General features: G+C 36.8%; 10 protein-coding genes, 3 long non-coding RNA genes and 3 pseudogenes across 27 annotated transcripts; 9 read left to right on the plus strand and 7 right to left on the minus strand.

The window, feature by feature from the left end:
* Window positions 1–4,765: 4,765 nt before the first annotated feature.
* Window positions 4,766–5,954, plus strand: LOC147291651 (strigolactones hydrolase CXE15-like). 2 transcript variants are annotated; one of them, XM_086237451.1, is made up of 2 exons: window positions 4,766–5,114; window positions 5,334–5,954. In XM_086237451.1, the coding sequence occupies exons 1-2, from the start codon at window positions 4,816–4,818 to the stop codon at window positions 5,827–5,829; spliced, it is 795 nt and encodes a 264-aa protein (XP_086093577.1). In that variant the 5' UTR covers window positions 4,766–4,815; the 3' UTR covers window positions 5,830–5,954. The 2 variants fall into 2 exon arrangements, with proteins under 2 accessions (XP_086093577.1, XP_086093576.1); XM_086237450.1 differs by having other exon boundaries at window positions 4,766–5,954.
* A 20,873-nt stretch (window positions 5,955–26,827) lies between these two features.
* Window positions 26,828–27,658, plus strand: LOC147291652 (uncharacterized). The gene is made up of 2 exons (XM_086235993.1): window positions 26,828–27,172; window positions 27,230–27,658. Exons 1-2 carry the CDS (start codon window positions 26,828–26,830, stop codon window positions 27,656–27,658), a joined length of 774 nt encoding a protein of 257 aa, XP_086092119.1.
* A 4,853-nt stretch (window positions 27,659–32,511) lies between these two features.
* Window positions 32,512–45,879, minus strand: LOC147291653 (cysteine-rich receptor-like protein kinase 10). 8 transcript variants are annotated; one of them, XR_015121342.1, is made up of 10 exons: window positions 37,444–37,530; window positions 36,898–37,228; window positions 35,071–36,305; window positions 34,759–34,876; window positions 34,511–34,667; window positions 34,158–34,368; window positions 33,919–33,972; window positions 33,735–33,811; window positions 33,498–33,648; window positions 33,023–33,163 (listed from the first exon to the last, which is right to left on the minus strand). XR_015121342.1 is itself a non-coding variant. In XM_086238059.1 (9 exons), exons 1-9 carry the CDS (start codon window positions 37,472–37,474, stop codon window positions 32,840–32,842), a joined length of 2,796 nt encoding a protein of 931 aa, XP_086094185.1. In that variant the 5' UTR covers window positions 37,475–37,530; the 3' UTR covers window positions 32,512–32,839. The 8 variants fall into 8 exon arrangements, 6 of the variants coding, with proteins under 6 accessions (XP_086094185.1, XP_086094187.1, XP_086094186.1 ...); XM_086238059.1 differs by having other exon boundaries at window positions 32,512–33,163; window positions 33,735–33,972; XR_015121343.1 differs by lacking the exon at window positions 33,023–33,163 and having other exon boundaries at window positions 33,634–33,648; window positions 33,919–33,985.
* Window positions 45,880–46,003: 124 nt separating this feature from the next.
* On the minus strand, window positions 46,004–49,075 carry LOC147291654 (uncharacterized). Of its 2 annotated transcripts, XR_015121421.1 has the most exons (6): window positions 48,565–49,075; window positions 47,905–47,988; window positions 47,691–47,764; window positions 47,409–47,608; window positions 46,930–47,134; window positions 46,004–46,071 (listed from the first exon to the last, which is right to left on the minus strand). It is a non-coding gene; the product is annotated as an uncharacterized LOC147291654 (long non-coding RNA). The 2 variants fall into 2 exon arrangements; XR_015121420.1 differs by having other exon boundaries at window positions 46,930–47,608.
* A 683-nt stretch (window positions 49,076–49,758) lies between these two features.
* Window positions 49,759–50,748, plus strand: LOC147291655 (18.5 kDa class I heat shock protein-like). The gene has a single exon (XM_086234671.1). The coding sequence runs from the start codon at window positions 49,886–49,888 to the stop codon at window positions 50,363–50,365; it is 480 nt and encodes a 159-aa protein (XP_086090797.1). The 5' UTR covers window positions 49,759–49,885; the 3' UTR covers window positions 50,366–50,748.
* A 1,258-nt stretch (window positions 50,749–52,006) lies between these two features.
* LOC147291656 (putative disease resistance RPP13-like protein 1) lies at window positions 52,007–64,075 on the minus strand (annotated as a pseudogene).
* Window positions 56,336–59,312, minus strand: LOC147291657 (uncharacterized). Of its 2 annotated transcripts, XR_015121042.1 has the most exons (5): window positions 59,242–59,312; window positions 58,980–59,090; window positions 57,077–57,193; window positions 56,867–56,949; window positions 56,336–56,763 (listed from the first exon to the last, which is right to left on the minus strand). It is a non-coding gene; the product is annotated as an uncharacterized LOC147291657 (long non-coding RNA). The 2 variants fall into 2 exon arrangements; XR_015121041.1 differs by having other exon boundaries at window positions 56,867–57,193.
* A 2,684-nt stretch (window positions 64,076–66,759) lies between the features above and the next one.
* LOC147291658 (18.1 kDa class I heat shock protein-like) lies at window positions 66,760–67,837 on the plus strand. Its single transcript, XM_086234689.1, has one exon. It carries the CDS (start codon window positions 66,886–66,888, stop codon window positions 67,363–67,365), a length of 480 nt encoding a protein of 159 aa, XP_086090815.1. The 5' UTR covers window positions 66,760–66,885; the 3' UTR covers window positions 67,366–67,837.
* A 204-nt stretch (window positions 67,838–68,041) lies between these two features.
* LOC147291659 (putative disease resistance RPP13-like protein 1 pseudogene) lies at window positions 68,042–80,973 on the minus strand (annotated as a pseudogene). Of its 4 annotated transcripts, none has more exons than XR_015121207.1 (5): window positions 77,082–80,973; window positions 76,476–76,583; window positions 76,221–76,337; window positions 75,793–76,095; window positions 68,042–68,143 (listed from the first exon to the last, which is right to left on the minus strand). The product of XR_015121207.1 is annotated as a putative disease resistance RPP13-like protein 1 pseudogene, transcript variant X3 (transcript). The 4 variants fall into 4 exon arrangements; XR_015121206.1 differs by having other exon boundaries at window positions 76,443–76,583; XR_015121205.1 differs by lacking the exons at window positions 68,042–68,143; window positions 75,793–76,095 and adding exons at window positions 68,242–68,422; window positions 68,548–68,616 and having other exon boundaries at window positions 76,275–76,337.
* LOC147291660 (18.1 kDa class I heat shock protein-like) lies at window positions 74,548–75,381 on the plus strand. Its single transcript, XM_086234677.1, has one exon. The coding sequence runs from the start codon at window positions 74,659–74,661 to the stop codon at window positions 75,136–75,138; it is 480 nt and encodes a 159-aa protein (XP_086090803.1). The 5' UTR covers window positions 74,548–74,658; the 3' UTR covers window positions 75,139–75,381.
* An 18,629-nt stretch (window positions 80,974–99,602) lies between the features above and the next one.
* LOC147291661 (uncharacterized) lies at window positions 99,603–100,903 on the plus strand. Its single transcript, XM_086235994.1, has 4 exons — window positions 99,603–99,720; window positions 100,059–100,354; window positions 100,453–100,788; window positions 100,889–100,903. Exons 1-4 carry the CDS (start codon window positions 99,603–99,605, stop codon window positions 100,901–100,903), a joined length of 765 nt encoding a protein of 254 aa, XP_086092120.1.
* Window positions 100,904–100,946: 43 nt separating this feature from the next.
* LOC147291662 (uncharacterized) lies at window positions 100,947–102,079 on the plus strand. Its single transcript, XR_015121558.1, has 3 exons — window positions 100,947–101,298; window positions 101,403–101,818; window positions 101,940–102,079. It is a non-coding gene; the product is annotated as an uncharacterized LOC147291662 (long non-coding RNA).
* A 491-nt stretch (window positions 102,080–102,570) lies between these two features.
* LOC147291663 (uncharacterized) lies at window positions 102,571–103,246 on the minus strand. Its single transcript, XM_086235995.1, has 2 exons — window positions 102,827–103,246; window positions 102,571–102,744 (listed from the first exon to the last, which is right to left on the minus strand). Exons 1-2 carry the CDS (start codon window positions 103,244–103,246, stop codon window positions 102,571–102,573), a joined length of 594 nt encoding a protein of 197 aa, XP_086092121.1.
* Window positions 103,247–103,466: 220 nt separating this feature from the next.
* Window positions 103,467–105,370, minus strand: LOC147291664 (PKS-NRPS hybrid synthetase cheA-like). Its single transcript, XM_086235997.1, has 4 exons — window positions 105,015–105,370; window positions 104,253–104,906; window positions 103,889–104,125; window positions 103,467–103,800 (listed from the first exon to the last, which is right to left on the minus strand). Exons 1-4 carry the CDS (start codon window positions 105,368–105,370, stop codon window positions 103,467–103,469), a joined length of 1,581 nt encoding a protein of 526 aa, XP_086092123.1.
* Window positions 105,371–119,698: 14,328 nt separating this feature from the next.
* LOC147291665 (uncharacterized) lies at window positions 119,699–123,079 on the plus strand. The gene is made up of 4 exons (XM_086235998.1): window positions 119,699–121,197; window positions 121,302–122,144; window positions 122,240–122,345; window positions 122,429–123,079. Exons 1-4 carry the CDS (start codon window positions 119,699–119,701, stop codon window positions 123,077–123,079), a joined length of 3,099 nt encoding a protein of 1,032 aa, XP_086092124.1.
* Window positions 123,080–123,621: 542 nt separating this feature from the next.
* LOC147291666 (uncharacterized) lies at window positions 123,622–128,462 on the plus strand (annotated as a pseudogene).
* The last annotated feature ends 15,717 nt before the right edge of the window (window positions 128,463–144,179 follow it).

Below are 144,179 nucleotides of genomic sequence, written 5' to 3' on the forward strand. Positions count from 1 at the left end.
AAACCCTTAGTCTCTTGGTCTTCCTTTCCTATTGAGTTCAACAAGTTGAGTCAAGCATGAAATTAGTTTAAAACAAATAAGGCTAAGGTATCAACATGGTCAAAATCTGGAAATACAAGTTAAAGCCATGGTCTTTTCGAACCAACCAAACTAATTTGGAAGTGAGGACTATGCAAGTGTGATAGTTCCTTTAACTTGGAATCCTCAATTTAAGTTAATGTTAGATTCTTATCTTGCTTTGAAACCTTTTAGGATCACCAAGGGCGCAGCAGCCATGCATGAGTTTTAGAATCGATTATGTTAATAAAATCGATCCACAAGTAGCATTAGCGTAATCAAAATTATAGGTTACGAAATACATTTTTATGAAACCCAAGTTTGTGAACGTCTGTAAGCAAGCATAGATAAGTAGCTTGATGAACCAATAATCATATAGATAAATTCAAGCTTGTGGAGTAAACCCACATTTAGTTTCAAAATGTGAAAATTAATACTAAGAACAACTAATTAGCCAAGTGGCACCCTTAATCAGAGTCATTAAAATTCCGGGGTGCCACACTCTTTAGCCAAGTGACTTGGAGCACGTATGACTAATTAGCTTAACATATGTGGGTGAACCTGCTCTGAAACCATAAAAGAATTTAGACATCTATTGCAAAACTAATTGATCATGAGAACAATAACTCAAATCCTTATAAACCATTAAAAAATATTATACTTTTCCAACCTGAAAATAACACTCCAGATTCTAATAATAACTTCACCACCATCTCTTTAGTCTTTTGTAGTGGTCAAGTCTACTCTCTATAAGACTTAGAGAAAAGCCCGACAGTGAAGCTTGTTGAATTTTGTTTTTTTGGGTCTGAAATCTTGTTGAATTAAGGCTGCATAATTTTGAGTTGCAAGTATTGTGAAAGTTTTTTTGAAGCTTCCAAACAATGCAATGGAAATTCATATGCGTGTCTGTGGTACCCACGGCTGCTTTCAACACTTGTGACTTGACCATCTATACCACCAATGCACTTTTTTCTATAATTTTTTATGTCACTAGTAATTTCGGTGAAAGTTTCTCACCTTAGTCAAAAGAATTAGGAAAGATGGTGACAAGTGCTGTGGATCATACTGTGGAGATGATCCACGTCTCTATCCAATTAAAAAAATATTTCTTTGCTAATTAGTGATAGTAGGCACACTAGTGAAAAACAAATAGTAATAGTGAAAAATAGGTAAAAAATATGTATTTGCTAATTAGTAATAGAAAAAAAATATTAATATTTAGTAATAGTCAAAAAAATATTTTTCATTAGTAATAGTAGTGAAAGATAGATAAAATAGGTAAAAAAAATTATTTTTTTACTAACTAGTAATAGTCAAAAAAAAAAAAAATTGTCTTTGTTTTCCTTTTCATATACATTTACCTAATAGAAAAATATCTCTTTAATTTTGAACTCATTCTAAATCTTATTTTTCATTTGTTGAACAAATTTACTAACTCTACTTGTCCACTTTATATTGGAAAGGGATATGCAAGAGTTTGCCTACTGTCTTGTAAAGCGGATTGACTTTATAATCTTATCTCATAGAACGTGGATATTTTATCCAAGAGGAAAAATTGTCCCTACGACTATTGAAAAAATCTACTGTTCCTCGTTTGATTCCCCCTTCCGGGTGTTCTCTTTGCTTTTGGTACTGCCTGTCTTAAAGCTATACTTGTTTACGTTTTTCCTTTAGCCCTCTTGCACAAAAAAAAAATAAAAAAATAAAAATAACTACTGTTCCACCCAATTGATATTCACTAGCTACCAGAAAACAAAAAAAAAAAAAAAAAAATCATTATCAATGAATAAACGTATTCGTTAGTCATGAGACCACTCGAATAATACAGTGACAGGCAAAGGAATTTTATCCTTCTATAGACATGTGATTTTATCCTGCTATTGTCACTCTCATCTGTTGCCGCAACTTATTACTGTATTCATTAATAGTCAATTGCATATTATCAGAAATTACATAATACTCGATAGATCAGCCTATTAATTTAGTTAATTTAAATATTCATTATGTACGGTGTATTGTAATACTCGATAGATCAGCCTATTATTTCTCGGAAAGCAATCGGAATTCTAGATTCAGTGAGGGCTTGATCTTTGTCTTCAGCGAGGTTTTAATTTTTTTATTTTGGTATAATTTCTAGATTTAGAGCTCAATTTCAAATTTTTTTGTTAGGTTTGCAATTGATTGTCTTATAGAAAGCAGATTATGTATGTATTTTTTGTGCCTAATTTGGTGGATTTCGTGATAGTTCTGTTATGTATGTAATTGTTAGAGTTAGATCTAGAATGAGCTTCATAATCCATAATTTCTATAATCGATTGCTCAGACAGACACTGTTCGACTGTGGGAGTCTATCCTTTATCATTAGAGAGCCTATAAATAGAGACCTTATACTAATGAAAAATACAATTTGAATTCTCCATACGTTCTTTTTTGAGAGAATTATAGCGCACATGCAATAGTACGTATTTGGACTTTATCTTGAATATCACTTTCGTCCACAAACTTGATTTTTGAATTCTATAGTCACGAACGTTCACATGTGTATTACTTTAGTCTATTTCGTCAATTTCATATTTTTTTTTTGTCAATTTTAGTCTCATATATTACATTGGAAAAAGAAAGAATGGGTGAATTACCATTTTTACCTTTTAAAAATGGCTCATATTTTTTATACGTGACTAAAATTAAAAGTTAATTACACTTACACCCCCTGATGTTTATCGTCTTTTCATATACACCCCCTGGGTTTCAACAATTACACATACACCCGTTGAGGTTTCAAAACTGTTGCATATAATCCTCTATAGTACGTGAGACGAAAAATGATGAGAAATTATGCAAAGGCATGCTAAGAGGTTAAATGACCTAATAAGATTACTCAAGGTATAAGGTCCAATCTCAATACAAATATATATTTTTTGTTTATTTATTTTTTTCTCTTGTAGGGGGTTATATGCAATAGTTTTGAAACCTCAGGGGGTGTATATGTAATTTTTGAAACTCCAGGGAGTGTATTTGAAAAGACGATAAACCTCAAGAGATGTAAGTATAATTAACTCCTAAAATTAATGCAAAAGTTGATAAAATTAACATAATGAACTTAAATAATGCACAAATGAAAATTTGCGAACTATAAAATTAAAAAAAAAAGTTTGTGTACCAAACTGATTCTAAGTGATGCACGGTTGTCATTTGCTCTTCTTTTTTCAAGATTGTCTTCCTTTTTTCCCTATTAATTTTATAAAAAAAAAAAAAAAAACAAATTGAATTTCTCCGTCTAAAGGTAAAGACTGTAAAGTTGCGGAAGATAATTTGAAGGCCTTATGTGGAGCTGGTGAAACTGTGAAAGCCAACAATACAAGCACGAAAGGTCCACCTCCAACAGAGTTACAGAAGCAGCAGCCCACTATCGGTGTAATATTCTTGACTGTCATAGCCCTGTGCATCTGATGAAGATGGACACATTTCGTGGCTACTAGTACCACCACACGTCATCAACTCACGGAAAATCTGGAAAAGTCTGGATGGTACGTTATTTGTTTAATGAATGGACCATTTTCTCCTTCAACTTTTTTAGCAATGGTCTAATATATGCCATATGGGCACATTGAATGTGGTTGGTGAGGCATTCTGTCAAATGTGTACCGAAAAGATTGAATTATAGCACTTTGGTTTGGTTTTTCTTCAACGAGTAAAATGAAAACTTGCTGTTTTTCTATTTCCCTTTTTTGGGTGAAAACCTGCTGTTTGTTCTTTTTACCTTTTTTGGTGAAAACCTGGCTATTCACACCCAACAATTGGTAGGAAGCTTCAACTCTTGTAGACAAAGTTAAACAAATGTGCCACATAAAATCTGACCATTCAAATGCTATCTCAAAATCTTCCCATATAATCTTCATAATAAATTTACCTTACTATCTTTAATTAACATATCGATTGGAATATACCTATTTTCAAAAGGTCGATATACACTTTTTTCTTAACTTTATTATATCTTTTTATTTTAGAAAAATAATAACAACTATAAATAATATGGACACATCCACACTTGATCGGATGAGAGCATATATAGTAATTCCTTATGTCAATCTTAATTATATAAGAAGTTTTTGTATGGATAAATAATTTTTATATAATATTTCGGATTCCTGTAAAGAATTCTGAATTTTTGTATATGATTATGTATGGACCAGGACCAGAAACAAATGATTGACCCAAGTGTGAGTCCAGAATCACCGATATAAATAAATAAATAAAATAACATATTTAAAGAATGGATGTTAAAGTTTGAAAGATTTTGAGAAAGTTTGAAAAATGGGTTAGAATGAAAAATTTTGAGATAGCAAACTTAAATGTTAAAGTGTCACATAAATCAGCAATTGACATATTTGTCTATCACATTAGCTGATCATTTAAATTTTTGTAGCACATTAATAATCCTAATATGTGGTAAATCCTTTCTCAAAAAAAAAAAAAATGGTAAATCAAGTCTATTTATTGCATTAAATGTTATTCTGATTGTTATATATAATTATGCCACAATTTCTTTTAATGAAAATTATGACAAAATTCAATAAATTAACTTATCACCTACGTACGTCATCAATAAATATCATCAAAATAAAATCTGATTTTTCAGCTTTGCTAAGTGCCTATATAAGTGGGTAAGCTAGGCCAAACGCTCCACTCAACCTCACACACTCCCAACTCTTTGTGAAATTGAGTAAAAAACACGAGGAACACAACTAGTCCATCCCCATGATAAGCGAGAAAAAGCTTGTCCAGGAGGTTTCCGGATGGCTAAGAGTCTACAGCGATGGCTCGGTCAACCGCACATGGACTGGACCTAAGGAGGTCCAGTTCATGACCGAGCCAGTTCCTCCCCACGAGGACTTCATCGACGGAATTGCTACAAAAGATGTGCTCGTCGAAGAAACCTCCATCCCCCGCGTCCGAATATACCTTCCGGAAATTATAAAGCCGGAGGACAAAGAAAGCAAACTACCCATCATACTTCATTTCCATGGTGGTGGCTTCTGCATCAGCCAAGCTGACTGGTTCATGTACTACAACATATACACCAAGCTTGCACGCTCCACCAATGCCATCTGTGTCTCTGTGTACCAACGTCTAGCGCCGGAGCATCGTCTCCCGGCGGCAATAGACGATGGTTACTCCGCTCTCCTTTGGCTACAGTCTGTAGCCAAAGGAGAGCGTAATGAGTCATGGCTTCAGAGCCATGGCGACTTTAACCGTGTTTTCCTTATTGGAGACAGCTCAGGAGGGAACATAGTCCATCATGTGGCTGCAAGAGCTGGGGACGTGGACTTGAGTCCCTTGAGACTCGCCGGCGGGATTCCGATCCACCCGGGCTTCGTTCGATCGGAGAGGAGCAAGTCTGAGTTGGAGCAGCCTCAGTCACCGTTCCTTACTCTGGACATGGTGGACAAGTTCTTGGGCCTTGCACTGCCAGTTGGGTCCACCAAGGACCACCCCATAACCTGTCCAATGGGCCTCGCGGCACCACCTTTGAACAGCCTCAACTTGCCACCGTTCCTTCTTTGCATTGCCGAAAAGGACTTGATCATAGACACTGAAATGGAGTACTTTGAGGCCATGAAGAAGGCCAACAAGGATGTCGAAATTTTTGTCAGCAAGGGAATGACTCACAGCTTCTATCTTAACAAGATTGCAGTGGACATGGACCCAGAAACAGCGGCCGAGACTCAGAGGCTTATTGCAGGGATCAAAGAGTTCATCAAGAAGCATTGAAATGACGACTTTGCCCTTTTCAGTTTTTGCGGTTGATTAATTAATAAAATGTTTGTAATGTAATATTGATATGTTTTCTACCTAATTGGGTTTCTGAATTCTGAGTGGTTAGTTGCACCATTTTGTGCCCCTGCTTGAAATCTTTCATGAAATTTATGCCACTTAATTTGGCTTAACCGCGCGCGTGGTTTGAAGTGTTTTAAGAATTGTATAGTTTTAGTTTAATTTGATTAATTTTGAACTCTAAGTCTACGGTTAGTTTCAATTAACAATAATATTAGTGGCACCACTTTATATTTTAATTTATTGATTTTAACTAATGTGGAAGATGACATGTTAATTTCTTACTTGCCGTAAATAAATAAAGTATAAAGTGAATCCATAAATGAATAAATGACAAATTCTCATATAAATAACTGAGGTGTAGAATACATCTATAAATGAATAAATGTGCCATGTTTCTAATACATGTAAATCAACCAACCACAAAGTGGGATGTCATCAATAAGGGAGGAAAACACATGATGCACTGAATAAATTAACAGGGTCCAAATCTGCTATTACCAAATTCCATGTGTTCTCTTTGTCACCTGTGTATTTGTTTGACACATGGCCTTCCTCTTAATAGTGAGTTACTATGTTAATGCTATTAACTTTTATTAAAAAAAAAAAAAAAAAATCCCTTCATTCCCCCACCCTCTCCCTTCTCTCTCTCTTTCCCGCCCGATCTTTCTCTTTCCCACCCGATCTCTCTCTTCCTTCTCCCTGCACCAGTCACCTTGTGTTTCCTGCGGCCAATGGCCATGAAACCGGTCCATTTTCTTCCTATCTTCCTCCTCTCTCTCTCTCTCTCCCCTTCCCCTTCGATCATCCAGAAAACTCACAGCGGTGGGAAGCCGCGGAAGCACTCGGCTTCGATTCTACGTTCACGGTGGTCAGTTGGAGGATCCAACCCCACCGTTGTGCTTGCTGTGACAAGAGGGAACTAATCTCGGTGGTGCGGCGCTGTAACTTCGCTGTAAAGAGAGAGGAGGAAGAGTGGAAGAAAATGAGACCGGTTTCATGGCCATTGGCCACCAGAAACACTGCCAGTCACCGAAGAAGGTGACCGGAACAAGAGAAGGAAGAGAGAGAGAAGGAGCATAGGGGGGGAATGAAGGGAGCACTGAGAGGGATCGGGGCCATTGGGGGGGTAGAGACAAGAGAAGAGAAGTAGAACATGTTTGCTCTTTCCTGTCTGCTGAAATGAAAATGTGCTTGCTGCGAGTGCTGGGTGAGTGGGTGATGTTTTGTCTTTTTTTAACTTGGGTGGGCTGGGCTTTAATACATACATAGCTATTTAAAAAAAAAAATTTTAGGGTGGTCTGGACATGCTCTAGCCCACTTTGATGATCCGTCCTTGAATGCACTTATTCATACCCTGCAAGCCATTTTAAACCCTAAACTAAATTAATTGTAACGTTATAATTGTACGCTTATAAAGTAATGAAAAAAAGGGATGGGCAAATTGGTATTTTCCAATGCACTAAAGTACATTATATCATCAAATGAATTGAGTCACAAAGAGATATAATTTCAAAACTCATTGACCTTTATTAAAAAAGAAAATTTACATTGACTAATATGTAATATTGAAATATTTTATTGATTAAATATAATTTGCTAAAATAAAATTGGAATAGGTATAAAAAAAATACGAAAGAGACTTCAAATCCATTATTGGTCTAAGTTTTCCCTTTCCTTACTCTTATGCATTTCTTTGACAGTTATTTTTTTAGAAGGTTTATTTGACTCTTTTTTTTATGTTGATAAAATGTTTGACTCCTCTTTAGTTATAACTTATAAGGAATTAAAATGTTTGACAATTCTTTAGTTATTAAAACAGGTTCAATTATATCAATGCTTTATTAAACTTTGCTCCTATCTCACATCAACCCTAAAATTTCATATTCCTACTCTCTGTCCCGTTGGACTTTTCTTCGTATTTCACTTAGCACATTTCCATCAACTCTATTAAAAAATCTGTTAAAATTATTTACATAGTATTTACGTGGCAGGAGTGGGCCAAGTTTTAACTTATATAAAAGACCTATTAATGCCAATTATGCCATATAGACGAAAATATTTCTAAAAAAAAATTAAAAAAAACTTTGATATTTTAAAAAAGTAAAAATAATTTAACATGTATTGTATAAGGTCCGTTGATTTTAGGTACCAAATTATAATGTTTTTTCATTTTAACTACCAAAACATTTATGTCATTTTACTTTAGGTACTAAATTTCAGTTTAGGTACCAATTTTAAAAAACATGGTTATATCGAGCTGTGACTGTCTAACAGTCATAACTTTTTTATTGATTTGTTGTTTTTTCAATATTTGCAAGGCTTAAACTTTAATGTTTAGTCTTTGAGTTATATGACTTCATCCCCCATTCCTAAATCAAAAGTATTAAACTCTTAAAAATTTAAAATGTTTATAAATTTGAAACAGTCACAGTTTAATCACAACTGTGACTGTTCGACAGTCACAACTATATAACAAACTGATTTGTGACCTAATCCAAAATGTCTTACTCTAGGTTAGTACCTAAACTAAAAAAAATTAGTGGCTTGCTGCTTTATTGAAAAACTATTGATATTTGGTATTTAATCCTAATTTTCTATATTGTATATTACTATATTGTTTCTATATATATGCAAAATAAACTTTCATAAACAAGCTTTTAGCTTTTGGCCAAAAAAGAAAAAGCTTTTTAGGAAGGTAGCACGTAGCACCTCAAATCAAGGAAAACCAGCTGTGTTCCGTACAAAAAAAAAAAAAGGTTTATTCATACCATTATCCCTTGTAAGATACACTTTTTTTCACTTTACCCCTTGAAACTTAAATTCTCTCAGTTTGCCACCTGAACTTCACACAGTTATTGCAAAAGACCCTATGCCGTTAACTCTGTCAATTTTTCTGTTAAAAAAGCTAACGTGGCGCTTATATGGCATGAGTGATACCCTTTTCTAGTTATGTAAGATCCATGTGGACAAAACAAATTATAAAAAATTGACATGGATCTTATTATTTTTTAGTTTAAAAATTATTTTTTATTATTTTTTTGTCCACATGGATCTTACATAGCTAAAAAAGGGTCCTACTCATACCATATAGGTGCCACGTCAGCTATTTTAACGGAATGATTTATCCCAAGCATATAGCTTTTAAACTGTGTTTTGAACTTTTTACCCCAAGCATAAAATTCTGAGAGAATGATTTATCTGCAACCTGGTTTTGGTTTTATCAGTAGTTATCCTCTCTCCCTATATATCTCTCTCTGTCTCTCTCTTCTCTCTATTTCTTTAGAGACTCTTTAATGGGGCATGCCCCAGTACGGCACCTCTCACATGAGGTGGGATCCACAACTATGTGAATCTCACCTCATGATCCCACCTCATGTGAGAGGTGCCGGGCCATGCCCCATAGAAGATTTAGTCCTATTTCTCTCTCACAGAAATAGGTAAGTTATTCTCAAATTGTGATTCCGCTATCATCATGAAGAATTGAAAATACTCCGTCCTAGTCTTCAGTACCAAATTGAAAATGATAAAGACAATGCAGGAGAAGTGAGGGCTCAGGTGATGGGACACTCTGTTGTCGTAACTCTCCATCCAGACAACAAACAACTAACTTACTGTATGGGGGTGCTGTTCAGTGTTTTCAGACGTAAAAACATGACGCGAGGCGTTTTAGTCGTAGAAGGCGAGGCGTAAGCCTCAACGCGTTAAGGCGTAAGTTTTTTGGGATATATTTTTTATAATAAAAAAATTATAAATATATATATAAACATATATAAATAGATAATATATATATAAGTATATATATACAATATAAGACCAAACCCATGCTACAAGTATATATATAGAATATAAGTATATATATAGGTAAACATATATATAAATAGGTAAATAGGTAAGTATATATATATAAGTCTATATATAGAACATAAAAAAATTAATATTTTAAAAAATTAGTGAGGAGGAGTAAGTCAAGTAGTCATATATACATGGATTTTCATGGTCACCTCCATTAATGCTCACATATATTCTTTTAACTAATTTTCTAGTAGCACAAATTTGCAATTAAAAGAATATTTAAAAAGTAGGTGAAGAAATAGGAAAATGGAGTAGTGGCAATATCAGCTGTACTAGTACTAGTACTGGTACTCTTGGCGCATTCAGTTTGCTTGAAGGAGACCTGCAATTTTTCAAGGTCAAAACCAATCAAGAAATTGGAATGTAGATAGTTTCCATAAATTCCACCTTCTATAATTCTTCTACCTCCCTTCCCCCCCACCCTGAGCATCCCCCACCCCAAGGTCCCCAACCCAGCAGTCCACCCCCACCCCACCCCATCACCCCTTCACCCTCACCCTCACCCAAGCCTAACCCAACCCCCTCCTCTTCACGCGTGGAACCAGGAGGCCAGGCACTTCCAATCCTTTACGGTCTCTTTGGGATGTCTTCTCCGATCTTCTTGGGGGGGAGACTGCGCGGACCGATCTTGGGGGGTGAGCGAACTGGCAGCGCCGACGTCGCCTCTGCTGACTCAGACGTCGACGTCCACCACCTGCGATGGGTTGAATTTTGGCGGCATGGGTTTTGCGGCGCTTTGGTTGCGTACGCCTTCAACGCCTTCAACGCCTTGCCGTCGCGAGGCGTACGCCTTCAACGCCTTTCCGTCGCCTTTCAGTCGTTTTACACAGTCCGGCGACGTCGTGCGCAATCGGCCGCCGTCTCGCCATGACTCGCGCCTTGAGGCGCGCCTGAAGCTCGCCTTTAAAAACACTGGTGCTGTTGCTACTAATCAACCCCAAAGTAATATTCTCAATGTTTGCTATCCAAGAGCATTAATTATCCAACATTGATTCGGTTGGGTCTACCAATAAATTCTGCCACACCAGAATATCAAATGTAGATCAAATTTTGTTTTTGGTTCCCACAATTTGCTCAAAATTCTATTTTGGTATTTGTAGTTTTAATTTTTTTTATTTTGACTTGGTAGTTTATAAAATGTTATAATTTTAGTACACATTTGTAACTCTGTCAACTTTACCGTTAAAGTGAAGGCAATTTGGGTTTTTTGGATGTTCCCAAATTTTGCTTTTGATATTCGTATATAGTTTACTCAAAGTCCCACTTTGGTGCTTGTAGTTTGTTTGAAGTTTCAGTGTATTACTTGTAGTTTACTCGAAATATTACTTTCAACAATAAAATTGATGAAATTACAAATATATACTGAAATTGCAATATTTTGCAAACTACAGAAAAATTTAGCTTTAAATGTATCATAATTTTATACATTTACTCCAATGATTTATGCCACAAGTCATTTCTTCTGTTGAGATTCCTAAATATATATACTAACTTTTAATGCTCAGGGTGTCAATGTCAAATTTTAGTAAAATCATTTGCTTCATCATAATCTTTGACATTATCAAATTTTGGCACAAATTATGGATGTTCTATATTTTTGGCATTGACACACTAAATAGCACAGCACGTACTAAAGATGCTGAGGTTGTCCCCATTGACACACATTCATGCTGAGGTTGTCCCCATTGACACACATTATGAATGGTCTACAGAAACTACTTATTTGTTCCCTGTTACAAGCTTTTGTGCATAACAGTTAACCAAAAAAAAAAAAAAAAAGCTTTTGTGCATAAGATGGATGAAAAACCACTTTCGGTTTCTACAAAAATTATTATTGTTTATTTTTTATTTATTTATCTGTTTCTTTCTTCTCCCCCAAACCTTTTTTCTCTGAAGCTTAGTAAAATTGCCCCTTGGATTGCTCTTGTTACTAATTTCTTGTAATAAAAAAAGCACTTGGAATAAGAAAAAATACATCTATTACTTACGACAATTAAGTTATATATGAAACTTTTATTAAGAATTTCTTAAATAAACTTATTTAATAGACATATAATAGAACTCACTCTACAATTCTGCATTGTACTTCAATTATCTGAATTATTTAATTTTTAAATGTCCATTTAATGATCATATTTACAAAAAAAGTAAATAAATTTGAAAACATTCGTCTATTTGCTTAAATGGTGATCATGATTTTAAGAATTTATCAAAAATATTTTATTTACTTGATTATTTGATTACAATTAAATGTTTTATAGTGTGTTTGGATGGAGAAAAAAAACTTGGAATTTAAACAAAACTCAGCATTTATGAAATTACATGCTCTAATTTCCTTGTTTGGGTCCATAAATATAGAATTTCGTAAATTCTATATGGAAAAAAACTTGGGATTTGAAGGCTGTAAATTTCAAATTTAAATTCCACCTAAATTGGTGTCATTTTCAAAATTCCAATTTTTATAAATAAAAAAAGTCGTGTCCACCCATCACCTTGCCAAATTAATTACAATACCACCACCACTACCACCATGTCGCCGCTACCACCACCACCACTGCCACCGCCACCTCTGCCGCCACCATCACCACTGCAACCACCGACACCACCTCCGCTGCCACCACCACCACCTTTGCCACCACTACGACCACCACCGCCGCCATCTTTGCCACCACCACTACGACCACCACCGTCGCCACCGTTACCACCACCACCACCGACACTGCCACTGCCACCATCACTACCACTACCCGCTGCCACCACCACCAACACCACCACAGCCGCCACTATTACCACTACCATCGCTGCCACTGTCACCACCACTGACACCGCCATCACCGACACTGACACCGCCGCCGCCGCCTCCATCACCAGTGCCATCACCATCATTATTGCCGTTGCCGTCGCCACCACCTTCACCGCCAATGTCGCCGTTGCCACCACCTCCAATACCCCAATTTTTGCCATCACCATTTCTCTCCTCGCCCGTGGGCCATCACCCCTACTACCATCATCAACTTACCACAAACATCATTTTTATTGTTGCCACCATCACCATCACTCTTTTATAAAACTACTATAAATTTCGTATTTAAATTCCATTATAATTACATTTATCCAAACAAGAGAATTTACAAATTCTAGAATTTTAAATCACGTCATTTTTAATTCCGTCATTTGTGAATTCCTTAGTAGTTTCAAATTACTTCATCCAAACGCACCATTAATGTCTTTATCAAATTTTGTAGAAAGATGCTACTTAATTAACCGAAGACTTAAAAAATAAACGGTTCAAATTATTGATTTAGAATGCAGAATGAGGCCCACAATATATCCTTCAAATAAATTTATTTAAGGAATTCTTTAGTGAAAACTCTTACATTATGTAAGTACATCATAATGTCAATAGTATCCTTAGAAGAAGAAATGGAGTAAAAATAAAATAATATATGCAAACTTTATTTATAATTGCAATTAGTTATTATCATAAGGATTTATTTGAAAGCAATATTTAGCTAGCAACTATAATCCCAACATCTATTGGTTGATCTTGCATTCTGGGGGAGGACGAACGGTGTTACAGTAGTCAAATTTTATGTACTTCCTTCTAACATCTTCATATGCCTTTTGTTGATTTTGATCTAATGCCCAATACTTTTTTGCATTCCACCAATAGTTGGAACCATAGCATTTTGGATTGGTGATATTTGAGGAACAACCATCAATTCCAAATCCTTGATAGTAAGCTTGGAAAGGTGCTTGGCTCCAGTTAGGCAGTTTCCCTCCACCTGCCCATGATGCATACCATATGGTACCTTGTACCTCCATGGGCTTTGTTAGGAAAATCTCTCCAACGCTTCGGTCATTCTTAAACACTCTTATGGGGGTGCCATTCACAAATAACCTGAAAATAAAATGTAAAGATGAATAACATCACATATTAAACAAAAAAAAAACTAATACTAAAATGTTGAAAAAATCTCCTTCTAGACTATACAATGAATAAAAACCTCAGGCCTAAAACTTATTTTAAACTCTATTTTAAGAATACAACGTTGGTTTAATTGTTAGTCAATTAGACCCTTAATTCTGTGAACCAAACAAGCCCTTATTATATTTTAGGATATATGTTGCTGATCAACAATGACATAGAGCATTCCAACATTTGTAAGGGTGTTCGAATGCTTGAGACAAATTGCATCCGAATACTTAAAAGTACATGGACTAAGTTGTTATTTTTTAATTTTTGAAGAGGTACCCCTCTCATCATTTGGACTTTTCTACGATTAAGCAAAAAACTATCATACATTGAATCCATAAATGAAAAAAAAAAATAGAAATTAAAAAGGCATTAAATTTTAAATTTAAATTTATACTTACACTAGTTGATGTTGATTCCACAGAACTTGGTAAAAATGGAAATCTGCAGTGGGATCGAACCACAGAAAAAATGATTGCTCTCTATGTGCGACGCCATTTGAAATCACGTTCGTGCTTAAGACATAAGGCTGTGATCCATCGCTACCTAAAAACTCAAAATCAACCTCATGTCGTTGATTATCATCATTAGGTTGCGAAATTAACTGCCAAAATAAGCACAAGTTAATATTCTCGATCTCATGCAATTAATATAGATACTGAGAAAGATAAGGTAAAGATGATTATGAAAAATACAGCCACTCTAGTTTGTATCCGAATGTTTAGAATATCCGGTTTTGGCTATGGATGCAACCCCAATCAATTAGCCAGTATAATTTTTGTCTCTTCTGATCGACCCGGAGTACTTATCGGTCACAAAGAATTTAAGTTTTACCTCTCATGTTTTGAGTTTCAAAAAAAATTCATGAATTAAAACATAAAATCTAAGTTTTAAACGAAGATTTACACCTTAAAATAAGCAAAATTACAAGAAATGAGATAGAAAAATGAATAAAAAAATATTAAAAATTGGTTGGCGATCGATATGTTGAAGCAACCATGCTTGATATATAGTTAAAATAGTAAATTTCCAATCGATGAGGAATTAGCAGATCGATTGATCGTGAATCTGGAAGTTAATAGCTTTCAGACATCCGGACTTGAGAAAGATTTATGAAAAATAAATAAAAATATTGATAACAAGACAAAATGGAACTCTTACATAGAAGGTTGTGACGATACTAGTGGTATCCTTAGTGGGGAGCTTCAATCTAATACCAAAGAATCCAGAACCATATCTATTGTAGGATACAAACCCAGTGCCTGCAAAATTTGTTTTTGGAAAAAAAAAAGGTTAGAAATTTCTATAATATTAAAGTTGAAACACAAAATTCATGCAAAAACAAAAACTTATTTTTCAGATTTTGACTATATGTGATCCATTTTTGCATGGGGCATACGGGCATATACACAAAGATGAACCTGAATGTTGATCTAGTGAAATCATAATTTCTTTATCTCCTTTAAGAAGTTGCGTATGATCTGGACTATATGTGACCCTGTAGTTACTTCCAAACGGAACATCATCTGCACCACTTGCATGCCTAAAACTGAGAAACAGAAAGGCATAAACGAAAAGAGTGAGAGAATTTTTTGAGAGCATCATGAAGTGTGTGTGATCAAGACAAAGACAAATACAGTCGGGTTGAAAATAACTGCAGGATCATATATATATATATACTTGTTGCTAAGACAAACTCTAAAGCTCAATAAGGGAAGCTGCTAATTTTTTTTTTTTTCTTTTTGGGTACAAGTTGGGAAGCTGCTAATTGTTGCTTCTAATGCATACGTAACATCCTAATAAGCAATAGATATAGATAAAATCTGATATAAGAATTGAAATGATATAAGAACGAATTAATATATATCATGAATGAAGATAAGACTGAAGCATTTTCCTATTTACATCCATATAAGGGGAACAAAATTGATCGAGAACTACTAAATATTAGTATTCTGGCTTGTATTTACACTTCAATGTGCCATCAGCACTTCGATCAATAAGGGAAGCTGCTATTTTATTTTTTATTTTTGGATAGGAAACTGCTATATCACTACAACAAATTTGACTTTTCATGACATTTGATTAATGGCGTTTTAAAAATCAATGTCATGAAAAGGCACTATTATGGCCTTTTGTTTTGAATCATGACAATCAAACAAAAATGTCATTGAATAATGAAACAATGGCGTTGATAATGTGCCAAAAAAATTAAAAAATGAGATGGCATTTTTTCAACGTCATGGATACTTTGACTAAAAAAATGTAGAAACGTCATAAAATTAATGGCAAAAAGAACACCGCCATGGTTACCTAATTTTAGGATACTCTTTCAACGCCATGAAAAATTTGGCGAATTAAAAAAAATTTCAGCAACATATTTGCCTCCAACAGGGCTTGACCAAAAGTTTTCGCACTCTCTCTGTCTGGTTACCACATCCATCCTCTCACCGTTTATGTCTGAATCTCAACATCCATCTTCTTTGCGAGCTTGCTTCTTATTCCCGTGTTCGATCTCTTCCATCCAGAGACAGACCTCTTCAAGGTACAGCCCACCCCATTTTTTGGCAAAACCAAAAAAAAAAAAAAGCTTGTAGTAATATTAGCCTAATAACTCAATACTCAATTGTTGCCACTCAACTATAATAATAGCCTAATAACTCCTTTTGAATCTCTAAATTTAAAATTAGCTTTTTGATTTATGGTTTTAATTTAGGGCTTTCAATTTCAATTAAAAGTTCTAAAATTTTAAATTAGGGGATGTTTGAGTTTGTTGTAATATGTTATAGAACTATTAATATTTTTAATTGTTTATATGTTGTTAATTTGTTAATTTATTTTACTAAATAGCCATTAGTTTTTTAATTGATCACACATAATAGACAATTCTAATATTTTGCACATTATTTACAATTTCATAATGTGTTTTCCTCCGTTTATGAATTATGTCATGAACTTATTGGAACAAGAAAATCATAATGGTTGATCGAGAGAGATTGATTTGTCTTGTGTTGATTCTTCATGTTTCGACAACAACAATTGAGCAACATTCTCATTCATAAAATTTATTAAAAATCGACTTTGAAACAAGATATGTGATGAGTTTATTACTTATTATATAGTTATCCACATTGAAAAAAATCTTGTTGATAGTATTAGTTATGATTTTGTCATTGATAATTTTTATGTTGTGAAGAATCGTAGGGCACAACTTAAGTAGGTATATTTTTTGTTGGTTATTAATGAAATTCACTTCGAGTTTTCTTTGAATAAATTGCATTTTAGATCAATAAAGTGTTTTAACAAGTTATTTGAATTTGACAAGTGTCATAAAAACAAATGGTATGCTGCCGAAATTTCAGTAACCTTAAAGTTTAGCCCATCCCATTCTAAATTCCTGTGTCCGTCCCTGCTTCCATCTCTGCCCCGCTTGTTGTCGCCTATATTGAAGAAAAGGTTGGAACCCTGTAGAGAATGAAGAGGAGCCAAGGTTTTTCTCAGACAATTTCATCTTCACCAACATATATCCATCCTCTCACTGTTTCTCTGAAACTCTCACGGTAAGCTTCAAAACCCGTGAATGGTGAATGGTGTTGGAATCCCTGAAATTTGTTTGTTTTGTTTTTTTTTTTTTTTTTCTGAACGCGTTTGATTTCTGATTGTAAGATGATGCCATCATCAAATACCATCCACCACCAGCATTTCCTGATATTGCGTCCAGCAGCAATGCGGGACGATCTACGACGACGTCGTAAGTCAAGGTTAGGCCTTTTAACTGGGAGGAGTTTTGTGGCTTGCACTCTGAGAAGGTGGGCAAGTCGGAATAGTTAGTTTATCGAACCAAACTGAAGCTAAGGCCTCGTTTGGTATCCAACTCAAATTTTTTTTTCAAAAATTAAGATTTTTTTTAAAAATGTGAGTTTTCAAAATCAATTTTTAAAATTTGAAAACGTGTTTGGTATGAAATTTGAAAATAATTTTTAAATTTAAAAAATGATGACATCTAAGAAAAAAGGAAGTGTAAAAAAAAAAAAACAATGTTTTATCATTTTTAAAAAGAGGCATGTTTTTGAATTTTTTTTCTAAAAACTGTTTTTAAAAATGGTCTACCAAACACGTTTTCTTTCTTGACTAAAACTTGTTTTTTTATTTTTGAAAACAAAAAATAGTTTTTGAATAGAATACCAAACAGGCCCTAAGCTGCCAGACTTTTTTTATTCAAAAAAAGAAACTCTTGTAACTCTACTCCTTGCTCATTGTTTTTTTTCGCTGTATTGTTTTGATTCTGACTTTTATGTACTTAATTTATGTTGTGTGCTGTTCATTGCCTTTTGTCTATTCAATCTTCACCACTTCTTTTTTCATTTGTTTTTGGGTTTCTTTGCTACTCAAGCTTCTTCTTTTAACACCATTTCTGATTTCAAGCACAACTATGCGTTTTCTGATTTCTAAATGTTTGAGAATAAACAAATTTGATAGACGTTAAATTTCAATGGTGTTGGGCTTTCATAGTTGCTAATAGACATGAGAATTCTGACTTGCAGAATCCATAATTAATTTCAATACAGAGGGTTCAATGGTGTTGGATTTCTGTAAAAACTAAAAGAATCTATTTAGTTTTTAAACCTTTATTGCAGTGTATCAATACAGAGGGTTCTTGGTACATAAAAGAGTGAAAAACTAGAAGTTTCCCTAAGTTGTTTTCCAATGCATAATATGAAGTAACAGGAGAGATTCAATTTTCACCAGTCCCATTTTTAATTGACTGTATAATGTTGATTGATTTTCATGGTACCTATTGATTTTTAATTGACCATGCCCCAGTGACTATATGGTAGGTACAAGCAACAAACTTAAGTTTCTTGTAAAATAGTTGTGGATAATGGAAAAGAAAAAAAATGAAAAATTGACTATTTATGTCAATATTTTCTAGTAGTAGATATGAATTACAGAGGATTCTATTTGTTACTTGTTTATGTATCTATAGGGAATAGTTGTGCAAGAGAAAGCATCTAACTTCTTTTAGAACTTACTATTGCCCAGAAAGGTAGTATACCTTTGTAGATTTACATAAGTTGATCAGCATCAAGTATGGGTATTCAGTTTGTGTCAGCATCTAGTTGATGTAGATATCCTTGATTTTGGGGTTTGTGGTTTGTCTGACGTAGAAAATGCAGTAGGCTTGTAACTAAGAGAGTCTGTGAGAGGGTCTCAAGGGTGAAAAGTATCAGGAATATGAATTATAAAATGGAAAGGCTGCTGTATAATGAGTATTGGTTGCTTCCAAGGTAGAATTTGGTTATAGAATTTTAATACAGTTACCATATTAGTAGTTAATAACCAATGTGATGGTTGTTTGGTAACTGCAGCTTCATCTGGTTGTTTCAGATGATCAGCTATGACATGTTACCACTGTGACCCAATTTTTTTTTTTTTGCTATAAATGGCACCTTGTTGTTATATGTATTTTTCAAGTGCTAATGATTGATAATGGCTTTGAGTAGTAATATAAAGTAAGATTAGTGTATACTGTCCTAAGTGGAAGCTAAAAAGTGGAAGTAGGCATTAATGCCATCCCAAAAGCTATTTGAATTCTCCTTTATTTCTTCAATTAGTGTATATGATCCATTCTTGTCACATGCAATCATTCATGAAAAATTTACCAAAGTCTAAATATGTTTTGCCCTGGTTGTAGTCAAAGTCTGGAAGTTACTTTTAGTGTGTGTGAATCCTCTGTTCTTAGTTTAAAAAAAGTCCAAACTGAACATTAATGAGTGTTAATCTTCATAACTACTTCTATTGATACTGTTGGTGCAGCAACTCTTCAACCTAATCAGTTTGATGTCACTATAGTAACAGGTATTATTGGCTCAAATGGTGCCAATTCATTGAATTATGTGGTGAGATATCAGCTTGTAAAATTAGTTATTGTTTCTTCCCTTAAATTTATTCAGACATTGTTGTTATGAATGAGAAGATTAAGTTGAAGGGTAAATGCAAATATTGGACTTGCAAATCCATCTCCAAGACATTTCCTTGATTGTCATTTTTTTTTCATGAGTACTACTACTACTAGTATGGTTGTCCAATATCCAATTTCATTTTTGTTTACTGTGACTATCACCAACCAGGACTGCTTGCTGCTTTTACTTGGTTTCTCATAATTTGAAGTTCTTTTTCTTGAAGGTGTGCAATTTACATTGACTGTTTTTACTTTTTACCTAGTGGACATGCATTGATGTCTGCCTTAGGCAACTGAAATCCTGTTTCAGACTCTCAGTTATGGAAGGGTACCAGTGAAAGCTGAAATAAGCTGTTTTTGTGTACAGCCCTCCTTTATTGGAAAATTTAATTGTACAGAGCAGATTCAATTTCCACCACTCCCATTTTCCCTAAGTTAATAAAGTCGGTTGTTTATGGACTGTATAATGTTTATTGGCTTTCATGCTACCTATAGGTAGATCATGCATCGTACATGGTTAGTTTTGACAGATACTCTAGTGGTTTTTCTCAATTCTATTACTATTACAGCTTGAAGCATCTCAATTGTTTCTTTATTTTTATAGAAGCAAGGCAAAATTGGTGAGGAAGTGGCAAAATCCTCAGATCCAACTCCAAAGGTAAAAATCAAGTTTAGTTATTTAGAGCGTCTCATCGAACATTTTTTGTAATATCTTTTTAACAAAGGTGAGACCCATATATAGATAAATATCACATTTATTAGAAAGATATATTATATGTCAAAACGGTGAGTTAAAATGATTCAAATAGTTTTATTCATAGTGATATATATGAGTTTTGAATACTCGAGGTCCCCTCGAGTAGGATGGCAGAATTACACAACTTATATGTAGTTTCTCGAGTAGCACTCGAGTACTACTCGAGGTACAACAACCTTTTCTCAATGATCAGTGTTCAGGTGGGTAAAATGATTAAAAGTCTTTTTATAATGATATATGTTGTTTAAGTTAATTAATCAATTCAAAATCTGAACAAACAAACAAGCAAGCTAGCCATGTCAGAAATTTCAAGATTATTGAATTTTGGTTTGTATTAAATGAGAATTGCAATGCAAACATGTGGGTTATATTTTTCTTTATTGATTCTTTCCTTTTCGAAATGTAAATGCATTGACTGAGATTCACACTTTGGAAAGCATATAATAGTGAATTTTACTTGCTTTCTGCAGTCTCCTTTTCAAATGGAATTATAATAGAAAAACAAAGACATCTTCTTCTACGTTCTATTGCCCATTTTCCAAAGCATAGTGTGGAAAACTGTATCAACTAACATGTTGACCTTGGAAACTGACATTTGAGTATTTTTATTGGTTTTATTTTAGTCTCCAGAATGTAGTACCTAAGTCCCTCCTAATGTGAACCTGTCTAGTGGAAACCTTGTTAAGGCAAAGTGCACACTGTTAAATTGGGATGGAACAAGCCAAGAAGTGGCAAGAGCAAAGATTGAATCTATAGATCTAACAACACTTATATATCATGTTGTCCTTGGACCAGATTGCTATAAAGTTTGGGTGCAAGACATTTTCCTCAAGTGCTATGTTCAGGAGTTCACGTGAATTTTTCATACTTGATGATGCTTTGGGAAGCACTGTTGCTTGGCCACACAAGTATATTAGAATTGATTGATGTTAGAGGTAATATCCAAAGACTTTGGTCCAGTTCTGACTTTCTATATTGTCAATCTTTAATTTTCTTGCTGTTAAGGTACAATATGAACGATGTGATTTTAGATCTAGAAGTAGTTTCTAAGGACACTAACTAGTGGAAAAGGTTTGAGGGTGTGGTCATCAACTTTCTCTAAAATTCAGCTTCCTGTTTCAAAAGACAAAGATAAAGTTAATCTTTTTGGAAGATTATATAGTGATACTTGCAATTGATAGATATTGTACTATTTGTGAACAAATTTGGAGAAAATTCCTTTGTCCAATTATATAGTAAAAAGGAAGAAAACAAAAAACAAAAGTAGAGGAGAAAAATCTGTGCTTTCTGTGACTATGAGGCAGTTGCAGGCTACTCTCTATATTATTAAATAAAACCTCTAATTTTTAGGTGAGGTTATTTAATTTTCAGTCATTTAGAATGTCTCATATGCTCTATGAAAATAAACCCAACTAGAAAATGTATATCCCTGTTATGACAAAACATTAACTGAATGTTATCTTGTCTGGATAGGAGAAATAGAATGGCCATAAGAGTTTAAGATCATCCTGGGACTTTATGATCAGGAAAAGCATGCATCTTGATCATGACCAAATATTTCATTTTGTACAAGGTGCTAGGGAAGCATATATATTCATGTGGACATAATAGTGCAGAAAAAAAAAAAAAATCTGTCTATTGATGTATGTTATTGGATTTCCTCAATTTCTTGACAATTCTTGCTTGCTTGCAAAAAATAACAAATTAATACATTGGCATAAATTTAATTTAGACACATAACTATATAAGCTATTTCAACGGGGTCCATAACTTTAAAATATTTCAAATATACACCCGATCTATTATCTAAATTGAAAAATGAATTTCTGTCCATTGATTCGTTGAGAGATCAGTTAAATGACAGCTTGGCTTTTGCTGACCGGGATTACTTGACGACGTGGCGCTATCTCAGCAAACATTTTCAGCCGAATGAGTGACACGGGCCCACAATTTAATAATAATAGAGAGAGTGAGAGTTTGTGGGCCCGTGTCAGGGGTTAGGTGGACTCGTGTCGCTCATTTCCCGCCAAATGAGCACCACAGGTCCACCTAACCCCTGACACGGGTCCACAAACTCATCATCTCTTTCTTGCTCGTTGAACACAAGTGAGAGATTTATATTCGAATTTGGGGGAAAACGTGATGTTTTTTGGAGACTAAATGGTCAGGAGAGCGTTCGACGAGCGGGAAAGAGGTGATGGCTGTGTGAGCCCGTGTCAAGTGGACATGTGTTGCTCATTTGGCGGGAAATGTATGCTGAGTTGGTGCCACGCCGCCAATTAATCCTCGTTAGCAAAAGCCAAGCTGACATTTAACTGATCTCTCAATAAATTGATGGACGAAATTTCATTTTTCAATTTACATAATAAATCAGGTGTATATTTGAAATATTTGAAAGTTCATGGACCCCGTTGAAATAACATATATAGTTATGTGTTTAAATTGAATTTATGCCTAATACATTGATTACATGAATACCTTCAATTTGGTGATTCCCTATGCATCAAAATATAGAGGGTACCTGTTAAAAAACTCAATTAAGCTTAGGATTTCCTTTACAAGTCAGATAAAGCTTAGGAGTAACTGGAAATATTTGTTAGAAATACATTCTGATTGTCCTTTTTGAACATCTGAGTTACGAAAACGAAACATAACTCAAATTAGAAATCTGAATTGTGGTGTTTGAATCAATAGCTGAACAGTTTATGGCTTTTTTTGGTGTGTCTGTTTTCTAATGAATTAAGGATCGAAAGAGACTATTAATTTCTGACCAATACAAGTTTTATTATTTGAGATGGGTCTGGTCTGGTCTGGTCTGGTTTGGTTTTGCTCAAATCATAATTATGCACATTCCCTACACACACACACACACACACATTATTGTTTTCAGGGAAAAAATTGTAATGTTTAGTAGGACTTGGACTACTTTGGTCTTCATCTCCAAGTTTGCCCATCACTAGTGTATTAGCTGCAAAAGGGTTGAGCCTTAAGTCCCAAATTTATCTGTGCTTGAGAATTGAGAATAGAAAGTAGGCTTGGGAAGTCCTAAATTTTTCTGTTTGAGAGTTGAGAATTTAGATGTGCGCTGCCTCATCTCAAAGTGCTCATCTCTAGTGGTTAGTTGAGAATTGAGAATGGACTCTAAGCCTGGGAAGTCCCAAATTTATCTGTTTCACTGGCAAACTCCAACCTCATCATTTTTGTCCTCTGCAACATCCTTGTATAATTTGTTAGCTTTGATTAATTAAAGCTTTGCCTTGAGTTTAATCAGAGTTTGTATCAACTGGGGATTTAGCTTTTCATACATACATATGGCTGATGATTTGATGTGCATGATTTTTTTATCCAAAAGCCTATCTGCTCACACTTGTTGTTATCATTGTCACTGTAGATCAAGAAGCAAAGAATGGAATTAGGAATGACCTTTACAAGTAGTGCTACTTTTTGGACAGAATCATCCTCACTCAAATTACTACTAATAGGTTGGCTTTTGAGGTTATATATATGTGCTTTTTGAAACAGTATTTTAAGTTTTTAGTGGTGTATGTATTAGCTAGAAACAATGTCTATATTATTAAACGACATTTCATTATATGTATTAGGATTTCATTACTATATAATTATCCTTTTGTTGTAATGGTAGAAAACCTTGAACAATTTGGTTGCCTTTAATGTGAATTCTAATTTGGCGTTGTCATTCTTATTGGTTTAGCATTAGATTGCCATAATACATGTATTTGATAAAAACTGATTAGTATTATCATTATTTTTTTCAAATACACCCAATATTCCATGGCAACCCTGTAAAGTCACCAAAAGCAATGGCATTTCAAACAGGCCATACATTAGATAATCTAGGTCATCTTTCAATTAAACTTTTCATGGCAATGTAAACAATGCCATAGAAAGGCTTTTCATGACGTTTAAAACACATCATTGAAACACTTTAACATGGCATTTTTCAAGTGTCGTAGTAGGCCCAACCCTTTCAATGGAGTTTGAATCATGCCATGTAAACACAATTAGATGACGACTACTGAAAGTCATCTAAAGTTAGCCATTTTAAATGACATTGTGATAACGCCATGGAAATGTTTTGCATGACTCTGATCAAACGTTATATAATTGTACCCTTTCAATGGCGTTTAAGCCATGCCATGTAAACTCTTTAAATGACATGTACTGAAAGTCATCTAAAGTTAACCATTTTCAATGACAATTCATTAACGCCATAGAAAGACTTTACATGACACAAATCAAATGTCATAAAAAGTGTAGAAGGATAACAAATTTTCAACGTTATGGAAACTGTTTAAAATGGCGTTTTCTAGGTGCCATAGTAGGGCCACCCTTTCCATGGCACCAATATCTAGGACGTGGTTTGCGGCACTTGAAAAACGCCATGAAAACCCTTCCATGACGTTTTTCAAACGTCATGGAAAGAGTTTTTTGTTGTAGTGCTAATTCTTGCTTAATGCACATACCTTACATCTTTTTTTTTTGGCCTCTCATACCTAACATCTTACTAAACGATAGATATAGATAAAATCTGATAAAAGAACAAATATATGAATATATCATAAATGAAGATATGACCGAAGTAATTCACTTTTTATTAATTATATAGTAGGAGTTTGGCCAATATGAGGGACTAATTATGAGACACTATGAGGGAGAATTTTATAAGAGCTCTTAGATTAATCAGATGATATATGATTTATCGACTTTATGTTAAATTTTAACTTTGTGGTTTATAAAGTGAACTCATGGGCAAATGGATTCAAAAACAAGATGAGGAATAAAAATTGGGTGATTTTTGTTTTTGTTTTTGTTTTTTTTTTTAAGGGTTAATAATTTAAAACAGGTTATTATGTAATAAAATGGATATGAGTAAGGTTAATTATGTGCCATTAGATTAATGTAAGGGCTCTTATAAAACAGTCACTCACAATCTCTCATAATAAGTCGATCTCTCATACTAGTCATTCTGTATACAATAATATCTATTTTTATAAAATAAAATAAAAATGCTACATATGTTTCCATGACAATATTTAATATATATTTACATTAATTTATAAAGAGGTAAGAAAGTAAATTTCGGATTTCAAGATTTAAAAATATAAAAATTTCGAAGGAAATTTTGAAAGAATTAAAATTTCGTTGAAAATTTAAACTAAAACATGAAACTTTTAATAAAATTTTGATAATATTTTGAAACCTCAAAAAATTGAAAATTGAGGAAATTATTGAAATTTAATTCCATGATAAGAGGAACAATTTTGATCGAGAACTACAAATTTCTTTGACTATTCCCAATTAGATTAGTAATCAATCTGGCTTTTATTTACACGTCAATGTGGCATCATCATTTTCCTATCTTAACCTAGCTATATACCATGGGTTAAAAAATAATGTGCTCACTTTGAACACTTCCAAGTTCCAAGGCTGCCGAGATCAATAGCTGCCTAAAAAGTTTAACAGGATATGATAAGGACAAAGTAAATAAAAAACAAAAAAGGAAATATTTATGTCTCTTGACTCCCTCTCTTTTTTGTTTTTGAGAGCTAAAGAAAATATCATTAAGCTAAAAAAAAAAAAAAAAAAGAGATATATTACAAAGATAAGTCTGCTTGAAGGTGAGCCTCAAGCCAAGAGGGGAGCTCACCAATCCAAACAAACAAATGAAGTACTGGGCCAAAATAACACACTTTTTAAGAATGAAAATTAAATTTATGATCATTGTAGGGACGTAGATACAAAAAGCATACACCCCCAAACACATGTAACATTTTATATTATGGTGGTCTATTAAAAAGATGTTCTACGGTGTTGCAAAATTAAGAATTTTGTACGTAATCTATTTATCAAATAGAGTGCAGTATTTAAAGCATCAACCCATTTAGTTAAGGTTTTTTTTTTTTTTTAATCAATTTACCCACTTGAAATTTGACTGTTTTTCACTTTACTATTTAATAAATTTTTTGACTCGATGTAACACCTTAATTTGAAAAAAATTTCTATGTCAAACCTTGTTAGCTTCTGTTCAATTGTTTGTCAATTTTAAGAGCTTTTCTGTCTTTTTAGGTACAAACCTCTATTAACCCTGTTAAGATATGGAATAGCTGTGCAATTATTCTTACCTTATCTAGATATAACTACTGTAATTTAGGCTTTATATTGTCAATATATTGTTGTATCTTAGGATCTAGACTTTCATACCATAGGTAGCATATGTCTATTCTTTATATATATTCATGTATCTTCCAGAGTTGTAGACATACAGAGCAATATATTCGAATACCATTGTTTCATATGGTATCAGAGCATTCTGATCCACATTGTTCCTCATTCTTTGTCACAGTATAACTCTCCTTAGAGTCTGATGGCTCCGAATGACGGTGAACGTTCATCTAAGGGCGTTGAAGACATAAACAACCCAACCAGCTCTTATTATGTACACCATTCAGATCATCCCAGCATGGTCTTGGTTTCCAAGCCCCTGATTGGCGACAACTATGGCACTTGGAGTCGCTCTATGCAAATTGCCCTCAGTGCAAAGAACAAGACGAGCTTTATTGATGGAACGATTAGAAAGCCATCGCCAATCACAAAACCCACTGAGTACCAGCAATGGCAGAGGTGCAATGACATGATCCTCTCTTGGATTCTTAATTCACTTGACTCTGATCTTGCCAACAGCGTTACTTACGCAGAAACAGCCAATGAGGTATGGATTGATCTTTAAGAACGCTTTTCACAGAGCAATGCTCCTAGAATTTTTCAGATTGAACGGAGCATCGCTACACATATGCAAGATCAGATGTCCCTTGCAACGTATTATACTAAGCTTAAAGGCTATTGGGATGAATTGAGTTCCTATAATGATATTGATCCTTGCTCTTGTGGTACGTTGAAATCATTGACCGAGCGTGAAGAATGCCAGAAATTAATGCAATTTTTGATGGGATTGAACGAGTCTTATGCGGCAATCCGGGGTCAGATCCTTCTGATGCAGCCTTTACCAACTATTCAAAAGGCATATTTTCTCCTTTCACAGGAAGAAAAGCAACGGGAGCTTACTGCTACTCATGCTAACTCAGAGAGCATGGCCATGTTAACTGTCCACAACAATAAAGGGACTTCCTTTGGCAATAGACATAGTTCTCAATTTCGTTCTCCTGGACAAAATTCCCAATCTCGTTCTTTTTCTTAAGGAAATCAAAGGGAACCCCGCCATTGCAGCCACTACAATGGAAATAATCATAACATTGATACTTGTTATTTTATCAAAGGGTTTCCTCCAGGGCATAAATTGCACAACAAAGAAGTGGACAACTCCAATACAAAATCTGACGCAGCAAGTCGTCCATACCAAGGTAACAATAAGAAGTCACCCACTACTCACAATGTCCAAACCATTGCCCCTCAGTCCACGACTCATCCTTTTCAGTCCATTGCACCTCACCTCACATTAGATCAATGCAATCAAATAATGGGTGCTGTAGGCAACAAAGGTGTATCACAACCTCAAGTAAATTTTGCAGGTTTGTCTTTTCCTACTTGTCTATTTTTTCAACGTCAATCTAATTTGTCAAATGCTTGGGTAATAGACAGTGGTGCTACTGACCACATAACCAATTCCACAATTTTTTGTCCAATATATCATCTCCTTCCTCCATGCCGCCTGTAGGATTACCCACTGGCTCTAAAGCTTCTATTCACTCAACATGCACAGTTGCTTTTGATCCTCATTTAAAACTTACCGATGTGCTTTGCGTTCCCTCTTTCAATATTAATTTGATGTCTGCTAGCAAACTCACAAAAGCACTTAACTGTTGTGTTGTTTTCTTTCCTCAATATTGCCTTCTGCAGGACTTGGACACAAAGAAGACGATTGGACTGGGTAGGCAACATGGTGGCCTCTATTACTTCCATCCGACACCACCCTCACTAGCCTCACACCATGTGTCCACTCCACCCAATCTTTGGCATATGCGGCTTGGACACCCTTCTGATGCCCGTCTTAAACTTTTAGCTAAAACATTTCCAGATATTTCTTTTTCTCATAAATTATGTGATTTTTGTCCATTGGCCAAACAGACCAGGCTTCCATTTAATTTGAGTTCCATTACTAGTACTACACCATTTGATCTAATTCATTGTGATATTTGGGGCCCACACAAAGTCGCTTCTCACTCTGGTGCATGATACTTTTTAACTATTGTTGATGATTACACCCGTTGCACTTGGGTTTATTTGATGTGTTACAAATCTGATACTCAAGGTTTACTTAAGTCCTTTTTTGCCTTCGTCTCTACTCAATTTAATTGTCCAATTAAATCAATACGTGTCGACAATGGTGGAGAGTTTTCTTCTACGACCTTTTTTTGCAGAGCTTGGCGTCCTCTATCAACACTCATTTGTTTCTACGCCTCAACAAAATGGGGTCGTCGAACGCAAACACCGCCATCTTTTGGAAATAGCACGAGCCCTTCGCTTTCATGCGCATCTCCATCTTGTTTTTTGGGGTGAATGCGTTCTCAATGCTACCTACTTAATTAATCACCTTCCCACACAAATTTTATCTGGTAAATCTCCATATGAACTTTTGTTTCATCATCCACCCATTTATACACATCTTCGTGTTTTTGGTTGTCTCTGTTATGCCACTAATATTAATCTTGCACATAAAATTGATCAAAGGGCACGCAAATGTGTTTTCGTGGGCTACCCTTTTGGTCAAAAGGCTTATCGAGTTTATGATTTAGGCACTAACAAATTCTTTAGCAGCCGCGATGTTGTCTTTCATGAGGATATTTTTCCTTTCGCTACTGCTCCTACCATTCAACTTCCCACAGCTCCACTTCTACCTTTGCCTCAACTTGATTCAGTCACCTCCACACCTGAAATCAGCCCCAACCCACCACATAGTCCAAGCACACCGTCCAGCCCCGGTCCACAACCAAGCTCGTTGCCACCTACCTCACCCTCTCTCGTTCCCTCCTTTGCGTCACTTGGAACGAATCCCACAACCTTCTGTTTTGCTCCGTGACTTTCATTGTTACCATGCTACTTCCAGTCCATCGTCTACTTCGAATCCTCTTGCTGCAAAAGGTATAGGTTCTCGTTACCCCATTTCCAAATTTCTTAATTATCATAAATTATTCAGTCCGGCTTAGTGTCTACTACTTACGTGCCTACGACTCTACAAGTTGCAGATATTTTCACTAAGCCTCTAGGGAAAGCATCCTTTGGTTCACTCTTGGGCAAGTTGGGAGTCTACAATATACACTCTCCAACTTGAAGGGGCGTGTTAAGATATGGAATAGCTGTGCAATTATTCTTACCTTATCTAGATAGTCAACTACTGTAATTTAGGCTTTATATTGTCAATTGTTGTATCTTAGGATCTAGACTTTCATACCATAGGTAGCATATGTCTGTTCTTTATATTCCTGTATCTTCCAGAGTTGTAGACATACAGAGCAATATATTCGAATACCATTGTTTCACAAACCTAAACATGGCGCCAACCTTTACCCCTAATCTACGTGGTTCCTGCCATTGGAGACATCTTTCCCTCCAAACCCATCTAATTTCCTTCTATAAACATAAATAGCTGAATCATTAATCAAATATCACATAAATAGGGCTGAAATTACCTTAGAGTTTTGGTTCAGAACTCATTGACTAACGAAGATGTATGAAATGGAGGAGGCTCATGTGCTGCCCCCGCTGCTATTGTGGAAGAGTGGTTGTTCAGAGGACATCCTAGACCGATGCAAACCTAAGAAGGAGGTTTGATAGATGTTACTTAACAGAGGTATGCAGTGGGTTGTTGTTGTTTTTTTTTTTTTTTTTTTTTTTTTTTTTTTGGGTTTATTTGATAGAAATTTTGGGTTTGGATTTTAAATTTTGTCTACCTGTGTTGCTAATTAATGGAGAGTTCGGTTACTCGCTTTGGTATAACCTCGAACTCTGCGATTATGGAAGGCAAATAATCCCTGGATTATTGAAAATGATTAATATCTTGGAGAAGTAAAAAAAGAGAGAAAATGCTTTGGGCTTGCCTGCTGTTCACTTGAGTTTATGTATTATATATGTTTGTGTACTGGGTTCTGAGTTAGAGTGAGGGATTTTGGTATGCATATGAGATTTTTGTATGCTATAGATTTGAGTAATAGGTTGTGAGTTTGTCAAAGAGTTTAGAATATGGGATGTGATATGGTTTTGTAGATTTTCAGTGGAAAATGAAGAGTAAGGAATTTATTGAATGAATGGACTTTATGGAAGGAAATATATGAAATGAAATTGATGCTTCTAATTTTAAACAAAATGTTGGCCTTTGCAAGTTAAATTGAGGTAGATTTCTAGGACATACCAATGCTTCTAATTTCAGGCAGATTTATGGGGCAAATTGATGCTTCTATAATTTAAGACTATGACCAATTTCTTTTCAAACTGGACCTAAATTGAATTAATAAATAGGCTTTTTATCATAAATAGTCCCTCAACTTTCACCAAAACATCAATTTAGTCCCTAAAATGTATTTTCACTCAATGTCATCCCTCATCTTTGCCACCGAACATCAATTTGGTCTTTTGACACACTTTGAAAATTCGTCAAATATAGCTCAAAATATGAAAAAATTCTCCAAAAATTCCTATAGACTCATCTTGACTATTACTATTTTTATATGGGGTCAAATTATCAAATTAACGTTTAGTATTTTATAGAAAATTCAGGGAATTAGTTTGGGACTTTTGAATTTTCTAAAAAATCAATTTGATAATTTGACCCCATATAAAAATAATAGTCAAGACAAGTCCATAGGAATTTTCAGGGAATTTTTTCGTATCCTGAGCTATTTTTAACGAAAAAGTGTGTATAGACTAAATTGATGTTCGATGACAAAGATGAGAGATGAAATTGATTGAAAATGCACTTTAAGGACCAATTTGTTGTTTGAAAATTATATAATAAAAAGCCTAAAAAATATGGCAACATCTTGTATCTAAAATGGTATATATAGTATGATTAGCTTCCATAGGAGTGTCTACTGGTCTGCATCCCAACATACCTCTTTCTTCAAGGTCTAAAACAAACTTTCTCTGAGAGATGAAGATGCCACTATCAGATCTGGCTACTTCAATACCAAGAAAGTACCTCAACTCACCTAAGTCTTGTATTATTAGACATCAAATTAAATCTTATTCTTCCATTCAAATGAAACCAAAATGTAACTTGGTTTGAAGGCGTTGTTGGAGGAGTTGGTGGTGTCTTGGAAAAGCAATTGGCCTTGGGATTACCCGCTCCGATTTGAAGGCACGCCGGAAAGGCTACCAACTCCCTTGCTTCAATGGTCTGCAAATCATGAAAGGAAGAAAGTGAGGGAGCGAGAGAGAGAGAGAGAGAGAGAGAGAGAGAGAGAGAGAGAGAGCCGCCGGCCTAGGGGGAGGAGAAAGGGGTGGTGGCAGGGCTAGATTGCTGCTGGTGGGGATGGGACAATGGGTTGTGACTACTTTCCTTTGTTTTTTAGGTTTTTTAATTAGTTTGAATAAATCTTAAAATATTAAATAAATATAAGGTTTGTTTATTAACTAATATATCATTTTTAGTCGATCTGTATTAAGATAAAGTAGGAAATTATATTTTAATTAAAATGTTGGGGGTACTGATAAAAAAATTGGGTCTGAATAGCGGTACCCTTTGACATATTTTCCCATAACAATTTGGGCTGGAAACTGGGTTATTTAGTTCAATTTCCCAATATGATGGATATGTTGATTGGACCACATAACAATGCCATTTGTGAACATTGTTTATGCAGTATGTAGCCTTGGTTGGGCCACATTACCATTTTCTTCTTCTTTTTTTATAAATAAATAAAAAATCAGACATCTTACTGACTTTAAGATATTTTTCTGAGCCTCAGATAGAAAGTAGTAAGGTCGAACAGCTTTTTAACAAGGGACATTCTGGAATTGCATGAAATGTACTTTCAATTCAACTATATATTTGAACATACTCCTTTGGTTTTTTTAGATTATACAATTCTGTTCATATTCATTGCCAGCTCTACAATTTGTAGAGATCGAAGAATATATAATTTACCTGATAGACATTATAAGCATTCAACTTTTACCGTCAGAATGAGATCAAGTGCTCTAGCACTGAAGTCAGATGAGCTTCAACATGGACCAATAAAATTGTGAAGCCCAATTAAGGCCCGTTAGCTAGGATATCTTGACAAAATTTGTGAAGCCCAAGGAGTATTTTGAAGGAGGTTAATTCGCCAATCTACATGTACATTGTCAAATTCTTGCACTGTTGATTGTCAATACTTGTCACAATGCTCACAATGCTTTGACGAAAGGAAACAAAATTGCACCTCTATCGGCCTTCTGGGATACTCATGGTGATTGTATTGTTGGAATATATTGTACTTGTTTGAGAAGAACCAGCAGCACTAGAATTCCTATCAACATTCTTGTAGTTTGTTGAAAAAGCAGGTTCTTTAAGAGGTGGAAGTGATGTAGCTTCATTGCTCTGCAGCATATGAATTACGGATGACATTGTAGGTCGATCAGCTGGAGCTTCTTGAACACACAAAAACCCTATATGGATACACCTTAAAGCTTCATGAGGCCGGCATGTCTCCCTTACTGACTCATCAATCACCTCCATTCCCCTATCTTCTTGCCATAATTCCCATGCCTAAGATTCAACAGATAAACCCATCAATCATGCATGAGCTTATAGTCTATTTGAAGCTTATAAACCCATCCTCTATTTGAGGGTTATAGTCTGTGGCAAGGCTAGGTTTCTACATTGGAGTCGGTTCGAGACCGGACTGAGACTTGTGGGCTACAAAATTTGTTTAGAACTTTCTTTTTGTTTTTTTTTTAGGTGTAGCCCTGGTCTAGCCAACCAATAACCCCGTCCCTACTTATAGTTATTTGCAATTTTCAAGGTTTCTTTTAGGACAAAAAGGAATAAACTAGGTTTTCTAATTTCAGTCCAAAAACATAAAAGCAAATAATTTACTTACCCATCCAGCAAGAGTCGGTGAATCTTTCAAACGATAAAAAGAAGCATTCTTCTTTCCACTTACAATCTCCAACAACAACACTCCGAAGCTAAATACATCCAATTTTTCAGAAAATTGACCATAGAGTGCATACTCGGGTGACATGTAGCCGCTACACGAATTAATGTAGAGAAGTGAGTGCTAATATAAGGTTTACTTGCAAGAATGAAAGCATAAGCTAGCCTAGTATACACTTACTATGTCCCAACGACTCTGTTGGTATCTGCTTCCGTTTGATTTATCCCGAAAATCCTTGCCATTCCAAAGTCTGAAATCTTAGGGTTCATAGTTCCATCCAACAGAATATTACTTGTTTTTAGGTCCCTGTGGATAATTTTCAATCTAGAGTACTTGTGGATATAAAGTAATCCTTGAGCAGTACCTTCTATAATTCGGAAGCGTGTATCCCAATCCAATTTTGCTTTTTCAGATGCATCTGTTAAGATCAACTATGAAGAACAATGAGCAAAGTGATTTTCCTTTTGTTTTAAAGGTTGTTACAATATTGTTAAATTGCATTACTCAGCTTTTCTACACAATGAAAAAGATCTTTCACAGAGGTAATCAAATTCGATGTCCCAGAAATTTAAAGAGTTAATCTTAGAAGTGATAAGCACATACCAAACAAAAATTTGTCCAAACTTCGGTTGGGCATGTACTCATAGATCAATATCATTTCCTCCTCTTCAATGCAGCAACCCAAAAGCCTAACAAGATTGGTATGTTGGAGCTTGGCAATGAGCTTTAACTCATTCATGAACTCCAGATGTCCTTGCCCAGACTTCTTTGACAGCCTTTTTATGGCTACTTCTTGATTTTCAAGCAAAATCCCCTGTAAAGGAAGAAAAACGTACCCAACACAAAGAGAACTACCACCTTACCAATCAAAATTAATTAAATAAATTATTAAAAAAAAAGTATAAAATGAAAACCGATACACTTGCATTTGGAGATCAGAACTGTGGAAGTGTCACCTTATAAACAGGGCCAAATCCTCCCTCTCCCAGTTTATTAGCTTCAGAGAAGTTGTTTGTAGCAGCTAATATACTCCTTAAACCAATGAGTGGTAGTTCTGTATCATTCTTTCCACCTCCAGAAATAATAGTCTCCCAATACTTCCTCCTAGGCTCCCTGTTTCAGTATTATTGTTAGTGTCTTTTGTTTGGAATACTAGAATCTGTGTGCCTGCACATGTGGAAGAGAGACAGAGTGGTAGCAGTACCTTTCTTTTCCAAAAAATTTCTTCCACATGAAATAACCTAATATTATTGTAAGCAATCCGACTGCTGCTGTGACTATTGTAATTACAAGTGACCGCTTCCATGCATGACCCTTGCCACCTGCAAAGAAAAGAAAAAAATCTCGTTGACCAATAATAATAGTGATGGCTCCAAGTAATGGTCATTTTCTGGCCAGCTTAAAAAGTTTTGGTTGGTTTATTAATCATGTGAAACTAATGAGTCTAATCTCAACTACTATTAGCAAATTAAAGAAACCAAGCCTACCTACCGGCCAAAAAAGAAACCAAACATACCTTGGTTGGAATTACCAACACGAATATAAATGTCTTGCCCGAGAGTTTGATTCTGTACAAGATCCATTAAGTCACCCAACCATGTCAAGCATCTACCAGTACTATTTCCTTCCGTCGCATTTACATAAGCATAAGCTGTGCAAGAACAGTTCTGACTGCATTCAGATTCACACTCACTTCTACTCTTACTGTCTAACAGAATAGAATGATCCGGTAATTTCAAACTTTCAAACATCGAAAATTTCCCTTCTGATCCGTTATCACATTTCAATGCCTCTTCCGTAACACAGCCACTGGACCAATTTCCCATATCCCACTGTTCTTTAAATTTGGGTCTAAAACCTGTCAAACACTGGCATGGTGATGCAAGGGTTTTATTTTCATGACAGGCACCATATGGACCGCATGGAGCATAAAAATCACATTTATCAACTGGCTTCCTCCACCATACGATCCATGTTTTACTGGAATTCTGCCACACCAGCAGCTCAATCTGCCCAGTTTGATTCAACATGACCCTTAATTTTGCTGAGCTATCTGAGACACCATAAGTAAGATAAACCTCATCAGAAGCATCAATGATGTAAGGAGAGAAATAGGTGGTTTCATTTGAAGATGAAGCATTTTTCCCATCAACATCAAAGGCTGTGTTTGTTTCGTTGCCAATGTACGGAGGACTTCTCCAATATTGAGCATTTTCCTTCCAGATAAAAGCCTGTCCCCATACCTTAGGATCAATGCCAAAGGTGAACTCTCCGGGTTGTGGATCATCAAGTGCTGCCCAAGATGTAAGACGCCTTTGCTGGCCAGTCCTTTTGTTCAAGCTAAGCTTCATGCCAGGCAAAAGTGTATCAAAGGGATGATCGAAGCTCTGCCACAAAGTGTCTCCTCTTAATCTCAGAACAAGGTTTCCGGTATCCATTAGTAAACCAGTTGTGGCATTCGCTGAAGAAGCATCAACTGATACATTAGTTGACCATATAAGTACTTGTTCTGCCCCATCCAACACCACCAAATTTCCATCATGGCTGAGCATAAAAACACCGGGAGAATCAAGTGGGAAGTCTCTGTTAGCAACCCATACAATTGCAGTGTTTGGGATTGTATTGTACCATAAACCAAGGAAGTGTTTGGTAGAGTTTTGAGGACTGAAGAAGCCTAATGAAAAGGTTCCAGTGGAAGAAGTCAAGGTCTGGTTTGCACTGATAGATTTGCCTGGTACCAAACTGTCTTGGCTGGTACAGAATGACAAGATGGGATATGAAAGAGTGATGTAGCAGGACAACTATTAACTATAGAGACATAGAAATTAAGAAGAAGAAAGAAAGAAAGTTGATGCCTAACTATAATTTGTACTCACTAACATAACTACAACAATTTCTGATAAATGAAAAGGAGGAGCACAATCAAACATCACATTTAGCAGATTATTATAAGCAAAGAATACCTTAAAGATGGACAGATTATAATAAGCTCAAGGGTATTAAATCCACCCACTATTCCCAAAAATGTGTATACAAAATATGAGAATGCAATATTCTTGTAATCTTCTGTCCACCATTCCCAAACCCCAAATCGGCAAACAAAAATCAGACATGAAAGAGAGTGTGATATAGAATGTACAAGGAAGGCCAGGGGTGGGGAATGCTGGTGGTGTGTTTGTTTGGGTGGGTAGGTGGGTTTAGATGGTAAAAATGATATTTTTTGTGAAATTTGGGATATTTCTATCATATTAGGGTAGTTAACTTAGCAGAATATAAAAAATTTAAACTTGTAAATGGTCAACTCAGCAAAAAGGGTGGTGGGCCCGCCCCTTAATTTAATTACCTGGCGTTGCATATGTGGGTCCCGACGTTGGGGTCGTCGTTGCACTTACCGTTGACGCAGATGAGCTGGCCGGAGCAGTAGTCCAGGGTTTTGCATGGGCCGTTGCAGGAGGAGATGACGGTGGTGTTCCCTCCGCTGTCGCCGCATATGTGGGTCCCGACGTCGGGGTCGTCGTCGCACTTGCCGCTGATGCAGATGAGCTGGCCGGAGCAGTCGTCTATGGTTTTGCATGTGCCGTTGCAGGAGGAGATGGCGGTGGATGGGAGAGGGAGCGAGATCAGTGTCATCATCATCATGATGTTAATGGAGATGAGTAGTGAAAGAGACGACACTGAAATTGCCATTTGAGAATTAATGAGTTTTGTTTTGAAATATCTGGATAGGGTTATTGTTTTGCGGACCCAAACTAATCAATTCATCTGTACTAAAGAATTCATACTATATATATAGATTCCACCTTAGACAATTTACATTTCGCATAAGATTCAATTGGTACTTATCGGTCGTGAATTCATTTGTATATATAGTCGTTCAGTTCCAACCAACCTGCCTTCTCCGACTCGATCAACGCCTTCATCTGCCGGCTGCAGGTTCAATTGGAAATTCTTTTCTACTACAATTACAACATTTTTTTTTTTTTTAGTAAAGTCCATTAAATTTAAGGTATTTATAGTTTAAAAAATTAACTAAAAATACCTAATTTCATAAATTTAATTTTAAGATAACATCAATCTATCCACGATCATAAATTTAATTTTCAGATAAGATTAACTTATTTAAAACTATAAATTTAATTTTTAAGTAACATAAATTCACTTACAATCCAAAACAGCTTCAACACTATATACAAACAAATTTAATCATAAATATTTTCAATTTTCACTCAGCAATACAGAAAAATGAATTTTAGTCAACGCATGTGCACGAAAATGTGCTAGTGCAACATGAGCTGGATGATTTCATTTTGTTGTCAATTATTGCATAAAATAACCCAAGGCACACGCTCATTTTTTTTTTTTTTTTGAGAGAAGAAGGCTGTAATTTTTATTCAAGTTGCATCATTATGCAGAATTACAGCAAGCCAATTTGGCCAGTTATTAAGACTAATAAGAGAGCCAACATGAGAGACAGCATACTTGGCAAGGTGATGTGCTGCATTGTTGCTGGTTCGTCGGCAGTGGCAACAGGTTGTCGATGCGAAGCCCATTAAAAGGAGTTTGACATCCTCAACAAGGACCCCATCAGTTGCCAGGCAGCTAGAAGGTTCATTGATGCAGTTCACTGCATCCAGTGTATCCATTTCCAAAACAATATGGTGAAGACCAAGATCTGAAGCAAGTTGCAGCCCCATGATAGCCGCCATGAGTTCAGCTTCGCTTGGCGAATGGGTGCCAGGGATATGCTTGGAAGCAGCGAGAAGGGCCTCCCCACAGCTGTCCCGAACCACCACCCCCAGACCACACACCCGAGTTCGTGTAGAAACACCTGCATCCACATTGATCTTAAAAACACCCTCCGCAGGCTTCTGCCATTTTTCCACAGGTCTGTTCATCATGGGGCTCGGTTGGAGGCGAAGCCAAGCCTCTTTGTATTCAGTAGCAAAAGTAATCATGCGGGTATACTGATGCAATCCATCTCCAACCACGCCAGTATGCACAAAATCATTCCTCATATTCCAAACGCCCCAACAGATAAACGCAAATTCCTCCTGCTCGGCTTTGGAGAGAACAAGTAGAATTGAGTGGAAAAAATCAGTGAAGGTTCCCTCCCTGTACCAGCGCACCAGCTCACCAAGAACAGAGCAGTGCCAAACATTTTTTGCAGCACTGCATCCCCAAACAGCATGAAGGACCGTCTCTGGTTTTTTCCAACACCGAGGACAGACAGGCCGAGGAATGATCTTGCGATTGAAGAGATTGACATTACATGGAAGGAAACAGCATGAAGGACCGTCTCTGGTTTTTTCCAACACCGAGGACAGACAGGCCGAGGAATGATCTTGCGATTGAAGAGATTGACATTACATGGAAGGATTTCTTGGCAGCAGCGCCAGAGGAAGAGTTTGATCTTGCCCGGGATTCTCAAATTCCATAAAGTGCGCCAGAGTTGCTGATTGGGCCGATGAGAGGAGCAGCTGGGGAGGGTCGAAATGGTCGCCGAATTCATGGCAAGCCAGTACCCACTCTTAACGCTGTAAAGCCCATTTTTAGTATAATGCCAGATTTGTCGGTCAGGGTGATGCAAACTGCCAAGGGGAATACTAGCAATTATGTCGGCTTCCTCCATCGAAAAATAGTTGTAAAGCATCTCACTGTTCCAGACACCTGACGGAGTGATGAGGTCGTTGACCAAACAGTCAGTGGGAAGGAGCCGTGGAGATTGCACCGAAAGAGTGACAGGTGTTGGAAGCCATTTGTCATGATATACCTTGATGTTGCACCCATTACCAACACGCCACCTGATGCCATCCTTTAACAGACCACGGGCCCAAATGAGAGACCTCCAAATAAGTGAGGGTCGCTGGCCAATGGTGGCATTCATAAAAGAGCCGTGAGGGAAATATCTGCTTCTCAAAACCCGGCTGGCCAGAGAATCAGGGGAGTGCACGAGACGCCAGCCCTGCTTGGCAATGAGGGCTTTATTAAAATACTCAAAGTTTCGGAAGCCCAAACCCCCATCCAATTTGGAGGTGCACAATTTCTCCCATCGTAGCCAATGTATACCATTCCCCTTTACACCACTACTCCACCAAAACCGAAAGAACATCGCACGAATCTCCTTACAGACACCCTTGGGCATGCGAAAAACACTCATATAATAGGTAGGAATAGCCTGAACCACTGCCTTCAGTAAAACTTCCTTCCCCGCCTTAGAGAGAAACTTTTCTTTCCAGCCACTTAATTTCCTCCAGATACGCTCCTTTACTGATTGGAAAATGATCTTTCGCTCTCGCCCCGCCACACTGGGGAGGCCAAGATATTTTCCATGACATTCCACTTTCGGCACCCCCAGAACCTGAGAGATAATAGTGGAAATTAAATGGTCAGTATTTTTGCTGAAACACACCGCTAATTTAGAGAAATTCACCAATTGGCCAGACACTTCGGCATAGATATTGAGCATGGATTTTATCGCCCAGGCACTTCCTGGTGTGGCCTCAAGAAAGAGTAAGCTATCATCTGCATAGAATAAATGTGTCAGTTCTGGGGCATTGGGGACAACTTTCACTCCTTTTATCACTCCCTGGCGGTCTGCATTATTAAGCAGGGTGGTAAAGCCTTCAGCGCACAAGAGGAAGAGATATGGGGATAGAGGGCATCCCTGCCGTAGCCCCCTTTGAGGTAAAATATTCCCCAGCGGGGCACCCCGCCAAAGGACTGAGAAACTCACCGTTGTCAAGCAATCCATAATCAGAGAGATCCATTTTTCATGAAAACCCAGTTTTTCCATTAGCGCCCGTAAGAATTCCCATTCCACACGATCATACGCCTTAGCCATATCCAGCTTTAGGGCCATTTTCGGGGTGCCATCCGCAGGCAAGGTCTTAATTGCATGGGTCGTCTCAAAAGCCACAAGAATATTATCCAGAATCAGGCGCCCTGGGACAAAAGCACTTTGGTTTTCTGAAATGAGTTGGGGGAGGATCTGCTTCAGTCTATTGGCAAGAGTCTTGGCGACCAACTTATAAAGAACGGTGCATAGGCTGATAGGCCGAAAATCACCCACATTTTGAGGAAGAGCCACCTTCGGGATAAGGGCCAAGAGAGTGTGGTTGACACTGCGGACACTCTCGTGCCCATTTAGAATTTTGAGACAGAAGTCCGCAACCTCATCACCTACAATTGACCAGTATTTTTGATAAAAAATCGCAGGCATCCCGTCAAAACCCGGGGCTTTGGTGGGGTACATTTGCTTCAAATGCAGCTTCAATTTCCACACGAGTGAACGCCCGGATAAGATTGTTATTTTGTTCAGTCGTCACTTTGGGCTCCACTAAAGAAAGAATTCTGTCCATATCCACCCCACCGGTACTGGTGAATAAATCAGTAAAGAAATCACAGAAAAGAGCCCCCAGCTGAGCATTGTCGGTGACCCACACCTGTTGATTATTATACAAACCTGCAATATAATTTCGCTGCCCCCGCTCTTTTGCTGATTCATGGAAAAACCGTGAATTCCTATCCCCCTCCTGTAGCCATTTAATGCGCGACCGTTGCTTCCAATAAATTTCATCGGTTTCAATTAGAGATTCAAGTTCTCGTGTGATCTCCTTTTTGCGAGAAGGATCTTGGTTGGGTTGAGGGAATTTCTTTAGTTGTTCAAGCTCAAGTTGTAGCCTTTTAATTTGTATCCGTCGCCCCCCATAGAGCCTCGAGCTCCATTTTTTAAGTTGTAACGCACAGTGATGCAGGCCTTGTGGCACCGAGCTGCTGCGTGGGAGAGAGAAATTCCAGGCATCACGGATGACCTCTTCACAGCCCTCCTCTAAACACCACCGCTGCTCAAAATGGAAGCGTCGGGGAGGAAGCCCCCTAGTCGAAGTGCACTGTGATTGCACCTCAACAAGAATAGGTAGATGATCGGAACCAGGAATCTGAAGATGATGCTCCATAATATACTCAAAATAATTCCGGAAACTGGAGTTAACCACACAGCGATCAAGGCGTTCCCGAAGACAAAGTTCCCCATTCTGATATCGCTCCCAAGTGAATAAATCGCCAGAAACACTGACCTCTGATAAACCACACTCTAGGAGCACATCCCGGAAGGCCCCCATTTGCCCTGGGGGTCTCACCAAGCCACCAATTTTTTCTGAGTCAGTCACAATTTCATTAAAATCCCCAAAAACCATCCAAGGACCCGTCCTCATCCCATGCAGTCGTCTCAGCAACTCCCACGAATGATGTCTATGATTAGTCACCGGGTTCCCATAAAAGCCAGTGAGACGAAAAGTGGAGCCAGATGGTTGTTCAATAAACATGTCAATATGACCCACGGAATAAGACATGAGGTTAAGATGCCAGCCATGCCGCCACAACATAATTAGACCACCACCCAGCCCCCGTCGTCCCACACGCATAGCACCTTTCAGTCCCAAAAAAATTGGAAGCTTTTCCATTTGTAACTCCGTCATTTTTGTCTCCATTAAAAAAATGACGTCCGGCATATTAACTCTCAAGACGTGCTTGAGAGAGGCGAATGTTCGAGGATGCCGGAGACCTCGAACATTCCAGCTTAAGAGTTTCATTGCTTGTGGTGGGCCGGCTGTCCCGGCCCCACCACTTTGCTCCAAGGCGAGCCTGCTATAATTCCGGTATCAACAGACGGTTGGAGAGAGCGACCCTTCTTATGTGACCCCACCATCATGTCTCTTTCCCCATGCATATCTTTCCTTTTACCCCCCAAGACACTAGCCGCCTCATAATCCATAGAAGCTGGACTGGAATCATTCTTGTCTTTTCTTTGTCGGGGCCCAGGTTTGGCCTTAGAATGTTGCTTCCGAGGAGTCGCCCCATGCAAAGTGTCACGCATAAGATTCCCCAGGTCCTGAACTTGTACCTGGGAGGGCGAGTTCCGTGTCGCCAAGGCTTGTTGCGGTTCCTTAGAGGTGATTAGGGGTGCAAGGTTGAAAATATCTTTTTCCACACTCTGGGTTAAGCTCTCAGAGGTCTCAATTTGAGTTAACAACAACTCCGTGCCCAACGACGTAGAAGAGCCACCCTCTCTCTCCGTTCGTTTTCCCCCTGGTGGTGCCCCAATAAGGTCTACATCGACCATCGGACCTCTTACGTCCTCCTCCTCATGTCGCATTTGCTTTCCCTCAGTTTTCTTAAAAGCGTCTATCCGTTTCAGCCGTGCAGCCTCTTCCTGCTGTCTCCTTTGTTCCCCAATAGCAGCAAGCTCCTCCCGAGACACACGTGTTTGTTGTGTCACTTTAAAAGCTGGTATAATGGATCCCTGGTTGCCAATCAATTGGACCGTGTGTTCTTCTCTTTCGTCCTCAGCCTCCTGCCCGCTGGCCTCAACAGGGCGATACTTTGTAAATGCTGGTTCCGCTTTCAGCCAACTCCCCCATTGCTTTCCGGGGTCGGCACGGTCAGAATCCGTGGTACAATCACACTGTTTGAAATTGTGTCCAATCCTTCCACAAACATAACAGAAGATTGGAAGCCGTTCGTAGAGCAGTTGTATTTCAACCCTTTCCCCATCTTCCAGAGTTAGTCTTTTAATCCGAGGTAGTGGTTTCGTGGTGTCGAGTCGCACCCGAATACGAAGAAACTGCCCTACCAAGTGGTGCTCATATCCTCCCCCAACTTCCAGACACGTCCCCAGGCCATTCCCGATCAGCATCCCCACTTCCTCCGTCATATATAATAGTGGAACATTGTGTGCTTGAACCCAGAAATCGACATGTATCAAAGCCATAGCATTCGGGGCAACTGTACCATTAGGTTCCTCCAAAACAACCAAAGCTTTGTCAAAAGTCCAAGGGGCTTGATTAATGACCCGTTGCTTATCCCCCTCGGAAGAAAAGGTGAAGAGAAACAGGTTTGGTCCAAGGTCTTTTGCGGAAACATTCCTCGTAGTGTCCCAGAGTTTCAGCATCGTGTTTTTGAAGGCAGGCCGATTGAAGCTCTTGGGTGTTAGGACCTTCGCCACCAAGCTCTTCCGGAGAACCTCTTTGTTAACTTCCGCCCCCAGCTTGCGAATCGGAATCTCCTCCTCTTCCCCTTCAACCAGAGTTAAACGTTTGGAGAAGGCAGACTCAATGGAATCCATGGCACTGATCTCCCCGATGACCAAGAACAGGTTGGGTTCGGAACTTAACACTGAAAAGCCGCCGCCGGAGGGAACAAAAACTGGCACAAGGAGCCAGGAAACCCTAACGTGAAGTTAGGTTGAAAAAAACTCCTACAAAAGCGGGAGGAGAGCCGCAAAATTAATTTGGATTAGTTCATTAAGGCACACGCTCATTTTATGGCCACAAAAACTCTTACTAGAAACAGTTGGTGGGCAGCCCATTTTCTGTCCAAGTACCCTGCTCTTACTCTTTTCTGTTGAAATGGATGAGTAACTTTGAAGATACGAGACAAAGACTTTGACTCGAGTGTATGAAAAACTCCAAAGTGTTCCCTAAAGTCTAAACCATCCAAATCAAGAAAGCAAATTGAAACAAGATACTGGAAATTAAGACTTTAAAGTCTGTACCATGAAGGCTTGTGAATTTATTAGGCAAAAAAAAAAAAAAAATGGGCAAAAAATGAACATTGTACAAATTGAACTTGATTGTAATATTAATTAAAATACAGTAACACAAACGTGCAAATTAAAACGAAGGGGACTGGAGTGACTTTTTGTGACTTTTTGCCTAATGTTTTAGCCTAATAAATTCACAAGCCTTCATGGTACAGACTTTAAAGTCTTAATTTCCAGTATCATGTTTCAATTTGCTTTCTTGATTAGGATGGTTTAGACTTTAGGGAACACTTTGGGTTTTTCATAATAAAAAAATCAAATCAATTTCAACAAATTTCATCACTTTGTTTATAATTACCAATCAATTTCAGCAAACACCAAATCAACAAATTAGCATATACCGAACCAAAAAAGGGAAAAAAAAAAAAAAAAAACAATATTTCTTAAGAGGGAGGGAGGGAGGGAGGGAGGGAGGGTCGAGGGTGGTGGGCTGGGCTGGAAGAAGTAGAAAAGCACAACATGCGGAGTTGTATTTGCATAGGCAAAGGAAGCTTTGGCTTTGTATCTGCATCTGCAAGATCTGCCCACAAGAATCCATATAACTTTCATAATTATAAATGTAAGAAAAAAAAAAAAAACATTTATAGTTTGTCAACCCAGGTAGATCATCATAGTCATAATCATAATCCCAACACAAGAAAACATGACATAATAGACATATGAAATTCAACTAGGTACACAGTTTAGACCCATATCTAATTGTAATAGGCTTTGTACAATGATTAAATAGAAAAAAGGGGATGGATTCGTGACATTTTATTTTTGACACAAGTTTTTAATAGGACCTACTCCAGATAAGATTTCAACGATCCAAACCGTCTATTTTTTAGATCTCTATTAAAAGATTATTCTTGCAAAAAATTAAGTAAATCAGAAATCATTTACCTACAAAAGTTAAATGATCAACAAAATAAACACTTAAAATGTTAACCATTTAATCTAATCTAGTAAATGGTTTCCGATTTATCTAATTTTTTTGTAAGGATGATCCCTTAATGGAGACCGAAAAAATAGACAATTCGAATCGTTGAAATCCTATATGTTATGATCAGGATGATCCTAGTTATACTCATACCAAACAAACAGCCTATATTTGTTTCTTCAACCAAAATTGACCTATGCTATGGCATAACATCACTACATGTTTAAAAATTCTAAGAACACTGGTCTATTTACAAATCATCAATTATTTCGTCACCATCTAATCATCCCTTATGCATCTGTATCTGCATAAGTAAATTACCCTTTACAAAACTCTGTTTCAGATCTGACTTGTATTTAAACCAGTAACACTTTTCTGTCTGACTTGTATGATGTTTTGGAACAAGGAAATTATATATGCGGAATAGTAGGAGAGCAGATTGTTAGTAGTACACTGAGTTCCTTGATCTTTTCAGAGAGTAGCATAACAGGCTAGGTGACAATATAGATAGTGTGTAGAAGCATCCACAATTTCAGCCCCAATACTATGAAGAAAATTAAGCTAAGATATTAAGATGTCTGACTTGAAAGGAGATAAAACAGATCATTAAATTGAATTGCATATGCAGATGATGTTGTGAAACAAAAGCAAGCATGAATAGTAATGAAGACGTGAAAGCACTTACTGTATGGAGATGCTTGACACCATTGCGGGTATGGAAAATATAGCAATTGATATCCAATAGAATTAGGTATAGAGGCCCCCAACATTGATATCTGCCCATAAAACAAGAAAGGAATCAAAGAATGGCCAAAATCTTATAGAAATATAATAAATTGCAACAGTAATTTTTCTAAATCAAAAATTTCAGAGTCCTTCAGAAATTATACATAGAGCTTTACCTTCGTGTGTTTTCTTACACTAGAAATTCACAAATTGTGAAAAGCCTGTTTCTTCTCAATGCTATTAAATGTATCTCAGCTCAACAAGATATCCTAAATGCAAAGATGAAGAAATTAGAATTGATATATTGACCTTAGGGAAAAAACAAAGTGACTTCAATAGCTTTAATGAAAAGAAATTGTTGCAGCTTCTTAAACTTAATTCCCAGTATCAAGTCCAAGATTGTACATGAACACAGAAAGTGGACAATTAAAAGGGACCTAGATAATTGATATGCAAACTACATAAAAGAGATAAAGTCAAGGTGATGGCACCAAAGAATATGTATTCAATTATCAGTTACCAAGTGAGTTAAAACTTAAAATGAAGTATCAAAGTTTTTGCATAGGCGCACATCTAGTTCCTTGAGATTAGGCTGAAATTGGAACCATCAAATAATTGAGTAGTGGTTCAGTTGTAGTTAATGACATAGACCTATTTGAGCAACTTGGCCAATCCATGATGTGTTTGTTTTGTTTTCAATATTTGAAGTCTAAACTTCAAGAAGATTTGAAATCAATTTTTGAAGTTTAAATTTCAATTTTCAGCTAATGAGTCTATGCTTTTCGACTATTAAATCCTGTCTAAAACAGATAGGAGGCAGTTATAGGGTGGCTTACATTTCCCATCTTTCTGTTTTAAGTGGAACACTTTCCATTAAATATGAGGAGGGAACATGAAACCAGTTATAATGCATCACATAAATTTCTAGCTTTTGAAGAGAAGTGCTACATACTTGTAAATTTTTGGAAAAGCACCGAAATATATTTTCAAAATATACAAGTATTTTGCCGGAAAAAAGTAGCTACATTAAATCCACCATATTGGACTAGACTACCTATTTCCCATATAGTTCTCATTTAACAGATAAAAAATATAAAAATAAAAAACAAGCTCATATGTAAGGGTACCTGATCCTGATTAGGGAGTTGAGAGTGAAATGAAAACCGGAACTTTTTGTGAGAGCTCATATAATCACTTTCTTATCTATCTTCATGCAAGGAATGCCAGCTATCTTGTCCCAATCTTGTCCCGTTTTATTTTCAAAATATATTTTCTTCAAGGAAAAACATTTGTAGATTCTCAGAAAAGAAAGAGATGCTGGCGAACCCTCTCCTGGCAGGAATTCCAGATTCAGACACTCATCAATTTCTAGCCTTTGAAGAGAAATGAGTGGATTGAAGTCCCACTCCTGGCAGGAAATCGCGACTGTCACAGCTTCTAATATTTAGCTTTTGAACATATATAAGTGAGATGTTGAAGTCCCTTTCCATTAGAGATATCAATTTCTGTGCAGAGATTTCAAGAGAGTTGAGAGTGGTAGGAAGCAGCTCACTTATGTTCAAAAGCTAATTATTAGAAGGTGTGACTGAATATTTTGGCTACTTACTGTAATGGGAGCAGGACAAAAGGGGGTTGTAACTGAACTTCAATATTTTGCTTAAAATCATTTATTAAAAGAAATTCGAATCATTTCATTATCTTCTTCCATAGAGATCACAGAGAAAACTGTCCTGCTTCAGCAAACTCAAATTCGAATCATTCTGGGTTGCTTTCCATGCTCCCCATGGCCTTCAATCCTCCTAGTCTCTGCAAGAAAATGTGAATGCTTATAGCCAAAATAATTTAAAGAAAAGGATGCTGCAAATCAGACAAAGTCCAATCCAAGTACCTTCTTAATTAGTACCTTTCTTCTTCCTAACTTCACATCTCTCTTGGCACATATCTGTAAGGCACCCACCAGAACTGATTAAAGAAGAAAAAAGAGAAAATAATCACTATCAGTGAAGCTAAATTAAACCCAAATGAGGAAATCAAAACCCAATTTCTTTCAAATATTTTAGCCAATAACCTCAAATTATAATAAGAACTCCAAAAGGACTTACAAGCTTAAGCTTCTTTGGATGATTGTGGCTCTCTTCTTGAGCCTTTGGGTATGGTTACAACACTTCATGACCCCTTTTCATAATCTGACAGAAAATATGAGCAACTAAAAAGTTGAGAGCTAGCAAAATTAGCAAAGTATTAGATGATCATGAAAGCAGCAACCACAAAGCTCTTTAATGATACATAAATTACTTTTTCACAAATTAACTTGTTATATGCAGGTTCGAAAAAATTCAAAACACACATCACCAGTTTAAGTTAAGCACTTCGGTGGATTTTGGGAGGCCAAGAACTGAAGAGAACACAAGCACATAGTTCAATTTTTCAACTTTGGTTTGTTTAAGCTTTGTGATTATATATCGAAAGAAATATTAAAATTAGATTAAGATTTCCTTTATGTCGCACTCATTTGGTTTCCAAGGAAGTTTCTGCAGATGCATGTGACAGGTTTTACAACAGACTCGGAAATAATTATCAATAATGCTAATATTAATAAGAAATAGTGAATGATAGGATATAAGCATAAATTCTGTCTTCAAACAATATACAGGGGATATAAATTGGTTTTAAAATATGCAGCAAAATATATTTTCAAAATATATGAGTATTTTGAAGGGAAAAAGGTAGCTACTGGATTAAATTGGATTAAATTCACACACCTGACATTGATTGGAGACTTGAGGGTGAAATGAAACCGGAACTTTTTGCAAAGTGCTCATATGATCAATTTGTAATCTATTTCAACGTAGTAGGTAGACCATCTCTAGGGATGGACAATTGCTGCTATGCACTCTATATCAACAAGAGATGACATGTAGAGAGGAAGTTCCACACCTTGGTGAATTTGTGGGTTTGATCATATTCAGCTTCCACCTTGCATCGATCTCAAAGCCTCAGTGTTGATCTCATCCACCAAGTCCTCTGCATCTAAGACAGCATTTTTTGAGCTCATCAAGCCACTCTCTCACAGCAGGCTTCACAATTTGCTTCTCCTCTGCATCATTGAACACTACAGAAAGGACCAACAGTGTCATCTTCAGTTTCATCAGGAGTGAATCATCGAGCTAGCTTCTTCCTCCGAAACAAGTCGATGAAGTTGGGTGAAGCAATCCTGTCACACAACACCAACCAGAGCCATTTTTATCTTGGATTCTTTGCAAAGGGTCGATAATCGATATGATTTCAATGACATGTTTTAAGATTTATAGCGATTGCTTTTGTAATGCAGTGGGTCGTCACGGCTAAGCATATATATCATTATTCATGTCCAAGTTGTCTAAAGGAGATAAAGTCTAAAGATTATGATGAAAATTGTAAAAGGTGGAAAACACCATGGTCCATAACGAAACGTTTTGTCGATCGATTATTCTGTAGCCACATATCTGTATATCCACTATATATGAGATTAGATGCTTTCATGCTGAGCATTCATCATTCATTCATCTTTTTCATCAATTAGAAATCCTAATATAGTTATTTCCAAAGTACTCTATCTTCCAATATAAATCTTGAAAGATATTTAGACCATAAAGTTGATACTTATATAACTAATTATAACATATGACAAATATATAATATAACAAAAAACAATAAACTGTAGTAACCATAATTTAATTGTCTACATATCTTAAATTACATTATATATGGAGTTAGGTAATATGATTTTATGAAAGAAATAAGCATTTTTTAAATAAGAAAGATAAAAGATTATATATGGCTGAAAACTGAATTTTTTTTAATTATTTAGTATTCATCGCATTAGTTCGAGAAAGTTCGCGAGAAATAACGCAACCTTTTCGAGGCCCAGTACTTACTAGAAAATTCCATTTATCATTTAGTCGATACTAGAAAATTCCTGGGTTCCTTATAAATACGAACCAACCCTCCCTTTCCCAACATGTGAAGCGAAGCAGAGACTCTGCAACAACTACATACTCAAACTTACTTTCTCACCATCCAAACAATCCCAAAGTTTTCATAATGTCGATCATTCCCAACTTTCGACGCAGCAGCATCTTCGACCCCTTCTCTCTCGATCGCTGGGACCCATTCAAGGATTTCCCATTCCCTTCCTCATCACTGTCTGCTTTCCCCGAATTTTCTCGGGAAAATTCAGGTTTTGTGAACACGAGGGTGGACTGGAAGGAGACACCAGAAGCCCATGTGTTCAAGGCAGACCTTCCGGGGCTGAAGAAAGAAGAAGTGAAGGTAGAGATTGAAGACGACAGGGTGCTTCAGATCAGTGGAGAGAGGAACGTAGAGAAGGAGGACAAGAACGACAAGTGGCATCGGGTCGAGCGGAGCAGCGGCAAGTTCTCGAGGAGGTTTAGTCTTCCTGAGAATGCAAAGGTCGATCAGATTAAGGCTTCTATGGAGAATGGGGTTCTGAGTGTGACAGTTCCTAAAGCGGAGGTCAAAAAGCCTGATGTCAAAGCCATTGAAATCTCTGGCGGAAATTGAGGAACTAAGATCGTCTCTAGTAATGCATGTTCAAATTTATGAAATGTGTGGTTTCTTGTAAAATTATGAATTGTGCATTTTCAATTTGATATGTTTGATTGCCAATGACCAGAGTCACCTTGTTTAATCGTATTTTGTTAATTATGGGTTCAAGCAATTTCAAGTATCTTGTAACGCTGTGTTTTAGGTCTTGTGGGCTTTGGTTGGTTCGTTTCCAAATGCCATTAAGATAATATTTGGATTTGCTCTGTTTTTTTTTTTTTTCCTTCTTTTCCTTCAATTTTGATTTCATTTGTTTCGTTTCAGTTTTTCAATGAATAATGGAAATAACTACTGTATTCTAGTCTGATCGAAATGAGGACAGAATTGTAATGGGCCATGTGAGAAAGTTGTGAGCTTGTAAGTTAAAGCATGTGCTTAGCTCTATTGTTTCTTATATCTCCTATGCTCTCCGCAACTCATTTTTAAGTTTAAGAAGGAAGAAGACAAGGTCTAGTGACTGTATGAAAACATTTTTCATGTTGTTCAAACATGATTAATTTAGTGAATTTTCTTGGTAGATGGAAAATGTCTTTGCTTCACATATTTCAGAGCTAAATCTCCTACCCATGGAATGTGCAGCCCTGTATGGATTTTTCCAAAAAGCACAAATAATTCTAGTTTTCTTATTCTCTTTGGGCCTTTGTTATGATCCAGATCTATCCTGGTATTTTTTTAATTTTTTTTTCTATCTCTTTGTTAGTGATATTGGATGTGTTGTACTTAGTTTTTTGAAATTTTAGTAAGATCCAAATTTTTTACTGCAATATGATAGTTTGAAGGGCTGTAAAGATATACCTGCAATTTTTGACTGCAGAACAAAGCAGTTACAGGTTATGCAATTATATTGCAGGAGGCCAATTGGTGCCACTCTACTTTTCACATCTTCAACACACACATGTTGTACTTAGATGCCTTACTAGTATAATTTTTTCCCAGTACATATAATCTGCTGCTTCATAATGAGAAATAAAAAACACACTTGTGACAATTGTTTTTGTAGACAAACAAAAAGCTATGTACAGCGGTAAACCCTCCTCTGGCTATGACATGTAAAGAATCCATGCAAATGAAAAGCTGTGCAAGAGAAGGCATGTTGTCCTGCAAAACGACCACCAATTTAGCATTTCAGACTTAAAAAGGATTTAAGTTGTGATCAGCATCGTCTTTGATGCCAATAAAGGACCAACCCCAATGAGAAATAACTTGATACAATCAGAACTTACCAAAAGTAAAGAAAAGGATGCCGCAAATCAGACAAAGTCCAATCCAAGTACCTTCATAATTAGTACCTTTCTTCTTCCTAACTTCACATCTCTCTTGGCACATATCTGTAAGCCATCCACCAGGACTGAGCAAAGAAGAGAAAAAGAAAATAATCAAAATCAGTAAGGCTAAAAATTAAACCAAATGAGGAAATCAAAACCCAATTTCTTTCAAATATATTAGCCATTAACCTCAAATGTAATAAGAACTCCAAAAGGACTTACAAGTAAGCTTCTTTGGATGTTTTTGGCCCTCTTCTTGAGCCTTTGGGTATGTTTACAACACTGCATGATCACCCCTTCCCTTAATCTGACAGCAAGTATTAGCAACTGAAAAGTTGAGAGCAAAATGAGCAAACTGTTAAATGATCATGAAAGCAGCAACCACAAAGCTCTCTAATTATAAATAAATTACTTTTTCACAAATTAACTTGTTATCTACAGGTTAGGAAAAATTCAAAATACATATCACCAGCTTAAGTTAAGCACTTTGGTGATTTTGGGAGGCCACAGTTCAATTTTTCAACTTAATTTGTTTTGTTTAAGCTTTGTGATTATATTATCGAAAAATTATTAAAATTAGATTAAGATTTCCTTTATGTCGCAGTCATTTGGTTTCCAAGGAAGTTTCTGCAGATGCATGTAAATATTGATAAGAAATAATTACAAAAGAAAGACTCGGAAATAATTATCAATAATGCTAATATTGATAAGAAATAATGCATAATATGATACAAGCGTAAATTTTACAAGCGGTGGTAGGTACATACCTGACTCTAGTTTTAGAGTTGAGAGTGAAATGAAAACCATAACTTTTTGTGAGAGCTCATATGATCACTTCCTCATCTATCCGTATGCAAGGAATGCGAGCTATCTTGCCCCAGTCTTCTCCTGTCTTTTTCACAGTATCTTTTTTTCAGAGTTAAAGAACATCTGTAGATTCTCAGAAAAGAAAGAGACGCCGGCAAACCCTCTCCTGGCAGGGATTCGAGACTCGGACAGTCATAGATTTCTAGCCTTTGAAGAGAAGTGAGGTGTTGAAGTGCTTCTCCTGGCAGGAGTTCGAGATTCGGATAGCGATCAATTTTAGGCTTTGAAGAGAAGTGAGGTGTTGAAGTACATAGAACAATACAAAGAAGTCTTCAAGCTCCTATTTAAGTTGGTTCTCAAGTGAACAAAGATATCCAATAAGCTGATACAATCTAAATTGGTTTTTGCTGACATGAAACCTGCATTTCTTTGCAAAAACCTCATATGGACATATGGCAAGAAAATTTGGAGCTTCCTTCTTGTTAGACCTAATGCATGACATAAAGTTCACTAAATAAGGTACTCAAAAGTATTACTCAAAGTCTTTTTAAAATTTTAAAAGACTGTATATCATGATTTCAGAACTAGCACCTCAAATAATGTACTGTTCTAGCCTCAAAGTGTAATATTTGCAACTAGTAGCACGTTTAGAGGTCCCAAACATTGATATCTGCCTATGAAACACAACAAAGAATTCAAAGAATTTCATGAGCAAAATCTTATATAACAATAGTAACTGGCAACTGCAATTCTCGCTAAAGGAAAAATTTCAGAGTCGTTAAGAAATTATGCATAGAGAACCTTCATGTGTTTTCTGACACTTGTGTGCCACATCAAATTGTGAAAATGCCTGTTTCTTCCCAAAGATACTCAGTGTGGATGTAAACTGGAGTTCTTTCCTTCTATATCAAGATACTCCTAAAATCAAAGTTGACAAAATTAGAATTGATAGATTGATCTTAGAAAACAAGCAAACTTATTTGAATAGATTTAATTAATGAAACCAAATTGTTGCAACTTCTGCAAATTAATTCCCATTAACAAGTCCTAGGTTGTACAACTGATTTTTGATATTTTTCTTAAAATCATTTTCCTAGAGAAACTGTCTTTTGCTTCTGCAAAATTCTGTATGAATTATATCTTCCATTCGGAGTCACTTTCCATTCTTCCCATGGCCTTCAATTCTCGTGGTCTCTGCATCATTCAAAGAAGAATGCTATTAACCAAATATAAAAATTTGAATGCTAGCCAAAAACAAAAAACAAAAAAAAAAATTAAAGAAATGGATGCCACAAATCAGACAAATCCAATCCAAGTACCTTCTTCCTAACTTCATCTCTCTTTGCACATATCAGTTGGCACCATGACTGACCAAGTACAACCCAAGCAAAAATAGAAAAAGAAAAACATCAGTATCAGAGTAGTTAAAATTAAGAAATCCAAATTCTTTCAAATATATTAGCCAATAGCTTCAAATAATAAGCATCACAAAAGGAACCACAGAGCTGTTTAATGATAAATAAATTAATTTTTTCAAAAATTAACTAGTTATATACAGGTTAGAAAAATTCAAAACACTGATCACCAGCTTCAGTTAAGCATTTTGGTGATTGTGGGTGGCCAAGAACACAAGCACACAGTTCAGTTTTTTAACTTGGTTCTGTTTAACCTTATTTAAAATTATATTATTGAAAGTTACAATATTAAGTTTTCGTTTTCCATGCATAGGATATCTCATTACAAGTATTTTCACACACACATATATATACATCAAGTAACGAAGGAGGAATTACAAGCAAAAATTGTTACAGGAATAAACAGCACAACTGTTGGAGAGTGATAAATATAGAGTAAGGAAAGAATTCAAAAGATATATTTGTCTACTGAAACTTCTGGAGCAAAGTAACTAATTAGCAGCATTAACAATAGAAGAGGTACCTGAATGAAAATTAGATATTGTAAGGGCAAGGATGGTCTATTTGTCATGGCCCATGAAATTAAAGGTCCATCAATGCCAATGCAGGGGATGTGAGCAATCTTGGGTGAATTCTCTCCTTTCAAAGACCATATTCATGTCAGAGCACCATTCAAAGGCCATCCATTGTCCAAAAGCTCTCTACAGAAGTGAAGCCCAAAAGCTCAGAAAACAATAAGCCGATGCTCTGATTTAACAGATAAAAAACAAGCGGTGGGGTGGTAGGTACATACCTGACTTTGGTTTTGTGAGTGCTCATATGATCACTTCCTCATCTATCTTTATGCAAGGAATGCGAGCTATCTTGGCCCAATCTTCTCCTGTCTTATTTTCACAGTATCTTTTTTTCAGAGTTGAAGAACAGCCATAGATTCTCAGAAAAGAAAGAGACGCCGGCAAACCCTCTCCTGGCAGGGATTCGAGACTCGGACAGTCTTGGATTTCTAGGGTTTGAAGAGAAGTGAGGTGTTGAAGTGCTTCTCCTGGCAGGCGTTCGAGATTCGGACAGCGATCAATTTGTAGGCTTTGAAGAGAAGTGAGGTGTTGAAGTCCCTTTCCGTTCAAAGATTTCAGACTCTGTTTAGAGATCAGAAGAGTGTTGAGAGTGGTAGGGAGCAGCTGTTCCTTGAGCAACGTCTCCAACAGATGGTCAGTTCCTTGAATCTTGAGTCTTTGAAGGGAGACAAGTCCTTGCAAACCCCACTCCGCTGAAGGCCTCAGTCTATCACAATCATTGAGCACTGCAGAAAGGCCAAGCAGTGTGATATCCAGTTTCTTCAGGAGTGAATCGTCGAGCTTCTTCCTCCGAAACAAGTCGATGAAGTCGCGTGAGGCAATCCTGTCACACAACACCTGGATGGAAGCAGTGAGCAGAGCCTCTCCAACCAGAGCCATTGTTCTCTTCGATTCTTAGCAAAGGGTCGATATGGTTTCAATGAAGTTGGTGAACCACAGAAGCGTGTTTTAAGATTATAGCTCAATTTCGTGGATGCGATGGAGTCTTTAGCGATTGCTTTTGTAATGAAGTGGGTCCACACGGCTAAAGCATATCACGTCCATGTCCAAATTGTCTAAAGGTGAATACAAAAAAGCATTGATGGACATTATTCTTATGTTTTTTTATTCTCTCTTGGAGGAACAAGTTTGCGTTTACTGCTATTTTTGCTTGTCATTCTGCTTTTGTTAGCTAGGGTGCTAACTAGTAATACACGTGCCGAATAATCCACTGATGATAAGCATAGCAAAGCAAATGGCCTCTTTTCTCTTGTTCTTTCTGTCCCTGAACTGGGAAACCTGACCAATCTTTTAACTGAAACAAACGTTTCTTCTTTTATAAAACTGATTAGAAGACCCCAACAACTATATTTGTAATCTGATGATGGCCAATGGTACAGCAGCTTTAGAAGCACAGATGAGACACATAATTAATCAGTAATTTTGAAACTGACAGATTTATGGTATTGATTTGGTTTTGTTCTTCATTTTTTATGCCACGTTGATTATTCTTATTCACGTATTAATATAATTCTCATTTCCATTTCTTTCAAGTTAGTTTAGTCGATGAAGTTCACATTGAATTTGATTATATCTTTAACGTTCATATTTTCTTTATTTTGCATGGACAATTGTATCACTTTGTGCACAAGTTTGATCATAAGTTTGCAAATGAAAAGATCTCTGAGAGAAGACATGTTGTCCTGTAAAAAGACTACTAATTAACAATTTGAGATTTTAGAAAAGGCATAAGTTGTGATCAAAGTCCTCTTGGATGTCAATCGCATAGTCAATCACATAATGAAAAAATAAAGATAAATAATTAAAAGTAAAAATAAAAAAAAATGGCAGAACAGAATAAAAGACTACATGGTTCAACATATTGGCAACATGCTTACATCAACGAAGAAAGACAAAAACAAAAGTCCACTTGAAATGGAAAAGAATCCACTCAGACCTTGACTTTGTTATTTGATGCAAGGTGTAACCAGATGTCTAGAATCAGTTCTAACAGGTAGAATTACGAATGCACTATGCATTTACATGGTTCCTGTTATATTACGATTAAAGTACAAGCCCTTGAACATGATGTCCAGAAAAACATAGAAACTGTCATTAATAAACAACTTGGAAGTACATAGAACAATACAAAGAAGTCTTCAAGCTCGTATTTAAGTTGGTTCTCAAGTGAACAAAGATATCCAATAAGCTGATACAATCTAAATTGGTTTTTGCTGACATAAAACCTGCATTTCTTTGCAAAAACCTCATATGGACATATGGCAAGAAAATTTGGAGCTTCCTTCTTGTTAGACCTAATGCATGACATAAAGTTCATTAAATAAGGTACTCAAAAGTATTACTCAAAATCTTTTTAAAATTTAAAAAGACTGTATATCACGATTTCAGAACTAGCACCTCAAATAATGTATTGTTCTAGCCTCAAAGTGTAATATTTGCAAGTAGTAGCACGTTTAGAGGTCCCAAACATTGATATCTGCCTATGAAACACAACAAAGAATTCAAAGAATTTCATGAGCAAAATCTAATATAACAATAGTAACTGGCAACTGCAATTCTCGCTAAAGGAAAAATTTCAGAGTCGTTAAGAAATTATGCATAGAGAACCTTCATGTGTTTTCTGACACTTGTGTGCCACATCAAATTGTGAAAATGCCTGTTTCTTCCCAAAGATACTCAGTGTGGATGTAAACTGGAGTTCTTTCCTTCTATATCAAGATACTCCTAAAATCAAAGTTGACGAAATTAGAATTGATAGATTGATCTTAGAAAACAAGCAAACTTATTTGAATAGATTTAATTAATGAAACCAAATTGTTGCAATTTCTTCAAATTAATTCCCATTAACAAGTCCTAGGTTGTAAAAGAAGACATAAATGAAACAATTAAAGGGACTTATATAAAAGCTTTAACAATTAATTGATATGAAAGTCCATAAAAGAGATAAAAGTCAAGGTAATGGTAACAAAGGATGCGTAGTAATTTATCAAGTGTTAAAGCTTATATAAAATGAAGCATCAAATTTTCTGCATAGGTGTTTGAGCACACATCTAGAATTCCTTGAGTTTAGACTGAAATTGGAACCATAAAATATATGAGCTTATTCATTTCATTGTGCATGCAAGTTTGACAACCTGAGCCTGTTCTTTATATTATCAATACTCTCTCTCTCTCTCTCTCTCTCTCTCTCTCTCTCTCTCTCAATATAGGAAATAATAATCCCTTCTTTCAGTTATTTAGAAATATTGATGATGAAAGAGAAATGAAAAAATAAATACAGATTAAAGCTCATCTACAATGTTCAACTAAATTTCACTTTAATTACACTCATCAACTGTTGTGTTTGTGCACCAACTTGAAGATAACAATGTCATACCTACACACTCATCCCTTCTTCCATTTTTTTTTCCCTTTCCTTTTCGCATTTTTTCATGGAAATAAAACTCTCTGAATAGCTTGGTTGCATATTTCGTGGAAATCAAAGTAATTCATTACATAGATTTATTAGAAAATTAGGATTAAATACCAAATATCAATAGTTTTTTAATAAAGCAGTAAGACACTAATTTTTTTTAGTTTAGGTACTAACCTAGAGTAAAACATTTTGGATTAGGTCACAAATCAGTTTGTCATACAGTTGTGACTGTCGAACAGTTACAGTTGTAATTGTCGAACAGTCACAGTTGTGACTATTTAAAATTTATAAAAAATCAAAATTTTTAGGATTTCATACTTTTGATTTAGGTTTGGGGGATGAAATCTTATAACCCAAAGACTAAATATTAAAGTTTAAGCCTTGCAAATATTGAAAAAACAATAAATCAATAAAAAAGTTATGACTGTTAGACAGTCACAGTTCGATATAACTATGTTTTTTAAAGTTGGTACCTAAACTGAAATTTAGTACCTAAACTGAAATGACATAAATGTTTTAGTAGTTGAAATGAAAAAACATTATAATTTAGTACCTAAAATCAATGGACCTTAGATTTATTTGAACATATAACTTGGGCAACCCAATATGTGTCTCTGTTTTGTTTTCGGTTATTGAAGTTTAAACTTCAAGATGTAAATTTTTTTTTTTTCTCTTTCTGTTTAAACAGAACACTGTCCAATGATCCAAACAAAAAAGGAATGGATAATATAGAATGCTGCAGAAAATTAGATGAATACTTGAATAGTGCATCAGTTGAACACTAAAAGGCAACTAAACCACAAATTGCAGCATAAACAAAAAACTTTCCTTTCTGATCAAAAACAATATAATAAGGAGGCATGCATCCACTATCAGTCAATTTGAAAAGTTCAATTTCATCCAAAACGAGTCTATGCTTTTCAACTACATAGCAAACTGTCTAAAACAGATAGGAGACAAATATAGGCTGGCCTAATTGCGAAATATTTGACGAAGAATTGAAGACTCCCTAAATATGAATGGACATTTGGTACTTATAATGCTGTAATACATCCAAAATTGTCAATATGTATGAATGTGTCAATTTAGTTCTACCTTAATTTCCCTTTCTCCTCCTTGCGACAATTGTTTCAAAAAGCTATGTACAGTGGTAAACCCTCCTCTGGCAATGACATGTAAAGAATTCTAGCTTGCAAATGAAAAGCTCTGCAAGAGAAGGCATGTTGTGATCAGCATCCTCTTCAATGCCAGTGAGAAATAAGGTGACAAACAAAAACTATAAAGAGAAAAAAGTAACAATATGTAAACAAAATTAATCTTTTTTTCGTAAGGAATAAGAAGGGTTGTGAGCTGTAACTGAGCGGGTTGTAACTGATCAGATCCGAAGGGGTTGCAACTGATTTTTGATATTTTTCTTAAAATCATTTTTTCAAAAATTAACTAGTTATATACAGGTTAGAAAAATTCAAAACACTGATCACCAGCTTCAGTTAAGCATTTTGGTGATTGTGGGTGGCCAAGAACACAAGCACACAGTTCAGTTTTTTAACTTGGTTCTGTTTAACCTTATTTTAAATTACAATATTAAGTTTTCCTTTTCCATGCATAGGATATCTCATTACAAGTATTTTCACACACACATATATATACATCAAGTAACGAAGGAGGAATTACAAGCAAAAATTGTTACAGGTGTAAACAGCACAACTGTTGGAGAGTGATAAATATAGAGTAAGGGAAGAATTCAAAAGATATATTTGTCTACTGAAACTTCTGGAGCAAAGTAACTAATTAGCAGCAATGCAGCATTAACAATAGAAGAGGTACCTGAAATTAAAGGCAAGGATGGTCTATTTGTCTAATGAAAATTAGATTGTAAGGGCAAGGATGGTCTATTTGTCTTGGCCCATGAAATTAAAGGTCTATCAATGCCAATGCAGGGGATGTGAGCTATCTTGGGTCAATTCTCTCCTTTCAAAGACCATATTCATGTCAGAGCACCATTCAAAGGCCATCAATTGTCCAAAAGCTCTCTACAGAAGTGAAGCCCAAAAGCTCAGAAAACAATAAGCCGATGCTCTGATTTAACGGATAAAAAACAAGCGGTGGGGTGGTAGGTACATACCTGACTCTGGTTTTGTGAGTGCTCATATGATCACCTCCTCATCTATCTTTATGCAAGGAATGCGAGCTATCTTGGCCCAATCTTCTCCTGTCTTATTTTCACAGTATCTTTTTTTCAGAGTTGAAGAACATCCGTAGATTATCAGAATAGAAAGAGACGCCGGCAAACCCTCTCCTGGCAGAGATTCGAGACTCGGACAGTCATAGATTTCTAGCCTTTGAAGAGAAGTGAGGTGTTGAAGTGCTTCTCCTGGCAGGGATTCGAGACTCGGACAGTCATCAATTTGTAGCCTTTGAAGAGAAGTGAGGTGTTGAAGTCCCTTTCCGTTCAAAGATTTCAGGCTTAGCTCAGAGATCGAGAGAGTGTTGAGAGTGGTAGGGAGCAGCTGTTCCTTGAGCAACGTCTCCAACAGATGGTCAGTTCCGGAGATATTAAGTAAACGTAGGTTGGGAGGCAAACCCCCTTCTGCAATTGACACAACATTTGGAAGATTCCATATGTACAAATATTGAAGGGCGGTGAGGGTGTGAATTCGTTCGGGCAATGACTTCAAATTCTCGCATCTACGGACTGAAAATCGAATCAGGTTTGGAGTGGGCAATCCTCCGTGGGGAAAAGAGACCAGATTTGGACACTCCCAGATTTCCAAGGTGTTGAGATTTTCATCAACTCCTTCAATGGAAAGGGATTCCAAATTCACACAGCCCGAGATCCAAAGTTCCTTAAGTTTGGGACAAATGCCCAACGGGAAGGACCTCAGTGAATCACAGCTATTCTCTATCCACAAAGTCTGAAGCGATGTCAATTTGGCCATCATCTCATGAGGTAGGAATTCTAATCTCCTACATTTTAATATAGAAAGTGATTTCAACGTAGTAGGTAGACCATCTCTAGGGAACGACAACAGGGATGGACAATCATAGAGCGTCAAATCTTGAAGACAATTGCTGCTATGCACCAGTTGCTTGGGCAAGCACTCTATATCAACAAAATTTCCAATGTTAAGGTTCCCAAGAGATGACATGTACTTTGTTCTCTGACCTAGTAATGATAACAGATGCGGGCATCCAACCAAGCTCAATTCTTCAAAAGAACATTGTTGTAAGTAGTCCATGTTAAGGGTTGTAGTGGCCCTTTCGTATAGAACCACACACTCCTCCACTGAAAGTTTTTTCAAGCAAGGAAGATGATTAGGCAAGTTTCCTCTCAGCTTCGGACACTTCTTTAATTTTAGCTCCTGGAGACGAGGAAAATCTGGATATTCACCTCCACTTGGCTGCCATTCCTCCCATTCAAGCATCTCCTCAAACTCTAGCTTCTCCAGAGATTGAAACGGCTGAAATATTAGAGAAGACCCATTGCCATAGAACTCAGCACCGATAGTCGTAAGAAATTTCATCCTTTTTATAGAAAGCTCTTTGAGAGCGGGTAGCTTCCCAAGTGGTGGCAAGGACAAACAATAACTACATTCACTGAGACACATGAATTGTATTTGAGAATAGGAAGAGTCTCCCAACCAATTTGGGAAGCAAGTTCCACCATAAAATTTTATGGTCAACTTTTCCAAATTTATGGGAGGCTGGAGCCTCTCAAGTACATCTCTCTCATTTTGGGGATCATTGGTATCTGCACCCCATTCCAACACTATCTCCTTGAGATCTTTCTTTTCATTCAAATTGGCCTGCAAGGCATCCATAGCATCAACTACATTTTGCAGCTTTAGAATAGAAAGGCGTCCCTGAAGATACCGTAACTTCCTCAATTATGTAAGACTTGATCCAGTTGAATTGCCAACAACAAATGTAGTCAATGTTCTTAAACTTTTTAGTCTACCCATTTCTAATGGCATCTGGTCTATTTTAGTTTCACGAATATCAAGATGACGCAAGTTAATCAATTTCCTCATATCTCTAGGCAGTTCAATGAGAGAGAAACAATTTGACAATAGTATTGTCTGTAAATTGCATAGAGAACACACTATATCAGGTAACTTTTTTATTGGAGTAGAGGAAAGATCTAAATAGCGCAAATGAATGAGATTACCAATAGAATTAGGTAACTCAGTGATATTGGTATAGTTTGATAATGACAGCACTCGCAGACGTCTTTGTGTTGGCAAGAAATCATGTGAAACTCTTTTGCTTACGAAATTTTGCCAACATGTATCCAAATAAATGGGTAGGAAGGTCCGCAAACACTTAAGCCTGTATAATTGCTCAAATTTTGAAGCGGTATCAAATTGTTCTTGAACATATGATAAATGACGACTTGTTTTGGGAACTTCATTTGATTCCTTCCCTTCTATTCTAAAACAAAATCCCTTAGCCATGAATACAGCCAAGTCATTAATGAGATCATGCATTGTGAAACTTGATTTTTTTGACTTTTTAAATAGTGATCGTGATAGTATCTGATCAAAGTATCTCTTAGCCACCTCTTCCATTCTAGTGCCATTATCAATTTCTGGAATCAAACCTTCTGCCATCCAAAGTAAAACTACGTCTTCCTTCTTGAATTCATAGTCCTTCGGAAAAATTGAACAATAAACAAAACATTGTTTTAAATGGGCCGGGAGATAATGGTAGCTCAATCCTAGAGCGGGGAGAATATAACTTTTATCATCGTACGATAGCTGCCAAATATTGCTATTCAATATGCTATTCCATTCCCCATAATCTTTGTTGCAACGTAACAAACCCCCAAGTGCTTCTGCAGCCAGAGGCAAACCATTACACTTACGTGCAATTTGTTTGCCAATTTCTTGCAAGTGGGGATGTGCACTGGGGTTTTCATTTGCAAATGCCTGTTTCGCAAGTAACAACCAGCAATCTTCAAGTGACAACGGTTCCAAGTACTGTATATGAACATTATTCATGATTGATGCAACTTTTTCATTCCGTGTAGTTACAATGACCTTGCTTCCCCTTGCCCCAAAAGCTAAAGGTGCCTGGAGGCACTTCCAGTCAATAGAATTCTCATTCCAAAGGTCATCCAATACAAATAAAATTTTTTTGCCCCTAACTTGTTCTTTTAGTTCACCTTGAAGAAAATCCCAGTCTGTAATATCACAAGGCTTTCTAGTGATCGACTCTAGAAGGGTTTTAGTTACCCTAATAGCATCATAATCTTCAGAAACACAAGCCCAAGATTTAAGAGTAAAATACTCTTTCACCTTGTCATCATTATAAAGAAGTCGAGCAAGGGTTGTCTTACCAACCCCGCCCATACCAACTATGGCAATGACAGATACATCACAGGTGCTTGCATGATCAGAAAACAACAGTCTTTCTAACTCTTTTTTATCTCCATCCCTACCATATATAGAAGATTCATCGACCAAGGAAGTTGTTGGAGTTCCTTGTGAAACCTTACCTCCAACAACTACTCCCAGGCCAAGGATGTCTTTCTGTTTTGCAAGGTGTTCTAATTTTTCAAACAACTCTCTTATATTAGCATTCATGCTTTGACAATAAGGATTAAAATAGGAAGTAGAGAGGAAGTTCAACACCTTGGTTAAATTGTGGGTTTGATCATATTCAGCTTCAGAGTTGATCTCATCCAGCAAGTCCTCTGCATCTAAGACAGTATGTTTGACCTCATCAAGCCACTTTCTCACAGCAGGGTTGACAATTTGCTTCTCCTCTGCATCATTGAGCACTGCAGAAAGGCCAAGCAGTGTGATATCCAGTTTCTTCAGGAGTGAATCGTCGAGCTTCTTCCTCCGAAACAAGTCGATGAAGTCGCGTGAGGCAATCCTGTCACACAACACCTGGATGGAAGCAGTGAGCAGAGCCTCTCCAACCAGAGCCATTTTTCTCTTCGATTCTTAGCAAAGGGTCGATATGGTTTCAATGAAGTTGGTGATTGAACCACAGAAGTGTTTTAATATAATAGCTCAATTTCGTGGAAGCGATTGAGTCTTACTCTTTAGCGATTGTTTTTGTAGTGAAGTGGGTCCACACGGCTAAGCATATCATGTCCAAATTGTCTAAAGGTGAATACAAAATGCAGCACTAAAGTCTAAAGATATCTAATTAAAATTGTAAAGCGGACAACAGCATGATGAAAAGTTTGGTCCATTATTGATTATTGTATGATATGATATTAGATGCTTTCGTGCTTTCACACTCCTGATAGACTGATATATATAGCTACTCTTGCTGCAATAATTATTTTCAAAGCACATATTAAATATTAGTGCTTTAAATTGGGTAGGTTGGTGGGTGGATCCCACGACACGGCCAAAGATGAGTAGTCTAGTCTAGTTATTGGCCAAAGAGGAGTTACTATCGATAAACTGGTAAAACATAATTATGTCAATGGTATATTGTTGTATGAATTGGGATATACTATATATATTGAAAACATTTTACCTCTTAAAAATTTTAATCAAGAAAAAAACAAACCTTAAAAAGTTTTGGATGTAGTTTGTATGTCATTTTCTCCACTTCTGAATGACAAAAATTAGTTCTTCAATGTAATAATATTCCTTTTTTAACAGTCACACCAAGCTCTTTTATATTTTATTTTTTTTCTATTTATCAATTACTTAATTAAATTGGAGAATATAATTATTTAATTGAAGGATTAGAATAAACACCTACACCAGAATAATTAAAAGATTTTATTGCAATCTTTTTTTGGCTACCAGAATAAAAGATTTTAATTATATTGGTTTGTAAATACCCAAAGTTTAATTATTTAAAATACATGAATAATAAGTGCCCAAAGATTCTGGTGTTTATAAGAAACAATCAACAAAATCACAACTTAGCCCTAAAAATGAAAATCAAAAGCCCTAGAAAACGAAAATAAAAAACATCTAAAGAATAAAAGATCCAGAAACTCAAAAAAAGAAAAAGAACCTAACCTTGAAACAGTAAGAATGTCATAGAAAACCCCAAACCCACTCAACGAAAACCCCAAATCGTGAGCAGATCGAGAGGGTTTGAGAATCGCGAGCATATCGAGAGGGTTTGAGAGGAAGAGAGAGAGCAGATCGAGAGAGAGAGAGAGAGAGAGAGAGAGAGAGAGAGAGAGAGAGAGAGAGTAGATCGAGAGTGACAGAAACTCGATTAGACAGAGGGCTGAGCGCAAAAGTGATAGAGAGAAGGTGAGATGCTCGCAGGAGTGAACGGTGCTGCCAAGTGAGGGAATAAAGGACGTGACGGTGACTCTGTGGCGAGAAGGAGAGGATGCGACAAGAGAGAGGGCGGCGAGAAAGAGAGGGTGAGAACTGAGGGTGAGGGTCGAGCTTCAATAATAAGGAAATAAGAAGAAAGAGCAGATCGATGGGTGGCTTATATCTCAGAGGAGCTTCCTTGTATGAAACCCTAAATCCTATATCAAGAAAATCTAACCAACATTAAAATCATAATTAGATAAGGATGGGCTTTAGAGTTAGAGTGAAACCTTGTATAAGCTTTACTGGTGGGCTCCCAAATCTAGCCGAGAACGGTCAGTAGCAGAAATGGAGAGAGAGCGAGAAAGACACTGATAGACGTAGAGAGAGGAAGAGAGAGAGAGGGAGAAAATTTGGATAGTGCGGAAGGAAAGAGATCGAGCTGTGAGAGACTTCCGCGCGATGAGGAGTTGAGGACGGCAAAGATGGAGATCGAATGGGGGATGAGTATCTGAAAGTAGGTGAAGTCTCAGAGGGCTTTGACCAAATTAGACTTAAAGCGCGAGGACTGTTCATTAGCGCGCCTCCGCTTTTGGCCAAATACAAAGACCCGCAAATTCTTTATTTTCTTATAACTTACCCAATACAACAGTTTTGTCTAAAACTATTGTGTAATAATTTAAGAAAAATCTCAAGACCGAATACCATTGGATATTATATGTTCATATAAAGGTTTTTACAAAACCGTTGTATAATAAATTAAGATAACGGACAAAACACGAACCGTTGTCTATTGACCGATGTCTATTTATATTATTGTAGTAGTTGTACTTGAACAGTTGAACTATCAATCGTATGTACGTGTACAACAAACTCAATGTTTTGAAGTTTTCATCTCTCTTTATGATATCTACCCTTTTGTGGAGTTTGCTTCACCCTTTTTGTGGTGATTTTTGCTTGAGTTATATGCTCAGATCTGGAGATCTCTACTCCCTTTGCTTTCGTTCTCAATTTCCCATCGCCAAGCATCGGACATTCGCTGCCTTTGCCTGTTCCCGCCTCCCGGCCTATCATTTTCGTCTTTCAGCAATGATGGTTGGATCGTGGTTGTCGCCATATCACTAGAAGATTGTTCTTCGGCTCAGGTGTTCACACCTTCATCTTCCTCGGTTACGGTTACTCTTTATTTTTTGGAGTCTTTCTGGCTCTTTTGGTGACTGTGGTTCTTGCTCGGTGTTGACACAATGAGATATTGGGGATTTTGTGGGTTCTGCTCACTTTCACCTCACGGTGGTTCTCGGCTTCCAACCATTGGCGGAGTGGCTCTCCTGACCCACCTTCTTTGCCTAGGATTTGGTCTTCTGTTTAGATGGGCTTTTTTGTTTGGGCCATTTATTAATTATTTTTTATGTTTTGGACTTGTGGGCTCATACTTTGTATACTCAATGCCTTTTGAGCTTTATTAATGCAATTCTTATTTCGACCAAAAAATAAATATAAAAATAAACCCAATATTTCCGCGCTTGGACTAAAGAGTTCGAGAAAGTTCGCGAGAAATAACGCAACCTTTTAAAGGCCCAGTACTTAGTAGAAAATTCTATTTATCATTTAGTCGATACTAGAAAATTCCTGGGTTCCTTATAAATACGAACCAACCCTCCCTTTCCCAACATGTGAAGCGAAGCAGAGACTCTGCAACAACTACATACTCAAACTTACTTTCTCACCATCCAAACAATCCCAAAGTTTTCATAATGTCGATCATTCCCAACTTTCGACGCAGCAGCATCTTCGACCCCTTCTCTCTCGATCGCTGGGACCCATTCAAAGATTTCCCATTCCCTTCCTCATCACTGTCTGCTTTACCCGAATTTTCTCGGGAAAATTCAGGTTTTGTGAACACGAGGGTGGACTGGAAGGAGACCCCAGAAGCCCATGTGTTCAAGGCAGACCTTCCGGGGCTGAAGAAAGAAGAGGTGAAGGTAGAGATTGAAGACGACAGGGTGCTTCGGATCAGTGGAGAGAGGAACGTAGAGAAGGAGGACAAGAACGACAAGTGGCATCGGGTCGAGCGGAGCAGCGGCAAGTTCTCGAGGAGGTTTAGGCTTCCTGAGAATGCAGAGGTCGATCAGATTAAGGCTTCTATGGAGAATGGGGTTCTGAGTGTGACAGTTCCTAAAGCCGAAGTCAAGAAGCCTGATGTCAAAGCCATTGAAATATCTGGTGGAAATTGAGGGAACTAAGATCGTCTCTAGTAATGCATGTTGAAATTTATGAAATGTGTGGTTTCTTGTAAAATTATGACTTGTGCATTTTCAATTTGATATGTTTGATTGCCAATGACTAGAGTCACCTTGTTTAATCGTATTTTGTTAATTATGGGTTCAAGCAATTTCAATTATCTTGTAACGCTGTGTTTTGGGTCTTGTGGGCTTTGGTTGGTTCGTTTCCAAATGCCATTAAGATAATATTTGGATTTGCTCTGTTTTTTTTTGTTTTTTTTCCTTCTCTTCCTTCAATTTTGATTTCATTTGTTTCGTTTCAGTTTTACAATGAATAATGGAAATAACTACTGTATTCTAGTCTGATCGAAATGAGGGCAGAATTGTAATGGGCCATGTGAGAAAGTTGTGAGCTTGTAAGTTAAAGCATGTGCTTAGCTCTATTGTTTCTTATATCTCCTATGCTCTCCGTAACTGTATGAAAACATTTTTCATGTTGTTCAAACATGATTAATTTAGTGAATTTTCTTGGTAGATGGAAAATGTCTTTGCTTCACATATTTCAGAGCTAAATCTCCTACCCGTGGAATGTGCAGCCCTCTATGGATTTTTCCAAAAAGCACAAATAATTCTAGTTTTCTTATTCTCTTTGGGCCTTTGTTATGATCTAGATCTATCCTGGTATTTATTTTATTTTTTCTATCTCTTTGTTAGTGATATTGGATGTGTTGTAATTAGTTTTTTGAAATTTTAGTAAGATCCAAATTTTGTCCTTCTCTTTGTTAGTGACCTGCAATTTTTGACTGCAATTATACCGCAGGAGGCCAATTGGTGCCACTCTACATTTCACATCTTCAACACACACATGTTGTACTTAGATGCCTTACTAGTATAATTTTTTCCCAGTAGATATAATCTGCTGCTTCATAATGAGAAATAAAAAACACACTTTGTGACAATTGTTTTTGCAGACAAACAAAAAGCTATTTACAGCGGTAAACCCTCCTCTGGCTATGACATGTAAAGAATCCATGCAAATGAAAAGCTGTGCAAGAGAAGGCATGTTGTCCTGCAAAAAGACCACCAATTTAGCATTTCAGACTTAAAAAGGATTTAAGTTGTGATCAGCATCGTCTTTGATGCCAATAAAGGACCAACCCCAATGAGAAATAACTTGATGCAATCAGAACTTACCAAAAGTAAAGAACATGATGCCGCAAATCAGACAAAGTCCAATCCAATTAGTACCTTCTTAATTAGTACCTTTCTTCTTCCTAACTTCACATCTCTCTTGGCATGCACATATCTGTAGGCCATCCACCAGGACTGAGCAAAGAAGAGAAAAAGAAAATAATCAAAATCAGTGAAGCTAAAATTAAACCAAATGAGGAAATCAAAACCCAATTTCTTTCAAATATATTAGCCATTAACCTCAAATTATAATAAGAACTCCAAGAGGACTTACAAGCTAGTAAGCTTCTTTGGATGTTTTTGGCCTCTTCTTGAGCCTTTGGGTATGTTTACAGCACTACATGATCACCCCTTCTCTTACTTAATCTGACAGCAAGTATTAGCAACTGAAAAGTTGAGAGCAAAATTAGCAAACTGTTAAATGATCATGAAAGCAGCAACCACAAAGCTCTCTAATTATAAATAAATTACTTTTTCACAAATTAACTTGTTATCTACAGGTTAGGAAAAATTCAAAATGCATATCACCAGCTTAAGTTAAGCACTTTGGTGATTTTGGGAGGCCACAGTTCAATTTTCAACTTAATTTGTTTTGTTTAAGCTTTGTGATTATATTATCGAAAAAGTATTAAAATTAGATTAAGATTTCCTTTATGTCGCAGTCATTTGGTTTCCAAGGAAGTTTCTGTAGATGCATGTAAATATTGATAAGAAATAATTACAAAAGAAAAATTCAGAAATAATTATCAATAATGCTAATATTGATAAGAAATAGTGAATAATATGATATAAGCGTAAATTTTGTCTTCAAACAATATACAGGGGTATAAATTGTATGCAGCGAAATAAAATTAATAGATAAAAAACAAGCAGTGGTAGGTACATACCTGACTCTGGTTTTAGAGTTGAGAGTGAAATGAAAACCATAACTTTTTGTGAGAGCTCATATGATCACTTCCTCATCTATCCGTATGCAAGGAATGCGAGCTATCTTGCCCCAGTCTTCTCCTGTCTTTTTCACAGTATCTTTTTTTCAGAGTTAAAGAACATCTGTAGATGGGCATATATTGATCGTGTTTCCAACGATCCGAACCGTTCATTTTTTATTTCCCTACTCAAAGATCATCCCTGCAAAAATTTAGCTTAATCGGAGATGTAGAAGTTAGGTAACCGTGAAATTATTTTATATTTGTATATATTTAAAATTATAAATATAATTTAGTAATTAAGTTAAAATTTAGAATCCTATTGTATCTTGTTAAGTATACAATCTTATTATATATATATTTAAATACTAAATATAAATTATAAATTTGCAAAATATGATATTCATTAGGGCCATACTTTGGGCGACGAAATTATTCCTCGCCTAAAGTGACCTTGGGCGACGAATCTATATATTCCTCGCCTAAAGTCACTTTGGGAGAGGAATTCATATATTCCTCGCCCAAAGTGACTTTGGGAGACGAATCTATATATTCCTCGCCCAAAGTCACTTTGGGAGGCGAATCTATATATTCGTCGCTCAAAGTCACTTTAGGAGACGAATCTCGATTTCTCGCCCAAAGTCTAGTTCATTTTTTATGTGCATTTATATTTAGGTATAAGAATACGATGCGATTATATTTTTAACGATCTGAACAGTTCATTTTTTAGTTTCCTACTCAATGATCATCCTTATAAAAATTTAGCTCAATTGAAGATGTAGAAGTTAGGTAACGGTGCTTAAATTAATGAACGATCGTGGGTTTAATAATGATAATTCAACAACTAGCTGAATTCCGATTTGACTGATTTTTTGCAGAGATGATCTTTGAGTATAAACAAAGAAAATGAATGACTATGATCGTTGAAATCACATTGTGGTCTTCACAATTATTGAAACGACAAGGTTTCAACGAAAGAATTAATAGAATTATACTTATCAAGTGTTGAAACCGTTCATTTATATGTAGATGGGCATATTTTGATCGTGTTTATAACGATCGTAACCGTTCATTTTTTAGTTCCCTACTCAAAGATCATTCCTGCAAAAATTTAGCTCAATTGAAGATGTAGAAATTAGGCAACGGTGGTCAAATTAAAGAACGATCATGAGTTTATAATGAAAATTCAACAACTAACTGAATTCCGATTTGGCTGATTTTTTGCAGGGATGATCTTTGAGTATGAAGATAGAAAATGAACGGCTCTGATCGTTGAAATCACATTTTGGTCTTCACAATTATTGAAACGACAAGGTTTCAACGAAAGAATTAATAGAATTATACTCATCAAGTGTTGAAACCGTTCATTTATATGTAGATGGGCATATCTTGATCGTGTTTACAATGATCGTAACCGTTCATTTTTCAGTTCCCTACTCAAAAATCATCCCTGCAAAAATTTAGCTCAATTGAAGATGTAGAAATTAGGTAACGGTGGTCAAATTAAAGAACGATCGTGAGTTTTATAATGATAATTCAACGACTAGTTGAATTCCGATTTGGCTGATTTTTTGTAGAGATGATCTTTGAGTATGAACATAGAAAATGAACGGCTCTGATCGTTCTTCACAATTATTGAAATGACAAGGTTTCAATGAAAGGAATTGATAAAATCGTGATTATATAACAATGACATCCCTCTGCATATGGAGAAAATGATTATGATATGTGTACTACACGAACTTTAAGCAAACAAAGATGTCAATATTGGACCGACCTCGCTCATTGGTCAAAGCGGTTGTATAAATTTATTTATACATTTTGTTTCTTTGTGTAATACATTTATTTATAAATTAGATTTATTGGAGATGTGGAAGTTAGATAACGGTTAAGTTATTTTATATTTGTATATATTTAAAATTATAAATATAATTTAGTAATTAAGTTAAAATTTAGAATCTTATCATATATTATTATGTATACAATCTTATTATAATGATTTATTATATATATATTTTTGTAATACTAAATATAAATTATAAATTTGCAAAAAAATGAAATTAGAGCCATAAAAAATAAATTGGACTTTGGGTAAAAACTCTAAATTACTACCAATCTTAGTCTAAGAAAGATTCATAAAATGAATTAGACTCTAAATCTCTTTATCTTAAATTACATTATATATGGAGTTAGGTAATATGATTTTATGAAAGAAATAAGCATTTTTTATATGAGAGGAGATTTTCGCACTCCTCTTTTCTCCATTTGCAATCCTTCTTATTTTTTTAAATGTTTGTATATATTTTTATTATTTATTTTCCACATATATCCTTTAGCTTTTAATTATAGAATATTACCTATGTAACATTAAATCCTACACATTTAATTTTTTTAAATTGTCATAATAATATATCTATTTCTATAACTCTCTTTTAAAAAGTAAGAAACTTATGTAATTCTCTACACTTCTATTCATCTTCTTGATATATAGTACATCTAGCTCTCTTTTCTTATTAAGCTAGCATGTGACATTCATTTTTTTTAAAATCAAATATGCTACAAATTAGTAGTGGTTGCTATGGGAACATTTTTCTTGACAGTGTCAAAAGTCCTAAAAATGAGGGAGTGAACTAATTGAAAACCTCAATTAATTTCATAACACAAAACTCACTATCAAAAGAAGAAGAAGATACATAAATCATGACCTTTATGAAGAAAATGAAAAAAAAATATATATGATAGGCTAAATATTTTCCTAATGAAAGTATAGAATGATGATTGAAAGCACGTACAAGACTGGTTCACATAAATCATGACCCTCATAAAGAAAACGAAAAAAAAATATGACAGGCTAAATATTTTCCTAATGAAAATATAGAATGATAATTGAAAGCACGAACAACACTGGTTCACAAAAGAAAAAGAAAAAAAAAAGGCTTAGAGGACAAAGAGATGCAATATGAAGAAGATACAATGAGGGGGAGAGAAAATTACTTATTTTTATTTTTTTAATAACGATGAGAGAATTTAGGAAAAAATAATCATTACTGAAAGATAATTAAAATAAAAATTCAACAACCATAAAGGGTAGACTCAAGGAATGAAATTTCGAAAATTTCGGCGAAATTTCGGCGAAATTTTCGTTTTTGGGGAGCCCCGAAATTTTATAACATACCCATTAATTTTCGATAATTTTTTGGCAAAATTTTCTAAATTTCGCTTAAATTTCGACCGAAATTTCGAAGCTGCCACACGTGTATTTTTGTGAAATTTTGGCGAAATTTCGAATCCATCCATTTTCAACATTTCCAAACCCTCCCCAGTGATTTATCTACACTTCCCAGCCCCCCCGGTGACTTTTCTACATTTTTCAGCCCTCCTCCGGCGACTTCTCTGCATTTCCTAGCCCCTCCATCCCGGTCGGCTTCCCCTCGTGACCCCAGAACTGAGATTGACGGCGAAAGAGAGTGAGGTGACGGAGATGCAAGAGAGAGAGAGGGGAGAGAGAGAACTGAGAAACAAAGATGAGGAAGAGGGAGGGAGAGAAAGAGAGAGAGAGAGAGAGAGAGAGAGAGAGAGAGAGAGAGAGGAGCGGCGGCACAAGTATGAGTTATGAACTTATGACTAGCATACTAGGGTTAAGTGGTTATTCACTTATTCAAAGGCTTTAGTGCTTTTTGGCCAAAAAAAAAAGGCTTTAGTGCTTTACTGCTTTAGCTTTTTTATTTTGGGAAAGGCTTTAGCTGTAAGCCTTTAAGTGGGTGCGTGTATTACTTTTTTTTTTTTTGGCCATTAGCATATTGAGTATTACTGTATTAGTATTAGTGTATTACAAATTGGTGGAAGTAATAGCCTAATAGGTTTTATAATTTTTTAGAGTTCTAGAGTTTTAGGAATATCGAGTATAAAAAATTTAATAATAAAAAATATATATAAACTAAACAACTATATAAACATAATTATATAATTTTTGTACCAAAAAAAACATAATTACATAATTTATGGGTATTAACTAGTTTAATTAAAAACTTTGTACTAAAACTATATACATTACATATTTAAATATGGTTTTTTGTCAGACATTAGGGTATTAAAAATGTAATAAAACCTAATTAAAAGTTTAAAACAATATAAACTATAATATGGTTTTTTTTTTAGAAAAACTATAATATGGGTTTAGTAATTTTATATAAGTTTATAAACTAAATATCACTATGGAGTATTTAAGTTTATAATTTTATATAAGTTTGTAAGTATATAAGTTTAATATAATTTAGGGTTTAGGGAGTGGTTTATTGTTGATGGTTTATGGTTTAGGAGGTAGAGTTGAGTAAATTTAATAATATACAGTATAGGGTATATAGAGGGTATAGCCTTACATGGTATAGGGTATATGGAGGGTTATAGCCTTACATGATATATGGTATATAGAGGGTATATAGTTTAGGGTTTAGGGTATGATGTGTTATTTATATAATTATTAATCAGTGACCCATTTTTCTAATAGTATTTGCATCCAGCGCGCATTATATTCACCTTATATCATATGAAACCTACTATATAATTTGGTTTCTTCAATATTTTTTATCTATGTAATAGATAATATGTTAAATAAACATATGATCAAGTTTCATTTAAAATTTCCGTATTTTGATAGTAATTTTCGTCGTTTTTGTCTAATTTTATCGAAATTAAAGTTTTAATCAAAATTTTCGCGAAAATTTTCGTCGAAATTTCCATCGAAAATTTTCTCGAAATCGAAATTACACTCCTTGGGTAGACTTAGAAAAATATATAATAAAAATATACAAAATACATTAAAAAAAAATGGAGTGCAAACGGAGAAAAGAGGAGTGCAAAAATCACCTCCCTTTTATATAAGAAAGATAAAAGATTATATATAGCTGAAAACTGAATTTTTTAAATTATTTAGTATTCATCATTAGTTCGAGAAAGTTCGCGAGAAAAAACGCAACCTTTTCAAGGCCCAGTATTTACTAGAAAATTCTATTTCCCAAGTATTGTTCATTTGTTCTTATCATTTAGTCGATACTAGAACATTCCTGGGTTCCTTATAAATACGAACCAACCCTCCCTTTCCCAACTTGTGAAGCGAAGCAGAGACTCTGCAACAACTACATACTCAAACTTACTTTCTCACCATCCAAACAATCCCAAAGTTTTCATAATGTCGATCATTCCCAACTTTCGACGCAGCAGCATCTTCGACCCCTTCTCTCTCGATCGCTGGGACCCATTCAAGGATTTCCCATTCCCTTCCTCATCACTGTCTGCTTTCCCCGAATTTTCTCGGGAAAATTCAGGTTTTGTGAACACGAGGGTGGACTGGAAGGAGACCCCAGAAGCCCATGTGTTCAAGGCAGACCTTCCGGGGCTGAAGAAAGAAGAGGTGAAGGTAGAGATTGAAGACGACAGGGTGCTTCAGATCAGTGGAGAGAGGAACGTAGAGAAGGAGGACAAGAACGACAAGTGGCATCGGGTCGAGCGGAGCAGCGGCAAGTTCTCGAGGAGGTTTAGGCTTCCTGAGAATGCAAAGGTCGATCAGATTAAGGCTTCTATGGAGAATGGGGTTCTGTGTGTGACAGTTCCTAAAGCGGAGGTCAAAAAGCCTGATGTCAAAGCCATTGAAATCTATGGTGGAAATTGAGGAACTAAGATCGTCTCTAGTAATGCATGTTGAAATTTATGAAATGTGTGGTTTCTTGTAAAATTATGACTTGTGCATTTTCAATTTGATATGTTTGATTGCCAATGACTAGAGTCACCTTGTTTAATCGTATTTTGTTAATTATGGGTTCAAGCAATTTCAATTATCTTGTAACGCTGTGTTTTGGGTCTTGTGGGCTTTGGTTGGTTCGTTTCCAAATGCTATTAAGATAATATTTGAATATGCTCTGGTTGGTTTCTTATATCTCCTATGCTCTCCATAACTCATTTTTAAGTTTAAGAAGGAAGAAGACAAGGTCTAGTAACTGTATGAAAACATTTTTCATGTTGTTCAAACATGATTAATTTAGTGAATTTTCTTGGTAGATGGAAAATGTCTTTGCTTCACATATTCCAGAGCTAAATCTCCTAATGGAAGTTGCAGCCCTCTATTGATTTTTCCAAAAAGCACAAATAATTCTAGTTTTCTTATTCTCTTTGGGCCTTTGTTATGATCTAGATCTATCCTGGTATTTATTTTTTTTCCATCTCTTTGTTAGTGATCTTGGATGTGTTGTACTTAGTTTTTTGAAATTTTAGTAAGATCCAAATTTTTTACTGCAATATGATAGTTTGAAGGGCTGTAAAGATATACCTGCAATTTTTGACTGCAGAACAAAGCAGTTACAGGTTATGCAATTATATTGCAGGAGGCCAATTGGTGCCACTCTACTTTTCACATCTTCAACACACACATGTTGTACTTAGATGCCTTACTAGTATAATTTTTTCCCAGTACATATAATCTGCTGCTTCATAATGAGAAATAAAAAACACACTTGTGACAATTGTTTTTGTAGACAAACAAAAAGCTATGTACAGCGGTAAACCCTCCTCTGGCTATGACATGTAAAGAATCCATGCAAATGAAAAGCTGTGCAAGAGAAGGCATGTTGTCCTGCAAAACGACCACCAATTTAGCATTTCAGACTTAAAAAGGATTTAAGTTGTGATCAGCATCGTCTTTGATGCCAATAAAGGACCAACCCCAATGAGAAATAACTTGATACAATCAGAACTTACCAAAAGTAAAGAGCAGGATGCCGCAAATTAGACAAAGTCCAATCCAATTAGTACCTTTCTTCTTCCTAACTTCACATCTCTCTTGGCACGCACATATCTGTAAGCCATCCACCAGGACTGAGCAAAGAAGAGAAAAAGAAAATAATCAAAATCAGTAAGGCTAAAATTAAACCAAATGAGGAAATCAAAACCCAATTTCTTTCAAATATATTAGCCATTAACCTCAAATATAATAAGAACTCCAAAAGGACTTACAAGTAAGCTTCTTTGGATGTTTTTGGCCTCTTCTTGAGCCTTTGGGTATGTTTACAGCACTACATGATCACCCCTTCTCTTACTTAATCTGACAGAAAGTATTAGCAACTGAAAAGTTGAGAGCAAAATTAGCAAACTGTTAAATGATCATGAAAGCAACAACCACAAAGCTCTCTAATTATAAATAAATTACTTCTTCACAAATTAACTTGTTATCTACAGGTTAGGAAAAATTCAAAATGCATATCACCAGCTTAAGTTAAGCACTTTGGTGATTTTGGGAGGCCACAGTTCAATTTTCAACTTAATTTGTTTTGTTTAAGCTTTGTGATTATATTATCGAAAAAGTATTAAAATTAGATTAAGATTTCCTTGTCGCAGTCATTTGGTTTCCAAGGAAGTTTCTGTAGATGCATGTAAATATTGATAAGAAATAATTACAAAAGAAAAATTCAGAAATAATTATCAATAATGCTAATATTGATAAGAAATAGTGAATAATATGATATAAGCGTAAATTTTGTCTTCAAACAATATACAGGGGTATAAATTGTATGCAGCGAAATAAAATTAATAGATAAAAAACAAGCAGTGGTAGGTACATACCTGACTCTGGTTTTAGAGTTGAGAGTGAAATGAAAACCATAACTTTTTGTGAGAGCTCATATGATCACTTCCTCATCTATCTTTATGCAAGGAATGCGAGCTATCTTGGCCCAATCTTCTCCTGTCTTATTTTTACAGTATCTTTTTTTCAGAGTTGAACATCTGGAGATTCCGAGAAAAGAAATAGACGCCAGCAAACCCTCTCCTGGCAGGGATTCGAGATTCGGACAGTTATGGAATTGTAGGCTTTGAAGAGAAGTGAGGTGTTGAAGTCCCTTTCCGTTCAAAGATTTCAGGCTTACGTCAGAGATCGAGAGAGTGTTGAGAGTGGTAGGGAGCAGCTGTTCCTTGAGCAACGTCTCCAACAGATGCTCAGTTCCTTGAATATAGAGTGATTGAAGGGAGACAAGTCCTTGCAAACCCCACTCCGCTGAAGGCCTCAGTCTGTCACAATCTGCAAATATTGAAAATGAACGTAGGTTGGGAGGCAAACCCCCTTCGGAAATTGACACATTTGGAAGATTCTGTATGTCCAAATATTGAAGGGCGGTGAGGGTGTGAATTCGTTCGGGCAATGACTTCAAATTCTGGCATCCAGTGACTATAAATGCTCTCAGGTTGGGAGTGGGCAATCCTCCGTGGGGAAAAGAGACCAGATTTGGACACTCCCTGATTTGCAAGTGCCTGAGATTTTCATCAACTCCTTCAATGGAAAGGGATTCCAGATTCATACAGCCCCTTATTAAAAGAGTGCTAAGTTTGGGAAAAATGCCCAACGGGTAGGACCTCAGTGAATCACAGCTATCAAGTATCCACAATTCCCCAAGTGATGTCAATTTGGCCATCATCTCATGAGGTAGGAATTCTAATCTCCTACAATTTTCTATACGAAGATATTCCAACGTAGTAGGTAGACCATCTCTAGGGAACGACAACAGGGATGGACAATTATTGAGAGTCAAGCGTACAACACAGTTGCTGCTATGCACCAGTTGCTTGGGCAAGCACTCTATATCACCAAAATTTCCAATCCCAAGGTTCCCAAGAGATGACATGTACTCTGTTCTCGGACCTAGTAATGATAACAGATGCGGGCATCCAACCAACCTCAATTCTTCAAAAGAATATTGTTGTAAGTAGTCCATGTTAAGGGTTGTAGTGGCCCTTTCGTATAGAACCACACAATTGATCACTGAAAGTTTTTGCAAGTAAGGAAGATGATTAGGCAAGTTTCCTCTCAGCTTCGGACAATTATATAAATTCAGCTCCTGGAGACGAGGAAAATCTGGATATTCACCTCCACTTGCCTGCCATTCCTCCCATTCAAGCATACCTTGAAACGTGAGCTTCTCCAGAGATTGAAACGGCTGAAACCCATTGCCATAGAACTCAGGACCGATCTTCCTAACAGATTTCATCGCAACGATAGTGAGCTTTTTGACAGCAGGTAGTTGCCCAAGTGGTGGCAAAGATAAACAATAGTTGAAACCATTGAGATGCATGACTTTTATGTCAGAGAAGGAAGAGTCACCCACCCAATTTGGGAAGCTGGTTCCACCATAAAATTTTATGGTCAGTTTCTCCAAATTTATGGGAGGACGTAGCTTCTCAAGTACATCTCTCTCCTTTTTAGAATCATCAGTATCCTTACCCCATTCCAACGTTAACTCCTTGAGATCATTCTTTTCCTTCAAATTGGCATGCGAGGCATCCATAACATCAACTACATTTTGCAGCTTTAGAATAGAAAGGCTTCCCCGAAGATACCGTAACTCCCTCAATTCTGTAAGGTTTGATCCAATTGAATTGCCAACAACAAATGTAGTCAACGTTCTCAAACTTTTTAGTCTACCCATTTGCAATGGCATCTCTTTTATGTTAGTTCCACGAAGATCAAGATGACGTAAATTAATTAATTTACTCATATCTCCAGGCAATTCATTGAGAGAGAAACAATTTGACAATAGTATTGTTTGCAAATTGCATAGAGAACACACTATATCAGGTAACCTTTTGATTGCAGTAGAGGAAAGATCCAAGTAGCGCAAGTGAATGAGATTACCAATAGAATTAGGTAACTCAGTGATATTGATATAGTTTGATAATGACAGCACTCGCAGACATCTTTGTGTTAGCACGAAATCATGTGAAACTCTTTTGCTTACATAAAATTGTTGCCAAGATGTATCCAAATTTAAGGGTAGGAAGGTCCGCAAACACTTAACCCTGTTTAATGGCTCAAATTTTGACTCGGTATCAAATTGTTCTTGAACATATGATAAATGACGACTTGTTTTGGGAACTTCATTTGATTCCTTCCCTTCTATTCTAAAACAAAATCCCTTAGCAATGAATACAGCCAAGTCATTAATGAGATCATGCATTGTGAAACTTGATTCTTTTGACTTTTTAAATAGTGATCGTGACACTATCTGATCAAAGTATCTCTTAGCCACCTCTTCCATTCTAGTGCCATTATCAATTTCTGGAATCAAACCTTCTGCTATCCAAAGTAAAACTACGTCTTCCTTCTTGAATTCATAGTCCTTCGGAAAAATTGAACAATAAACAAAACATTGTTTTAAATGGGCCGGGAGATAATGGTAGCTCAATCCTAGAGCGGGGAGAATATAACTTTTATCATCGTACGATAGCTGCCAAATATTGCTTTTCAATATGCTATTCCATTCCCCATAATCTTTGTTGCAACGTAACAAACCCCCAAGTGCTTCTGCAGCCAGAGGCAAACCATTACACTTACGTGCAATTTGTTTGCCAATTTCTTGCAAGTGGGGATGTGCACTGGGGTTTTCATTTGCAAATGCCTGTTTCGCAAGTAACAACCAGCAATCTTCAAGTGACAACGGTTCCAAGTACTGTATATGAACATTATTCATGATTGATGCAACTTTTTCATTCCGTGTTGTTACAATGACCTTGCTTCCCCTTGCCTCAAAAGCAAAAGGTGCCTGGAGGCACTTCCAGTCAATAGAATTCTCATTCCAAAGGTCATCCAATACAAATAAAAATTTTTTTCCCCTAACTTGTTCTGTTAGTTCACCTTGAAGAAAATCCCAGTTTGTAATATCACAAGGCTTTCTAGTGATCGACTCAATAAGGGTTTTAGTTACCCTCATAGCATCATAATCTTCAGAAACACAAGCCCAAGATTTAAGAGTAAAATATTCTTTCACCTTGTCACCGTTGTAAAGAAGTCGAGCAAGGGTTGTCTTACCAACCCCGCCCATACCAACTATGGCAATGACAGATACATCACAGCGGCTTGCATGATCAGAAAACAACAGTCTTTCTAACTCTTTTTTATCTCCATCCCTACCATATACAGAAGATTCATCGACCAAGGAAGTTGTTGGAGTTCCTTGTGAAACCTTACCTCCAACAACTACTCCCAGGCCAAGGATGTCTTTCTGTTTTGCAAGGTGTTCTAATTTTTCAAACGACTCTCTTATTTTAGCATTCATGCTTTGACAATAAGGATTAAAATAGGAAGTAGAGAGGAAGTTCAACACCTGGGTTAAATTGTGGGTTTGATCATATTCAGCTTCAGAGTTGATCTCATCCAGCAAGTCCTCTGCATCTAAGACAGTATGTTTGACCTCATCAAGCCACTTTCTCACAGCAGGGTTGACAATTTGCTTCTCCTCTGCATCATTGAGCACTGCAGAAAGGCCAAGCAGTGTGATATCCAGTTTCTTCAGGAGTGAATCGTCGAGCTTCTTCCTCCGAAACAAGTCGATGAAGTCGCGTGAGGCAATCCTGTCACACAACACCTGGATGGAAGCAGTGAGCAGAGCCTCTCCAACCAGAGCCATTGTTCTCTTCGATTCTTAGCAAAGGGTCGATATGGTTTCAATGAAGTTGGTGAACCACAGAAGCGTGTTTTAAGATTATAGCTCAATTTCGTGGATGCGATGGAGTCTTTAGCGATTGCTTTTGTAATGAAGTGGGTCCACACGGCTAAAGCATATCATGTCCATGTCCAAATTGTCTAAAGGTGAATACAAAAAACAGCACTAAAGTCTATAGATATATAATTTAAAATTTAAAATTGTAAAGCGGACAACAGCATGGTGAAAAGTTTGATATGATATTAGATGCTTTCGTGCTTTCATTTATAATCCATTAATTTTTTTTTTCATCAAAGATAAGTCCTAATATAGTTATTTCCAAAGTACTCTTCCAATATAAATCTTAAAGATATTTAGACCATATAGTTGATACTTATATAATTAATTATCATATATCACAAATATGTGTTTGCAAATTAAATATAACAAAAAACTATAAACTGTAGTAACCATAATTTAATTGTCTATCTTAAATTACTTTATGGAGTTAGGTAATGTGATTTTATAAAAGAAAGCATTTTTATATAAAAAAGATGAAAGATTATATATGAGCTGAAAATTGAATTTATTAACCTATTTAGGACTCATCGTATAATTGATACTTGAATTTTGAATCGATTCACATTTTAATATTTTAACTTTAATATATTTCAATCAAGCACTATCGGTTTATATATAAATAACGATTAAAAAATTATTTGACGAGTAGTGTTTAAACTTTGAACCCTTGTTTTTTTTCCTCACTTTCTGATATTTCTCCTTATGACTTGCTGCTCACACCAAAAGAAAATTCCTGATAGACTGATATATATAGCTACTCTTGTTGCTTCAGCAATACTCAATTTCGAATTGAGTGTGAGTCTTTGTGTGAGACCAGACCAATAGTAATTGCTTTTGTAATCAGGATTATGGGAGGTCCCTTCTTCATTGAGTGAAAAATCATGCAATATGTCACCAAAAAAAACAAAATATATCATGCAATAATTAATTTCAAAGGACTTATTGAATAATGAATATTAGTTCAACATATGTATCACAATTGTCGGTTGACTTTAAATTGGGTAGGTTGGTAGGTGGATCACACGACACAGCCAAAGATGAATAGTCTTGTTTTGGTCAGAAAAGATGAGTAGTCTAGTTATTAACTTATTGTACTCTGCTGCTGGTGTGGCCCGTATAACAAGGAATAAAATTTCGGGTTTTGAAAAAGTTTTGATAAAATTTCAATGAAAATTTTGAAGATTTTTAAATTTCGACAAAAATTAGACGGAAATAACAGAAATTGCTATCAAAATACAGAAATTTTGAATGAAACGTTACCATATGTTTATTTAACATATTATCTACTATATTGATAAAAAAACATTGAAAAAAACCAAATTATATGGTAGGTTTCATGAAATATGTGATAAATATAATGTGCACTGGAAGCAAATACTATTAAATAAAATTAATATAATGAATAAATAAAATTAGTATATTTTTTATACTCTATAATTTATACATTAAACTCTATACTTTATATGCCCTGATATTACATTAAACCTTATATACTCTATATTATTTAGGATATGGTATAGGATATTAGGATTTATGTCTTTTAGAGTATTTTTTATATAGAAATGTATTATGATTTAGGGTTTGAAGATAACTAAACGAAATTCCAAAAGAATCAAATGAAACCCCAAACTCTTTTTTTTCTTTCCAATTGCCCAAAGACCTCAAACCCTTTTTTTTTTCTTTTTTCTTTTTTTTTTCTTTTCTTTCCTTTTCTCTTTTTTTTTTCTTTCATTTTCTCTTTTTTTTTTTCTTTCCTTCCCGTGTTCTACTTCTTCCCGTGAGTCATGTCATGTCATGACTTTCTTCTTTTCTTTTTTTTTCTTTTCTTTCATTTTCTCTTTTTTTCCTTTCCTTTATGGCTTCCACTTCACTTTCTTCTTCCCTTTCATTCATCTATCTCCCAGTCCCAAGCTTGCAGCCAGTTGTAGCCAGCATCCAACACAGATCAGAAATTTCATGTTCTTGCCAAGAAGTTCTTCCCTCTCATTTCTCTCTGCTCTCTGCTCTCTCTCCCTCCCCTGATCTCATCCTCCTTCTCTTCCCCGATCTCATCCTCCTTCTCCTCTCCCTCCCCGATCTCCTTCCCTTTCTTGGCCGCCCAGATCTGGAAGGAACGGTGGTCCGGTCACACGCCCAAATCTCCCTCCCTTTCTCATCCTCCTTCTCTGTGAGCAAAATTTCGGCGAAATATTGACGAAAAAGTGACGAACTCGTGTTAAAATTTCCATACCCCGCAAAAACGAAATTTAACTCCATGCATATAATTCATGTGCATTATTGGAAGTGAGTAAAATTTGGATTTTGGCAAGAATTGAAAATTTTGATGAATTTTAAATTTGATAAAATTAGACATAAATCACGAAAATTATTATCAAAATACGAAAATTTTGAATGAAACTTTACCATATGTTTATTTAACATATTATCTACTACATTGATGAAAAACATTAAAGAAATTAAATTATATAGTAGGTTTCATGTGATATAAGATAAATATAATGCACGCTGGAAGCAAATATTGTTAAATAAAATTACTATATTGAATAAAGTAAATTAGTATATTTTTTATACTCTATAATCTATACATTAAACCCTATATATTCTATAATTTATATTCTATATTCTTTAGAATATCCTATAAGATAGTAAGGTTTAGGCCCTTTAGGGTATTTTTATTATTTTTTATATAGAAATGTATTAGGGTTTAGGGTTTGAAAACAAATAAATGAAACCCCAAAAGAGCCAAACAAAACCCCAAACCCTTTTTTTTTCTTTCCAATTGCTCAAAGGCCCCAAACATTTTTTTTTTCTTTCCTTCCTTTTCCTCCCGTGACTTCTTCTTCCCTCTCATTTCGATCTCTCTCTTAGTCCCAAACTCCCACTACGCATCTCTTCTCTCTCCTCCATCTTCCTCCTTCATCATTCTCTTCTTCCTTCTTCCTTCTCCGATCTCCCTCTCTTTCTCCTCTCCCTCCCTGATCTCTTCTATCTCCCAGATCTCTTCTTTCTCTTCTCTCTCCTCCCTCCCCAATCACCCTCTGACTCTTTCTCTGATTTTTTGCCTCCAGCTGTAACGACCCGACCCAAAGTTGACTTTTAAAAATAATGGACTTTCGTCTTTGACTTTGGGCACGTTGAAAAGGTCTCGAGTCCACGAGTTGCTAGACACGCGGCACGCGTCAATCGGAGTTACGGTTTGAAAGATATGAGCGTTTGAAGCGAGGGGCAATTTCGTAAAATGGACAAATTGGGTTTAAAAAAAAAATTTAAAATTTTCTAGAAGTTTCTCTCTCTCTCTAGAATATTCTCTCTCTCATTATTTACATCTCTCTCCCCGCACTCTCCCTCCTCTCTCTCGCCCCGTGCCAGTCTCTCTCGCCCCTCACCCTCGCCGCGCCTGTCACCGGCGCGTGACGGCGCGTCCGACGGCGGCTGGGCTCGGGTTTTGGCCTGCCGCCATCGCCTCCCTTCCCTCTCTCTCCTTATGGACTCCATTCCACCGGCCGATCACCCACGACGGAGAAACGACACAAAACAGGGTCGAGCCACCCCGCCGGCGATCTGTGTTTTTCGACGAAGTTGCGGCGCCGGACCACCTGGGTTCTCTTCCCCAGGCCACGGCGAGTCTGCCCATGACTTTCCCTCACGACGGTGACGCTCCACGACGACGATTCGACGCCACAAGGGTTGCGGCTGCACCACCGCGATTCCACTGTTCCGGCAGAAATTGGATGGCCGGACCTACTGGGCTTTGTTGCCCTCGTCATGGTGAGTTAAACCATGGTCTCCGTTCGTCCATACGAGGCTCCACGACGGAGCAATGAGCTTGGGAAGCCAAGCCAGCCGCCGGCTTCCGCCGCCGATTTCGGCCATTTCCGACGAGATTTGGCCGTCGGTCCAGTTGTCAAAAATGATCTTCGAGGTACGGGTAATCTTTCCTCTAAGGTGTTGACGTTCAATTTTGAGATTTTAGAAATTCGATTTTAGGGTTTATGTTATTTTTGGATATCTTGAAATTGGACTCAAATTCGTGTTGTTTTTGTGCAATTAAAGGTTCAATTATATGATTAGGATTGTTTGGAGTTCAATTTGGGTATTTTTAAGTTTGTGCCACCGCTGCCACCGTCGGCTCCGCCACTTGTGGCGGCGGGCCGGGTGATTTTCCTTGTCAATCAGCCTCCCCAGAACATCTAAAGGTCAGTTCTAGGGTTTGTTTGCATATTGGTGAGTGTTTGTGTGTTGTTAGGGCTGGGCAGCCATCGTGCGTGGTGGTTACCGTCCATTTCGGTCGTTGAACGGAAGTTGTGAACTCTGAATATTTAAATGTTGGTTGTCTGGTCTTAACAGGTACATGGGCTCGGGAAATCTCATTCACGATGCCGTTATGCTGCCGGATTTGGTATCCGAGCAATGGCACCGTGAAGGATATTTCTGTCTTTTACGTAGATAAATTGTGAGTGAAATTTATCGGTTTTTAAAGTAGAGTATTGTTATTGAATGATCTGTTTTGTGTGTTTGTTGCTTTATGTTAGGAAGGCTAAGTGTAGGATTTGGATTATGAGAATAAATTGATGAGGATTTGAGGCTAGGGAATTATTTAGGAATTATAGGATTGCCCGAGAATAATTGCTGGATTAGAGAAGAAACACTTATTGTCGAGGATTAATGAAAATGATTAGGTAATTATCTTATAGAATAATCAAGTTACTTTTGAGGAAGCATTTGGTATGATTTGAGTAACAAACAAGTGAAAGGTCATGAGCAAGAATAAATTTCGGAAGGGATTCCTTGATTCGGCATAACTCGGGGTAAACTGAGAGTAAATGTTTAAAGAATAAATTGTCTGACAACAAGTGTTAATGATGATGCATATGTAGAGATGAATCTGAGGAGAAATACATGGGGCATTTATACATTGTGAAACAAGGATGGTTATGAGATGGTTCTGAGAATTTTGTGATTAAGGTTATGAGATGGTTCCTGCCTGCTTGTGCATTGATTCGCTCTGCACGAGAAGTGGCGAGCATTCCTGCCTGCTCGTGTATAGATTCGCTCTGCACGAGAAGTGGCGAGCATCCTGCCTGCTCGTGCATTGATTCGCTCTGCACGAGAAGTGGCGAGCATTCCTGCCTGCTCGTGTATAGATTCGCTCTGCACGAGAAGTGGCGAGCATTCCTGCCTGCTCGTGTATAGATTCGCTCTGCACGAGAAGTGGCGAGCATACCTGCCTGCCCGTGCATCGATCCGCTCTGCACGGGAAGTGGCGAGCGATTTACAGTTTGTGGAGTGAAGTTTTGGTTGTGGAGTATAAATTGTTCTTCAGAGGTCGATTTACAATTTTGAGGGGATTGAAAAATAGATCTGAAGGAAGATATTTTGAAAGTAGTTGAAAGTTGGAGGATTTCAAAGAGCGTCGTGAGTGAAATTGGATAGATGATTGTTTGTACCGTGTGTTGTATGGCTTTTGTTCGTTAGGACTTGGGCTGGTTAGAACTTGGTAAGGTTTAGGCTTGAAGCTTGAGAAGGGAAGCGAGGGTTGTTTCAATTGGTATCAGAGCTAGACCCGGCCAGAAGTGTGTGGATTGCAAGACCCAGGGACCAAGACCCTGAGTGGGCGGCTGCGCGAGGCAGTGGCGAGCTACCAGGTGAGGAGAAGTGAGTGATCCCACACTGCCCGGGTGAGGAATGGTGATGTTACAGAAAGTTTGAGAAAATCAGTTCAGAAAATGTTTGTGAAAGCCAGTTTGAAAAAGAAAATGATTTTTAAGTGATTTCAGAAATGTATTTTATTTGAGCCATGAAAATATTTGAGAAAGTTTGAGAAATGTTCCATGCACTGTCATCGTCTCTCTACTCCTCAACAAGTTTAGAAAAGTGGGAAGGTTGAGTAAGTTTATTAATAAGAGATCAAAGGGTCAATCAGAGTGGCGCAGCGGAAGCATGGTGAGATTTAAACAAATCACGTTGGCACGTGGTCAATAGAGGGATCAGCGAGGTCGATAGGAGGTACGAGTTTGGGCATCACTTGTCTGTTACGATATATGCTAAATTTCGAGGACGAAATTTTTGTAAGGGGGGAAGGTTGTAACGACCCGACCCAAAGTTGACTTTTAAAAATAATGGACTTTCGTCTTTGACTTTGGGCACGTTGAAAAGGTCTCGAGTCCACGAGTTCCTAGACGCGCGGCACGCGTCAATCGGAGTTACGGTTTGAAAGATATGAGCGTTTGAAGCGAGGGGCAATTTCGTAAAATGGACAAATTGGGTTTAAAAAAAAAAATTTAAAATTTTCTAGAAGTTTCTCTCTCTCTAGAATATTCTCTCTCTCATTATTTACATCTCTCTCCCCGCACTCTCCCTCCTCTCTCTCGCCCCGTGCCAGTCTCTCTCGCCCCTCACCCTCGCCGCGCCTGTCACCGGCGCGTGACGGCGCGTCCGACGGCGGCTGGGCTCGGGTTTTGGCCTGCCGCCATCGCCTCCCTTCCCTCTCTCTCCTTATGGACTCCATTCCACCGGCCGATCACCCACGACGGAGAAACGACACAAAACAGGGTCGAGCCACCCCGCCGGCGATCTGTGTTTTTCGACGAAGTTGCGGCGCCGGACCACCTGGGTTCTCTTCCCCAGGCTACGGCGAGTCTGCCCATGACTTTCCCTCACGACGGTGACGCTCCACGACGACGATTCGACGCCACAAGGGTTGCGGCTGCACCACCGCGATTTCACTGTTCCGGCAGAAATTGGATGGCCGGACCTACTGGGCTTTGTTGCCCTCGTCATGGTGAGTTCAACCATGGTCTCCGTTCGTCCATACGAGGCTCCACGACGGAGCAATGAGCTCGGGAAGCCAAGCCAGCCGCCGGCTTCCGCCGCCGATTTCGGCCATTTCCGGCGAGATTTGGCCGTCGGTCCAGTTGTCAGAAATGATCTTCGAGGTACGGGTAATCTTTCCCCTAAGGTGTTGACGTTCAATTTTGAGATTTTAGAAATTCGATTTTAGGGTTTATGTTATTTTTGGATATCTTGAAATTGGACTCAAATTCGTGTTGTTTTTGTGCAATTAAAGGTTCAATTATATGATTAGGATTGTTTGGAGTTCAATTTGGGTATTTTTAAGTTTGTGCCACCGCTGCCACCGTCGGCTCCGCCACTTGTGGCGGCGGGCCGGGTGATTTTCCTTATCAATCAGCCTCCCCAGGACATCTAAAGGTCAGTTCTAGGGTTTGTTTGCATATTGGTGAGTGTTTGTGTGTTATTAGGGCTGGGCAGCCACCGTGCGTGGTGGTTACCGTCCATTTCGGTCGTTGAACGGAAGTTGTGAACTCTGAATATTTAAATGTTGGTTGTCTGGTCTTAACAAGTACATGGGCTCGGGAAATCTCATTCACGATGCCGTTATGCTGCCGGATTTGGTATCCGAGCAATGGCACCGTGAAGGATATTTCTGTCTTTTACGTAGATAAATTGTGAGTGAAATTTATCGGTTTTTAAAGTAGAGTATTGTTATTGAATGATCTGTTTTGTGTGTTTGTTGCTTTATGTTAGGAAGGCTAAGTGTAGGATTTGGATTATGAGAATAAATTGATGAGGATTTGAGGCTAGGGAATTATTTAGGAATTATAGGATTGCCCGAGAATACTTGCTGGATTAGAGAAGAAACACTTATTGTCGAGGATTAATGAAAATGATTAGGTAATTATCTTATAGAATAATCAAGTTACTTTTGAGGAAGCATTTGGTATGATTTGAGTAACAAACAAGTGAAAGGTCATGAGCAAGAATAAATTTCGGAAGGGATTCCTTGATTCGGCATAACTCGGGGTAAACTGAGAGTAAATGTTTAAAGAATAAATTGTCTGACAACAAGTGTTAATGATGATGCATATGTAGAGATGAATCTGAGGAGAAATACATGGGGCATTTATACATTGTGAAACAAGGATGGTTATGAGATGGTTCTGAGAATTTTGTGATTAAGGTTATGAGATGGTTCCTGCCTGCTTGTGCATTGATTCGCTCTGCACGAGAAGTGGCGAGCATTCCTGCCTGCTCGTGTATAGATTCGCTCTGCACGAGAAGTGGCGAGCATCCTGCCTGCTCGTGCATTGATTCGCTCTGCACGAGAAGTGGCGAGCATTCCTGCCTGCTCGTGTATAGATTCGCTCTGCACGAGAAGTGGCGAGCATTCCTGCCTGCTCGTGTATAGATTCGCTCTGCACGAGAAGTGGCGAGCATACCTGCCTGCCCGTGCATCGATCCGCTCTGCACGGGAAGTGGCGAGCGATTTACAGTTTGTGGAGTGAGGTTTTGGTTGTGGAGTATAAATTGTTCTTCAGAGGTCGATTTACAATTTTGAGGGGATTGAAAAATAGATCTGAAGGAAGATATTTTGAAAGTAGTTGAAAGTTGGAGGATTTCAAAGAGCGTCGTGAGTGAAATTGGATAGATGATTGTTTGTACCGTGTGTTGTATGGCTTTTGTTCGTTAGGACTTGGGCTGGTTAGAACTTGGTAAGGTTTAGGCTTGAAGCTTGAGAAGGGAAGCGAGGGTTGTTTCACCAGCGATGGCCGGTGACGAGGCCAACTCGCCTCTTCTTCCCCTCTCTGCCTTTGGTCTTTGCCTCACCGCCGAAATTTCGGGCGAAATTGTCGAAATTTGAACGAATTGTTTTTGGTTTGGTGTTAAAATTACCATACCCCTAAAAAAAGAAATTTTACTCTTTGATTATTGGGTAGAAATACTGGGTCCTCAGTTTTGAGGACTTTCTCATCCTCAGTACTAATAATCTTAATCTTACAATATGTGTCATTCCTTTTAAATAAGCTTATATCATAATTCAGTAATTATTATTATTTTGCAAGGTAATGACACATGTTATAAGATTATTGGTACTATAATTGAGGCTATTGACTACTTTTTGGAAAATCGAAATGTAATTTAGTTTGAGTTGAGAATGAGTTAATCAAATCGACTAGTATATAAACAAAGTGGTAAAACAAAATAATTTTTTTTGTTAGAGAACCTCGACGGTACGAGGGATATTTTATTAGAAGAAGATCAAAAGTAAAAGTACATTGAGGGAAGATCTTTTTATCTCAACGAGAGGAGTTACCATCGATAGACAGGTAAAACATAATTATGGCAATGGTATATTGTTGTATGATTTGAGATTTTATATAGAAAGAAAGACATATAAGTGTTGAGAGTATTAAACATCAAGAATGTAAAGTTTAAGTCTTATAGTATATAATTAGGTCCAACGACCACACTCATATTTATGTTATTCAATATAAATTATTTATGAGATTGGCTCAGTTATATCACATGTGAAGAAGCATGTTGAGAGTATCTCACATGGGGATTAATGTAAAACTTAGCCTCACAATACATAATATCACGAACTCGATCTCCATCTATTATCATTTGATTTTAGATTAGATGCTCACACTTCTTCAATAAATTCAATAAATTTAGTTACTGTCTAAACTTTTCCTTTTTCTAGAAGACATTTGTATCCCTCATGAAATATATGGAAAACATTTTACCTTCAAAAAATTTTACTCAAGAAAAAAAAAACCTAAAATTTTTTTTGATGTAGTTTGTATGTCATTTTCTCCACTGCTTAATGACAAAAATTAGTTCTTCAATGTATATTCATTTTTTAACCGTCATACCAAGCTCTTTTATATATTTTTTTTTCTATTAATCAATTACTTAATTAAACTAGAGAATATAATTATTTAATTGAGACTATAATTAATTAAGTTTAGTTACTTTAATTAAAGAATTAAGTTGGATTATTGCATGTTTAATTAAAAGTATATAAGTTGGATTAGTTATTCATCAATCAACCTAATAATGTTATTAGATTGATGCCACTCCAGTAAAGTGATCAAACCTTCACTCTCCATCATTTTCCACACTCAAAGGATCCTTTACCTTGCCCGAGATTGCCTTTTCCCATTATTTCTATCCACCAAACCACACTCCATTTTATATACACATTACCTTACTCGGGTGACCTCTTCCCTCTATTTTTATTTTTTGATCACCCCACCTCCTTTTATGTTTATGTCGCCTGAATACCATGTATTTTGGTTGCCTAGCCGCGTGGACATGGTGAAATTGGTCAATTAAATCAATTTGTGCAACTTTGCCCGCAATACAGACATGGAGATAAGCGTCCTTCACTCCTCTATCTCAATTTTTCATCTTTCATTTAAATGCCTTATTTTAGAAGTAAATTACTAAAAAATCCATTTTAGACCCCTTTATTAAAAAAAAAAAAAACTCACCTAAAAAATTGGAATGAGAAATAGGTCAACTTTGTACAAATAAAGTCCACATCTTTTTACAAATAAGTCCACGTTATGTTTTTTTTCATGGAATTTTTTTTTAAAAAAACTAAGCGAATTGCTGTTGTCGCACAGTGGCAATGATTGCCACTGTCGCCAAACAGTAACAATGATTACCACTGCCAAACAGTTAATAGAGTATTTTTGCAATTTAAATAGTTACTATCCCACAATAACAATGATTGCCACTGTCAATCAATTTCTTCTCCCAAACCCCCTCTTCTCTCTCTCTCTCTCTCTCTCTCTCTCTCTCCCTTTCAGTTTCTCTCTGCTCTCTCCCCACATCCTCTATCTGCCTCACTTTCTCTATCATCTCTCTATGCCTCTCCTCTTTCTCTCAGCCCCAAAACCCAATCCCTTAGCCCCAATTGCTGCCTACTGCCTCCTCCCTCAGTTTCTCTCTCCTTTTTCCGCGCATCCTCTCTCTGCCTCACTTTCTCTCTCATCTCTTTGCCTCTCCTCTTTCTCTTAGCCCCGAAACCCAATCCCTCAGCTCCGACCGCCGCCCTCCCTCCCCCAGCATCCTCTCTCTCGCTGCCTCCCACAACCGTTGCCAAAGGACAGGCTTGGTACTAGTTTTTTGCAATCGGGCCGGGTTGATCTAATTGTTCTAGATCTGGGTTTTAAAAAACAAACCCCTTATTTTAGAGATAAAGCTTAATAATTGCGAAATAGTAGACTTTCAGTCCAAGACTTGTTGACTAGTTCACAGCCAAGTCTTGAGTGAGAGACTTTTTGGTACATGGTTTATGAAAAATTATTAGGTGTATCTGATACACCGTTACGTAGTATAAGCAATCCAACGTGTAAAAGTATTATTGGACGGTATATTTATATTAATAGTGTATAACATTAATAACATTCACTCATATTATGACACGTTGGATTGAGTTATACCACACAACGGTGTATCGGTTACACAAAATAATTTCTCATGGTTTATATACAAGTTGGTTGGACATGGGTAACAAAGTAAGTGATTAAAGGATGGATTTGGTGCATTAATTTTTTTTTTCTATTTTATTGCAATTTATTGTTTGATTATTACAAAAACTGGGAGAACAAACTAGTTGATTTTTTAGGAGGGTAAATCGAGGTTGTGGAGAAACAATTAAGGGCGATTTTGGTTTTTTCTTTGTCAGGCCAGAAGACAATTCTTTTTTTTTTTTTCTATTCTTCCGACAACAAAAAAAAAAGAGGTTAAAGTGCACTTTTGGTCCCTGTACTTTAACAAAAATTTCACTTTGGTCCTGTTCTTTCAATTTTGAAAATTTCAATTTAGTACTTTCATTAAGTTTGCAATTGAGTCCAAATCATTAATTAGGTTTAAATTGTTAGTGGAAATATGATGTAACAGGGATATTTTAGACATTTTAAATGACCTATGAGTGAAACTCTTTTAACTGGGTGACGTTGCCCAATTACATTTGGACACATGCATGTCTTTCTTTTCTTAATTATTTAAGCTTTTGTATTTTCTTTCTTTCTTAATTATTTTTTTCTTAATTATATTTTATTTAAATTATTTTTTTAGACCGTATTAATTATCAAATGTCTAAAATACTTATTCATATGCGCTGTCACGTCTAAAAAATAAGCAGATAAGCCAAGAGTCACTCAGGGCTTTAGTACTACACTACTCAGCTCGTTATAGTCCATTAGAGTGTTTGAAATCCCTGAATCCGTACTCTGTATGGAGCAGTAGGCTAGAGTTATAGTCTGTATCCGTATTGTACTACTTGCCTGGAGTAGGAAAGAGTGTTCTATCTGTTTTTAGCCAGCCACTAGCTAGTAGTGTTAGTGTTTCTTATGGAGTTAATAGTTTTGAGTTAATTGCAAACATAATAAAAGTACGAGATTAAAATTATCAAAATTAAAAGAACAGGGATCAAAGTAAAAATTTCGTTAAAGTACATGTACTAAAAATGTACTTTTAAGGACAATTCTTTTCTTGCTTTGTCATGATCAAGTTGAATTGCTTGTCCCAAGAATAAAACAACTAACTTTTGAATTTTCTCTATAGTGGCCACTGTGGTATAGTGATCACATATATACTCAATGGTAGAGGGTCACAGTCTGCACATCTCTCTCTAGTTGTGAGAAATAGTTTCTTTCTATTATATGTTAATTTCTTTACTACAAAACGTGCTATTATATAGTGATCATGAAGTAAGAATTAACCAGCCTCCTATCAGTTCTTAATTTCTTATCTCTCCAGAAGACCAAGCGGACTTGTATATTAATTCTTTATTTTGATCACAAAATCAATTAGCAATTTCGGTGAAAATGCTAAAATTAATTAGCAAAGCTGCTGGTCAAAGATGAGTTCCATCCTTGCATTACTAATGCATAGACAGCCTTACATGTATAGTACATGAACTCACCTTTTACGGTTTGTTTCGTTCAAGTTTTAGAAGGATGGAAATGAGAAAATAATTTCTTTCTCATGTTTGGTAAGTGCAGGCTTGAGAAATGGTTTCCTGACCCATGAGAATTTGATGCACCAAAAGGGGGAAAAATAAATCTCTCCTCTCAACTTGGGTTTTGTTTTCCCTCCCGTTGGGAAAACATTTAAAACATTTATTACACTTTTTTTAGACAATTATACCCATTTTAATATTTGATAATACCAATTTTTTCCAAAACAAATTCTTTACATTATATATATAATAGATGAGTGTATGATTGATTATTTCTATTCCTACACAAACCAAACATGGGAATATAAGAGGAAAGTACAGATTTAGTTTACTTATTTTATAGCTAGTTCAATTTTGGTGATCAATGATTTTTTTTAAGTTCTGTTTTGATCAACTAATTGTTCCACTTGTTCAATAAAGATCTTTTCTGTCTATTTGGAGTGAATGGACGTTTATGTAAGGGACAAAACTTCCCTTTCACCCTGTCTATAGAGGAAATTAAAGATTCGGTCAACTTATTTTACAAATAGTTCAATTTTGTCTACGATTTTTTTTTAAGTTATGTTTTGGTCCACTAATTATTCTACTTGTTCAATAATTATCCTTTTTGTCTATTTGGACTGGATGGACGTTTATGTGAGGGGAAAAATTGCTCTCTCACCCCATCAGTACTTTCCCCATCTCCCAACCATGAACATAAACCCTCTCCTGCCATCTACCCTACCTATTTCCGCCAACCCCCTTACACACTCCCTCAAAACCTAAGTTTTTTTGGGTATATAACCCATTAGTTGATACCCATCTAAAATATACAAATCCACTACCTCAAATAGGCATTTTGCTACCCATCTCACAACCCAAGAGTTGCACCAGTGCCTATTTGAGGTGGGTAGCAAATGCTTATTTGAGTGTAGCTCTTGGGTATCTCTTTTAACCCATCACTCGTGTAGTCAAGTCTTTACTAGAAGTATAGGCTTGCCCAACAGCCTATAATAAGCCATCACGTAGTCAAAGTATATAAAAAAAATTAAATTAAATACAATTTGGTTCAGTTCAGTACAAATCAGGTTTCAAATGTCGGAACTGATCCCATTCCATTTGGGATCAGTTCGGTATCATACCAAAAATTGGGAAAAAAAATCGTTTCGGGACGGAATGACATGGAATGAGACGGTTTCGGTTTTCTCGGTTTTAATGCCCACCCCTACAAATGCTTATTTGATGTGTTATATACCCAAAAAAAACTTAGGTTTTGAAGGAATTTATAAGGGGGTTGGTGGGAATGGGTAGAAGAGTGGCGGGAGAGGGTTTTTGTTCATGGTTGGGAAATGGGGAAGGTACTGATAGGGTGGCAGGGCAGTTTTGCCCCTCACATAAACATTCATCCACTCCAAATAGACGGAAAATGTTTTTATATATTGAACAAGTTGAACAATTAGTGGACAAAAAAAAAACTTAAAAAAAAATTGTTGACCAAAATTGAACTAGCTATAAAATAAGTGGACCAAATATGTAATTTCCTTTATAGATAGGGTGAAAGGACAACTTTGCCCCTCACATAAACGTCCATCCACTACAAATAGACAGAAAAGACCTTTATTGAACAAGTGAAATAATTAGTGGACTAAAACAGAACTTAAAAAGTATCGTGAATCAAAATTGAATTAGCTATAAAATAAGTGGAATAAATCTATAATTTCCTCGAAATATAAATAAATAGATAATTCCTAGTTTACTTCTCACCATTACCAAACACATGTAAAATGTATGGACCAAACAGCCCTTAGTATTTCACATAGAAAAAATTAGAATGTCATTTTTTTTAGTCTGTAATTTTAAACCCCCTAATCACTCTAAAAGTTTTCCTAAATCTCCACCCCTCTAGAAACTCTCTCAAAACCCCCTAAAACTTATAATAACTTTTTTACCCTTTTGACTCATGTATTGACATGTGCGCTGACACACGTGTATAGACTGATGCTTGCACTGACGTACGAACTGACGCGCTGACAGCTTGCGGGCCCAACAAAAAAAAAATAACAGTTACACCTTCACTAAAAAAACAGTTACAACTTCACTAAAAATAACAGTTACACCTTGACTAAAAAAACAATTACACCTTGACTAAAAAAATTACATTATTACTTGACCAATAAAATAATAACTACACCATTACAATGCAAAAAAAAAAAATTGTAACTAAAACCAAAACAGAACCGACACTAAGATTAAATTACATCGTTTCAATGAAAAAAAAAAAAAAGCAAATATAACTAAAACCAAAACAAAACATTCATTGAAACAAAAAGCCTCAAACTGAAATTCAGTAAATTCATTGAAAATAAATTCAGTTCACTGAAACTGAATTTAGTTTCACTGAATTCACTGAAACTCAAACCTTAGGCTATGTCGTCATCGCCAATATCTCTGATCTCAAACTCAAACCCTAGACAATGTCGTCACTGTCCAGATCTCGAATCCCTGACCACCTCACACGCGCCTAGTACACAACAGCCGTCACTGCCTCTGGTGGTTGCCTAGATCTGTTTCCACCTGCAAATTTGATTCATCATATTTCAAGACCACAATTTCATTCAAAATTCATAACTCACAGTACTGCCACGTGTTTCATGAACTGAAACTGTTTCACGAACTAAAACTATTTAATCTCAATACAATTCCTAAGCTTAATTCATCTAAATTAAAGCATATAATCAGAGATCAACAAAAAGGCAAATGAATTTAAAACTCATAGTACTGCCACGTGTTTCATGAACTGAAACTATTCTTGAAATGCTGAAAGAAACAACAATCCATTAACCCATATGCCAAATTTCTCCCACAACACCACCTATGAAAATATTAAGCAAAATGCATTACCAAGTGTGACAATTCCATTTCCGCACAAATGTAAATCCACATAATTCCAAAGCTAAGAGACAAAAATTGTTAAGAAGGCAAATAAGTAAGCCAATTGAAACAAAGTCCCTCCAGGCTAATCAAGCAGATAACAACCAAGGTAATTTTAGACAAAAGAAAAACACTCACACACTTGCATCCTCACAGCCAAGAAGCTTCACTAGAGTGCCCGATCTTGGCGAAACCACATAGCCCTTGAACAACTCTTCCAGACTCATTTACCAGTCGGGCCACCACGACCCATTTCGGCGACAGACCCAAACCAACCCACCCAAAACCTCAGTTTCAAGGAAAAATGCACCAGCAGACTTGGGATGACAAGAGGAAGCCATCCATAGCAGTCCGGTACCTTGTCGGCGAGGGAGGTCGGGTTTGCCTAGACCCGATCCGGCATCGACATTTGATTTCGCGGAGAGTGGAGGGCAGGGAGAGGAAGAAGGAGGAGAGGTGAGCGTGTTGGGACTGTTCTCGCCGGCAACTGTTGTCGGACGGCGAAGCACACGCTGGTGACAGTGACGGGAAGAGAGAGAGAGTGTGATTAATGCTGAAGGTGAATATGGATAGGTTTGTGTGTCCCAAGACATGCACAAGAATAATATAGAGATTTGATATCCAAATACCTTGAATTTTGAATTGAATAGGGGGCAGAAGCATTAAATAAAATGAATTTAGGGGGCTGACAAATACTTTTATATAGGCTATGTATTAATCGTACCCCAAATAGGGGTTAATAATAGTTTACTACTTTTTTTTTTGCCACGAAATTACCATGCCTTTTAAAGTCCTTGAGCTGCTGCTACAAAATTAAATCATATCATTTGTTTTTTTTTTTTTTTTGCCATAAATCATATCATTTGTTAAACACTTTATGAAGGCATCTCTTTGACTTTTAATGGAATTGGTTTCTCATTTTTTATTTCTCAGATAAAAGGACGAGTCATTTCCTGTTTTGGCACGCTCACGATCAATTGCTTGTTTGAAAGTGTGATCACTTTATAGTACAATTCGGACAGACAAAATTAAGAAGGCTTCTGACCACTTTTCTCCCTATGCCATGATAGGCTTCCTCTATGTGAAAAAATATATTTGAAATAATTTTCCTTTTTTTATACAGAAAAAAGAAAATGAATTCACAAATCTAATGGCATTATGAACCCTTGCTAGAAGTACCAAAACCCAAACCCTCGATCACCACCTCCTCATCTCTCAGAGACTCAGACCACCTCTCTCTCCCCTCAAAAAACATACCCTTTAAACCAAAATCACCATCGATCCCAATCTCCAACTTCTCTTTGTTAAGTGTCATCTCACCTTTCCCTATCCGACTCAGACACACAACGTCTTGGTCCTCGACTAAAAGGTGATGTTTCAATCCCGATCAATCTTCTTTTTTTTTTTTTTTTTTTTTTTTTTTTTCTTTTTCCCTTTCAGGCTTTTAATCAAGCAGAAGTATTAATTCTCCTTCATTTGTTTCAGTAATGCTCAAAATTTATTTTGAGATGGGATTTGCAAGCAAGGAACAACCTCCAACTTCAATTCAAAGTAGGGATTCAATGAAGCAAGTTGGGTTGGGAGGGATCGGAAAAAATAAGGTAATGGCAGTTCAGTGTTACAGGTTTATTTTATGGGTTTTGTTTATTCATTGTGAAAATTTTTATGGTTTGATGTTTTGACTTTGTTTAACAATAAAAAAAAAAAAGTAAAATATTCTCATTTGTAAACCCCAGTAAGCGATTGAGTGAGCTCTGGGTAGGTGGTTGTCTGTCTGATTCTATTTGAGTGAGCTTGTTTAATTTATTAAAATATTTGCTTCTGTTGTTTTTTTGTCCATGCTCTCCAAGTATATTATGTTACTTTGCTTTCTGAGTCTTCTTGCTCCCAGATGAAAGAGTATGTAGAGGGGGGGCATGCACACCACCCTTTTGTGCTGAGTTGACAACCCTTGCTTAGTTCACCATCTACACTTAAAATTTTTTTAATTTCTACTGAGTTAACCACCCTAAAATGACAGAAATACCTTTAATTTCACAAAATACATCATTTTTACTATCTAAACCCACCTACCCCACCCAAACAAACACACCATTAGTATACCCCACTCCTGGTCTACCCGCAGACCCCACCCCCTGGCCTACCCGCAGACCCGACCCCCGCCTACACACCACCAGTCGCCGGTCCTCCCCGCCGTCGCCGGTCCTTCCCTCCACCGCTGATTCCTCCTCTGCAATTTCAGGTGGTTGCTTTCTCTCTCTTACTCTCCCTTACTCACTCTCGGTGTCACTCTTTGTCAACACTGAAATTTTCGGGTTTAGGGTTGTGTAATGCATTAATATATATATTTGGTCTTCCAATTACACAGATATTTGATATTTTAGAGAAATTAGAATGAGATTTTGAAAGTGGGTGTCTGCAAATTAGGATCTGATTTCAAATTTCATTCGGTACTGGTGTGCCGAAATTTCTTAACTTGTTCGGAAGTATACTGTCGAATTACTTCAAAATATTCGACAGTATACTTCTGAATAGAATTTGGTGGAAATGTGTTTACAAATTCATTCGGTAGTTGAGTTCCGAATTATTTACATTCATTCGGTAGATATCCTCCGAAATATCAAATGTCATTCGGTGGGTCTCTGTCGAATGAATATATTGATTTAACTGTTGTTGGTTCCATTCGACGGGCATCTGTCGAAACTTTGATATATGTTCGGTGGGTGTCTGTCGAATGGATCTTAATATTTTGGTGGACATCTACCGAATGGATCTAAAATTTTCGGTAGACACTGCCGAATGACATGAATATAAAATATTTTTACATACACTTTTCTCTTATTCTATATTTCATGATAACTTATATTCTCTGTATTCTAAACATGATTTCAATTTTTGAATATAGGTATGGATAAGAGAAGGGCATCTAGAGGTAAATCTTCTCGAGGCGAAACTTGTAGAGGTAGATCTTCTAGATGTGGTGCTGCAAATGAAGATCGAACACGTCCTTCAGCTTCTGAATTTGGTAGTTAAGTTCTGAATTATTTACATTCATTCGGTAGATATCCTCCGAAATATCAAATGTCATTCGGTGGGTCTCTGTCGAATGAATATATTGATTTAACTGTTGTTGGTTCCATTCGACGGGCATCTGTCGAAACTTTGTTAAATGTTCGGTGGGTGTCTGTCGAATGGATCTTAATATTTCGGTGGACATCTACCGAATGGATCTGAAATTTTCGGTAGACATCTGCCGAATGACATGAATATAAAATATTTTTACATACACTTTTCTCTTATTCTATATTTCATGATAACTTATATTCTCTGTATTCTAAACATGATTTCAATTTTTGAATATAGGTATGGATAAGAGAGGGGCATCTAGAGGTAAATCTTCTCGAGGCGAAACTTGTAGAGGTAGATCTTCTAGAGGTGGTGCTGCAAATGAAGATCGAACACGTCCTTCAGCTTCAAAGAGGCGTAGGAAAACGGGCAAAACTATTTACCAAGAGAGGGGGGATGATGTCCAGCCGAAAGAGACTGTAATAGAAGATGACAACAATGATCCAGATGGGCCTTTCCCTGGAGGTCCCACTGATATGTCATTGCTTAGGAGCTTCAACAGTCACATTGCTGCCTCCATTTGGAAAAATGAGGTATTAGAGATTATACATAATGACTTATATAATTTAAAATTTTATAACTATATAGTTTGCAATATTGTAATTGACTTGTGGCTTGTTTTTGAAAATAGGAACGTGAGCCCCTAAGATGCATGTCCAAAACAACAAAGCTGCGCACATGGGACTTGTGGAGTAGAAATGATAATAACAATGTGAAGGGGTATGTGATTAGATCTGGGCTCGGACCACTGGTGTCATGCTCGTACTGTACTGTTGATAAGGTAGTGGTCTCAGCCTTTGTTGAGAGGTGGCAGTCTGAGACTAATACTTTCCATATGCCATTCGGTAAGATGACCATCACACTAGATGTGTCAAACATTTTGGGAATTCTGGTTGTGGGTTTATCACTTTCTACACCCCCTCATGATCATATTGCATCAAATTTGTTATTGAGAACATACTTAGGGGTGAGTGAGGCAGATGTCACATCGGAGTTGGATGACTATTCTGGTGAGTATGTGCGTCTCGAGTGGTTACGGTCGAGTTTTGGCCATGTGTATGATATAGATGATGATGAGCTAGTGACGTGTGCTGCTAGAGCCTATTTATTGTTCTTATTGGGATGTACCCTTTTTGCCGATAAGATTGGCACAAGGGTACAAGTCCAGTATCTAAGATTACTTACTAATCTCGACACCACTAGGCATTATGCATGGGGTGCAGGGGCCTTATCTTTCCTATATCGGCAGTTAGGTGTTGCTTTTGGGTCTAAGGTTAAGCAAATGTGTGTATATATGACCTTGTTTGAGGCATGGGTGTATGAGCATATGCACCATATTGTTAGTCTGGGCTATGATATTAATTACTTAGAGAGTAGCCCCCGTGCGCTCCGATGGACTCTGAGGAGGGATACCGGGAGAACTTGTGAAGATGTGCAGAAACTGAGACAACGACTTGACGTTTTGAAGGCGGATGAGGTATATATTTATAGTGATAATGAAAAATTAGACTTAATTTTGCATTCGTTGCTCTTGGATGAATTATTTGATACTAACTTTTTTTGTTTTTTTTCTTTCTTCAGGTTATATGGGAACCCTAAAAATCCAGTAGACAACAACATCAATTACTAGATGTGGCATTCTACACAGGATTGATCAAGTGTTTCGACATTGTGGAGCCGTATTATCCCGAGAGAGTCTTGAGGCAATTTGGACGGGTACAAACGATCCCCCCTGCACCACGTGCTCCTCAGCGTGGTGGACGAGGTGCTTATGCACAATCGTACAATCCTTTTACGAGTACTTTGATAGTATGTAGGAGAGGTGGCTGGACCACTTATTGTCTGAAGATAGTCGTAGTGTAGCAGTGAAGGCTCCATCCGACACCGTTGACGGCTACCTCCAGTTGTTCCATTATGTATCTCATCCGTACATCCAAAATCTGGCACTTAGGACTGCATTTGACCTCCACAGGACCGTGGCACCAAGATTTGGCAAGGTATGGATCAAAAGGCTTAAATTTGAAATTGCTGGCGAAAATTGTTTATTTAGGCTCAAATTGGCTTATATTTTGGCATGGTATATAAATTGTTGCTTATATATGATTTTGTTACTTATAGGACTGTGTTGACCGTATGTTGCATATCACTCGCCCTATTGTGGCATTGGGCGAGGATGGGGCAACAAGGCGTCCCTCTCACCTTTACAGGGCGATTGACAGTCTACAACATATCTTGGAGGGCACACACTTGAGCAACACAATGACATACCAGCGCCGCACTCGGCAGTGATCACTCGCTTTCATGTTCAAAAGTTTTTTTGATATGGCTATCATTTTATGGACATGAATTATAATTGGTTGGCAGACATGGATTATGGACAAGTTGATTTTAGGTAAATGTAAGAAAATAGTGGCATGATAATTCGTAGGTAGCATGTATTATAATGAACACAAGGGCCAAAAATTAATGACTAATTATGAGGGTTATTTGTAATTAGGACCCTATGTTTTTTTATTTTGGCTAAGATTGGAGCATCTTAATTTAGTAACTTTGAAATTGTATAAAAACAATCAGAACAAATATTGGAGCACCACATATTATGATTGAAAGGGACAAAAACTTCATAACCACATATTATGATAATATTATGCATGAGTCAAGATCTAATAAAGGTTAGTATCATCCCACATACATGGTACGTACGCCATAAATGTTAAAAACAAATCACTAGGTTTAATTAAGTTGAAATTCAATCATTATCAAGAGACACAATTTCCAGCGTAGGCACGTCACCATTAATTCGCTTGAACTCCTCAAGGCGATTTTGATATCCAATGTACCAACCACGTGCGGCATACGCGTCGGCATGTTTATGCCAATCATCTAAAATAGGTGGCATAGGATGGCCAGGGGACAAGTGTACCTATGCATATTAATTAAGTGAATAACTTAATAATGACAATTTTTCTACTATAAATTTACAATTACACAATCTATAGCCGTACCTGTACAAAATGATCACGGTTGACAAAACCAATACAAATCTCACGGAGCTCAACGTCCTGATGTGCTTCTGAGTGTGCATATAGTGGGAGACACGTAAGGCATAACGATCTACATAAATGGATTACGGTTACACTATAACATGTGGCGATAATATATCCCATCTCGGGCATGGTCATCCAATGATCTCTGGGTGCAGGGGTGTCATCAAAATAATCAAGTACCCTCTGAAACTCCATAACTCGCTCGCGCACATGGAAAACTGACTCAAACAAAACCGGTGTATGTAGCAGTGTCCTAGATAAGTCTATGCGTACCTTTCGCCAAGCATCCACTCCAAAGCCCATAGCTGCAGCTACAACTCTATATCCACAATTACCATCTGGTAAGACGTTGGTTACACCAGAAATGTACGGTCTCATGATGGGTTGAAACTAGTCTATATACCGATGTGGCTGAGCAAATGGAATGAGCGAACTCGTCTTCACTTTGTTGGCCCGTTTTTTTAGTTTCTTCTTTGGCGAGCTATAGCCAACGTTGCCAATGGACGGTGAGGGTGAATGACTGTCACAACCGGAAAGTACGTACTCAAATGCGGATGGCAAATGCCTAGTAGAGGTTTCAGCTTTACTTGGGCAGCCCCTAGTCTTGGTCTTCACTTGTGGTTCTCTTAAGAGTAGTGGAACTTGGATTCATGATCTCTTCTAACTTCAAACTTATGTGCTTCTGGGTGTCTGTATCTTGCTCTTCCATCCATTTTATTAGTTTATCTACTGTGGCATTAACTGGAGGATCTGAGAGTTTTGTGACCTTCGGTTCCCTATTGTAATCCAACTTTCTCCAATAAGGATGAAGGGAGTCAAGTGGAATAGGCCGGTTACGTCGTCTATACGACAAAATCTCATGTTCACATGGCAACTCGTGTGTCCGACGAATGGTGCAATCACATGGTAAGGCACCTCCAATCCATTTAGCCCTGTACAATATGAAAGAAATGAATAAATTATTGGTACGAATTAAATAAGTGTTTAATGCGTAGAATGAAGGTTAGTTAGTGAAGGTACCTCCTTATCTCACAACCAATTATATTCAATGCTGTATCTGATACATAGCCTAACAATTCCTTCATCTCTTCATGTTTCCTGACACTATGCTGGATAAAACAACGGCTTTTCTCAAATGATGCCTTAATGTGTGTATGCTGCAACCCTATCAATGTATGAATATGCTGCCATGATAACTCAAAACTAAGCTGACTAGTGCCAAGTTCCTTCTTTAGCCTTGAATGTGCACTTTCAGCCCTATTCGTAACAAGAAGTTAGTATGTGTGTCTAAGCATATAACAAGTTAATGATAACAAAAATAGACTACATGTTCGAAGTGGTGTTACCAAGGTGCCGACAAGCATCTGTCCATGCAGCCACAAACCTCTCCTTATAAGGTATCAACCAACTATCCTTAATGTACTCAATAGCTCCCGCATATGAACAAAAGTTGGTTTCCATGTCACGCAAACGACTCACATACTCATCCTCGCTCTCCGATCCAACCAAACAATTCCAGGCACCATTAAACTTCTCCCAATGGTCAACCGTACCAAACAACTTCCTGCAATTTTTCAACACATTTTTGCTAATGTGCCATCTACACAATAAATGTCTGGCACTAGGAAACACTTTAGGGATTGCAGACATGAGTGCTAGTTCCCGATTTGTGACAATCACGTTAGGAAGACAGTCATCATTCAATAAAGACCGTACTCTACCCAAAGCCCATGTATAATTATCCTCATTCTCAGAACATATATAAGCGAATGCAACAGAGAATGTCATGCTAATGGAAGTCACACCCACAATCTCAAAAAGTGGCCAACGGTACCTATTAGTCTTATAAGTGCAATCCATTATCAGTACATGCGGAAATGCACGTAATATATCAACACTCTCAAGATGAGTCCACAACAGGTCAGTCACAACATTACCAGAACTTCTATGCCACTCAACATAATTATGTTCTCTCAGCTTAGTTAGCAATACTTGCATCTCTGATCTACGGGCCCTCTCGATGACCCTATGTTTTTGCCTGGCATTGTATACTGTTTTGATTATTGATGTATTCTATGGATTCTTATTTTTTATGGTCTTCAATATATCTTTCGGTTTCACCAAAGTCTTGGACAAAACCACTAACAATGAATTCTCTTCTTCAGTTAATCTGCCTGCGAATGAATGCCCTTCAATATACTCTGAAACTACATGGTTATGCACTCCACATGCAACCTCCAACTTCCATTGATCACCACATCCAGTGTTCACCGCCTTCAACGAGAATGGACATCCACATTTCTTCGAACGGGTGTCCTTAGAGTCATCAGAAATCGGTTGCTTACGGCTAGCAGCATCGGATGTTTGGTCGCCTGAATCTGACTTTGTTGACTTTCTTGATCTATTTGGCTCATATTGACCATTTCTCTCATAAGCAAATTTGATCCAAGCTCTCTTACCACGAACTCCGCCTGCATCAGACCTTCTAATGACAATTACCATGTTGTTCCTTTTTTCTTGTACACAAATCCAACTAACCATTGAATCCTTACTTTGAAACACCTACACATGACAATTATATATATTATTTACAGTTCAAATTTAGGTATGCATAAATCATAATTCCCGGCCATACAAACAATGTTTACCTCCGCTGTTGTGAATTCATTGGTGTAGTCAAAATTGCATCTTCCTTCAACTATACTGAGTTCGGTGGAAGCACCCACTTGCATCTTCCTTCAACTATTCAGCAAAAAAAAAAAAAAAAATTTGTTTTTGTCCCAGTATTCGACGGGAAACCACCGAAAATATCACATATATTCGGTGGCTAAGTACCGAATATACAAACAAAGTTCGACAATTAACTACCGAATGAAACAATTATACGTTGGCCATTCGGGAAAAAAAAGTAGTTGTGTCCCAGTATTCGACGGGAAACCACCGAATAAATCATATATATTCAGTGGATAAGTACCGAATATCCCAATATGGTTCGACAATTGCCTACCGAATGAAACTATTAAAAAAACTATACGTTTTTCATTCGGTGGCTATCTGTCGAACGGTTGTATAAACTTCGGTGACAAACCACCGAATATATTGCCATTTTTCGACGGACATCGACCGAACAAATGTGTGAAAAATTGACATTACATTTATAAACGGTGGATACCTACCGAAATATGTACATTTATTCGGTGACCATCCACCGAAATATATAGTATATTTCGGTACTAGTTTAACGAATAAAAACGCGAACTCACAGTTTTTCAGCCGCGAAAAATTTCATAAAAACTCAAAAAAAGAACTCAAACTTACTTCATTTGATGACTCCAAATTGTCGTTATGATTGTCCATTTGTCAAAAGTAGGTGATTTGGATACAATGAATTTGTTTACAGAAACAATCTATGTCTAGGGTTTGGTTGAAGATGGTGGTGGTGGTAGAAGAGAGTGGAGTGTTGTTTGAAGATGGTGGTATAAGTGGGTGGAGCCAACGGGTGGGATTGTTTAAAACAACAATCTATATCTAGGGTGGAAGGTTAATGATGGTGGTGGTGGAAGGTGGAAGATGAAGGTTGAAGATGGTGGTGGTGGAAGGTTGAAGATGGTGGTGAAGATGATGGTTGTTGATGCCCAAAAATGGTAGAGCAGTCAACGTCGAGTCGAACCACGTAGGCCCGTTGACCCACCACTGAGCGGATGACACGTCGAAGTGGGGCAGGAACGGGTAGCTGGGTCCGACTGGTGAGTAATGAGATAGAATGGTATTCGGAGCACCCTGCACAGATACACAAAAGTGAGCGGGAAGGGCACCGGTGTGGTGCCGGCCAAAGGTCCTCCGACGCTCAAGTCAGTGTTCAGAGAGATCTTGAGAGCAGAGTGAGTGAATAGTATAATAATGATTTCAGTCGTCCTTTTTGTGACAAGAAGTACCTTTTTATAGTACGTTTGGAAGAGTGTCAACCAATCCGGTGATGACACGTGTCCCTGGTGATGACTTGCACTGTAGGAGCGCCACGTGTCACCAGTCTCGAGGATCCGAGTGAGTTGACACGAGTCGGGGCCTAGGAGGCTGGAGCTTAGGAGGCCGGAGCCTATGGGGCCGGAGCCTATGAGGCCGGAGCCTAGGAGGCCGGAGCCTAGGAGGCCGGAGCCTATGGGGCCGGAGCCTATGAGGCCGGAGCCTAGGAGGCCGGAGCCTAAGAGGTCGTGGCCTAGGAGGAGCCTGGTAGGTCAGGGGCTAGGAGCCTAGGAAGGGCTTAGGCCCAAACAACATGATGTTAAGCCTTGTGTGACTTGTCGTTATGCCCAGACGATTAATCATACGAACAATGGTGCTCCTCAATTGGTGGTTGAAGATTCTAGGGGGTGTAGGGAGAAAAATTTTATCCCAAATATTAGATGTTCTTTATGGTCAATTTGCTATAGGGTATATATGTCTTTTACTAAATTAAATTTAGGGTGGTCAACTAAGCATAATAGGGTGGTCGGAATAGCCGCCCCCAATATGTAATGGGCAAAAGGAGTAAGAGAGTAAACTAGTAGAGACATTAAACAAACTCCCAAATCCAGATTAAAGAACAAAGTCAAAATCAATTAGTTGCTGCCCTGTAAGTCTGTAACCATATTGGTATGAAAAATCAATTATTCCAAACTCTTATAATTATTTCCAGTATACTTTACTAGAAAAATTAACTTCAATATGATTTTTTTTCTAGAAAATTAGGAATAAATACTAAATTCCAATAATTGCCTCAAATTTTATTTTTTTTGCCTAGGGCCACCTAAATCCTCGGACCGGCCCTGATTCTGAATATCTACTAATTGCATTTTTAGGAGTTAGTGGGGATCAGGCATTTGAGCAGTTGATGGATTTTGGTGGTGAGTACGTACGATTAGAGTAGTTACGTACGTGCTTTAGTAGTGTATATGATAGCAACTATGAGCATGAAATCCAGTGTGCAGCATGAGCCTATTTGTTGTATTTATTGGGTTGTACCCTTTTTGTTGATAAGACTGGCATAAGGGTACAAGTCTAATATCTCAAGCTGCTTACTAATCTTGATACTGTTAGCCATTATGCATGGGGCACTGGATGCTTAGCGTGGTTGATTAGGCAGTTTGGATTTGCCTCTCGAGCTGGTGTGAAGAAAATTGGCAGTTATATGACACTTTTAGAGGCTTGGGTGTACAAGCACATGCACACTATTTTTGGTCCATCATACGACATGAATGATTCTGAGAATTCACCTCGTGCGCTTCGCTGGACTCCAAGGCAGGATAGTGGGAGTGATCTTGAAGCGGTTCAGAGAATAGGGCAACGACTTGATGTTCTGTCGGCTGATGAGGTATATCTGTAATTTAGAATTTTTTTATATAAATTTAGGATTATATTCTATTATTTTACAAATCTATTATGTTATTGTTTTCAACTATATTATATTATTTTTTTCAGGTTATTTGGGAACCATAAAAATCTCAAAGACAAGCACACTCATTGCCAGCTATAGCCTTCTTCACAGGGATGATAAGATGTTTTGATGTTGTTGAGCCTTATTGTCCCGAGAGAGTACTTAGGCAGTTTGGGAGGGTACAGACGATCCATCCTGCACCACGTGTGGTTTTTCAGGGAATTCGAGGTTCGAATGCGTACTCGTACAAACCCATGTATAATTAGTTTGCTGGTATGTACGTGGGAGGCATGGGGGAATCACATTTTGTTTGAGGAGGCTCGCAGTATACCGGTGAGGCGGCCATCAGATACTGTGAGCGGGTACATCGATTGGTTCACCACTATATCACATCCAATCGTCCATAACCCCACTCGTAGATGTGCATTTGACCTACATGCCACATCGGATATTACATACTACCGGGTACGTAAATTTACACTTAAAATTTTCTTGTTGTCCGACTGCATCTGCTAATGTTGGCATATTTTGGCTTTTAGGACCGCAAGGCTCGTGTGCTACGGATTACCCAGCTGATTGTTGACATGGGCGAAGAAGTTGTTGTCACACGTCCTACTCACCTTTATCAGTCGATTAAGAGTTTATAACATATTCTAGAGGGAACACACTTGTAGAACACTATGACGTACCAACACGGTTCGAGACGTCGTGCCCCCCCAAGGAGTATGTGTTGATGGTTTTGTAGTTTGTGTAACTTGACTAAGTTTTGAACTATGGCAGGATAGTTGGAGTGACTATGGTTTGAACTTTTTATAATTTGACATTTGACTACGATTTTAGCTTTGCGTGTTGACTATAGTTTTATTTATAATTCGACTATACTTTTGTTTATGTGGAATACTATGGTTAGTTTATATAATTTTCGCATAAATTGCATGGAAAAAAAACCTTTTGTTATACAGTTCGTTCGACAGTACTCTATCGAACATTTTCAACTTGTTCAACAGTACACTACCGAACGCTTTCAACTTGTTCGACAGTCAGCTATCGAACATATTCAATTTGTTCGATAGTTCACTGCTGAACATATTCAATTTGTTTGACAGCTCACTATTGAACGACCTGAATATACCTATCATGAATAAATTCACCTACTTATATATTTTTAAATAATGCAATAATCACATCATAAGTAAATACAAATAGTGCATCAAGTTCAAGGCTATGATAAGTAAATACAAATAATGCATCAAGTCCATAACATAATTAATCACTATCAAGAGACACGGGTTCTTGTGTGGATAGATCACTATGGCATACAAGTTCTTTGAATTGCTCAAGGTGATTTTGGTATCTAGTATACCACATTTTTGCGCTTTCGGTGGCATACAAGGTCCACACGGTTGGACCAGGTGGCATGAGGTGATCCGGTACCAAGTGTACCTATTAAATAGCATTAGACATGAGTCTTAAAGATAATTTAAATATCCAATAAAACAAACCATATAGTTCAATGTGTACCTGTACGAAATGATCGTTATTGACAAAACTGATAACAATCTCACGAATCTCGGATCTCTCAAGTGTATTTGGATGTACACTAAATGATAGGCATGTTAGGCATAACGACCCAGATACATGGGTCACCATTACATCATAGCATGTCGCGATTACATATCTCATCTCCAGCATGTCCATTAAATAATCCTTTGGTGCAAGAAGAGGTTCTTCAAAATACTCAATCGAATGCTTTGCTCAACAACTCGATATCGACCAAAAATGGACTCATATAGGCTGAACAATGACTGTAACGAGTGGAATAAATCTATGCGCACCTTCCGCCACACATCTTGACCCAACCCCAAAGCCAAAACTACGACTCTATAGCCATAATGACCGTCGGATTTCACATCAGTGGCACTGGTAATGAATGGTCTAATGCTAGCTTTGAATTGGTGTGTATACCGGTGGGTCGGAACAAATGGCGTGAGTGATGTCTTATATGTCTGTAGAAAAATATCAATAAATTAGATTATGCAACAAGTATTAGTAAAATAAAGTAAGATCATCCGGTTGAAATTAATTATATACCTTTAATTTGGATACTTGTGCCTTTGGCATCTTCTTTGGCGAATTGGTGCTAACTGTACATATTGTATATGATGGTGAGTGGCTATCTTGACTCGAAAGTGCATACTAAAAGTTTTATACGTGCAATCCATGATTAATACATGTGGAAATGCACGTAAGAGATCAACACACCCAGGATGGCTCCAAAACAAATCAGTCACAATATCATCACCACCATAACATCTATGCCACTCAAAGTATTTGTGTTCAGATAACTTACTTAGCAAACACTGCATTTCAATTTTTCCAGCTTTCTCTTTCACCCTATGGCGGTGTCTGACATTGTATATTATTTTGATTGTTGTTGTACTTGAATAATCTATTTCCTTTAAGATGGTCAAAATCTGCTTCGGTTTCACTAAATTCTTGGACATATCTACCAATAAAGAACTCTCTCTTTCAGATAATCTCCCTACAAATGAATGTCCTTCACCACTAACTAAAACTCTATGGTTATGCACTCCACATACCACACTTAGCTTCCATTCATCCTTATTACTAGTTTGCACACCCTTTAATGAGAATGGGCATCTACATCTTTTTGTAATAGAGTCCCTACCATCCTTAGGACGTTTTACCATACAACTATCAGCATCATACTTGGATGGCCTATGGCGACCACTTCATTCGTAACCAAGGAACACTCTAGCTTTCTTCTTCCCCACTCCTACTGCATTAGACCTCGATCATAATGACAATGACTATGTTGTTCATCCTTCCTTGTGCACGTGTCCAGTTAACCAATGCATCCTTCGAATGAAATATCTGCACATATAATTTACATATACAAATGGATGAATACTTCGTTCGTTGTGAATGCATTACTATAGTGACGTGAGTATTCGGTCAAAACCTCAGCCTCGACCTCGACCTCGGTCCCAATGTAGTCTTCAACCCTGCTGTGTTTCGAGTAGAAGCACCACGATATTGCTCATATTATTCATCGTCCTACACATAAAACATGGAAATGATGTTAAAACAGTGTGTTCAGTAGAAGGTTATCGAACACAGTGTATATGTTCGGTAGTAATTTGCCGAACGAATAACCATAGTTCGACAGTTAACTATCGAACAAGATCGATTTTACATAAATAAAAAAATTCATTCGACAGATGTCTTCCGAACATATGTAAAAATTTCGGCAGATTATTGTCGAAATTTGGAAGATTATTCGATGGATAGTCACCGAATGAATTTTTTTAAAATTTATTTGTAATTTTCATTCGGCGGGTAACCACCGAATATATTAACTTTGTTCGATATATATCTGTCGAACAATTGAGAAAAGTTCGGTACTAGTTTGTCGAACAAACTGCGAACAGAAAATGAAAAACACAAAAAAAAACACAAAAAATTACTATCATACCTCGTCTGAAGGCAAATAAAGGACGAGTGAAGGCACGATTCATGAAAACTAATATGTATTTCTACAATATTATTCCCTATATGTAACCAAGAGACAAAACTTAGGGTTTAATGGTTGAAAGATAAAGAGATGAGGTTATGAGAGGAGGGGGTGTGCAATGAGAGTTTTTGGATTATTGTAGTTGGGGTTTAAGCGTGTTGGGTTGGGTGTGTAAAGAAAGTTTTTTTTTTTTTTTTTTTCAAATAATGTAGGTTGTCCTTTATGGTCATTTCTCTTTGTGTCAATTAGGTAAATTCACAAATTAAGTTGTTGGGAGTGTGCAAAAAGAAAAGAAAGGGTATGCAAATAACAGCTCTCCTGAATAATTGTTACCATTGGTACAATGTATTTGCCTATTGATTTTGGGTTTGTTATTGGTTTTGAGTTTGATGTTCGCTTTTGTTGGTTTGTGGTTGAATTTCACAATGTGGGATTGTTGCTGTCAGACAGTAGCAATCTTTCTGATTGTTACTGACCGATAAGAAGAATCAGGTTTTGGTAATGTTCGACAGTAACAATAGCATCAATTTGCTACTCCCTGAATATTGTAACAATCTAAAAATTGTTCCTTACTCATTGACATGTATAAACAAAAAAATTGCAGGATTTCAAAAATGATGGCTCTGAAAAAGAAACAACCAGTGGTAGAGGAAGAAGCAAAAAGAAAAAGGTCGGGACGACCTCAATACAAATGAAACATGGTTGCATTTCAGAATGTCGTAGATAAAATCAAAGGCAACATCACTCCAAATACCTATCAGAAGCTTCAAAAGCCTTTCATAAATGTTTTCCTCAACGAGAAGATGGGTAGCAACCCAGTCAAGTCTGATGAGAACATTGAGTACTTCATCAAGGCTTATGACAAGAAGTCAAAAAAATTCATCTCTAGCAAGAAGAAAATTTCACTTAAAACAAGTGACATTGCTGAGTTACTCGGGCCGCCAGAACTTGGAAATGATGTCATATTATTCAAGAAACAGGTGAAGAAGACTAAGTTCATAAATGACTACTTTGAGAATAAAGAAAGGATAAGAAGAACATTGGTGGAAGCGGCTCTCTTCAAGGCAGTAGAAGAATGCAAGAAAACCAAGACAACACAATCAAGTCGCTCAATTGCAAGGAACAAAAAGGACAACAGTGACGATATTGTGCGATTAATAGTCTTGGAATTGTTGGCAACCTTTCTATTCCCTAATTCTGGAGTACACCTTGCTTAGGACCTAGTCAAGCATGCTGAAGACCTGAGAGGAATGATACAGAAAGATTGGACAAAGGAAGTGCATGACTACTTGCACAAATTGATCACTGTGCAAAACAAGCAAGTCCATGTCTGGTTGTGTTGTGGTGATACTGGTAAGCACTAAATTCAATTACTACATGTATTTCTTGTTTTTTAACATTGTTTAACCATGAATGTACTGCATCCTATTTTGGTTTTTTTTTTTTTTTTTTTTAAGCTGATAACTACTTCAATGCCAACAGTATTAGATCTGTCATAAGTCGAACATCATCAATCCAATAAGGGGGAGGGAGAACAAAACACTTGGAATTGTGAAGTGGGATCTAGATCATCTCAACCACATCCTGAAGCATTATAGACTTCCAGACTTTGAGGTAACTGCTGTCTGTAACTATTTTAAAATTGAAAATACTAACATTTTTTCATTTTAAATTATGAAGACAATGTTTCAAGGACAAGTGTCGGAGCAACCACTAAGTCAACAAGCATGTGAGCTGCAAGAAACAAATTAAAGACTCTGAAGAGGAAGAAGACGAAGAACTAGGCCAGACACTCCAAAATTGGGTAAAAATTTAAAAACCATTTATTGTGAAGAAACCAGGGAAAAGGAAATGTGATTGTTAATGGACTTGTTACTAGGATTGTCAATGTGTAGCGAGTCACTAATTGGGATTGTTACTGTGTGACAGTAAAATCAGGTGATTGTTACTGTGGAACTATGACAATCAAGTAATGGTATTGTCACAAAGTAACAACATGACATGTACTAAGTTAAAGTTAAATGCTACTGTATCAAAATAACAATATGGCATAGACTAACTTTTGAAATATTTCATGCAGATAGATGACTTTAAAAAGGAGCAAAATTTCAAGGGAGATAACATGAAATGCAACAATTCCATGACATTTACAAACAGATCATGTCAGATTTAAAGAAAATAGTAGACGATTACACAACCCAAAATCCAGATGGAATTGAGGGTGAGAAAGTGGTTGAAGGAATCACAACTTACGATAAAATACTGGAAGAGAAGATGATGCAGAATGGATGGCGGAGAAGTTTATGCAACAACTTGATCGTTGCAAACCCAAGAAATTTGGGAAATGATTTCTACTAGTCAGAGGGTTTGGCTCTAAAAGTGGCACTAATGCATATCGTTTCGAAAGGAATCGCGAGAAGAGTCAAACCCATCGCTATGCCATGACATACGAGCTTTTTCGGCCTTCTGAGGTCGTTTAGGGCCTCAAAACTGCATTTTAAACTTTCGAACATTTTATTTATTTTCGTTTATATTTTATTTGGGTTTGTAATTACTCGTGGGCCTTAATTATAAGGTTGCTTACGCCCTAGGGTTTCTTTAAGCGTACTTAAGCAATTTTACAATTGCTAGCCGAATTATTCTATTATTTGATCAAATTAATTATTGAGGTTTTCTCTCAATTTCCTGGTGGATTCCAGGGTTCTTGTTCTTTCAGGTTTATGCTTGTAAGCCTTGGTTGATTGTACTGCATCAGAAGAACACAAAATACTAGGAAATGGTGCTCAATGCAAAGGATGTGATTGGGAAGCTCAAGAGTGACCTTGAATCAACAGAAAAAAAAAAAAAAAAATTGAGTTCTGAGAGGAGAAGCGAAGAAATGATGAAGAGGAACAACAAGTCCTGAGAGCAAAAAATTAGTTCCTGTTTGAACAAGTAAAGAAGCTGGAAGCTGTCAATTCAAAACAGAAAAGGATCGTTCAAGATGATGATGAGGAAGAAAAGGAGCACACCATTGAGTTAACTACAGCACAACTTCCATACCCTAAGCATGCTGAGGGTGTGACCAGTCTACAACACTCTCGTCTATCATCCGAGCCCCTCGAAACTCAACAAACTGCAACAACTCCTCCACAACGTGATGAACAAGACCATTCTGACACTGACTCATTCCAATTGAGTCCAATGAATGACTTATTCCCAATGTCTCAACCTACAAAAGCGCTTCCACAACACCCTTCTGACATTGAAACCAGCCAACATAGTCCACCGCTTGAGAAAACTGAAGATGGAGCAACTTCAACACAAGAGAAAATTGAAATTGAAGCAACTATGGACCAGTAGGCTACAGACGTACCAGCTACGTACGACACAAGAGAACACTGAAACTAAAGCGACAATAGACCAGCAGTCTCTACCAATCTCAACAATTCTTGAAGCTGCAACAACTACTCAACCAGAGAATCAAACTCCATGTCGTGCCATTGTCCAATACTCAATGCTAAACCGATTGAAGCACATGGGTGACATGGTTCGAAAGATAGATAACATTTATGAATACAACTTTGTAGCAAGAAAAAAGAAGAAGAATGAAACAGGAGAGGAGGAAACCTTGGAAAAAGAAGAGCTTCCACAACAACTTAAACCAAAATGAATCATCAAAATAGCTCAAAGAGGAAAAAAAACAAAGCAGGTGGATGATGAACAACCAAGCTTCAACTTGCACCTGGATATTGAAGAGGAATCTGACAAGAAGTACAATCTCCAACAGTACCAGTAACTCGACAACAAAATTTGATAGTGGAACCTGTTGACACGATCAAGTGGACAAAATATCTGGTTTTTAAGTTGTTGAGTGAAGAAACTAAAAATTTGCTCATCCACTTTTGGACAAATGCCATACACCGGTACTGCTCCAAAAATTTAAAACTAATTACTTCAGTAATTATTTGTATTCTTCATGCAGCACATTGTTATAGGAAAAGCTAGACGGTGTGAGTTCTATCTCCAGACAAGATGTCCAAAATTTGATAATGGAGAATGCAATCGCAAACAATGTAAGACTACTTACTATGCAAACTCAAATTTTAAATTTTGAAACTACTTAAAAATGTTGGAAAATTGCATATCAGGTTATAGATTCCTTTGGTGACCTGCTACAAGAGGAGATGGACAAGATGGAATCCCAAACACTAGCACAGGCAAAATTCCTCGCAACCTTTGCTGTAGTAAGTTCATTTAAAGATTCATTAGTCAATACATAATTATTGTCACTCACAGTCAGTAAAAATTCAATAAACATTCACAAATCCATATGTTTTCATAACAGATCAATGAAGCAAAAGATGATAGCTTGGGGATTGTCAATTGAGCAATACCTAGACGAACCCCTTCTTTGTTCCCTGGGAAAGTCTGACAAGATACTCATCCCGATTGTCAATCATGAAGATTTCCACCACACGTTGCTAATCATGGACAAGGATGCAGGAAATTGGCTTCACTTTAATCCATTCAAACAAAGAAGGATTGGACTGGACTTGAACTAAAAGAAAGCCAAAAGATTGGTATATATGTTTAGATTTCATAACAGTAACAATTATTTTACCAAGTATTTTACTAATGTAACAACTAACTATTATATATGTTTAAAATGCAGAAACACGTGTGGACATATGGATATTAATCATGCAGGACCTAGTTGAGGACATTCTCAAAACGGGAACACGAAGAAAGCTGAGTAGAATGAGCACTTCAAAGGACATGAAGTTCGATGAGGTTGAGTTGACACAGGATACAATTTCGACTATCAAATGGTTGAAAGATTTCAACAATGACTATCAACTTCACCAGTCGAAAATATGCCCACAACAATTAGAAACATCGTAATTTCACCATCATATACATCAATTTTATTATTGCAAACTGATTCCAATCAATTTTCTTAGTGGAAACTTATTATTTATAAGAAAATGACAAACTCATCCAAATCATTTTTATTATGGTAGATGTTGGGCTCAATTTATATATATTAAAATCATACATTTTTGTTTACGTCTTTTAGCGTTTTTATTTCTTATGTTAATTATTTAGTTAATTAGTGGGTTTATTAGTTTTTGTTTCATTTTCTAGGTTTTAATGTTTTATTAGAATTTAGATTTATTTTAATTAATTATTGTATTTTTATTTTGTAGGAATTAAAATGAGAAACCCAAAAGAAATAGAAGAGGAAAATGGCCCAAAATGTTGAAGAGAACCTTTCCCATGTCACTGGCCCAAAATGGAAGGAGAAGAAGAAAAATAGAGAAGCCCAATGTCAGCCCACTTGCGCAGGCCCACTCACACACCAGGCCCAACCCGCCTTTGGGAGGCGAACAGTCATAAGGCTGGATGGGATTTATAGGGATGGCAAAATTCCCCACCCCCGAAAATTCACGTGGAGACCTATCCCGATTAAGCGGGTATGGTAATACCATCCCCGTCCCCGCCCCGCCTCGTATACCCGTTTAATAAAAATATTATATTATATAATTATATTTTAATTTATTATCTTAATTTTTGTTGTATGTCTTTAAAATTTAATAGTGTTCACTTTATAATTTAGTGTTATTGTAATATAATATGATGAATTTTAATGTATTTCATTTATTATATTATATATTTATATTAATTTGGTATGTTATTGATAAAAAATTTTTTTTTTTTAAAATAATAGGGGCCCCGAATACCCCCGATGGGAACCCAATTACCCGGCAGGGCGGGTATAGTATTGCCATCCTTAGATGGGAAGTTTCTCAGCTGCTTCCGTGCACTCTTCTCTCCTCTGCAGCTACAACACGCGTCCCCAAGCATCCAAAGCCAAGCCATGAAGCCAGCCAAGCTGCTCATCCCTCTCTTCTCTTCTCTCTCTCTCTCTCTCCCTCCCGTGCGCCCAGCCAAGCTCACAAGCCAGCAGCCTTTTTCATTTGATTAATCTTTTTATGCTCCAATAATTGCGCGATACGTGGCGAATTACAACCTTTTCCCAACTGCCACCAGCCCATTTCCTTATGTCTCTTCTCTCTCCCTTCAGCCATTCTTCATGCGTCACGCGTCCCACCCACCAGCCCTAATTCCTGCTATTGTTTCCCTATTTGAGGAAGGCTCAGCCTTCATTTTCCAGGTTTTATTTTCACGCCTCCTTGGAGGCCTCTGCCTCACAGTAGCTTAACTCTTGTCTATATTTTTTTTCTTTCTTTATTTATGTCTTTGTTATTTTTATTTTATTTATGTATTTCTTTCCTTGTTTTTATTTCTACCATGGTTGGTCACTAGACCCCTTTACCTTGGTTAGGGGAAAACACCACCATGTTATATTTTCTAGTTAATTTTTAGTTAATTTCTCATATTTTAGTTCATCAAAGTTAGAGATCTTATTCATAAATTGTGAAAAGAGCAAGTTTTCACCCATGACACCACAACAATTATATAAATAGACAACAGTCAATAGACAACGGTTCGTATTTTGTCCGTTATCTTAATTTAATACACAACGGGTATTAAGAAACCATTATATGATGGTATCATATCCAATGCTATTTGGTTGGATAGATTTTTCTAAATTATTAAAAACAATAGTTTTAGGAAAAACCGTTGTGTAGGGCAAGTTACACAAAAATTAAAAATTTGCGGGTCTTTGTATTGATAAAGCGCACGCCCGCTTTAATGAAACCCTTTTGGCGCCTTAAGTCTTTTTGGGTTAAACCCTCTTGACTTCACCCACCCATCAGACAGAACACTTAGCCCCCATTCGAGAAGCATGCACTGGGACTGAAGAAGCACTCAGCCCCATTGAACACTTCATCTGCATCCTCAATCTTCACTCCAGCCCAATTCGTACACTCATCGCTCAATCTTCACTCATCATTGGGACTGAAGAAGCACTCGTCGCTCAATCTTCACTCATCGCTCAAGCTTCACTCATCGCTCAATCTTCAATACTTCTGCCATCTTTCTCCTCCTAGCTCCTTCCTTATCGTCCATTTCTGTGCCCTAATTTCAACACTAATCGACTAAAGAAGCACTCCCGTTCATCATCTTCGCCTATCACTCAGGTAAATTTGGGTTAGGGTATGAAATTTGTTAAATAAAAACATATTTCAATATGGGTATGAAAAATCAGATTTCGAACGAGTCTTTTCCTCTTTAAATAAAAGCCCCAAATTTGGGTTAGGGTGTGCACTTCTGTTTTGTGGTTAGAAAAGCACCAAATTTCAAGGTTTTTTTCCTACTTGGTTTTGTGCTTTGTTTAGATCTTGATAACTTGTATAATTAATTTCCTATATATGACAGCATTAGTTGAAGAGGTGAATTGCTTAGTGAGCTTGGGGATTGTGAATATAGGCTGCGCACTTATTGGATTGGAAAGGTGAGTTCATCAGGCTGGTTTTCATTTTATTTTTCTTGTTTGGTTTTTTTTTTTTTTTCCCTGTTTTGTTGGTTCTGGCATGTAGTTAGGTACAGTTTGGGATAACTCACTACTTTGTTTGAGCTTGGTACTTGCATGTTGAATAACTACTTTGTTTGGTATAGTTTTATTTTTTGTAGGGATTGTGTTGATTTCTTGATGCTATTCACATTACTTTTGTTACACATTATAGAAAACATACTTGATTTTGATGGGAATAATAGTTAGGAGTCTGAAATTTTGTATTGAAGTGCATATATAGCTGCTGCCCCTCCAATACCCAAAAATATGTGTGTTAAAGGTACAGGATTTATGGGTTCTGGTATAGTGGTTATGTTTAGTTTGTGTTAATTTCTTTTTGTTTTGTTTCAATAGAGTCAATATTTGGTATGATTTTATAAATGATATGTTTGTTTTTGGTGAAAGATGGATAAGTCATGAATGTATGCGGATAGGAGATCAAGGGCATATGAGTTAGGGATTCAAGAATTCTTCAATTTTGCATTACAGCATGCTAGAAACCCAAACCTCATTCATTGCCCTTGCCAAAAATGTGGAAATATGAGACAATTTGGGATTGGAGTTATAAGGGATCATCTATATTTAAATGGGGTTGACCAAAGTTACAAAACTTGGATATGGCATGGAGAAGTTTCAAGTACATTTGCGAATGTAGGTAGATGTGTGGAGGAACAAGATGCTAATTTTGTTTCCGAAACAATGGATATGGGAGATAATGAAGAGGAAGAATGTTCAAATGATTGTAACGATTTCATTAATTCGGTTGGGGATGGCGATGAACCTTTATATCCTGGTTGTGATAAATTCACCAAGTTGGGAGCACTTGTAAGATTGTACAATTTGAAAGCAAAGCATGGATTGAGTGATGCAAGTTTCACTGACTCCTTGATTGCCTTTGGGGATTTTCTTCCATCAGGTAATAACATACCCACGTCTATGTATGAGGCAAAGAAGACTTTGTGTGCATTAGGGATGGACTATGAGAAAATACATGCATGTTCTAATGACTGCATTTTGTATAGGAATGAGTATGCTGATGAGGTTAATTGCCCCAACTGTACTGTGTCAAGGTGGAAGTTAAGTAAGGATTCAACTGTTAAGGAGGGAGTGCCCGCAAAGGTGTTGTGGTACTTTCCCATTATCTCAAGGTTTAAAAGGATGTTTCAGTCTAGTAAAACATTTGAGAGTTTGACTTGGCATGTTTATGAAAGAGTGAATGATGGTAAGATGCGGCATCCTGCAGATTCCCCGTCTTGGAAGTTAGTGGACTATAAGTGGCCTGAATTTGCTGAAGATCCTAGAAACCTTAGACTCGCACTTGCAGCTGATGGTTTCAATCCCCATAGCTCTTTAAGTAGTAGATACAGTTGCTGGCCTGTTCTACTTGTCACTTATAACCTTCCACCATGGTTGTGTATGAAAAGAAAGTTCATGATGATGAGTCTATTAATTTCTGGTCCTAAACAACTTGGAAATGATATAGACGTTTACCTAGCACCTTTGATTGATGATTTAAAAAGTCTATGGCAGGGAGTTGCAGAAGTGTATGATGCATACAAAGGAGAGTATTTCACTCTAAAAGCTGTACTTTTATGGACAATAAACGATTTTCCAGCCTATGGTAATTTATCTAGATGTGTGGTAAAAGGATATAATGCATGTCCAGTATGTGGAGAACACACAAAACCCCACAGGTTGGTTCATGGTAATAAATGCTCATACATAGGCCATCGAAGATTCTTAGAACGACATCATCCTTATCGAAAGCAAAAGGCTGCATTTAATAATTGTCAAGAATTTTCTCCACCTCCTGTGCCATTAAGTGGGGAGGAAGTATTGGCAAAGGTGGAAAGCCTTAATTTCTTACCTTTTGGGAAGAAAAAGTGGCCTCGTAACCGAGTGGAAGGTGATACAAGAGCGTGTTGGAAAAAGAAGTCAATCTTTTTTCAACTCGAATATTGGAAATCTCCCATGTTCCGCATATTCTCGATGTTATGCACATTGAGAAAAATGTATGCAATAGTATTATCGGTACATTGTTGAACATTCCTACCAAAACAAAAGATGGGCTTGCAGCTCGTTTAGATCTCCTGGACATGGGGGTACGTACTGAATTAGCACCTATTGTTGGAGAAAAAAGAACTCATTTGCCTGCAGCTAGTTGGAATCTTTTGAGGGAAGAGAAGAGAACCGTATGCAATTCTTTTTTTGGTATAAAAGTCCCTGAGCAGTATTCTTCAAATGTTAGAAGTCTGGTATCAATGGAGGATTTAAGACTTGTTGGTCTTAAGTCACATGATTGTCATGCCTTCATGCAACAATTGCTCCCCGTGGCCATCCGTTCAATTTTGGAGAAGCCTGTGAGATATGCTATAACCAGATTTTGTTTCTTCTTCAATGCTATATGTAGTAAAGTGGTGGATACTTCTATACTAGATAAGACGCAGGAAGATCTAGTGGTTACACTTTATTTGCTCGAGAAGTATTTTCCACCATCATTTTTTGATATTATGGTTCATTTAACGGTGCATCTTATTAGAGAAGTTCAGTTATGTGGACTAGTTTACTTTAGGTGGATGTATCTGTTTGAACGGTATATGAAAGTACTAAAGGGGTATGTTCGGAATCGGTATCGACCCGAGGGTTGCATTGTCGAGTGTTATATTGCTGAAGAAGCTTTGGAATTTTGCTTTGAACATCTTTCTCGTGCCAGTACTGTTGGAATCCCATCAAGACACAATCAGGGATCTTCTAAGGAATGTAAGCCCTTATCCGGTGCTTCTATACATAGGGTTGATCGTGAGCTTTTGGACCAAGCCCATCTGTTTGTATTAGAGAATACAAATGAAGTGACACCTTATATCGCGTAAGGGATATCTGACTTCATTTTCATGTTCATTAATTAAGTCTTTGAGTAGCACAACTGTCAATATTAATTGAGGATTCTAACATTTTTTGTAGTGAGCATATGAGCTATTTGAAGGCTACACATCCTAGGTTCAAAAAAAATGAAAAGTGGCTGCAAGATAAGCACAATCGCACTTTCATTCTTTGGTTAAAGAATCGAGTAAGTGTTAGTTTCTTAAAAGGATGCACTAAGCTATATAAGTAATTCCTAGATTGTATGTAAATGAGTGTTTATCCTTCCAGGTTAAATCTGACCTCAATTGTGAAACTAATGACATACCAGACACGCTGAGTTGGCTAGCTAATGGGCCATGCATGGAAGTCCCGAAATTTAATGCTTATTCCATTAATGGGGTTCATTTTAATACTAAGACTTGTGATGCAGTTCGGGCTGTTCAAAACAGTGGCGTGTGTTGGGTTGGTGATACAATGCAAATTTCTAGTGCGAGAGATAAAAACCCCATAATCACATATATGTGTTTCTATGGGGTGATTCAAGAAATATGGGAACTTGACTACTTCAAGTTTAGAATTCCTATCTTTAAGTGCGATTGGGTTGAGAATACAAATGGAATTAAAATAGATGATCTAGGCTTTACTTTGGTCAATCTTAGTAGGATAGGTTTCAAGCATGATCAATTTGTTTTGGCTAGCCAAGTCAAACAAGTCTTTTACGTGGAAGACCCTGCAGATGTTGCATGGTCTGTTGTTCTATCAACCCAAGATAGAAATTACAATGATTGCGATTATGATGTTGAGTTGGGGGATATTATAGTGGATCATGAACCTTTTACCAGAGATCTTCCATCCATTAAGACATTTGATGACATTGTTAGTGAAAATCCTACAAACTGCATTAGACCTGATGGTGAGGGTATATGGATTGATCAGTAGTATCAAAAGGGCATTTATCTAAGGTAACTGGTTTTTCTGTTTTGCTTGGGCCATGACTGTGTGCTTATTTTTAATGTGTGATTTCTGGTTAAGTGTTTTTCTGGTTATATAAAGCTTTTAATCCATGTATCTGATTATATAAAGCTTTTAATCCATGATTGGTATTGTTCTGCAGGTGCTTTACTGCATTCTTTGCATTCTTTGCAAAATTTAGCAGAAACTACAGATAAGTAAAGGTTAGTTCTATTAATCTAATTGGAAAGATCTGTAGCATATCTCTATGACACTGCCATTCATGAGTTTTTACTTGGTACTGAAAATTAAATCTTTAGTAGTAAATTCTATAGGTTTCAATCATTTATTATTTTTTTTTTTTACAGTAATCAAAATCAGCTGAGCCCACTTCAATGGGTGCAAAGGCAGTGGCTTCCTCCAAGAAGAAGACCTCCAAATCAAAGGCAGCTGAGCCCACTTCATCTCAATCGAAGGTGACAAAGGACACTGCCACCACCGAGATCTCAGTTAATGGAAAGAATAAGAGGGGGATGGTTACAATGCCTCGCATTGTAAAGCGAAAAATAATGAAAGTCAAAAAGGTGGTGGAGTTCAATGCAAAAGGGCAGCCACATAGGAAGGCAGCGATCGAGATGCAGTCTTACATTGGGACTTTAGCACGTACAAAGGTCCCAATTATCATAGACACTTGGAAGAAAGTGGATGATCATGTAAAGGACAAAATTTGGGAAAATGTAGAGGTAAGCAACATTTGTCCCAAATTTATATGACTAGTACATTATCATACTAAAACATTATAAAATTACAGTTTTATTAAGATGTAAATTGTGTAACGTGTGTTTCTCTATGCAAGTAGATGGCTTTTGTGCTACCTGCTGAATGTAGGAAGATGGTGTTAGCATCTGCATCATCTAAGTGGAGGGAATTCAAGTCCAGACTGACTACTAAATATGTACTCCCTTACAAAGACCAACCTGATTTATTAATTGACCCTCTTAAAGAGTATGAATTTATTGAGAAGGCAGATTGGAAGGTCTTTGTGAACTCTAGGATTTCGGTTCAGTGGGAGGTAAGATATTAATTTGTACATAAATTCCCTACTTTACAGAAATTATGCCTATTTTTTCTTGGTTATATTGAATTCTTGTAGCCCCTCCATTTCTTTTCTGGTTGGGCAGTAATGCTTCATGAAAGAAAAAAAAAAATTAAAAAACATAATTTTCTTAATCTTATTGTCACCTCAAGAAGAGCAATCACCATTACATCCTCATCCTTGACTTGATTCAAATATCACCATTATGGCTGAATTGATAAGTAATGTTATTAATATACTGTACATCATATTAGCATTCAGGCATACATAACTATATATACTGTTATTAATATATATACTATACTTTGTCAATTAATAAGTAATGTTGCAATTGTGTGGCTGGATTCAACTCATGAATTGCATGCAAGTGCGCTGCCAGGACTTTGAATTGGGATGACCATGCAAGTGATCCTTGGCCTGGTCTGCATGTCAGCTTTTTCTTTTGTTTTATTTCTGTACAATTGTTGTTTTTAAACTTGTAAATAGAGTCCTCACTGTGTGGAAATATTCTATTGTTCACAACGAACAGGTGGATAGGAAATCTAAGCATGAGTATCATCATAGACTATCGCGTAAAGGGTATGCTGGTTTGGAGGATGAACTGGTTAGTGTGAATTTTAACTGCCTTGGTTGAATATATATTAAGATGTTAATCAAGTTTATTAAGATGTTAATCATTTGTTTGTTTTAAAGATGAAAACAATGCCTGATGCGGAGTTTGATCGGGCAACCCTTTGGATTAAAGCACACGAAGATAAAAGTGGGAAGATCCCAAATGCAAAGGTAGCGAAGACTGTTGCCAGAATTGTAAGTAAGCTACTGATATTGTATTGATTATAATCCTGCCAATGTTGGATCTGACAATGTTGACTTCTTTTAAATTTGAAATCAACTTTATTTGTCCTTGTTTATTTATAAGACATATATTGTTTTAGGATCGGAGGATTTGAAGAAACAGGTAGCTGATGGCACATTATCTATTTCTGGTTCCACTGATGTGCTAACAATGGCATTAGGGACCCCTGAGCACTCGGGGCGAGTTAGAGGTGTGGGAGGTTATGTAAAGCCAAGTTCTTACTTTAGGCTCCCTCCAAGAAAGAGTATAAAAGACACAATCAGAGATAGTGTCAAACAGATCATAGAAGAGGAGCGAGAGAAGATAATAGCTGAGGAACGAAAATATTGGATGGAGAAAATTCATGAAATAGAGGAAGGGAAGAATTCCAAGGCTAAGGGACCAACCCCTGAGATGTTAGCCCCTACTCCCGGTACTCCATCAACTCCTCATACTGTTGGATATGGCTCTGATAAAGCAAGCACCAATGTAGTCAAGAAGACTCTTATTCTAAACAAAGTTGAGGAGAATATTGAAGAAAATGTGGAGAATAATGAAGAAGAATGCTGAACAACAGGTGGACAAGAAAGACACGCAGAAGATCGATGTGGATGCTGATTGTGTCCACCTGAAATCTGGGCAGGACAAGAAAATTGTTTTGAAGGTATATATTTCATCCCAACTTAACCCAAAGTATTTTCCCTACATTAATCTGTATGTGAGCTAATTAATACTATATTTGTTGTGAGATGGCAGTGCACGAGAAACCACTAGCTAGCTTGTTCACATGTATAATAAACCACTATAACATATATTCATTGGAGTTCACCATCATATAATCATACATACTATATAGCTAGTATGACTGTAAACTAAGTGGCTCAATCCTCTGAATTAACATACAATAATTTGACTATAAACCTTGTTTGAATCTACATTATAAATTTATAATAATACTTGGCCATTACCCCTCTTTGCAATATGCATTGTATTCATCAGATCAATTTCTCCCTTGCCTAACTACAAAGCTAGCTAGCCTTAATTTTTCTCATTAAGTAACCATGAATATGACTCATAGACACTCTTTTATAATTTGACTCATAGACGACACACCTTGGCAAGCTGGCAGCTGCTGCATGTACAAATTAAGTAGTCAAATAATACAACATATTGATTTTTAATGATTATAAGTACTCCATTGAGGTTTGAATGAATTGAAACCCAGCCCTACAATTAATTTTTATAATGTTATATGTGCTTTGGATGTGTGCTCACTTGACAAGATTGTGTTGAAGAAAGCGAAAGATGAGAAGCAACATAGGATGAAAGGGATTGTGTTGAACCTGCAAACAATGCCTACGCCACTGAAGTTGTTGTGCATGTATGCACAAAATGTAATGAATGAGGGATTAACAATCAACTTTGAAATAGAGGCGGACGTTTTTGGGGCAGCTCGTAGAACCTACATGCTGTACGAAGATATTACCCAATTTGGTGGCATGGTTGAAATATCAGCCAACTGCATTGTGGTTTACATGAGGTAAAAAAAATGAATAGGGGATTTTTACATATTAATATCCAGCAAAAAAGATGAGATTATTCAATCATGCTAGCTATTTGACTTGCTAAATATTTTTTAGGTACTTGTACAATGTGGTGAAGAGATCAAAGATGGTAAACATGGTTGGTTTCGTAGACCCTGCTCGAACTGGTGCAATAGGGTGTGGAACTGTAACGGAAAGAACACGGTACTTGGCAGATAGGTTCACCACGTCTTCTAACGATAAGATTTTTTTAGTCCCTTACAATTCCGGGTAAGTACGTTATTCAATGTTAAAATATCTTTGATTGTCAATGTAAATACACATTTCCAGCCATGTAATGTATTTAAAGAGAATTTTAAATGCGTAGAAATCATTGGATGTTGACGGTTATCAATCCGGACAAGGAGATTGTCTATTTTATGGACCCAATGAGAAGGCGTCTGATCGGTGATGAATGGAGAACTGTTGTGGACAAGTAAGGCTGTCATTTTTTTCTCATCAGTTTATAATTTCATTTACATATCTCAGAAAGTGTTAAAATCATTTGGTTTTTCGATCATGCCACAGCGGGATTAAAATATTCAATGCTCAAGTGAATAGGCAAGGGCGTAAAACAATAATTTGGAAAAATATGGCGGTAGGTTGGCTTGTTTGCTTTAAACATCAAATAAAAAATTGCTAAATGAACTGTATATGTGCTCATTCTAATTAATGTTTATTTGTATTTAGGGCATTCCTCAACAACCAAGCTAGTGACAAGGAGTGTGGTTATTTTGTTATGCGCTTTATGAAGGAAATAATTGAAGATGAAGGCTTAGCTTTTGTGAATAAGGTATGAATTAGTCAGCCAACCTGACATTACGTTGGTCATGTTTTTGGTATGAGCAGTGATATGATAATTGTCTTTTACTTGGACATTTTGAACCCTAGGTACTCTTAGGAGCTATATAATATCATGTCAAAATGACTTATAAATTGTTTAGACCTTGCTTGGCATTTATAAATGGGTATTCGAATCTTGAGAAAGAAGTTAATGTATTGTTGCAATTTATAATGCTTTAATTTGTTTTGTGGCTGAAAGCTTGGAAATGTAGTAAAGGAATAAAAGGAAACAAATTAGTTGGGGGAGTCTGTTTTGGGTGCAGATTGGGAATACTTGGTGGATTCTTTCAAAATTGTGGAAGTGGACAGGTTATATTGGCCCCTGTTTGATGATCACTTGTGTTAATATATTGGAGCTTGATTCTGGATATAGGCCCCTATTTTATCTTGTGGATGCTAACTATATATATATATATGCTTGCTACTGGATGTTGAAACCTGACAGTGGCATATTCTTCTCTTGCATGCCTATGTTTTTCAATATACCTACTTAGGGGCGCGCATGTTCTTTAGTTTTTTCTTTCTGCTGGACTGTTTGCATTTTTGGTTGAATTTTATTTTTAATTAGTACTCCATCTTTGCCTTGTTTCAGTGGGAACGAAGGCAAGACAACACTTATACCCAAGAAGATATCGATGAAGTCCGGGCTGAATGGGCAAACTTCGTGGGCCAGTTTATGTAGACATTTCTGGTTGGATTTTTGCATGACACCTTTTTGACGTAGGCCATATGTTTAGCTAGACTAGCTTTGAGTATATATGATATATTGATTACTTTGCTAGATTAGCTTGGGATGATTGATAGGCTAGCTGCTGGATAATATTTTGATATATATATGGCAGCAATTAGGTTGATTAATTAGATTGATGCCTAGTTTTTTGGAAAGGTATATATGGAGGGTTTTTGTTTATGGCATATATGGCTGGTTTTGTGAATGAAATTGGGTTAAGGGAGCAAGGTACATATATACAATTACTACCTTCAAATATCTTATATTATTTGGTACTTTAGAAACTCCAATCCTTTATTATTGTGAATTGGTATTTTGTAAATGTATAATTTATTAGGAATGTTAATTATGAAGGGAATCAATTTGGAACAATTAATGGTTGTACCAAAACAACTTATCTCATCAATCAGATTCTGCATTGTTTGTTCATAATTGCATTGTGGTCAAAGACAAATGGGAGTTTCTAAAAACAGATTTAAATAGGCACATTATACAACAGTTTTTCGATCAAAATCGTGGTCTGTGCCCTTGACTTACAATGGTTCAATATCATAAACCATTGTCTAATTCTTAAGCATACCACACAAATCTTAAAAAGCCATTGTGCTAAGTGCCTTCATACAATAGTTTCTAACCCAAAATCGATGTACCAAATAAGTATATACAACGTTTATATGGTTAATATTCAATTTTCTTAATGCATGAATATAACGGTTTCATATAAAACACCGTAGTTTGAAAAACCTATAGACATGGCAATACACATATTATTCAATAGATTAAATAACGGTTTTTAACAATAAACCGTTGTTTTAATGACTATTTCACCTCGTGTTTCTACCTAAAATAGTTGTAAAACTAATTCTTTACTTAACGTAACCGTTGTTTAACATATCTCTACACATCGGTTATTAAATATAAACTGATGTTTAAATTGGCACTCAACAACGGTATCCTCCAAATCATTGATTTTAAAGGTTGTATATACAACGGTGGTACATCTATAATCGTTGTGTAGGTGCACCAGGACAATGGATTTTATCCGTTGTCTATTGAGGTATGAATAGACATTGATCGATTAGACGACGGTAAATTAGAAACTCACACAACGGTGAAAATCCGTCTTCTGATTGCTATTTTGTAGTAGTGTGATGCCATGTATCATGGGTAGTTATAAGCATCTTTTCCACATTTATGCTTGGTTGTTAAAGTTTAATGCAATTTTTTTTTATCTCTAATAGTTACTAAAATTTGGTTTCACTTGGGATGCTTAGAGGTTGTATCTTTAAGCAAGAACAAGATCTATTATAAAGAATCATTTATTTAGTGCTTAAAATATAAATACATTTGGTGGGGATGTCAAGTTGAGTCTTAGGTGCCCTTCTTTCTTGGGAAATAGCTAGATCTTTACTACAAATAATTATATGGTGGTGTGGACCCTAGACCTTAGTTCTATACCAATTTCACACCCTTCCACCCATATTTCTCATTTTTATTTATTAGTTAGTTTGCTATTTAGTTTCTTTTATCAAAATCTCAAAAATCTTCCAAACTAGGTTAGATCTAAATTAATATAAAGTTTACAATTAGTGTGTCTCTTTTTAAACACTCCTTGAGGTTCGATCTCATTAGTACACAACTTTTACTACAAGGCTCGTATATTTGCGAGTAATAAATAAATTACAACAAATTTTTGGCGCCGTTGCCAGAGAGTATTTTGATGCACTAGTTTAGGCTTTTTGTTAGTTTAAATCTTCCACTAGTTGTTCTTTTACATTTTTTTTTCTAGAAAAGAATAAAAATATATATATATTCCAAATTGCAGACTTATAATTAGTTAAAAAAAAAAAAACAAGTGAAAACACTTGACTGCTACTACAGCAGCCAAAAAAACCCACCAACCCAAACCTGCTCATCATGAATCAACAGTAGCAACAGCTTTATTACAACACTGCTAAACACTAAAATCCAATCAGCCAAAAACCATAAACTCACAAAATTTATTTAAATTCAATATAACTGGAAAAGCACAATAAATATTCATTAAAAGAACAGAAAAAAAAGTAACAATGTCAAGCGCGCTATTATTACTATCAAACAATAACAATAAATGATTGTTACTGTCAGATAGTAACAATACATGATTCCCACTCTCAGACGATGATAATAAAAAATACCAACTTCCACCTGTTAAAACACCAAAATATGAAATAAGTAACTATTGAACAAAAAATGGTTAATAAATAATAATATTACCTAACATAATTTCACCAAAATTCATTTATGGAATAAGAGTTTTATTATTTTGGATACGACCCATTCAAGATGGAGTATATCTCTTAATTACAGTTCTTTGACTCAAGGGAATACCCTTTGATTCCAATTATAATGAAACCAACGGATCATTTTGTGAGTGTTTGGATTTCCAATAGGTGAAAAACCCATTGAAATGAAATTTATTTGTGATTGCGGTTGCACCCGTATTTTAGGTTGCCTACGTACCAATTGCAGGATCAATTAAACCACACGTATTTCCAAGGTTTTAGGAATTAAATGGGTGGATGACCCATTTAAATGATTTGTGTAATTTGGGTAGGGTTTAGAGCCCTTAGATTTGATTTGAGAAATTAATTCAGAGACTTTTGTGTGTAGAACTAATTTCTGGAGAATTTGGACGGATTTGATTTGGTGCGAAATTAATTCAAAGAAACTTGTATGAATTAATTCCTAAGGGAATTTAGAGAATTTTGTGAATGTGGTTGAGTGTGAATTTTGCTCACATTGCCTACGTACCCATGATGGGATTGAACCGGACGTAGTTCGGTGATGAACTTGAGAGATTTGGATTTGATTGGCTTTGTGCCATTTTGGAGCTGAATTTGAGTTTGGTTTTGGTTTTGTACCAATTGAAAGAGTTGGTGTTGTACCACTTGAGAGAGAGGGTTTTGTACCATTTGAGAGTTGTGTTTGAGATTTGGGATGGAATAAAATGTGCCCACTAATTTATTTTGTATCAATTATTTATTAATTGACACATTTTATTCTTAGTGGGTGAACATGAATTTGGTTATGTACCCACTAAATTGTTTTGTATCAATTATTTATTAATTGATACTCTTTATTTTTTTAATGGGCAAATGGATTTGAGAGAGATCCATGAGACTTTGTACCAATTAATTGCTAATTGGCAATTATTTATTAATAGGCATTGGAATTTTGGAGACAAGCCCAATTAACTTTGATTTGAATTCACACCAATATAAAATTTGTCAATTGGTGGTTTGTTTTGTTGATGGGCTGTTTCGGTAACATGCCCAATTGCCCATTGAACTTTAACTGAAGGCACTTGCTTTTCTGCTAGCTCATTCAATTAACATAAGCCTTCCAGCCTCCAACTTGATGAAAATGTCATTTGTGGCCCACACTGCTTTAGCTTTGATTTGGAGTAGCATTTGCTTTCTTTTGCTGGTTGTGTTTGTTAGCTTGAATAGATGAACCATTTAGAATTTTAGACTTAAGTAACGATGGCATGCAATATTGGCCTTTAAACATCCCTAATTGAAATGGGCATCCTCATGTGGGGCCAAGAACCATTCAAACTCTTCATATTGTGAACACCATATGCAAAGAAAAGCACCCAAGTTGAAGTTGATTTTCTCATCTTGGACCGACTCCACAAACTCTTCTTTAGCAACTCTTTTGGTACATCTCTTGTAAAGAAAGAGGTCTTCCTTTTAGTTTGTGTGGAATTGGAAAGTAAGCCACAACAGAGCCCTTGAATTTTCCCTCTACCAACCAAGGTATTAAAGTCAGAGAGCAAGAAGACCAGTCATTGCTTTCTGTTTGGCTTTCTCTTTTGGTTTCCCTTAATTGTTTATTTTAAAGGAAGAAATGAAAGAGCCATCTTTTTGTTGGCAGCGGCAGAGAAGGATTTGTAGTGTAATCCCCTACGTGGCTGAATAGCATAGGTGGCTTATGACTTTGCTTTTGTGGGCTAAATAAAATAATCCCTTTTGGTTTGCATGTACATACCCGCAGAGAGGAATTAAGAATGCAACCCCTCTTGTTTATTTTATTTTCTTGGCTTTGTGCCACTTGTTTTTGGTGTGCAATTTTGATAGATGTCAGAAAGCAACAAATTTGAACGGATTTATATGAATCCAGGTTGATGCCCATAAGCATCAACTTGAGAGGATTCATACGAAATCCAATTGTTGTTCACGGACAACTAATTTAGAAAATGCAATGCTCACGGGCATTGCTTTAGATAATTTCTTTTGGGTGACTCCATTGAGAGCTTGTGGCTGAATGATGGAGGAGAGACATATGAGAGAGAAAGCATCACCAAGCCATGAAAATGGTGGAGGTACCTGAGATCACTTCAAGTTCTGACAGCAGCCTTTCTTCCCAACTCTCTAATATACTCTTTCTCACTCTTTTTTTCACAGCCCTTCGGTGTCCCCCCTCCTTGCTCTGGATCCCTCCTACTCTTATTTATAGAGTCCATGAGAGGTCCAATTGATGAGATTAAATGAAGATGAGATAACTCTTTCCATTTAAATTTAAACTCATCAGATAAGAGATAATTAAACTCAACTTGTTTTCATTTGAAATTAATGTGACACATGGTACATGAGGATCAACTCTCAACCTCAACCTTTGTATTTTTTTGAATTTTTTTATGGTTCAACAGTAACAATGCACATATGAAAAAAATCTCAATTTCAAAAACCAATCAACTATCCAAACAACTGTTACTATGAAACAGTAACAAATTAACCCTTGTCGAATTCCTAAACCATATTAAAAAAATGATTCAAAATCCCTAAGCCAATTAAAAATGGTTCTGGAAACCAATGATAAACAAAAACTATGGGGTTCTATTAAGAGGCTCAGTACAAGTCTTCTTATTGCGCCTGTCGGCTTTTCCACAGCGGCCACACTTTGAAGGCCGAGAGGAACATCCTTCACCAATGGATCTTTTCCTGTTCATCGATGGTCTTCCAATAGGCTTCTTTGTAATTGGAGGCTGAAGGACAACTGTATTTTCTTTGGGAGCCTCAACCACCTCTGCAATATTTGGAACGAGGCAGATAGGATGAGCATTGCTTTTTTAATTAAATGCTTCGGTCTTGAAATAATCAGCAACCAAACTATATGCAGAACCTCCTGTATAATGAATAGCAGCAACACCATGACCACAATGGAAACCATTAACTCACCACTCATAACAGGAACAAAAGCCAGCCATCAAATCAACATGAACACACATTATCCCTTGCACTTCATAAACGGAACCTCCTGAATAAGTCACCTTCTAGTGACAACCAACAGCAACCTTTGAACTCAACTTATCTTCCATTTTGGGACACAATAGGGTTGTCCATTTCTCTGCCATACCCTTCCTCTAAGCCATATTCCCCATGATTTTCTTTCTAATACTATCAAGCATCTCCAACAAAGGCAACGAACGAAACTCCAAAATCCAAGTATTGAAAGACTCATAAATATTGTTACACATCTCACCCCAACACATACCTTCGAAAAAAGCATCTGAGAAGTTCTCCTTAGGCAGGTCATCCATAAAATCCTTAGCAGGTTTTCCTCTTTCTCTCCTCATCAACGCATCAAATTCTTCAAAAACTGACGATGTCCGTGAATATGCATAGCAACTGAACAAGTGAAGCATCCTCTCCCTCAAATGCTTGTTGTTACTTGCAGGAAACCGGGAAGAGAGGTTGCGCTTCAGATGCTCGTAACAAATCCATGAAGGGAGTGCGGGAAAAAAACCTTCCTAGCATTAATCAATCCCATATTCCAATCCGAAATAAACGTCACTTTCCTCCCTTGTGGGGTCAAAATGTTAGACAGCCTCTCCATGAACCACATCAAACTTTCCTCAGTCTCCGAGCCAACAACTGCAAAAGCAAAAGGGAAAAAACCTGCAAAAAAAAACAACTTTTCAGATTGTTACTATTTTACAGAAACATTCTCTAAACAAATAAAAAACAATAAAAAAAGGGGAGGGAGAAAAGAGAGCCTCATAAACCACAAAATGTATTTGACTATTGATTTTGGGTTCGTTGCTGGGTTTGATCATAATTTCAATAAATTGCTACTGTTAATCAGTAAAAAACAAAAGAAGAATAAAATACAAAAGGGGCAGGAGACAGGACAGCATGAGGAACCACACAATGTAATTGGCTTTAATTTCTTAGACTATATGAAATGGTTTATTCTAAAAAAAATAATGAACCAAACAAAAACATTACAATTAGACAACATTTCAGATTGTTATTGTTCTCCAGTAATATTATCTAAACAAATAAATTTCAAAATAAAAAACAAAAGAAAGTACCTTGATCTGCATTTTTCCCAATAGAACCAAGCAATACCCTTTATACTTGTTCTTCAAGAAAGTACCGTCAATAAACAACAACGGCCTGCAATGTTGGAATCCTTTAATTAAGACAAGCACCATAGCAAATAAAAAAAATTCCTGAAACGGTGTGTCTCAGGTTCAAATTCTACGCTGCAATGACTTCCCTCATTCATATTGATCAAAGCTTTTAAATACCAAACCAAATTACTTTATGAACTCTCATCATCACCATAAATCACATATTTGGCCAACTCTTTCCCGTACCAAGCTAGACGATATGAAATAGACAACCCATACTTCTCATGAATATCCTTAACAATCTGAGCCGGCCTCTTAGATGGCTCGGACTTCAACGTGTAGACCAAAATAATTTTGACAACATGAGACCCCATCAATTTTGATTTTCGCTCTCGGATAACACCGTGGCAAGTATGAGTGTTATTCAATTCTCTAATATAGAAATATTCATTCACCCTGCACAAATAAGCCCTTATAGACCAACCACAACCTTGATCAACCTTATGGAAACAATGAGTGATGACATGAATCTTCTCATTTTTAACATACACAAAGCTAAAACTCTTCTCGATCGCATACATCACCAACTTCTCCCTAAATTCAACCACACCTCCTTCAAATTGTTGACCTACACATTCAATATTCTCCCAAGCCTTAGACATATACAACCTTCGTTTCTCAGGTTTATAGCATCCCAAGAACTCCTCACCACTACAAAAAATGTGAGCAAATCTCACCCTCATTGGTTTCTATAAAAGGGGTGGCAATTAAGCAATAGAAACTAAAGTGCCTCGATTTTAACAAAAATAGGTGGCAATTGAGCAATAGAGACTAAAGTTCTCAATTGCCACCCCTTTTATAGCAACCAATTATTGGTGGGCTTTGGTCACATTTCTTATAGTGCACTCTCCACCGATGTTGCAACGGATGCCTCACTGCTCTCGACAATAACAATATCTTTACTGCCCAACCCAACCTCAGCAACAAAAATATCAACATAAGGACAATTTTCCAACCTAAGCAACACCAACATGGACCTATAGTCCGAATCATTCTCCCAGTAGCATGAGTGGTGTTTTCCAATTGTATACCTAAGACAAAAGGAACCTAACTTAATGGACGGAATCCTAAGGCATATAACATTACTAAAGTCCAAAAAGGTCCATCTGTCACAAAGTGGAATAACCAATGTCTCTCCCCCATAGCAGATGTTCCCTAGAATCTCAATAGCCATAACACCTAGCCTACAACAAAACAAACACACATTACCAGATGAAAGTTACTGTCAAGTAGTAACAAACAGTTGCACACACTGAAAAGCCCCAGTACCAACACCAGTTACCAGAAGTACCAAAATATAAAACAATAAAACAATAAAACAATTCAAATGTAAAAAAAAAAAAAAAAAAACTCAGATTATGATTGAAATTTAGAGGAAAAACTAACCAATTAAAAAACGCAGCCAAACACAAACTACAAAAACTTCTATCTACAATTCCTGAACAAACAACAAGCGGCAACATCAATCCTCACTCATTAGCAGCAACAAATATAGAATTCGATCAAATCGAAAATCAATAAATCAAAAACAAAAATCACAAAAATTGAAAATAAAACGCAATTTCAAAACTGAAGCTCAAAAAACGACTTCAATGGCGATCAAAACGGAGAGCAAAAGAGACAAAGATAAAGCGACAGAGATAGAAACAAAGAGAGGGAGAGAGAGAGGGAGAGAGAGAGAGAGAGAGAAAAAAAAAAAAAAAACCTGATCACGCGCGCACATAGAGGCACAGAGCTTCTTCAACGAACACGAAGATGAAAACAGAAATTTGAACGTAATGAATGACTGAAAGAACAAAATCGCCATTTAGAAAAATAATTAAACTAACAGGGAATACAAGTGGACCGAGTGGAACAAAAACTGGGCCGGAAATACAACAACTGGACCAGTTAAAAAGCCCAATAAAAAAGGTGGACTTTAAAGGAAACCCAAAGTGGAGGTATTGGTAATTATCTTTTTTTTTTTTTTTTTTTTTTTTTTTTTTCCAGTATTGGCTATGATAAGAGAAGAACTTACCTGCATCCTAAAGGATGCCAGCTGCTATCCCCAGCCCCCCCTCTCTCCCTATCTCTCTCCTCTTTCTCTCTCTCTCTCTCTCTCTCTCTCTCTCCCTCTCTCTCTCCCTCTCTCTTGTGATACCACCTGTCCCCCTAACACGGGGCAGGTAAGTTATTTTCCTATGATAAAGAACAAATCTCATCAAACCAATTAAAGAGTAAGAAAAAAAAAACTTGGAGCAGCAAAGTGGCACCTTTCAGATTTGACAGATGTCCTTGGAAAAATTGAAAACAAGGGCATAAAGGTAATATCACATATCCTTTCAAATAATTCCCATCATTACTCATGCATATGAATCTACTTTCATTTTTTATCACCATATGCTTGCATCTCCATCTCCTGAAAGTTATAAAAAAATAAATTATTAATTAAATTATTTCATCCACAGATTTTAAATGAGAGCAGTGAATCTGACAGTGCTTGCAAGTTATATAACAATGAGCCACTGTCAAATTGGGTAAGTAAAAAAAAAATAATTAAACTAAATATATTCTACATAATATATACAACAACACACATACTGACATTTATCAAATCAACTGGAATTGCGGCAAACAAAACTAAAAAAACCAAGAAAGAAGTACCGGGCAATGAGAGAATAGCTTGTCCAAGGAGAAAGATTTGGCCGGTAAGACTCTTAAATTTTTTGTTTGTCCATTCAAATTCAAAGAATCACATAATAGGTACTTCAATGCATCTACAAGCAAATTTGAATGCATCTGCAAGCAAATTTTCAAGTACAATTAACAGGACTAAAAAAACATCATACCAACATTTATCAAATATAATGCCCAATAAAGGTAGGAAATATAATCGACGATGCAAGTCCACCCCAAAGAGAGGATAGCTAAAATCAGATGCACAAGGGGTGATTTTATTTGTTATAGACTGCTTAGCCTTTTCTTTCTTGTTTTATGACACTATTTTGTGTTAGGACAAGTGTTGTGACCTATGCTCGCATAATTACATCTCCAATATATATGAATAAAAGATATGAGCAACGGCAGAAAAAGATCAAAGTTCATACATCCCCAATTGAAATCCCCAATTGAAATCCCAATTAAGAAATATATTGCTTTATATATAGATCCAAGTTCTATTTAAAATTGCACTTTTGTCTCCTAATTTCTCTTGGTTTTTTTTTTTAAATTCTTTTTTCAGTGTAATGACTCTCTCCAAAACATTATTCGATGGCTTGCTGAAGAATTTTAGTCCGATGGTCTGTGTCTGTATTGCCTCCACAATTGTGTGCATGACACACGTTCATTTTTCCATTGTGTGATAATAGCTAGGGACCACATGTTCATATATCTTCTAAACTCATATTAGTATGGGTTGTGGCTTAATCTTTCCGTACCTTTATTGAATGATGCTTGTTGTGTAATTTATTTGGAAGTGAAGCAAATGTGTTGGGATGTATATGGTTTTACCTCTTCTAATTAAACTGGACGCACACCAACATGCAGCATCGCGCTGTTCCTTAAGAAACATTGTTTTATATTGTACTCCCTCAAACAATATAACACTCCGCAGATGGGACAAACATATATATCCAAAACTTATTGGAGCACTCTGTAGGAATACACAAAAACTGCTAATACTACAACTGATGAGATGAGTCGTTTACATTGTCATTTATTCGTTAGCATAGAGCAAACCACTTCAAACCAAAATAGGATGTTAGGTCAAGGTGTTGGCTTTTACACTAGTACACTCTGTTTTCACTACAAAATTCATATAATATGAAAGTATAGAAAACTTAGTTAATTAGTTTCATGATCTTAATTTAGGAATTGTGCTCTTCTCTGCCTTTATGGCCATCCATTCAATCCAATGGGGTTCCCACTGCTCCACATCAGCATATGAGAATGCCACCTAAGTAGATAAAAAGAAAGTTGTATTCCATGTGGCCAAAAAAAAAAAAAAAGAAGTTGTATTCCATAGCATTGTTATTGTTGGACAACAGCATTTTAGGCCATCCACAATGCACCTGAAAATGTTACCCAAAAACCTATTTTGGGTAACAAATGGATAACAACTCCCCATAATGGGCTGGAATTTGTTATCCAAAACCACTTGTGGCCCATTGTGTTATCCATATTTAGATAACACTGTAACCCATTTATTTTTGTTACCCAAGACACACCGGGCCCACTATGTGATCACCAGCAAGAGGAGAGAGAAGGCAAGACGTACAGGCGTTGACACCATGTTGTTGCGTGGGCCATCCCTGTCGGCGAGAGCTCCTTCCACTCCCCTTGTCGCGCATGTAAGCCACCTGCGTCCAAGATTAGTGGACCATTGAAATTTGAAAAAAAGGCACCGGTCCATTAATCCAATGGCCCATATTACATAGCTGTTGGATATCAATGACCCAGTTTACTCCCAATGTATTTTTTAAAAAAATATTTCAAAACTCATTGTAAAATTCAAAAAAAACCCTAAAATTTTTTTAAAAAATTCCGAAAAAATTTCTAAAAATCTACCATACCCTCCAACGGCTATATTCTCAAAAATCTATATATACCACACAACATCCATGATTTTTTCATCACAAACATCAATCTTTCATACCACATTTGCAAAAAAAAAAAAAAAATTCTTTATCATGGCTCCTAGAAGATGTTCTTGGGCACAAGGTGAAGATCAAGCCCTAATGAAGCCTTGGCTAGATAAGTCTCCTGACGGTTGTCTTAGAGCAAATATAAGAAAACAAGTGCTTTGGAGTGATTTACGCAATCTTCAAACGTAACTTAGGGGGTGAAACCGTGCGTTTGATTGGCGGCACCAAATCATGATGGGTTGATATAGCATGGGATTGCACCAAGTTTTATGCTTCGTTGTTGGAGGTAGAGTGAATGCGCGCAAGTGATGGAAATGATGCCAATGTGGTAAGTTTTCATTTATTTATTATTGGTATGGTATTTAATTTAATTTAATTATTTTACAATTGTTTATTTATCAAGGCAATTTATTTAATTTTATTGTTGTAGTTTGTGGACGCACTTGGGAGTTTTGAAAGCAAGACTGGATCCAAGTTTGCTTTCTTACATGTTTGGGACCTATTAAAGGAAAATACAAAGTATGTCGCGGCGAATACCCCAGCCTGGTTGAGTGAACCAGAGACCCCTGCCTCTGACGATTTTGACACTCCCGAGAATGACAATAATGTATGTCCGACCATCTGAATTGACCATGACGAAAACCCACCACCATTTCAACCAATCGGTCTCTTGCGGCCAAGGCCACCAGGAAGAAACCAGTCAAAGCGAGCGAAGGCCGCTGAGCCCGTCCAAGCTCAAATGGTTGAGGAAGTGCATGATTTTAATGAAAATGCAAGTGGAGCTATACAAATGAGAATTAACAGAAAGGCTGCAAAGAGTGAAAGAGAAGCGGCAAAGGAAGCAAGAAAAAGGATGAGGATCGCTAGGCAGCTAGAATGGGAGGAACATAATATTATAGGCCAAGACCTCTCCAGGATGAATAAGGCCCAACGGATGTATTGGGAGCAAAAACAAGCTGAAGTCATAGCAATAAGGCAGATGTGTACTAACCAAAGCTCGGAGTACACTCCATCTGGATAATACCTAGATCTTTCTAACCTTAATCAGTCAAATCCGGGGTATCCCCCTAACAATTAGAATTTGACTCTGAATTATGTTTGCTCTTTAATGTTATGTATCGACTTAGGATTATGTTTGCATTTTAAGTATCCATGAACTCGGTTTGTATTTTACATATTTCAAGTTTGTATTTCACGTATTTCTTGTTATTTCAAGACGATTGATAAGACGAATGCATGACACTGTTTGATAAGACAAACGCATATTACATTTATTCATACAAAGATTGATAAGACGAATGCATGATACCATGATGTTTGCATATGACAAGACTACACCATCATAAAACAAATAAAGCCGGACCATTCAATCCTTGTCTCGAATGCTTGCGGCTTATTTATAAATACTACTCTATTTACCAAGTGACATTCACTCTATTTTCAGGATAATATTTCAGTCCATTAACACAAAGATGAATCCTTTGTACGTGTATTCATCCTCCTCCTTGTCTTCGTACTCTGATAGTTTAGGGGATAGGGAAGAGAATGAAAGAATGAGAGAGAGAGAGAGAGAGAGAGAGAGAGGGTGAGGCAATTGATCATTTCAATGGGTCATAATGTCATTGCCGGACATCCAAGACATGGTGGTACATCTTCAAATCGTCGTTACACACACCGGAATCAGGAAGATGCCCACAAACGTCTCATGGATAGCTACATCATTCCAGCACCAATCGAGGACACAGTGACGTTCCAGAGGGGATACCGCATGCACCAACCCCTATTCAATTGGATGCTTGAAGATGTTTGCCGCCATGATGAATACTTCCGAACAAGACTTGACACCCTTGGTAGAGTGGGTTGCACGCCTCATCAAAAGATTACTGCGGCTCTATGGGTGATGGCATATGGCATGCCGTTTGATTTGGTCTCAGAGATCACTACAACAAATTTGGGCTTTAGTGATGGAGCAATTTGGTCACTAAAAGTCCTTTATTCATCACTAAAACCATTTAGTGACGAAAAAATGTTCGTCACTGGGCTGTCACTAGAACCCCGTGACAAAATCCCTTTAGTGACCAATGAGTAAAATTTCATCACTAAACCATGTTCATCACTAAAACTATGAAGGTTTAATGATGAAGATTTTGGTCACTAAATGCATAAGCTTTAGTGACCAACTAGTAAAATCTCATCACTAAACCCCTATCATTTAGTGACCAAAACCATCCATCACTAAAAATAGTAGTTTTAGTGACCAATTTTTTCATCCCTAAAAGCCCTAAATCTTGGTTACCAAAACCCTTTAGTTCATCACTAAATCCATTGGAACTCTAGTCACTAAAGCTTACTTCATACAATTTCTGATAACATTTTATTACTCATAGAAATGTAACACATTCAATTGCAAATATCTAGATTACATAGTTTATCCATCAACATAAAAAGAACTTGAACATCTCTCTCAAAATATCCAAATGTCAACTTATCCATAATAATGAAATTCAAAAAGCAAAAAACAAAAAAACTACACTTAAGAACAAACATCTCAATAGTTGATTGAATTTCCAAGCTAGGGTGATGTAGGCCTTTGAGTCTTCAATCACTAATCTGAAAAAGGAAAGAAGAAAAAAACCACAACTGAAGTAAAATGATTTGATAATCTCAAATACAAAATTAAGAGGAACACAAAATGAAATGGTTCAATAATACATACAAGTATTGTACTAAAAAAATTCTCAAATATCATACAACACAAATACACAATTTCAAATGATCTTGGAAAATATGTGCTGCTCAAAAGAAAAAATGTGTATGGAACATATATCTCCTTTATAGAAATATCACCCATTAATGAGCAGTTAAAAAAATTAATTAGATGTATTCAGAAATCTCTGTTTTTTAAATGTAATTTACAAATTTCACCTTTGAAAAAAAGGCTAATAGGAGAGAGGAGAATATATCTCCTGACCAATAGACTCATTCATTAAGACCACATACTATTTCATTCAAAGCCTCTACAAAGTCATCAAGTAGTCTCTTTTATGATAATAGAAATGAAATAAATTTTAATAATTAACTTATTTTATACTTTTTAAAAGCACTCTCAAGGTTTAGATTTTTTTCATAGATCTTCATAGATTCATTGACTTAACAAAAATAGGAAAAGCCACAACATTGAGAGAGGAGAATTCCCTAACACAATGCAAAGAGCATGATACCACCTTTTCCATTGTTAATTTTTTTATATATATAGAGAAAATGAAAAGAATTGTCTCATCTGTAAATCCACTTAAACTTAGATAATCAAGATACACTCAAAGTAGCTACTTAGACAGATTGCAAAGTAAAGAACAAATTAAACAATTCTTCCTCCCTATTCACCCATTTCTCAAGAGTATATATATTCCAATGCTAAAGTTTCTGCCAAACCTATTTACACATGGTTGTAATGATACCCATTATCACAACACTACTAGGAAATCAACACCCAAATTGTAGCAATAATACCCAATTCACATTACCACAACTACTACTAGAAAAGAGAACGAGGCTTTTCTACAGAGAGAGGAGTCCATAAGGTGAAAATCAGAAACAAAAATTAAAAGCAAGAATAAATTAAACTATAAATTAACCAAAACTGAGAACACTTAAATGACATGAAGAATTAAAACAAAACACTACCTTTTTGTAGAGAAGGATGCCGACCCAAAGAAAAATCCAAATACAACTTGCAAACAAAGAGAAAACCCAAGATGTAGACAATGACAAAACACCAGTCAAATATCAAACAAAAATCAAAAAGAGGTTCATAAATCAAACCTAAACAAAACAAATGAAAATAAATTATTTTTCTTAACCTGAGGCCGAGCGACTGTGTTGTATGGGTCTGAGATGGATTAACCCAGAAATCGAACAACATGCAACCAAAGAATTAAACAGAAGACGAAATATTTGGGTTCAAGGTGATTTTCAATTCCTGCAAAATTAACTAAATTCCTTTTTACTTTAACTGTAAAATTTGTTGTAGTAGAAGTAGTGGCTCTGAAAACCATACTGGAACCTTATGTTTTTGTGGTGTTGTTTGGGTCTGAGATTATTTTTTGGTTGTGATAGAGGCGGCTGATATTTTTAGAAGTGTTTTTACAGATTAATAAATTTTAGGTTAGTCCATTTTTAGGAGAGGTTCTGCCGAATTTTTGGTAAGATTTTCCTTGATTTTGGATTCTCACAGGACCTCTCCGAGGTTCAGGGTGGAATCCGGGGACTGTCCTATCATTACAGCCCTTCTAAAATTCCCAAGCAGCACCTTGCAACTATTGATCAAACTAAAGAACGGATGGGTTGGAACAACATGATTAGAAACCAACGTCACCACAAGCGCTGAATCACACTCCACGTCTAAAGCTGCACAATGAAGATGAATAGCAAGATTAAGACCCCAATATATATAAGCCCCAAAGTTCAGCTTCCAACATTGGCCCAACACCCAAATTGATTGAGAAACCCTTAATCCAATTACCAGTCGAGTCTCATCAAACCACCAGCACCAATCAGACCAAGGTCAACACTCTTGCAACCATCTGTGTTAAGTTTCAAAATACCACCAGCAGGATGCTTCCAAGACAAATAAGCAACTTGACGACCATGCTTAACCCCACAGACCATATTAGCAGAAAACTAATCCTTAGCAAATTGAAAAATCAACACTTGAGGCTGAATAGGCATCACAAAATTGACATAAAAAATCAGATTGCACCTCCATTTCCAAATCATCCAAAGAGAAGATACAAAGAGCAAATGCCAAGAAATACTATTTTTGGGAGAACCATATTTAAGATTACTAGCTACCCAAGCACCAAAGTGACCATCCAAAGCCACAAGGATACCAACAAGAACATCCAAAGCACTCCAAATGG

This window comes from Dryas octopetala, chromosome 3, assembly GCF_963921425.1.
Source record: "Dryas octopetala chromosome 3, drDryOcto1.1, whole genome shotgun sequence".
Classification (NCBI taxonomy): domain Eukaryota; kingdom Viridiplantae; phylum Streptophyta; class Magnoliopsida; order Rosales; family Rosaceae; genus Dryas; species Dryas octopetala.

What these genes read in the sequence shown, in the direction of transcription:
- LOC147291665 (XM_086235998.1), top strand. Translation starts at nt 119,699, where the DNA reads ATGTATGCGGATAGGAGATCAAGGGCATATGAGTTAGGGATTCAAGAA. An exon ending in GTGGAAGGTGATACAAGAGC is followed by an intron (nt 121,198 to 121,301) that starts GTGTTGGAAAAA and finishes TGTATGCAATAG; the next exon opens with TATTATCGGTACATTGTTGA. An exon ending in GAAGTGACACCTTATATCGC is followed by an intron (nt 122,145 to 122,239) that starts GTAAGGGATATC and finishes CATTTTTTGTAG; the next exon opens with TGAGCATATGAGCTATTTGA.
- LOC147291655 (XM_086234671.1), top strand. Translation starts at nt 49,886, where the DNA reads ATGTCGATCATTCCCAACTTTCGACGCAGCAGCATCTTCGACCCCTTC.
- LOC147291660 (XM_086234677.1), top strand. Translation starts at nt 74,659, where the DNA reads ATGTCGATCATTCCCAACTTTCGACGCAGCAGCATCTTCGACCCCTTC.
- LOC147291663 (XM_086235995.1), bottom strand. Translation starts at nt 103,246, where the DNA reads ATGAGACCGTACATTTCTGGTGTAACCAACGTCTTACCAGATGGTAAT. An exon ending in ACCGTGATCATTTTGTACAG is followed by an intron (nt 102,745 to 102,826) that starts GTACGGCTATAG and finishes TAATATGCATAG; the next exon opens with GTACACTTGTCCCCTGGCCA.
- LOC147291651 (XM_086237450.1), top strand. Translation starts at nt 4,816, where the DNA reads ATGATAAGCGAGAAAAAGCTTGTCCAGGAGGTTTCCGGATGGCTAAGA.
- LOC147291653 (XM_086238059.1), bottom strand. Translation starts at nt 37,474, where the DNA reads ATGAAGGCGTTGATCGAGTCGGAGAAGGCAG. An exon ending in GATCGAGTCGGAGAAGGCAG is followed by an intron (nt 37,229 to 37,443) that starts GTTGGTTGGAAC and finishes TGGCAATTTCAG; the next exon opens with TGTCGTCTCTTTCACTACTC. An exon ending in TGTTGGTAATTCCAACCAAG is followed by an intron (nt 34,877 to 35,070) that starts GTATGTTTGGTT and finishes TTTTCTTTGCAG; the next exon opens with GTGGCAAGGGTCATGCATGG.
- LOC147291652 (XM_086235993.1), top strand. Translation starts at nt 26,828, where the DNA reads ATGGCTCCGAATGACGGTGAACGTTCATCTAAGGGCGTTGAAGACATA. An exon ending in ACGCAGAAACAGCCAATGAG is followed by an intron (nt 27,173 to 27,229) that starts GTATGGATTGAT and finishes AGAATTTTTCAG; the next exon opens with ATTGAACGGAGCATCGCTAC.
- LOC147291664 (XM_086235997.1), bottom strand. Translation starts at nt 105,370, where the DNA reads ATGGTAATTGTCATTAGAAGGTCTGATGCAGGCGGAGTTCGTGGTAAG. An exon ending in ACTGAAGAAGAGAATTCATT is followed by an intron (nt 104,907 to 105,014) that starts GTTAGTGGTTTT and finishes ATACAATGCCAG; the next exon opens with GCAAAAACATAGGGTCATCG. An exon ending in TTGATACCTTATAAGGAGAG is followed by an intron (nt 104,126 to 104,252) that starts GTTTGTGGCTGC and finishes TGTTACGAATAG; the next exon opens with GGCTGAAAGTGCACATTCAA.
- LOC147291661 (XM_086235994.1), top strand. Translation starts at nt 99,603, where the DNA reads ATGGATAAGAGAAGGGCATCTAGAGGTAAATCTTCTCGAGGCGAAACT. An exon ending in TCCTTCAGCTTCTGAATTTG is followed by an intron (nt 99,721 to 100,058) that starts GTAGTTAAGTTC and finishes TTTTGAATATAG; the next exon opens with GTATGGATAAGAGAGGGGCA. An exon ending in CCTCCATTTGGAAAAATGAG is followed by an intron (nt 100,355 to 100,452) that starts GTATTAGAGATT and finishes TTTTGAAAATAG; the next exon opens with GAACGTGAGCCCCTAAGATG.
- LOC147291658 (XM_086234689.1), top strand. Translation starts at nt 66,886, where the DNA reads ATGTCGATCATTCCCAACTTTCGACGCAGCAGCATCTTCGACCCCTTC.